Source organism: Urocitellus parryii, chromosome 5 (assembly GCF_045843805.1).
Source record: "Urocitellus parryii isolate mUroPar1 chromosome 5, mUroPar1.hap1, whole genome shotgun sequence".
Lineage (NCBI taxonomy): Eukaryota > Metazoa > Chordata > Mammalia > Rodentia > Sciuridae > Urocitellus > Urocitellus parryii.
Genome location: NC_135535.1, coordinates 137,005,634 through 137,138,154, shown reverse-complemented (window position 1 = coordinate 137,138,154; position 132,521 = coordinate 137,005,634). Strand labels below are relative to the sequence as shown.

Below are 132,521 nucleotides of genomic sequence, written 5' to 3'. Positions count from 1 at the left end.
TTCTTGAGAACGCAAAGAACAAAAATCTTTTTTCTGACGCCAGCTGATTTTGACTCTTTCCCATCACCCCATGCAGTCCCTTGCGCTGCTGCTCTGTCTAGCCAAAGCTCGACGCGCATGGCCACCCCTCACCATCTGTCTTAGTTTTTAGAGTGAGCTCACCCTGCTCTCCCATTTTTGTACTGACAAACACCGGGGGGTGGCGCCTGAAAAGCCTTTGACGAAATGACTGAGCAGCCCACGCAGGCAGGACTGGCAGTTGGGACGGAATAGGGTATTTGGTAATATGTTATATATTTTTATTTCTCTCATGTATTTTTACTTCTCTCCTCCACCACTCTTTTCCTTTCCCTTTCCCTTTTCCTTTTTTTCCTTATCCTCTAGAATGAGCGACGTGACACTAGAGGTCCTAAGGGAACAAACTGAAAGGCATCACCTTCTGACTACACAGACTGCCTGGGGACGAGATGGGGCGAGATAACATTAGCCCTGTCCCCAGATAAAAGAGGCATCACTTCCTTTAGATAGAGGCGGTGAGACTATAAAGTCATGAGACAATTTCCTTCCATATTTTCCTCGAGAAGGCAATTTGTATTTGTCTGCTGTAGGGGTCTCTTGGATAGCTAAAGAATTCTGCAGCCTGATTATTGAATTAGCAAATGCTACCACTGTTACAATCTTGTAATATTGTAGTATATAGTTCATTGACAAGAATAGAATGGAATTTAATACTATAAGCGGTTGATGTTTTACATCCAGACCTTTTTGTTTTTAAGGCTTCCTATATATGTGTCTATTTTCTTAATTAAAAAAAAAAAAAAAGTAATGTGGGGGCTGGGGATGTGGCTCAAGCGATAGCACGCTCGCCTGGCGTTGTGTGCAGCCTGGGTTGGATCCTCAGCACCACATACAAAGATGTTGTGTCCACCGAAAACTAAAATAAATATTAAAAATTCTCTCTCTCTAAAAAAAAGTAATGTGAAGCTAGGTTTGGGAATACTAGATGAATTATTTAGAGATGAAGATAGGTCTTTAAGAAGAACAGGATATTATGAAGCCAGGAAAATATTCACAAAAAAGCAGAGGACATCAGTGCTTAGCAGGCTTGGAAGAGACTCTCCGCTGGTTCTCTGGGATGATCCCAAACTTTGTCATTGCTTGGGAGGTTCACAGGGATATGATTTGACAAGGCCCAAAGGAAGGTGTTATGAAAGGAAAAAACTTTAGGTTTTGAGGCCAACTAGGGTAATCATAGCCCCTAGTAAGGAAAATGAACTGAGAAATTCAAGAAGGCAAAGGATTATCATTATTTACTGTGAAACTTCTTCAACTAAGCACCTTACCTGCCTTACTCTCAGGACCGGGATGACCAAACCTATCCAGTTTGCTTGAGAGTGAAAGGATTTGGGGAATGCGGGTTTTCTTCAATTTTTTTTTTTTAGAAATATCTGTGAGCTGCACTACCAATTCCTCTACCCTCTATCAACTCCTGCTGTCTTGAATGCATGGCCTTGTTTGCCATGTGCACATGCCCAGCATGGGGGTTTTCAATGCTAAAACACACCTTATACTAAGGACATACTAAACAAGTCCTACCATGAAGTGGAGCTCTCAATATGTTTAATCTACTTTCAGTTCATCTACCTAATATCTGAGGAAAGTTTTCACAGGAAAGGAAACTATTGGGTAAAAAAAATCAAGGCTGATCAGGAAGAGTTTAGTCCAAAATAAATGTTGCTGCTCATTCCTACCTAGTGCTTTGCCTTTACCTTTTGGATCCAATGTTTCCTTGTAGCAAATTTGGAAATTTCTTATGTCTGGGCCCTAACACATCACATTAGTGTCTTTATATGTACTATGCACATTCATTTCCAGCAATCACTAAATCAAGTATGTTCTTCCAAAATAGAGAGGATGAACATATGCTTTTCGTCCCAGGATAGCTTTATATAATCCCTGGCAACACAGAATATCACATTTGGCCCACAGTAGGGATTCAATAAATAATTTATTATGTGCAGTACTAATCAGGAAATCATAACTTTTTGGCCTTTGCTCCTTTTTAGAATCAGTGTTATAATTATAGTTACTGAAGAAAAAAAAACTTAACACCAATTCTTCTTGAAACAGTTATAACAGTTCTCCCCTATGGAAACAAATTTTCCATGTTCCTTAGAAGGTAGGAGTGGTTAGTTTGCTCTGCAGCTTAGATCAATGCACTGAATACCTGGTGGGAAGGGAGTCCTTAGATTGGCTGTTCTTCAATTTTATTGTGTGTACATTCACACAGCTTGGCAAAATGCAGATTCCTGGCTCCTAAACTTAGAGGCTCCCATCCAACTGTTCTAGGTTTGGGCCCAGATCTGCAGTTTTATGAACCATCTGAGATCTCTGTCATGTGAAGATATGATAAGAAGATGTCTTTCTGCAGGCCAGAAAGAATGCCTTCACCAGACAGACCATCTGCCAGTACCCTGGTCCTATACTTCCCAACCTCCGGAATGGTGAGAAATAAATTTCTGTTGGTTAAGCCAATCAGCCAATAAATAAACTGACAAACAACTGATATTATTCAGGTATAAATAGTTCTGCCCTAATCAGTGAAAGTTTTAGATGTATATTTGCAAAAATCTATCACCCTATCTCAAAAGGCTTATCTGGTCATCTGAACCTGTAAGCCAACTGAGATACATTAAGAAATTAAATCAAGAAGGCTTTATGAGGACATTTGGAGTAAGATCCCTTTGGAATAAAACAATCTTTGGATAAGTAAACACAATAAACCTGACTCTATTTGTTGCTCATTAGAAATAATTCACTTGACAGTGATTTGGAAAGAGCAGAACTTCCAACAAATAGATGAAATTGTATAGCAGTGATCAGTATAATAGTAACCTTGTTCCTTTTCAAGTATTTTATCAGAAGGGAATAATCTTAATTATTATTTTGACAAAGTAAATGAACAGGTGAAGAAAGAAAAAGAAAACAAGAATATGGAGCTATACTTGAAGCTATGAAAGCACTGAAAAAGACCAAGATTATATACTTGAGCTCCAATAGAATAAGATATAATCAGGGCAAAAATAGTGAAAAATTTGATGTTGGGGTTGTGGCTCAGAGGTAGAGTGCCTGCTTCACATGTGTGAAGTATTGGGTTCGATCCTCGGCACCACATAAAGATAAAATAAGCAAAATAAAGGTATTGTGTCCATCTAAAACTAAAAAGACATATTTTAAAAAATAGTGAAAAATTAAAATTTCAACTGATTGGAACAAGTGGAAAGATAAATTGATAACTCCATTCTATAGAAAGCATGGAGAGCTAAAAGACAACATTAAAATTCAAAGAACATATAGTTGTAAATCTACTTTTCATACTTTTATGTTTTTTAAACTTTTACACATAGTATAATAAGTGTACATGAAAATTCGTTTTTATTCATCGGGGTAGTACTAATCCATCTTACATTTTTATGTGACACTTTTTTTCAAGCAGTGCTGCCAATTGTGTGTGTATGTGTGTGTGTGTTTAAACCCAGATTGGATTCGGAGGTACTTTATCACTGAGCTTCATCCCCATCCCTTTTTGTTTTTTTATTTTGAGACAGGCCCTCTCTAAGTTGCTGAGGTTCACCTTCAATTTGGGATCCTCTTACTTTACCCTGCTGAGTTGCTGAGATTACAGGTGTGTGCCATGGCTCCTGGCCCAGTTGTATGTTTTTTAGAGTTTCTGCTACAAAAAACATTTTCTAGAATTTGGATATTTATTTAAAAATCTACAGCATTTTGTTGTTCAGCTTTCCCTCAGTACTGAAAATATACTGTTCAAATGATACTTTTCAAAGCTGGGTGCGGTGATGCTCACTTGTAATCCCAATGGTTTGGAGGCTGAGGCAGAAAGATTTCAAGTTTGAGGCCAGCTTCAACAATTTAGCAAGGTCCAAAGCAACTTAGTGAAACCCTGTCTTGAAATAGAAAAATACAAAGCAAAGGGCTGGGGTTTGATCAAATACAAAGCAATGTTGCTCAGTGGTAAAGTATCCCTGGGTTCAATCCCTGGTACCAAAAATAAACCAACTTTCCATGAAAAATCAGGATTGCCGGTTACTGTGGCGCATGCCTGTAATCCCAGCAGTTTGGGAGGCTGAGACTAGAGCCAGCTTTAGTAACTTCGAGGTGCTAAGCAACTCAGTGGGACCCTGACTCTAAATAAAATACAAAATAGGGGTGGGGATGTTACTCAGTGGTCAAGTATCCCTGAGTTTAATCCCTGGTATCACCCCTCCCCCCGCCCCCCCCCCCCGCCAAAAAAAAAAAAGTTAGGATTGATGAAAAATGGAAGTGCTTCAAGAAAATAGCTAACCTTTCTATAGCCTCATTAGGAAAACTTCAGGCATAAATACAAAGTGAAGTTCATCTGAGACCTTCATACAATCTCTTTCATATTTTTTAATGGAAGATGAGGGAAGGGTAAGAATAACAAGGATATAAATTCATTAGCCAAAATAGAAGAATCAGTAGTTGAAATGTTAATTCTCAATTCCTGTAACAACAGATTGATAGATGAGGCATAAAACAAGACCAGATGCTGTGGTTTCCAGGATGCACTTGACTTCCCATCCTTTATAACCTGGAGCAATTTTTGCTGTAAGTAGGTCACTTGCTTGCTCTCATTTACCTGATTCTAGGAAAATGCCCTTGGAAGAATTTTGGAAGAGATTCTGTACTGGTACTTAACATATTAAAAATTAAGATTGCATGAATTATTTCTCTGATCCCCTTTCTCTATTAGCCAGAATAACTTGTAAACTTGAAGTATAAATGAACAAGAAGAATTTAAGATCTTTTGTTTTCTAAGCACAAATTCACTTAAAGTCTATGTACATTCTGTCAGCTCCTGTGATTCACTATGTTTAGCATTGGCATGATGCTTAGTTCCCAAAATCACAGTTTGAGTCTGCACTCTATCAGATATGAACTTCTCAGGAAAAGAGGGTGTCTAGGCAGTAGGAGGGGTTTAATTAATAATTTTTGTTTGTTTTTTCATACTGGGGATTTTTTACCAGGGATACTTTACCACTGAACTACATCCCCAACCCTTTTGTTCTGTATTTTAATTTATTGGTACTGTGGATTTACCAAGGGGTGCTTAACCATTGAGCCACATCCCTAACCTTTTCTATTTTTTATTTTGAGACAGAATTTCTCTAAATTGCTTAGAACCTGGCTAAGTTGCTGAGGCTGGCTTTGAACTTGTGACCCTCCTTGCCTCAGCCTCCTAAATCGCTGGGATGACAGGTGTTTGCCATTGTGTCCAGCCCAGCTTATTTTCTTATTTTGAAACAGGGTCTCACTAAATTGAGGAGACTGGCTTAGAACTTAGCCTCCTGAATTGCTGGAGATTACAGGCATGCACCACCATGCTCGCCAATAAATGTCTTTTTTTTGCGGGGGGGTCTTTCAAAATTTGATATATCTAATAGGTAATTTCAGGCCTATTGCTATAGATTTAACCTCTGGAGGGAAGTATGGTGGTGGAGTGGAGGAATGATAAATGATACAAAAGTAGAACAGGTAAAGAAATAATTTTACTGACCACAATTATTATTGCCCTGTCATGACAGGTCTGCTCTTGATGTGTCCATCAGAAACAGAATCAGAATGATTTCCATGCTTAAGAACATGGACTTTGGCGGAACTAGGGATATAGCTCAGTTGGCAGAGTGCTTGCCTCTGATGCACAAGGCCCTAGGTTCAATTCCCAGTGCACGCACGCACACAAACACACACACACACAAACACACACACACACACACACAAACACACACACACACACACACACACACACACACGAACATGGATCTTTACAGATCTGGGTTTGAATTTAAAATCTGCTGTTTACTACCTTTATGGGAACAAGATAACCGGGTGTGGTGTTACATGCCTGTATGGTGAGTTCAAAGCCAGCCTCAGCTAAAAAAGGGAGGCATTTAGCAACTCAGTGAGACAGGTCTCTAAATAAAACACAAAATAGGGCTATTAGTTCAGTGGTAAAGTAACCCTGGTAAAAAAAATCCCCAGTATGAAAAGACAAACAAAAATAGGCCCTTGAATTCAATCCCCAGTACCTGCTCCCCCAACCAAAAAAGGGAATAGTACAGTACACATGCTATGGATCAGCATTGGGAATTAAATGAGACAATGCATATAAAATGCTGAGTTTAATGCCTGACATTTAGTAGATAATCAATAAACATTCAGGTATAATACTATAATATGTCAGATGATATTTTCATTAAACTATGGATTGATATCCTCTCATTCCCAGAAGCCTATAAGGACAACAATTCTTCATATCTCCTTTGTGTCTTCATGTTGATTTCACCTTTTAAGATGTTCCATGACATCTTGTGTGAAATGTTTATCTTCTATGACTTGTAAAGAGGCCAGGTCTTTCTGTCACTTTGACCTCTTGGTTCTCTCATTCCAAATTTTAATACATCCCTGTTGTTAAATCTTACTGATCAGTAGTCTATATACCATTTATGATAGTTGCATAAAACCTATAAGGTTCAATCCTTATCACCCCAAGATAATTACGTTTAAAATATTAATCTATCCATGAAAATATCTTTGTGAATATTTCTCATTTCACTGAAGACCATCATTAATGTTGGCTGTTATTCCCATCTGTCTAATAACAGCCACTTATTGAACTTACACAGTCCTTGCTGTGATGGAGTTCTAAAGCCTAAAACACTTATAGGAATATAAGTCTTCATAGAGCTGTTGATTTTTTTTAAGCTAGAGATTTGCCCCATATTTGATCCCCATTCATAAATCACTTGGGGAAAACTTCCTTAGTTAGGTTGCTGAGTGGGTTTTATACAAGAAAAAGAAATTAGTAGATAAAAGTCAGATGCTTAACCAGACTTCAGATTTTAGAAGTCAATACCTTGGCATGTCTTATCATTTCTTTCCAAACCACAACCTTTTTTTATCCTCAAAGATAATCATAGCATCAGAATTGTTAATCTCCACATAGAATTTAATGCATCTGAGCACATCACATTTACAAAAATGTTAAATATTTCTATGTACAACTGATAGACACATTCCCCAATTTAAAGAGATTTCCTGAGCAAAAAGAAATGATATTTCCTGTCCAGAAACTGGAAGAAATTCTTCCACAGGCAAAAGCAAGGGCAAAGCCAGCTGATACTAGGTGCTTAAGAGAGAAGTATCTGCTAGGTCTTTTCCTTTCACCTACAGTGAAAAAGTAATAGTGCACCAGGTATGGTGGCACCCATCTGTAATCTCGGCGGGCCCCGGTTTCTGAGGGTAAAGGATTGCAAGTTCAATGCCAGCCTCAGCAACAGCAAGGCGCTAAGCAACTCAGTGAGACCCTGTCTCTAAATAAAATACAAAATAGGGCTGGGGAGGTGGCTCACTGATCAAGTACCCTTGAGTTCAATCCCCGGAACCCCGTCCCCTTGTAAAAAAATCTCCCCTTCCCACCTGTAGTCCCAGCATCTCCTGAGGCTGAGGCAGAAAGATCACAAGTTCAAAGCCAGTTTCAGCAACTTAGTGAGGCCATAAGCAATTTAGACCTTGTCTCAAAATAAAACACAAAAGGGCTAGGATGTGGTTCAGTGGTTAAGCGGTTAAGCACCCCGGTTTAATCCTTGGTACCAAAAAAAAAAAAAAAAAACAACACAACAACTCCCCTTCCCCTCCACCCACCTTTTGTTGCCGTTGATTCTAGAATGGAGAAAACAAAACAAAGGGATAAGGGGGGGGGGGGTGGGAGGCAAACTTGTGGCTCGTCAGTAGAGCACTTTCAGATCACATGCAGGACGACCCTGGGTTTGATCCTCAGCACCACATTAAAAATAAATAAATAAAATGTGTCCAACTACAACTTAAATATATATATATATTTTTTTTTTTTTTATTTTTTTTTTTAAGGCAAACTTGTAATTTGAGTCACAGAAAGAAACTTGAGTGCACTAAATTGGCTGGGCTGAAATTGCCATTCTCCTTCCACACCCATTTCTTTCTGTCTTCTGAGTTCTTATGTTAATGAGGGATCGGAAAGGGGGTTGGTGAGGCAAAGGAAATGGAAGGCGTGACTCCTCAACAGTGATGTATTCCCCTGAGGTGTTTTGTGGCAGGCAGAAGAGATGCTAATGACTCCTAACTAGCTAAAAACAGTGTTAGAATTCCATCTGGATGGAACCTCTGGCTGGATTGTGTCCTATCTTCCACATTCCATTTCCTTCATCACTTAATCCAATTTACGCTTATTTAACTGGCTTTCCATAGTCTGTCTTCATGCAGTCCTTACTGATCAGTTGTCAAGAAGCCACTTACCCCTGGCCCTTCTTTGGGACTATTGGAAATAAATAGGTAAAACAGATTAATTGAATCATGTCTAAAGCTATGAGATACAATGACCGATTTGTTTTGTTTTGAGTGAATTGTAAGTAAATATAAAAAGGGGCTGTGGATGTGACTTGGTGGTTGAGCTTCCCTGTGTTCAATCCCAGATACCAAAAGAAAAAAAAAAAAAAGTAAAACACGTGCCCTCTTTTTCCTTGAGAAAGACCACTGTTCTAGTGTTGTAGAAATAGGAAAGATATAGATAGGTATCTAGGAGGACAAAATTAAATAAATCAGATTCTTTTTAAAAATATTTATTTATTAGGTGTAGATGGACACAACACAATGCCTTTATTTCTATGTGGTGCTGAGGATCGAACTCGGGCCCCTCCCGTGCTAGGCAAGGGCTCTACCGCTGAGCCACAATCTCAGCCCTAAATCACAGATTCTTAGAATTGAAAGGAATACTAAATATTGAATTTTCAGCCAAAGGTAATATGGAATGGTAGTAAGAACGTGGTGTGCTGGCTGGCATGGTAGTGCATGTTTATAATCTCTGTGACTGGGGAGGTGAGGCAGGAGAATCACAAGTTCAAGGGCAACTACAGCTTATCTTGAAATAAACAAAAGAAAGGTCTAAAGAAGTGGCTCAGTGGTAAAGCACTTCCAGTAAAGAAAGAAAGGTAGGTAGATGTGCTATGAATTAGAGTACCTGGATCAAATCATACTTTGGTCCCTTTATACGTTTTGGATGATTTAACATTTCTGAGCCTTAATTTCCTCATCTATAAAATGGGAGTAGCATCTACATTATAGGGTTGGTAGGTGGGATTGAAGGTAATGTATGTAATAGAACTGGGTCACATATTAAACATTTAGGAAATGATTGTGATTGTGATCATAATTGCCCCACCAAGTGGTCACTGAATTTATCTGAAAGTTCCTAAAGGCATGGAATTAACCAACTGCTGTGTCAACCCATTTGATGTTCAGAGGACTCTTTAATGTCTTTTAACTGAGCCTAAGTCTTTTCCCCTAGAAAGCTTTATTCTCACCAGTGAGACTGCACAGATTGTCTGCATAACTCGATTGTGAATCTAGAATGGAGTATATGCTTTAAGAATGGTGTAACCTCTTGGAGTGGTGTGATCCTGCTGAGGCAGGAGATTGGCAAGTTCCAGGCCAGTCTCAGCAACTTAGGAAGACCCTCAGCAACTTTGAGAGATCCTGTCTTAAAATGAAGAAATAAAAAGGCCTGGGGAGGGCTGGGATCATGGCTCAGTGGTACAGTGCTCGCCTAGCACGGGCTGGGACCCAGGTTCGGTCCTCAGCACCACATAAAAATAAAGGCATTGTGTTATGTCCATATATACCTAAAAAATAAATATTTTTTAAAAAGAGGTTTTTTTTTTTTTAAAAAAAGAAAAAGGTCTGGGGATATAGCTTAGTGCTTAATGTACCCCTGGGTTCAATTCCCAGTACCAAAAATATATAAAAATAAATAAAAATACATGGACCATGTGGCTTCTTAAAAGCAAGAAAAACATAATGAATTAGTGCTATTGAATCCACAACCTCTATAGAAGCATCATAGAAGCATCCTTTGAGTGCTATGGATGTAATTTATGAGAATATAAAATGTTGACTAGAAATAATATCTAACTCCAATCTAAGCAAGCCTAGGCTTCTAATACTGTTGCATTTTATATTTCAAAGATATAGTTGAGAAGGAATTAATGAATTCCACCCGTGGTGATCTGTTGATGCATACTTATTCTGACAAAAAAAATTATTTTCAAATAAAAAGCAACACCTTGCATTTTAATTTTATTTTCAAATTAGCAACCAGTAAAATGGACTGTGTATGTAAGTGTGAATTTTATTTGTTATGTAATTTTTGGTTCCAGGATTAAACACAAGGGCACTTAACCACTGAGCCATATCCCAGCCCTTTTTATTTTGAGACAGGGTCTTGCTAAATTGCTGAAGCTGGATTTGAATTTGCAATCCTTCTGCCTCAGCCTCCTGAGCATCTGGGATTATGGGCATGTGCCACCATGTCTGCCCAGTTCTGTGAATTTTTATTTTTCGTTTGGTATTGAGGGCCTTATGCATCCCAGGCAAACACTCTACAACTAAGCCACATCCCCAGCCCCAGTTCTATGAATTTTAATATGAGAATAGATTTATATAAACACAACCACAATTTGAATACAGAATGGTTCCATTACTCTAAAAAATTCCATGTGTTGTTTCTTTGTAGTTATTCTTTCTCCTCCACCCCAACACCTGGCAATTACTGATTTATTCTCTGATCTCTATCTGTGCCCTAGAGTACCAATTCTGAGGTTCTGAGTTTCAAACTTTCTGAGATCTAAACCAGGGGATGCTAGTGGGGGAAAAAAACAAAAACAGAAACTCACTGCTAGTTCAGTAGTACTTTGAATTCTGGTCTTCTTCCCCAGTCCACCTGCTACTTTTTATCCTTCACAGTCCTTGGGTAGCTGGTCCATGAGTTCTGTCTAGATTTTATAGCTACATTCAATGAAAAAGACAGAGTGGGTTATGTTATTCCTAAACCTTATCCAGGCCTGGATAGTACATCTTTTTCTTCTCCTCCTTCTTCTTTTTAATACCAGGGATTGAACCCAGGGGTGCTTAACCACTGAGCCACATCCCCAGACCTTTTTAGAAATATTTTGAGACAGGGTCTTGGTAGGTTGCTTAGGGCCTCTCTAAATTGCTGTGGCTGGTTTTGAACTTTCAATCCTCCTGTCTCAGTCTCCTGAGCTGCTGGGATTACAGGTATGCACCTAGCTACATGATGTTTTATTGCTGTTATGAACTGAATGTTTGAGTCCCCTCAAAATTCTTAAATTGAAGCCCTAATCCTCCAATTTAATAGCCTGTGGAGATGGACCTTTGAGAAGTAATTCAGGTTAGATAAGGTCATGAAAATGGGTCTCTCATGATGGGATTGATGCCCTTTTAAGACACCAGAAAGCTTGTTTGTTCTCTGCCTGTCTGTCTTTCTCTTTATGAGGACACAGTGATGACCATCTGCAAGCCAGAAAGAGAGCCCTCAACAGGAACCAAATCAACTGTATCTTGATCCTGGATTACCCAAACTCTGATACTGTGAGAAAATAAGTTTCTTTTGTCTCAGCTAGTCTAGGGTATTTTGTTATAACATTTTGAGCAAAGACAATTGCCAAAATATTCATGAAAAAAAATCCAGGCACTACATATTGTCAATTTTTCCAATTGAATCACTACTTTCCTCATAATATTTTTGGTTTTGTTTTATTTCTGGTACTGGGAATTGAACCCAGGGGTACTTTACCACTAAGCTATATCCCAGATCTTTTTATTTTTTATTTTGAGACAGGGTCTTGCTAATTGAGGAGACTATCTTGGAACTTGCATTCCTCTTGCCTCTGCCTCTAAAATAGCTGGGATTACAAGTGCTGTGTACCACTGTGCTGGATTAGTTGATTTCCAGGCAGAAAAAGAAGTGATTCCACTAGTTTGTGTTGGTCTCCCTGGTTAATTTGGTTAATGTTTTACTGTAAGTAAAGGCTACATAACTTAGGTCATGTTTAAACCAATTGTTCTTATTTTTTGTCTTTGAAAAGCTTGCTTGAAAGAGAACATGTGATTAGGAGCCCATAGTCCGTTTCTTTCACATATAGGCCATTAGTATATGAAAAATATAGTGTTGAATACTTAAAATTGTGGAGAAGGGAGCTGGGTGCACTGATGTACTTCAAGTGTCTAAGGCAAGAGAATTGCAAGATCAAAGCTAGCCTTAGTAACTTAGTGAGGCACTAAACAATTTAGTGAGATCCTGTCTCACAATAAAAAAATAAAAAAGAGCCAGGTGCAATGGTGCACGCCTGTAATCCCAGTGCTCAGGAGGATGAGACTGGAGGATAGCAAGTTCAAAGCCAGTCTCAGCAACTTATTGAGACCCTAAGAACTTAATGATAATCCTTTCTCAAAATAAAAAATAAAAATGGCTGGGGATGTAGCTTGGTGGTTAAGCACTCCTGGATTCAATCTCCAGTATCAAAAAAAAAAAAAAAAAAAAAAAAGAAAGAAAAAAAAAGCTAGTTCACATAATTGGAGTGGAACTGGACTGAATCTAGGCTTTTCTCTCAAGTCGGGGGACTACTCTAGCATATATCAGTCAGTGAACTTTGGTACCTGTTATGGTTTGGATGTGAGGTGTCCCCCAAAAGCTCACTTGTGAGACAATACAAGAAGGTTCAGAGGAGAAATGATTGGGTTGGGAGAGTCTTAACCTAATCAGTGAATTAATCCCGATAGGGATTAATTGAGTGTCAACTGAAGTATAGTAGGGTGTGGCTGGGGGAAGTGGTTCTTTGGGGGAATGGCTTTGGGTATATATTTGTATCTGGAGAGTGGAGTCTCTCTTTCTCTGCCTCTTGATTAAGATGTGAGCTGCTTCTCTCCGCCACTTCTCTTACCTGGAGCCCCAAGGCATGGACCCGGCCTTCTATGGACCAAGACTTCTGAAACTGTGAGCCCTCACATAAACTCTTCCTCCTCTACAATTGTTCTGGTCAGATCTTTAAGTTCCAGCAGTGAAAATAGCTGACAAAAACAGTACCTAAGGTGATATCATGTTATGCCCTAGAGCTCTCCAGCAGATGGACATTGTCCTCCCACCCCAATCTTTTTCATTTCATCCCAGCTCTTTTCTTTTTCCCTTCCTGTGCATACATCTGTGAAAGTTGGGGTTGGGTTAATAAGTAGTGTGGGAGACAAAGAAACTGCTAATTCTTTTCTTTTGGTACTGGGGATTGAATCCAGATGCACTCAATTACTGAGTCACATCCCCAGCCCTTTTTTATATTTTATGTAGAGACAGGGTCTCTCTGAGTTGCTTAGGGCCTCACTAAGTTGTGGAAGCTGGCTTTGAACTTGTGATTCTCCTGCATTAGCCTCCCCGAGCTGCTGGGATTACAGGTGTGGACCATCATGCCTGACCAGAAACTGCTAAGTAAGGACACTGCCTTTCTTTCACTTCATTTCCCATTCTTTCCTTGTATTGTCATTCCTGTTCTGCATTCCCCTTCTCCTTGGGATCATGACTTTGTTCTATCATTGTTAGTCAGAAGACGGGAATTAACTGTTTGACTCACTAGGGAATAAAAAGGTTATTATCCCAGATCTAGAGTAAGCATACTGTAGTTCTTTTCTCTCACACTAGAGTTTTAATAAAGCTTTATGTTGATCCAGAGGTAATCAGGACAATCTTTGAAATTAAACTTCAATTGTGATTTGGCCACTTCCATTCAGAGAAAACTAAAAGAGATAAAATATTAGAAAATAACTTATCAGTACTTATTGAAAGAAAAATTAGCCATATGAATAGAATTATGTATCCACATTCTGATTTTTTTTTTGTTATTTTATGTGCTGCAACTAAGGAAAAAACCACATTAATTGCTTGGTTTGTAATTAATAAAGGCTCCCTTTTTTTTCCCTTTCAGGGCAAGAAATATTAACTATGCCTGACACTTCCTCTGTTAATGTTCTCCTTGGAAAACAAAAGATGGAAATAGTGATTAAGATCTTTCAAAATATCATCTCTGCAACTCAGGAGGCTGAGGCAGAAGGATCATAATTTGAGGCCAGCCTCAGCAATTTAGCAAGGCCTTTAGCAACTGAAGTGAGACTCTGACTCAAAATAAAAAAATAAAGGGTTGGGGATGTGGCTCAGTGGTTAAGTGCCTCTGGGTTCAATCTCTGGTATTACTACTACTATTAAACATCCCATATGAAAATGTAGAAATAGAATGTTATACAACATGACACATGATAAAGTAACAAATGGATATTATTTCAGTACTATATTATATTCAGCTGATACGTTATATTTGTGTTTAAGTTTGTATTTGAAGAAACGTAGTCTTATACCCATTGAATTTATGAGTACTTAATATTTATCCTTTTATCTGCTGTGTAAAAAACAGCTAGTACAAAAGTACTAGCAGTGCAAAGTACAAAAGTTTGCTCTCTCTCTCTCTCTCTCTCTATATATATATATTTATTTATTTATTTTAACCTCCAAGACACTTCAGTTGAAGTGGGAGCAGCTTCACAGAAATAAAAACTAAGATATACTTAGGAGTTGTCAGAGCTTAAACTATAGAATCTAGATGAAATTTTTATTCTAAATGTTACTGTACCTTTTGACTAGGAGTGAATGACTTGTTCTTGGGGAAGTCACACTGGGTTGTTTTTTGCACAGGTCAGATGAAACTAACATCCTTTCAGTTTTTAGGAGATATGTGCCTGGGAGCTATTTGGTCCACAGGGAAGGTGACATCTTTTAAACCTAGCTCTAACAGAGAACTTTGAATGGGGGAAAAAGAGGTTGGGTGCCTTCTGGCTCATGTCATAATGTTGTACTTGTGACTTAAGCATGTGACAGGTCAGTGTGATTGGGCTGTTCTCACACTACCAGCCTTGATTCTAGAGTCACTCACAGCCAAATGCAGCTTATTTAAATGAACTTAACTGAAACATTGGTGTGACATAAGATCTCATTAATAAAAGACAAACTATCTTAAAAATTAGTATTTTATAGGGAGATATTGAAGAACTAGGGGAATTCTTCATTTCTTATTTCTCATGTAGTACTTGCTGATAGTTATTCATCATTCATTATTAACTGAAAGCTTATCATATATCAAACAAGATGGAAGATATTAGTGATGGCAGCAAAGACAGTATAATTTTGTAAAATACAGTAGCTGCATTCAGAAACAGCTTATACACTGCCTACTATGTGCCAGGCTTGTTCTAACTTTCTCTCTCCCTTCCACCTGCTTCCTTCCCTCCCTCCTAACAATCCTAGTAGGTAGATACTATTATCCCCATTTTATAGATGTGGATACTGGGTCACAGAGAGATTAAATAACTTGCCAAAGATGTCACAACTGGAAAGTGACAGTGCAAAATTCAAAATCAAACTCTGAAAGTACTTTTAAACTTCCATGCAAAGTCTGCCAAGGAACTTGTGATCTGAATGTACATAAGTATTTTCTGTATCAGGGTAAGACAGTGGGGAATGGTGAATAAAGAAGCAAAATATGACTCAGATTGTTTCTTGTAAACCAACACATAAGAGTTTCTGATCTAGTCTGAATTGGAGTAATGGAAAAGTATTGAATGCAACAAGAAATTGAAGCTGGGTATGGTGGCAAATACCTATAGTCCTAGTGACTCAGGAGGTTGACAGGAGATTGCAACTTGGAGGCCAGCCTCAGCAATTTAGCAAGGCCCCAAGCAACTTAGTGAGACCTTCTCTCAAAACAAAATATAAAACGGGGCTGGGGAATGTGGCTTAGTAGTGGAGCTGGTTCAATCCCCTGTACCCACCCCCGCCAAAAAATGTTGGAAATATTCACTAACAGATGGTAATCCAGTTTAAATTTATATCCAGGGCTATAACACTCACCTTTTCACATACATACTAAGGATTAATGAATACTGTCAATCTGATAGAATTTCCTTTCTCCCTTTCTTCTCTGGTGGAAGTACTTACATGAAGTCTTCATTTACCATTGAGATTTGAACCTGTCCAGGCATGACTGATGAACTGATAGATGGGTCTAATGGGAATGTATTCGTAAGATACTGGAAACCTTAGATGAAACAATGCAGAAATGACAAAACCTCAGCTGTTATAAGAGAGGGCTGATTTTAATACATGTGGTGGAGAAGCAATATGGGATTACATTGTAGGGACTATACGAAAGCTATTTAAGTAGATCATGCCTGTAGATCATTTAGTATTAGTGTGCAACCATACTACTACTAGTCAGTAAGTATTTATTACTTCTATGACAATGCTAAGCCCACACTGTCCTTATAGAAACATGTTTACAGAGATTTAGGAGAGAAAAAATGTAAGCTGGGTGCAGTGGCGCACTCCTATAATCCCAGGGGCTTGGGAGGCTGAGACAGGAGGATCTTGAGTTCAAAGCCAGCCTAGGCAACTTAGCAAGGCCCTAAAAATACAAAAAAGGGTTGGGGATGTGGCTCAGTGGTTAAGTGTCCCTGGGTTCAAACCCTGGTACAAAAAAAAAAAAAAAGAAAAAGAAAAAATATAAACATGCTAGGGGTCTTCATAAGACAATATATATCCTTTAATGATCCCATATATTTCTAAGTGTATGATAAAAGTTGTTAGTTCTTATTGCTCTTATTACATCCCCATTTTACATTATTATTAAATTTAATGGGGTCAATGAGAAAATAAGGCTTAATTTTCAAAGTAATCAAAAGTTTGAGTAGATTGAACAGGAATAAAATTCATATGAATAGTCAAAGAACTTAGTTGTTATTCTTAGGCACTATGGATTTTGCTTTCTTACAAAAATGAATTCCTAACGTGCTTTTATTATTGTAGAAATAATTTTGTGCTAGGAGTAAGTTTTGCTTATCTCACCACTGGATATTTACTGGGTCACTAATATTTCCTCTATCCATCCTTCTTGTATAATATAAGTAAATAAGTACCTTACTTTCTCTTTCCAGGTAAGTAGAGATTCCATATAGATGAGGAGGAAATCCTTCTCCTCCTAATTGATTCTTTGACTGTTTTAATCTCCTCTATAACCACACCAGGAGTAGTCATTAAATTACCTCAGATAACTAGGGAGGCTTCGAGATCATAACGTGATATAATCATTTTCCACACCCAAAGTTCTCTGCTTTAGGGGCTGGAGATGTGGCTCAGCGGTAGCGCGCTCGCCTGGCATGCGTGCGACCCGGGTTCGATCCTCAGCACCACATACCAACAAAGATGTTGTGTCCGCCGAGAACTAAAAAAAAAAAAAAATAAATGTTAAAAAAAAAAAATTAAAAAAAAAAAAAAAAAAAAAAAAAGTTCTCTGCTTTAAGGCCAAGGTTTAGGTGATACTACATAGCATAAAGATTTTCTGCTTCCTGGACTGGCTTCTCTGTTGTGAGAAGGAGAGGAAAGGAGAGAAAAATAACTTCACTTTAATTCTGAAGACCAGATTTAATTAGTATCTGCTCAAATTTGAGATATTTCCATGGTGTTAAATTGACCTGATTTATTTCTTTTAATCTGCTGTATAATGTTCTATCATATAAAAATATCACATTTTATTATAGATAGTGATGAACATCTAGGTTCCTTCTAATTTTTTGCTATTTCAAATAATATATACATGAACAGCCTTATACAGTATATGTTGTTTTTATGTACATGTATGGAAATTTTTCTAGATGGATGTCTTTAAACTTTTTGTTAGCTTACCCTACAAACACGTTATACAACCTTTTCCCTCCTTGTACATTTTAAAATTGGAATTAAACATATATGAGTAGTTGCAAAGGAAGTAATTTCCTTGTTTTTTGTTTTAGTACTAGGATTGAATCCAGTGGTGCTTTACTATTAAGCCACATCTCCAGCCTTTTTAATTTTGAGACAGTCTCACTAAGTTGCTTAGGGCCTCACTAAGTTGCTCAGGCTGGCCTCAAATTTGTGATCCTCTTCTCTCAGCTTCCAAAACCTGGTATTACAGGGGTGCACCACTGTGCCAGGCAGAAGTAATTTCCTTGTAATGTAAAAGTAGAATTCTTCTCCTCCTCCTCCTCCTCCTCCTCCTCCTCCTCCTCCTCCTCCACTTCTTCCTCCTCTTCTTCTTATTTTATGGTACCAGGGATTAAACCCAGAGGCACCTAACCACTGAGCCACCTCCCCAGCACATTTCTATTTTATTTTTATTTTTTTTAAATATATTTTTAAAGTTGTCAATGGACTTTATTTATTTATGTGGTGCTGAGAATCTAATCCAGTGCTTCACACATGCTAGGCAAGTACTCTACCACTGAGCCACAACCCTTGCCCCCCATTTTTATTTGTTATTTAGAAACATGGTCTCACTAAGTTCCTTAGGGCCTCAATAAATTGCTGAAGCTGGCTTTGAATTTGTGATCCTCCTGCCTCAATTTCCTGAGCAGTTGAGATTACAAGCATGCACCACTGTGCCTGGTGTCCTGTACCCTTTAAATCACGTCCATATGGGGCTGGGACTGTTGCTCAGTGGTAAAGTGCTTGCCTTGCATGTGTGAGGCACTGGGTTCGGTCCTCAGTACCACATAAAAATAAATAAAGATACTGTGTGTTCATCTGCAAATAATAAATATTTTAAAAATCATGTCCATATTACTTATGATACCTTACACAGTATAAATGCTATTAACTTAGTTGTTGTACTTGATTATTTAGGCAATGATGGCAAGAAAAGAAGTCGGCACATGTTCAGTACAGTTACAATCCCCCCCACAATTTTTCCTTCACCTTTGTCTGGATTCAGATGCAGAATGGGATTTGAAGGACTGACTGTATTATTTTAGTGTTCAGTTGCCTTTTCTTTTTAATGAGAACGTCATTGTGAAAGGGGAGATAGGGATAAGGAACCAACAGGGTCACTTAATCCTACTGGTTCTCAGGTAGATGAGCTTTAGGCGAGAAGATAGTGGCAGTTAAAGATCTGGAATTGATTCTTTCTCAAGCTTAGGCTTTCGCTCTTGTGCTAGCGCTCTCTCTCTCTCTCTCTCTCTCTCTCTCTCTCTCTCTCTCTCGGTACTGGGGATTGAACTCAGGGGCACTTAACCATTGAGCCACATCCCCAGCCCTATTTGTATTTTTTTAGAGACAGGGTCTCACTGAGTTGCTTATGTCTTTAAGTTGCTGAAGCTTGCCTTGAACTCACAATCCTCCTGCCTCAGTCTCCTGAGCCTCTGAGATTATGGGCATGTGCCATAGTGCCTGGTTGATATTGATTCTCTTAAAACCAAGTGTTTTGGCCAGGCACAGTGGTGCAAGCCTGTAATCCCATGGGCTTGGGAGGCTGAGGCAGGAATATCGTGAGAGCTCAAAGCCAGCCTCAGCAATTTAGTGAGGCCTGAAGCAACTCAGCAGACCCTGTCTCAAAATAAACAAACAAATGGTATAAACAAACAAACAAAAAAACCAAACAAATCCAAAAATTGTCTCAGGTCTCTAGTTTGAAGACCAGAACTCTGTTGTTCATACTCAGAAGTAGAATTGCTCATATTATTGTGGCCTAAACTGTGTGACTGATTGACTGAAGCACATTATTGAGGACATTGTCATGCCTCTCAAGGACTTGGAAACATTCCCTCCGAATATCCACATATGTAAGTCAGGTGTCTTTTAACTTTAGAGTTTTTTTTCCCCCCCCTCAAGACAGGGTCTTTGAAGGCTGAGGCAGGAGGGCTGCAAGTTCGAAGCCACTAAATTCAGCAACTTGTGGAGACCCAGTCTCAAAATTAAAAATAAAAAGGGCTGGGATACCCAGGTGCTGTAGAACATGCCTGTAATCCCAGTGGCTGGGGAGGCTGAGGTAGGAAGATGGTGAGTTCAAACCCAGCCTTGGCAAAAGCAAGGTGCTAAGCAACTCAGTGAGACTCTGTCTCTAAATAAAATAAAAAATAGGGCTGGGGATGTGACTCAGAGGTTAAATGCCCTTGGGTTAAAAAAAGAAAAGAAAAAGAAAAAGGAAAGACAGGATCTTGCTAAACTGCCAGACTGGCCTTGAATTTGAGATCCTCCTGCCTCAGCCTCTTGAGTAGCTGGGATTGCAAATGTGCGTTAACTTGACAGAAATCTTATGAAAAATTTATTCAAAGAATTGATTACCAATGAATAGTAACCTATTAGAATTCTGTGAGATTTTATTTCTTTCTATAATTTGTGATGATCTCTGGATGTAATTTTATTCATGAATTCTACATTTCTTTCTTTAAAGGTGTGGTACACATCAACCAAGATGGTACATAGGCATCACTGTAATTCATTACATTTTGTGCCCTGAAGCACAAAAGTTTTCTTTGCCTTCCCTTAATTGTAAAATAAACAGATGTTTAGTGGAGAAGATTTCTGAAATATTCTACGCTGTTTGGGAAAACCAGGGATCAGGGTTGCTTGACTTAGCTTCTGATAACAAACCCAAACTAAGTAAGCTACCAAAAGGACTTACTCTTAGAAAAAACATCTTTTGGTTTGCATATTTCTGAATATAGTTGAAAAGGACGGAGTATTTTTTGAAAATTGCATAATGGCCATTTTAAGGCAAGACAGTTTAATTCTACTTTAAAAACAAAAATTTAATGTGCCAAACTCAAGTAATAAGGAAAAGCAGACCAGTTGATAGGATAAAATATAACAACATTGTAAGATAAACAGGATTTGAGATGTAGACATTAATAGTAAGGCATGTTTTAAATCAAGGCCTTCCTCTTACTTGCTTCAGCAGGTGATATAGGAAGAGTGATCTCAGGAGCTCTAGCAGCCAGTGACCTGGGGCTACATTCTGGGAAATAACCAAGATAAGAGTTTGTGTCCAGAAAAGAAATTTCAGGTAAGACATGGCTCAGAGTCATATAAATGAGGGATTTGTTTTCTTCGAAAATATACTGTTTCCATCCATTAGCTTTCTCCCAGTTCCCTGACTTTATGAAATTTATGTTAAGGAATAATTTTTAAGTACTGTGACCTTTGTTTACACACGTTCTTTTCCTTTAGAGTTTCCTGTAATGTAAAACTGTGCATCTTATAGGAAATGCAGCACATGTAGTAAAATGAAGCCACAGAAGAGTACTATTCTTCTATTGTATTTAGAAAACATAAAATTTTCCTTCTAAGGTAGGTCTGACAGCATTAGGTTTTTCTATAGAATTCTTTCTGAAGTTTCTATAAGACAGACAAACCTAAACCACAATAGGAGTACTTTACCCTATAAACCTATTCTATTAATTCTAAAATATTGTTTTCATAAGATATTTTCATAAGAAGTACTTTATTATTTCATGAAACCATGGAATTGAACAGTGGTCTGTCAAGGTCAGGTTCAAAAAAGTAAATATAGTCAGGTGCAGTGGCCCACATCTGTAATCCCAAAGGCTCAGAAGGCTGAGGCAGAAGGATGGTAAGTTCAAAGCTGGCTTCAGCAATTTAGCAATTTAGGGAGGCCCTAAGCAACTTAGTGAGACCCTGTTTCTAAATAAAATATAAAAAAGGGCTGGAGATATAACTGTGGTTAAGCATCCCTGGTTTCAATCCCTGGTACTATATATATATACATACATCTTTTCTGCATTCATGTGGTTGAAAATCAAAAGGCATAAAAGAGGAGCATCACATATGAATTTGAATTGTGGCCTTGGAGCTGTAAAAGTGGCCAGTTACATGTCACTTTCCCACCAGGCCTCCTACTCATAGGAGACAGGGATGGAGACAAGAGTGAAAAGATGGATGAAAGAGAAAAAAAGGGCTGTATAAAAGCAGTTGTCTCCCAGCCTTCTCTTGCAATGTCCTATGTGTGCATATGAATATTTGTATATGAACAGAAGAGGAAGAATGGTAAAAGTGAAAGTAGGGAAAAGAGATTCATCTGGGGAAGGGAATTTTTAACCAGAGTAGTATTGCTTTCTCTTCTCATATCACTTGTAGCTCCACACAACTAAGTATATTTTGTATTTTGAGATTTAGGTCTTGGGAGAAAATTCAAAGCTCATAGGCATAAATACTGGCAGAAGTAATGCAGGTATTTGCTACCTTATGCCGGAGACAAGATAACCTTTCTCCAACACAAATTGGCCTGATGAAATCCAGAATTAAACTTTTGTACTCAGACTGGCCTCAGACTGACCTTGAATTTGAGATCCTGCTGCCTCCTGAGTTGCTGGGATTACAGGCTTGGGTCACCTCTGGCTCTGTTAACTGATTTTGAACCCTGATAAAGAGGCTTGTCTTATAACTGTGTGGCAGCACTTTCACTGACTCCAACTCTTCAGCAGGTGGCAGCATTCCCCTTGTTCTTGGTGTTTTCGTCTTTGAAAGACGGGGGTCTTTACAGTACTACAGTTCTTTTCTGATTTTCAGTCCCCACACAACACATAACCGCTATCTCCTTTATATCCTTGTTTGGAAGGTACTTTTCCAATGATCTCAACAACTGAGGATGTAGAAGCAAACTTAAAACACAAGACAATTTATGTTTTTGTGTTTTACTTTTTTTCTTTTCTTTTTTTGCAGTACCAGGGATTAAACCCAGGGGTGCTCTACCACTGACCTATACCCTCAGCTTTTTAAATTTTTATTTTGAGACAAAGTCTAAGTTGCACAGCTTGGCTTTGAACTTGCAATCCTTCTGCCTCAGCTTCCTGAGTCACTGAAATTACAGGCGTGTGCCACCAGGCCTGGTGTTGTTTGACTTTTAAGATCCTAATCCTCATGGGCTAATTTTAGGACACTTAAGGACAGAGAGTATCAGTAATGATATTGTTCAGTTATCTCCACCTTTCCCTATTCCAAACCTTATTTATCATCTCTACTTAGACAGATTCCTTGTTTCCTTTGTTCACTCCTGTGCAAGGCTTGAAAATGTCATTAAAAGCCATTGCTAGTCTACTTTCTCTCTAATTAACTTGTTCAGGTTTCTAAAAAAGCTAGGTTTTCTTCCTTCTTTATTCATGAATAGGGTATCAGGAAATTTTCCAGGCTCCAGTCAAGGATCTCTCACTGAGTTTTATGTAATCTAGGCATGTAACCCCTTAGGTCTCAGTATATTCATTTGTAAATTAGGACTGGTAAATTAGGGGGTCTTTGACATTTCTTCTAGCTCTTATAAGAATGGTCTTGGATCATAAGACTACTCAGATGCAGTGGTACACTTCAGTAATCCCAGCAACTCTGGAGATTGAGACAGGAGGATTGCAAACTCAAGGCCAGTCTGGGAAATTGAGCAAGACCTGGCCTCAAGCAGACACAAACAGACCTTTAAACTTAAATGATGGAAAGTCCTTAGTATGCTCACTTATTTAAAAATGGAATTAGGTCTGAGCTTCCTCCCTGATTATTTGATATTCTTTTGATAATAGACACTTATTTTCTGCCTTAATGTGTGTGTGTATGTGAGTGTGTGTGTGTGTGTGTGTGTGTGTGCGCGCGCGCGCGTGCGTGCGCTAAATTCCCCAGGTTGGACTTGAACTTGCAATCCTCCTATCTCAGGCTCCAGAGTTACTGGGATTATAGGAGTGCGCCACTGCCTCCAAAATTGTGAGGATTCCTAAATGATAGGATTGTAGCAGAATTGACCTGAGAGAAGGACTATGAAAAATTGTGTTTCTGGGAGTCATTTATAGGGAGAGGGCTATGAGCATTGTGGTAGATTACCACCAATGTCCATCTCTCCATCCCTTTACATATATATCTCGCTCTCATCAAAAGGTGGCACATGCCTGAAATCCCAGCAGCACAGGAGGCTGAGACAAGAGGATCACTAGTTCAAAGCCAGCCACAGCAAAAATGAGGAGCTAAGCAACTCAGTGAGACTCTATCTCTAAATAAAATATAAAATTGGGCTAGGGATGTGGCTCAGTAGCCCAGTGCACCTGAGTTCAATCCTTAGTACCCCCCCCAAAAAAAAAGGGGAGACTATTTCTCTCCTGCATTGAATTTTTACCCTATTATTGCTTTGGTTAGTAGAATGAAGCAAAACTGATGCTATTAATAGTTCTGGGCTTAGGCCTGCCAATTTTAGTTTTGCTCTCTTGAAAGATAATCATCATGTGAGGAAATCTGACTTCTCTGCTAAAGAGGGGTATACTCCCTGGAGAGAAAGTTACTATGGAGAGAGTGAGAGGTTAAGCTAGCCTCTTGCTATTCCAGCTACTCTAGTGGTATGTAATAGGTATGTAATTGAAGCCATCTTGGATCTTCTAGCCCCAGTGAAGCCAACCCAACCAACACCACATGAAGCAGAGACAAACTGTCAACACTTATTCACAGAATACTGGTATTGCCATTTTATGCAACTGCATTTTGGGGTAGTATGCTATATGCAGTATTGATAACAGAAATTGGTATCTGAAAGTTGGGTTATAATATAATAAAAACTTTAGGGTATGGACTTTGGACTAAGGCATTGGGTGGATATTGGAAAGATGATGAGAAATTCTTTAATAACAAATTAATTAGGTTTTGAAAATTTTTATTTTGAAACAATTTTAGACTTGCAGAAATGTTACAAAAATGGTACGGGTTTATATATACTCTTCATCCAGTATCCCAAATATTAATAACTTATATAACCATAGAAAATATCAGGAAAAAAGAAAGAAAATGGTCGAAACCAGAAAATGAACATAAGGTACAGACCTTAGAAATTCACTAGATTTTCTAGTGATGTCCTTTTTCTGTCCCAGAATTCAATCCAGGATCCTACATCTGCACTTGGTTGATATGTTTCTTTAGTCAGGGGAGGAAAGTCTTTTTCTTTTTGGTACCAGGGATTGAACTCAGGGGTACTTGACCACTGAGCTACAACCCCACCCCTATTTTGTATTTTATTTATGGACTGGGTCTCACTGAGTTGCTTAGCTGGCTTTGAACTAGTGATTCTCCTGTCTCAGCCTCCCCAGCTGCTAGGATTACAGGCATGTGCCCCTGCACCCAGTGGGAGAAGACTCTTAATGGAGGACATAAAAGTAGTGAGGAAATTGCTATTGGAGATTGGAGAAAAGGTGTTATGGATGATAAAATGTTCGGTTGCACTTGTGTGTAGTAAAACACATGATAAAAAATGTACCTAATGAACCTGCAGTTCTGGCAAAGGAGATGTTCAGGCTCACTGTTCAAAATGTCAGTTGGATTGTTTTAGTTATGTGAATGGTGCATGAGCAATGTATAATGGTATCACTAGAGAGAGATGTGTTTAAAAAGGAAATATTCAGTCTTTCAAGTTGGATGTAGATACAAGGCCTAGAAGGCTCTCTTTAGCCAGCAAGAGTCTCAAAGTAGGAAGTGACTTCAGGGGCCACCTATACAAGGTGACCACAAGGTAAAGATCCAGTCAATGCTGTGATAGATACTCCTTTACAGCTAGACAAAAGGGTTTCTAAGAATCTGAAGGACTTGTCTTACAGTAATACCCAAAGTAGAGATGTTTGCTTTTGAAAAAATTATAGATGTTGCTTTCTGGGCAAGGAGGGAACCCCAGTAAGAATAACACAAAACTTACAAAATTTGAAAGAGAATCTATGGATAAAAGTGCTACCAGTGTGGACTAAAGAGACAGTTAAAAGTGAGCAAAGGCTTTTGGTCTCCTACTTTCTATGGGTAGGAAGCAGGAAAGGCAGTTTCTTATAGAAAAAAATAAAATTGACCCAAAGGTCCTAGCCTGAACCCCAGAGAGTGAAGCCAAGAACTAATGAGTAACCACACAAAGAGAAGTTCCAAGCCATTTCAGCTCGTCCCCCTGAGGTGATGGACATGTGGGTAGAGTTTCTTGAAAATTCCAGACTCTGCAAAACTCATAGCTGGTGGACCACATGTCTATCTTTAACTGGTATCACTGGAGAGCTGAAGAACTACTGGATTCTGCCCCCAACCTCGTCCCTATCCCAGTCGTGGTGGTTGTCATTAAGTTTTAAAGTGGTTTATTATGAAGCAATAAATCATTGAAGCAGTTATCAAATATCAGGCTATTCTCTATTGCTTTAACTTCACTCTGTGGGCTATAAAGAGGTTGTAACGGTATCAGCCAAAAAATCAAATTCTCAAGGCAGACTACATTCCAAAAAGGCGGACCCTGTATGCCATAGTCATTGTTCTATTATGTGTGTAGTGTTGACCCATAATATATTCCTGAATATTTGTTGATTTAATCATTAAATAAATGAATTCCTTACCATCAAGAGGACAAAAAAGATACTTTAAACAGATTTTGTATTATGTATTTTCTCTTTCAAAAAAGTAGTCTTTGTTGTCAGAAAAACTGATGCCTCAGAGGACAGTAGGATGTTCTGAAATGAAAGATTAGTAAGAGTGAGACAATAGTCAACTTTAATTCTTTCTATACCTACCTAGTCAAATGTGAACTACTCTATGAAACACCTGGTAGATGTCCCAATATCTACCCATATTGGAATTATCTCTTTCTATTATTGGAAGTACTAAAAGGCAGTATACTTGAACCTTGGAAGAATGAGGCAGTTTAAATTCTAACCAATAGTTATATATTTTTTACTTTTATAGTTCATAGGACTAGAAGTAGGGTTAGTATTAAGACTAAAGTGCAGTACCAATAGTTAGCTTGGAGACTGAAACAAAATTTTGTTTTGTCATGTTAGGTCTTTCCCTAAGAGAAATTGATTCAAAGATCTAATTCCCAGGGACTAATTCCCTGGTTACAGGCATGATTTCTGAATGCCATTTGGACATAGTGAATGGCTACGTGGGTTTCCCGAAGAGCACCAAGGCCAACCCCTATTTCTCTGAGAATGATGATCTCATATAGTGCATCTCCCTGAGGGTGTGAAAGGTGACAGAGTACCATCTGAATGGCTTGATTTAGGACGTGGAAAGCTTATAGACAATAATTGGAAATTTTCTTTTAGAAAATAGTTACTTGTATGACCCATAGCAGTGCTTTCTGGAGAATGTCTTAGGCAAACCATCTTTATTTAAAAGAACAATAAAATTTATTACTAGGATAAATGAAAAAGGAAAAAGCCTTCTGAACCTTGGAAGAATGAGGCAGTTTAAATTCAAACCAATAGTTATATTTTTTTCTATTCTTTTATTTAGAAAATACTGGTTAAACATAAAACATACAGAAGATTGCTTAAACATTAAAGCCATTCATTTAGGTCTCTTCTTGAAAGATCAGTGTGTAGGAGATGAGAGAGATTCTATAGCCACAGAGTTCATATAAAGCATTTTAGCATCAGAACCTCCAAAGAGCACATCAACTATATCACCCCCATCAAGTTCCTGGTCAGTTCACTTATCAGAGAAACTAAGAAAGGAATTTTCTTTGGACAAACTTTGGCTGTAGTAACAATACAATTTTAGAATCAGCTGTTAGAAACCATAATTAAAGCTGGTTTATCATGATCAGTAATTATTCTATGTAGTTAGTCTCCCTGAAGCTTTATATAATTCTCCCTTTGTTACAAGCTTGTTTCTCCCTAGGGCGTTCTGCACACCGACAGGTAAGGAAATGAAGTGCTTGGAAACCAGTGTATTGTAATTTATGTAGAGCTAAGCAGATACATTGATTTGAATTTAAAAAAATATTAAAACAATTTTTTCTGTGCATTAGATGGTGCTAGCCCATTAGAAGTTTCAGCTCTATCACATGGATAAGGACATCCCTGAGTAGAAGGAAAAAGTGAAGAAAAGTAAAAATTGGAAAAAGCTATATCAGTATTTTTTTGAGGAATATAGTTAACACCAGGAAGGGAGAAGGTGGTGTTTTTTTTTTTTTTTTTGGTTGTGTGGGGGTTGGGGATTGAACCCAGGGCCTTGTGCATGCCAGGGAAGCATTCTACCAACTGAACTATCCCTGTTCCTAAGGAGGAGTTTTTAATGCAACAACCCCCAACAACAATCTGATGTTGCTGTCAGCCTGGCTGATTATCTGCCAACATTGGTGATCCTTTCATTCACCACTAGAGAGAAGTAGAGAGACCTGATGTTCAGAGAAGCAGCAAAAGACTCATTTCCCATTTGCTTCTGTCAGATGGAAGTGCTTGTGGGTTGGTCTCATATTCCTGTACTTCAATCCTGGTGATGCACAGAGTAACTGTGCCAAGGAAATCAAAAGGATCCTCTCACTTCAAGCCCAAGACCCAAAAAGGATAGGAATGAACCCTGTTTCATTTTCTTCCAAGGAAGCAGTTCAGAGCTTCTCACATGCTTTGAGACTAATCCTTACACTGTGTAGGCTCGAGGGGAGAGGCAGAGTAGAGCAGTGCTAATAACAGGGACTCTGGGGACAGATCAGAAACCTGAGAAACAAATATGGGACATTTTATCCTCTCCAGTCTACTTCCCTTGATCTAAATTCATTTCCAGTTTCCCCACCAACCAGTAGTAAACACTAAATTGAGCACAGCTCAGGTTTTTACCATGCAATCTAGTAGAACACCTAGACATTGGGGACATCTTACCCTTGTATATTTGTAAAATAAAGAAATCTCTCTCACTTGAGGCTGTGTGGGCAGGATTTTCATCCTTGGAAACCAAAGAGAGGACACTTTCCTGCTGTTTCCAGATTGTTCTCTTATTTCCTTTCCCACTTATGGTCCCTGCTTCTTGCAAGGGACCAGGACCATGCAGAAAATCAGCCTCCAATAAGTTTCAACACTGAAGCTTCAGAAGATTGGTAATTCCTGCAGAGCCTTCTTAAAAGAATGTCATACATAAATGCAAGGTTTAAGTAGCCTCACAGATCTTTAAGAACACTGTAAACATCCCTGGCTTAATTAGTAGTCACAGAGTTAGGTAATGGCCTGTGGCTTTCTGAGCGAGGCCTCTTGAGGTTTCCAGTCTTCAGGGGCTGCTTCAACTGTGATGTACACATATACAGTCGTTTTCTTATACATTTCATAAATCCTTGAGACCTTTCCAGGCATCTACTCATAGTTATTGCAATACATTTTTAATTGATTCCTGTTTTCCCGGTTTTCTAAAATGACCCAGTGCCTCAACCTAGGTCTCAAGTCAGATACTTTTGGACTCCAATTGTTACCTCAAATTGTACTTTCCTAGGGAAAGAAAAAAAAAAAAAAGAAAAAGAAATTCTTAGGTTGGTGTTGATGCCCATTCTCTCCAGGCAGAAGGTGGACTACTTGCTTTGTAGCTGGTTATTGGAGGTATAGGCTCCAGTTCTCATTATTTCTGATTAGCTTTCTCAAGAGGATAGGGCAACCAATCCCGGCTGTAAGCAAATTTAACAGGTTTGTTCTGGGCTGACGACCATTGCCTAGGGTCTGCAACCTGGTAAGTCATTATGGCTGAGACTACAGTAGGCGAAGCGCATTCACCAGCTCAGAGGTAGTGACTGGAAGTTGTAGCATCGGCAAATCCAACCAGAGGGCTGCAGTAAAAGATACCCTTTTACTTCACGAACTCAGAAATCCGAGGGTTCACCCTAATTAATAAGAGATGCGTCAGACCTTTGGGGCCCAGCACTTCTCCCCTGGTTGGGATCGTGCAGGCGATAGAGGGTAAGGAGTCTCAGGTTTCAGCCTCTGGGCTTGTTCTGTGGGCAGCAGGTGAGGAGTAGGAATGGGAACTCTCCCCAGTGGTGTTTGGACGAGAGTGCTTGTGTAACCGGCTCTTCAGACGCTTCTGCGGGAAGCTGGTCTGTGCCCCCTTTTCCGGTACAACCCTGGGGGAATTCGCGGTTTGATGCTCATGCGGGGCGGAAGCACCTAAAGCAAAGGAAGCATAGCACTTGCCTCTGGAGCTACTAGAGGGGAGTGGGAATTTGGAAAGTTCCCCAACTAGGAACACACGTGATCCCCTCCTGAAAGTAGTTCCGACTGTCGCTCTTGTATCCTTCCACTCCCTTTTGAACCCTCCTAGGCCTTCTCGCTCCGCCTACTCGCAGGGCTGTAGCTTCCTACCGTTCTGTACTTTACACTTGGACCCCGTAACCCGGTCCTTGAGCGTGCACGGTCCGGCTGCGGGAGCCCCGAACCTAGCCCCGAGCGATCCGGCTTACCAGATTTTCTCGGCGGCCGAAAAGGGGCGGGGCGAGGTGGCCTGTGAGGACTGAGCTTGAGTTCAATGCGGTGACCTGACCTGGAGGGGAGAGATGCTTGTCTCCGGGAGGCGATGGAGGGGAGTGGGGTGCATCCCACTCACCGAGATTCTTCAGTTCACTTAGACAGCTGTCTTTTGGATTCTGGAAATTTTGGGGAGATGTGTTTGTGTCCATATTAGCGCGCACAATGAGCGCGTTCGGTTGGTAGCTTTCGTTTTAGGGCTAATGAATCGAGTTGCCTGGGAAGAGAAAGGTGGGGCAATGAATGGGAGCCGGATGAGGTGATACACGGCTGGAGACACAATAGGGGGTTGTTCTTTGTGCTAAGACTGACACCTTGAGGACACGGAGCGGGGAGTGAAGGGATATAAAGGCTGATACGGTTAAATTACTGCCAATGACTGATCAGACTATAGTGCAAACCGAGTGAGAATCCAGGCCTTGTCAGAGAAACGTAGGGGACGGGTGTCCTTGCTGCATTTTCTTATACACTGACCAGAGCGGTCACCTGGTCATTGTCACCTGTGAGTACAGGTAACCTCAACCCGAGAGTCGGTGACACTTCTCAAAGAAATTAGCTCGTCCTTCACCATCTCTCCCCCGCGGCTACCCTCACTCCGCCACAGCCTACCCTGCCTGGGCTAGGTTTCTGGGCAGAGGTGGAGGTTCAGCTCGTTCCCACCTTCCCGCCGCGCTGCTGCAGAGACGGCCGTGGCAAGTGCAGTTCTTAGCGGGCGTCTCGGAACAAGCCCGAGCGAGCCCCCGGCAGTCACACTGGGCATGCTCAGTAGCGCCTGCAGGTTGGGGGCTCCGCGCTCGCCCGGGGAGCTGCTCCCTCCTCCAGCCCCTGCGCCGCCTCGGCTTCCCCACGTTCGCCTCCCCCTCCCCTCGGGTTCCCGAGGCGCACCGGCTCCCGGCGGGCGGCGGAGGGGGCGGGCAGGCCGGCGGACGGTGATGTGGCGGGACTCTTTGTGCACTGCGGCAGGATACGCGTTCGGACGCTGGGACGCGGCTGCGCTCAGTTCTCTCCTCTCGGAAGCTGCAGCCATGATGGAAGTTTGAGAGTTGAGCCGCTGTGAGGCTAGGCCCGGCTCAGGCGAGGGAGATGAGAGACGGCGGCGGCCGCGGCTCAGAGCCCCTCTCAGCGCCTGTGAGCAGCCGCGGGGGCAGTGCCCTCCGGGAGCCGGCCGGCCTGCGGCGGCGGCAGCGGCGGCGTTCCTCGCCTCCTCTTGGTCTTTTCTAACCGTGCAGCCTCTTCCTCGGCTTCTCCTGAAAGGGAAGGTGGAAGCCGTGGGCTCGGGCGGGAGCCGGCTGAGGCTCGGCGGCGGCACCTCCCGCTCCTGGAGCGGGGGGGAGAAGCGGCAGCGGCTGCGGCCGCAGCTCCGGGGAGGGGGTCGGAGTCGCCTGTCACCATTTCCAGGGCTGGGAACGCCGGAGAGTTGGTCTCTCCCCTTCTACTGCCTCCAACACGGCGGCGGCGGCGGCGGCACATCCAGGGACCCGGGCCGGTTTTAAACCTTCCCTCCGCCGCCGCCGCACCCCCCCTGGCCCGGGCTCCGGAGGCCGCTGGAGGAGGCAGCCGTTCCGAGGATTATTCGTCTTCTCCTCATTCCGCTGCCGCCGCTGCCAGGCCCCTGGCTGCTGAGGAGAGGCAGGCCCAGTCTCTGCAACCATCCAGCAGCCGCCGCAGCAGCCATTACCCGGCTGCGGTCCAGAGCCAAGCGGCAGCAGAGCGAGGGGCATCAGCGACCGCCAAGTCCAGAGCCATTTCCATCCTGCAGAAGAAGCCCCGCCACCAGCAGCTTCTGCCATCTCTCTCCTCCTTTTTCTTCAGCCACAGGCTCCCAGACATGACAGCCATCATCAAAGAGATCGTTAGCAGAAACAAAAGGAGATATCAAGAGGATGGGTTCGACTTAGACTTGACCTGTATCCATTTCTGAGGCTGCTACTCGTTGCTTTTCTGTCACTGTTTTATAACGTGGGAGTAGACGGATGCGAAAAATTTCCGTAGTTTGGGTGACTGTAACGTTTACCATGATCATATTTCTGTATCATATATTTTGTGTGAATGCATTCAACCTAGGGTGTGTTCGGCTAGATGGAACTCTTGCCTGGTTGCAAGTGTCAAGGCAAATTGGTTTCTCAGTCTATGTGGTCTTTCGAAGGGCTATTGTCCGTTAATACAGAATACTGTACGCTGTTAGTGGATTAGTGAGCTCGGTAATCCGGTCTCCTAAATGAAAAAAAAAAGTACACGCTTTGAGGTTGAGCATATTTCGATTAAATCTTGGCTTAGGCCCTAGATCAAGGGTATAGATTAGATTAAAATGAAAATTAGTGTTGCACGTACGCATATTGCATCAGAATCTTGCAGTGATTGTTTTTAGTTTCCTGGGTTGCATTGATAGATTCTTTTAAAATGTGAAGTGTGGACTGATTTGCATAACTTTAGAAGCAGAATCATTTTCCACATATATGGTGCGCATCTGAGGACAAAGTAGGTTTGTGTGTTTTAACTAAGTTAACAACAACTTTGAACTGTATTTAGAAGTTTTGTAGTTTGAAATCAATAGAGCCATAATATGATTTATAAGGAACTCTTATTAGACCTTTGTTAAATTGGACTTTTTCTTTTCTAATGAGGTGATGATGGGATGATGTAGGCTGGGCCATGAAATGTACATTTCTGTAGCATTTTATGTTCAGTGGTCTTGGCATACCTAATAGAATGGAGATTGAGCAGTTTTTGATCCCGGATGATAATGTATATGTTCAAGGGTATTGAATGTTGCAAATGGTGATTGTAGAGGTTAAACTTCAGCTCCTACTTGAAGTATTGTAAACTGAAATTGCTACTTTTTTGGGGGGTGCTTTTTAGATTTCAGGTGCTCTGACACCTTTTGGGTATATCTTAGTTTTATTCGGATTTGATCTAATGTCCTGTATAAATTACCAGCTTATATCCAGAAAAGCTGGCAAGAGTCTTACTCCAGCTTCAGGTTGTAGGTTTGTTAGTTTTTTTGCATGCAGTGGATTAAATTTACTGAGTCAGCTTGTTGAATAAGACACAAACCCAATAATTTAAAGGTGTCTAGTTTTGTCTAAAAGTTAAGCCTTTGTACTTCAAAAGTTAGTGGTCATGGAAAAGCATTAATCTTTGCAGTTTCAGGTATATCTAATTGGTTTTGATTAGGAATGGGGATAGAGCCCTCCTTTTTGCAGAACGGAATTGAGGGCTTTTGGTAGGGCAGTATATAAGATGTGTGAAAACAGAATTGTTATTGGTCCAAAGTGACTGAATCTAAGATTTCTCAAGTCCTCTGTTAAGATCTAAAATTTAGTGCTGTAAATTGCAGCAGTGGACAATATTTAGTTAAAATTATGTAATTGCATAAGGACATATATATTTTTTAATTGCTGGGAATAGAACCTGGGGCAAATACTCAACCACTAAGCTATGTATGCACATTAAAAAGCATGACTTTTATTCAGAATAAAAATTATTTCTTAGCAGATATTAGTAAACATTTTGTTCAAAAGTAGAATGGCACAAAGGTGTTTATATGTCCTGCTAATAATTGAGGGGAATATTATTTTTTAAAAAAATGTTTTATTTTGGAAGTGGTTTTATTCTTTTGGATTATAATAGCTGCATATAAGGGTGCACAGATAATTTTGCCCAAGTTTTTGTTTTGAAATGAAGTGTACTGAACAAAATTTAAGTTTAAGAGAGTATTTGGAAAATTTGGAGTCTGCATTAATTGAAAAACTGCTAAGGCTGAACTTGACCACCTTGCCCAAAAGATTATTGGGGAAAAATTCTGATTTGTGACTTACTTCAAAAGCAGTTTATTACTGGTTTGAATTAACAGTCATCTAGATATATAAGATCAAATTAAATTTCTATTTAACTTTTAAAAACTCTCATGCAGAGAAATTATTAAAATGCTGTCTGGTAGACAGATTTAGCTTTCACAGTATAATTATGCTGTTTTTGCTTTTTCCACTTGATTTAAAATTGTCAGGGTTATAAGATCTTAAAATTTTGCCAATTTCTTATGTGAGTAGTGAGGTGATGGGCAATTTCTCCTTGATTTCACAGTTCGTGGGCCTCTGCACATGAAAATTTATGTGAATTAAAGAACTCTCTCTAAAACTACTTTTGGTTATGGTATGTGTACAAAGCAATATCAAATATTGCTTCAAATGAATAATAACTCTTAATTTCTATAATTGTGGTTTTATTGAGCCAATGTTGATATGAGAAAAAGCCAGAAAAGAAATGTTAATGAAGTTCTTGCTCTTTTGTTAGTTGCACTCCCAATAATTTTGATATACCAAAGCAATTTGATTTCCTTGGTTTCACTTTTAATGTTTTGTGCTGGGAACTGGAATTAAAATGGTCATTGAAGACTGGCAGGTTGTAGTGTCTATTTCAGCAGTTAGCCTGGTAAAAGTTAAATTCCTTTATAAAAGTAATGAATGGAGTAATTGTATTTGCTAAAGAAAGGTTAATAATTGATTTCTCAGAGGAAAGTTTAAAATGGTAATTCAGTTTTAAGATATTTTTTCAAATTATTCTTACTAAGAATTTTTTAGTAGGGTTTTATTCTTAACGTTAGTCTGGAAAGTAGTGACCAATGGGAGACTAAAAAATTTAGTGTCTTTAGAATTTAGAATGCATGGAAACTTTAGGTGTCTCTTGGATTTTTGTCCTTTGATAGATTTGCATATTTTCAAATGCTCATGTTCATGGGAAGTATTTTTAAATTAAAGGGAGTATAGTAATTATTAAAGTTAGCTATTTTTTTTTAAGGTAAGTCATTATTGAAATTTAAAAAAAAATATCTTTTTCACTATCTTTATGTAGCTACCAAACTGTATTTCCTGAAAAACACAACTGGATGACCTAATTGCTATATAATTTACAAGCTTCATTTTGTAAAGCTTATTCAAGAAGGAAGTGCATCTGAAAGGAGTAATTTACAACTTAAATAACTCGATATAAGGAAAAAGGAATTTTATTATTGTCAGTTGCACAAGAATATAGTCATCTATGTAGATTTATGTTACTTATATTACTTACTAAATGATTAAAGATAAATATGTTGAGATATAGCCACTTATTTGTAGACTTTTTTTAGAAAAAGGAGAAAGATGCATAGTATTATCTTAAAATTTTAATAAATGAGAAAGGCAGCTAGTATTACTTTTGTGCAGAATAGTTTATCTGCTTTCTCAACTATATAAAATGTATAAACTTCTTACTGTTATGAAGTGGCTTACTTTTTGGAAGTGAAGTCTTTAATTCTTATTTTCAAATGTTTCATTTTGGAATTTGCCCCCTCTTGCTATTTTTTCTTTTGGTAATAGCTTAATACCTTTAAAGAATTTTAAAGCTACTTCTAAAGTAATCACTGCAGTGATTTTTAATTGAAGAATTATTTATTATAGGAAATCAATTCACAAAGTTTCAACATTAATTCAGTTTTGAGTAAACATTTAGTTTTTAAATTTTTATCTCAGTATCCAAGGCAAAAGTGTAGGATATGTTTTTATATTGATAATGTGTGTGAATTCAGTTTGTAAAGAGAAATTTAGAAGTGTGTGTATGCATATGACAGTTTTTTATATGCTTGAAATGTTAGGCTGCTGCCATACTATAAGGATTTAGCTTTCAGAAGGTACGTTATTAATGTTGTTTAAGAAATGTATTTGTTACTGCTTCCTTTTCTATAGAAATCATTGGCTTCAAAACACAGTTTGAACTTATATGTGTAGAACTCATTACTCTTCACCTTTGTTTCCTTTTTTTCCTCCTTAGACAAACTGGATTTTCAGAGTCAGCATTGCAGAGTTCATTTGTGGCCTGAATTCATTAAGAAAAGGTTTTAGGGTTGGTTCTAAAGACAGTGAATTAGGATAAGTTTATCAGTTTTTGAGATTATGATCAGAAATGATTTTCATACTCACTGCCGTATGTCTGTAATTCCAGAGACTCAGGAGGCAGAGGCAGGAGGATCAAAAGTTCACAGCCAGCCTCAGCAATTTAGTGAGGCCCTAAGCAACTCAGTGAGACCTTGTCTCAAAATAAAAAGGGCGGGGGATGTGGCTCAGTTGTTAAGCGCCCCTGGCTTCACTTCCTGGAACTCCCCCCCCCCCCCAAAAAAAAAAAAGATTTTGCAAATATTTAGTTCTGTTTTACAGTTGCTTTCTGTCTGACAGCTTTGAAATTACCTGATAGCTTCTTAAATTTCTAAGGATTTGTGGAGCAAACTTTTACCCTTAATTCTTTTTCATAGGCCATATTACTTCCACATATATTTCTTGCTAGGTGTGGTTGGAAGTGTTTTGGTCGGTGAATAATGGTTGTCTTTTTAAGGATTGAGGATATATGCATTCATTACTGCAAATATATTTGTCATGAAAGGTGAAATTAGTATATTGGATTTGACTCTTCACCTTGCCTTTAATTTCAGATATTTTTTATTAGTTGAAGAAGAGGTATTAGTAATTTCATTCTTTTAAAGTAATTTGCAGTGGAATAATCTTGAGTGGAGGTAATTGAAGGATGAATTTATTTTGGCTGGAGTGTCTTAATGTAGTTCAGAATAATTAAGGCAGACTCTGTATTTGCCAGGGTTGACATTAGGGCATGGATGGAGTTATCAAGATATTAGGTATACACCTGTTGATAGTGGTTAAACTATGGAGAGATGGCATTGTGGCTAACCTGCTAGCAAAAGAATGTTCTTGTAGGGCTGGGGATGTGGCTCAAGCGGTAGCTCGCTCGCCTGGCATGCATGCGGTCCGGGTTCGATCCTCAGCACCACATACAAACAAAGATGTTGTGTCTGCCGAGAACTAAAAAATAAATATTAAAAAATTCTCTCTCTCTCTTTCTCTCTCTTAAAAAAAAAAACAATGTTCTTGTATATAGCATAGAAAAGAAGACTGTGAATTATTTTTTAAACAATTATGCATATGGTTATCATCAGTAGTCATCACTTCAAATATGAACAGTGAATCAAATGTATTGATGTTTGAATTCTTTGAAAAAATATATATAAAGTTAGGAAACTCTGTTCTTAATATTTCTAAAAAATGAGTTTTCTTTAAAGAAGAAATTACCTTGGAGAATATTATTTTTATAATTTTCAAACAAGTCAAGTCTGTTCAAATTACATTAAAATTGTGACCATTTTATCTACTCTTTAAGTGTTTATATTGCTTCATTTTAGATTTTAGGCTGGTGTGGACTCTGGAGCTAGACTGCCTATGTTGTAATTCTGGCTCATTATTTAGTAGCTGGATAACTTTGAGTAAGTTATTTAACTTATTTCAGTCTATTTTATCTGTAAAATGGTGATGGTACCAACCATATAAAGTATATCTTGAGTAAATGAGGTAATGTAAGTAATTCATTGAACATATATTATACCTGCCCTGCCTCATAGTAAATACTTAAATAGTAGCTGATAGATATTTATATTTCAGTACTTGGGAGGTTGAGGCAGGAGGATTACAAGTTCTAGGTTAGCCTGGGTAAAAAATAAAAGGAGGGCTGGGGATGTAGCTTTGTGGTAAAGCTCTAGTCTGTCATGTGCAAGGCCCTGGGTTCTAACCCCAGCACCATAAAAACAGAACAACAAAATAGGTAAATTCCTGGGCTGGGGTTGTAGCTCAGTGGCGGAGTTCTTGCCTTATAAGTATGAGGCACTGGGTTTGATCCTCAGTACCACATAATTAATAAAGAAAGAAAGAAAGAAAGAAAAAGATATTGTGTCCATCTATAACAATTAAAAAAAATAAGTAAATTCTTTTAGGAGCTGACAGTGTAGTTTATCTGTGATTTTGCTCTTTACCACAGGGTAAAACTCTGCTCACTCATGCTGTTGACTAAAGAAAAATTAGACATGCTAATCAAAAAGCATTTGTTTTAAAATACTAAGTTAAGATGAAAACTGGGCTGGGGTTGTGGCTCAGTGGCAGAGCGCTTGCCTGGTACATGTGAGGCACGGGGTTTAAGCCTCAGCACTACATAAAAATAAATAAATAAATAAAATAAAGATATTGTGTCCATGTACAACTAAAAAAATATTTAAAGAACCATGAAAACTTACTTTATAGCATAATGAAGTAGAATTTTAAAAATAATTAGTTACAAAGTTAAATTTTTAGTGTTAAAGACACATTGGCTTTATTCATGTCTTTACTCACAAAAAGTAATCTCATGCCTCAAATGAAATAAAACTTTGAATGTATAATACAAGAGATAGTAAACTGTTTGTCAGTAAATATATATTTCTTAGATTTCCATTTATCTATCTATCTATATTTCTGGGAATTGAACCCAGGGGTGCTTAACCACTGAGTCACATCCCCAGCCCTTTGTATTTTTTATTTGAGACAGGGTCTCACTAAGTTGTTTAGGACCTTGCTAAATTGTCGAGGCTGGTTTTGCACTGGTGATCCTCCTGCCCTAGCTTTCTTAGCTGCTGGAATTAAAGATGTGTGCCACCGTGCTTGGCTTTACATTTCCTTTTAAATTCAGCCTTGTAAGGGAATCATGCATCTCTGAATGGCAAGTTATATATATTACAATAAAATTTACACAATAAATCTTCAATGTATTAAGATAATATAGGAATTTTAATTTAGTGTTGAGCCTCTGTATTATTGTGTCCTATTTTTACTTTTGGCCCAAATTTTCAGTATACTTTAGGCCTTAGAAATGGGAAGAAAGAGCCAAAAGTTTTTTTCATTTGTTTACTCTTTTTATCAAGTATAAGGATGAATGGAATAAGTTTCAGATCTTCCCAGTAAAGCCATTACATGTGCATAGGGATAAGTAGTTTTTTCCGTTGCCTATACTGATTCCATCTCTCTCATAGCATTCTCAGTTGTGAAGCACTTCACAGCCAGGCATGGGGGTGCACACCTGTAATCACAGCAATTTGGGAGGCTGAGGCAGGAGGAACCCAAGTTGGAGGCCAGCCTTAGCAACTTAGTGAGACCATATCTCAAAATAAAGAATACAAAAAGGACTGGGGATAAAGCTCAGTGCTAAAGCACCCCCAGGTTCAGTCCCGAGAACGAAAAAAAAAAAAAAAAGTACTTCGATTCCAGTGAGTTTTTTGCTTGTTAATTTTGTATTGCAGAATGAATGACACTAATTATTCACTATCTGACTCTGATTTTTTAAAAACATATTTTGTTAACAGTTTCGTAATACAGCTGTATTTTTGGTATAAGTCTAGATTGTAGAATTGAATTGTGCATTCTGACATTTGAGCAAAGCTGAGTTGTGTAAATGAATGTCTTTTCTCGAGTATACCTATTTTTTGCATTATATAACTTCCTAGAACTTACTGTTTAGCATCATAAAAGCTATTCAGAATAATTTTGACTTTTATTTCTTTTGATTTTTATAGGTTTTTCAAGCTGAAGTGATTTATTAGTGATTGCAGAGATTACATTCTGCTAATTTTATGGTTAATATTTTTCAATCTTTTGAAGAGCATGTAATTATTTAAGGTATTAGGAAATGCCCTGTGGTTTGAGTTTGGTATCTTTAAATGAAATGTAGTCTTGAAATTATTCATAAATATAGTATACTCTTATAAAGTAAGGAACAATTTTTGCTTTTATTAAATGCAGTATTTTCCCCTCATTTAAAGTTCTCACTATCATGAACTAGTGAGACTTTCTACCGCTGCTATATCCCCAGTCTTTTTATTTTGAGACAGGGTTTTGCTAGGTTGCCAAGATGACCTTGATTTTGTGATTTTTCCTGCCTCAGCCTCCCTGCAACTGGGATTATAGGCCTGCACCACCTCACACAGGAGATAATTCTTTTTAAGGGTTTTGGTTGTTTCTGTTTTTAGACCAACATTTGGGGATGTTATCATTTGTTTTTACAGTGCTGGGGATTGAACCCAGGGCCTTATACATGATAGGCATTCCCATCCCTTGGGGATGTTTTTCAGCATGATTTTGAGTTGTTTCATTTTTTTAATGTGTAATTATGAATTTAGTCTTAGTCTGTCAGATAAAGTGGAATCTGAGCTTCTCTCCTCCCCCAACAATGTGAAAACTGTTTTAGTAGATTTAATTTGGCCATATTATACATTTTTTTTCGACATTTTGATCAAATCAATTATGAAAGATTGTGGACTTGAGTTAAAAGATTTTTCTTCTCATTAATGTCATAGAATTAGCTAGCATATACTGTTACAGTGTCTTATTTAATACTTTTTAATTAGCAAAGCCCTTTCTTTTTAATTTTTTTTGCCCCTGGTACTGGGGGTTGGACTCAGGGACACTGGACGACTGAGCCACATCCCCAGCCTGATTTTGTATTTTATTTAGAGACAGGGTCTCACTGAGGTGCTTAGCCCCTTAGCGTTGCTGAGGCTGCTGGCTTTACACTTGAAATCCTCCTGTCTCAGCCTCCTGGGCTGCTGGGATTACAGGCAAATGCCACCCTCCCTGGCTCAAAGCCCTTTTTAAATCATTAGCTCATTTGAGTTTGTGAAGAAAAACAGATGCAACCTAAGAGACAGACAAAAGTCGGCATTATTTTACTCATTTACATTTAAGAATTATAGCTTCAATGGAATCAGTAACTTGTTAAGGGATAGTGGAATATTGAGTCCAGAGAAGGATGCAGGGTGTTTTGGGCATCTGTTATAGTATATTTACCATTATATCAGTGTTTTTCAAACTTTAGTGTCTGTCAGAATTACCTAGATGGTGTGCCAAACCACAGGTTTCTTGCTTCAACCCTAGATGTTCTGATTCAGTAGGTTTTGATTGAGTTCTGAAAATTTCTAAGTTCCCAAGTAATACTGGGTCTGGGTTGATGGTCTGGGAATCACACTTGTGAGAATGTTATGTTACATTATCTTCCACCAAGCAGACCCTTAATATGTTAACCCTTAATCTCTTCAATAAGATTTACACATGCATCATCTCATTTGATCTGTGAACCCTAAATAGCTTAGACCCAAATTCTACCTTAAATTTCTGTTTAGCCACTTTCAGTTGTGTATTAAAAGACAGGCTACTTAACCTTAGTGAACCCAATTTCCACAGTTTTTTTTTTTTTTTCATTTTTAGGTATGTTAGAAATATAAGGTATTTTCAGAGTATTGGTGTTAACTAAGGATGATCCCTTCCTACCTCATCTGGGAGTTTTGGCAGTCACAGACATTTAGGTGGTCACAATTAGGGTGAGAGGTTGTTAATTAGTGGCTGCTAGTGGTTTGAGGCCTAGAATTCATAGGACCCCTCCTTTCATCTCCAGCACAGAATTATCTACACCCAAATGTGGTATAAAGTGTCTGGAATATAGTAAATATGGCATTTTATTAAAGTACCTTTGCCTTTAAGTTGTATTTAAGAAGGTCAAGTTGCTAATAAATGATGGAGCAAGGCCTGACATCTCGATTTTCTGATTGCTGATAAGCCTGTATATACTTTTTTTTTTTTTGGTATCAGGGATTGAACTCAAGGATGGTTAACTACTGAGCTACATCCCTAGTCCTTTTTATTTTTTATTTCAAGACAGAAATAAAAAACTCGATGAGTTGCTGAAGGCCTCACTAAGTTGGTGAAGCTGGCTTTCAATTTGTAATCCTCTTGCCTTAGCTTTCTCAAGCCTCTGGGATTACAGGTGTGTGCCGCTGCCCCTGGCTAGGCCCATATTCTTTATAACTACTTTGTCCACAAAAGGCATCCCTAAGTAACCAAAAAAGATTTATTTGAAGAGGGCTTATATTTTCTTTGGCTGATGTGAAAGTTTTGAACCTCTGCTAGAAAAGGTTGGAGTTGTTTTTAGTTAACATTTGTAAGTGTGATGCACTGTATGTAGTATTCAGAAGATTGTTAATAGAACTGCAACAGGGTGGATATACTTATCAGAAGAAAGTAAGTAAAAATTCTAAAAAATATCCCAGTAGTTTTTAAGTAAACTTTCTTTTAGTTTTATACTTTTTTATTCTAGAGCTACTTTTGTTATATTCAGATGTAAAATAACGTTAAATTGTACCCATATATAATGGTAAATTTCTTGACAAGTTCTAAAAACTTGTCAACTCAGATCTCCCCAGATAAAGAAAAGAGAGCTGACTTGACTTTAAGGTTCTCTGATGCATATTTTGCATTCTTTCCTGGGCCCTAAATTTGCTGTCAGACTGTTGAATTAAACTTGTATTGAAGTGAAGTTTTTAGAAGAAAGTAGGATGAGGTTTTAGATTAGTCCAGAGATGGAAAGATGCCAATGGAGTAGCTTTAGTGGATTCTGAATTTTTTGGTTTTGTTTTGTTTTTAGGGCACATACACATAATTATGAAAGGATTCTAGGAATAGATTGTTTGCTCTTATTATTTTTTGTTTGCTTGATTTAGTTTAGTTTGCCTTCTATTTTATATACATAGGTTAAAATATCAAGGCCTAATTTTTTTTTTTTTTTGCAGTTTAACTTCTATTTTTTAAATTTTTTATTATTTCTTACATGACAATAGTGGACTGCATTACATTCATAATTTTTTGCATTACAATTCTTAATATACTTTTATACTACAATTTAATAATAACTTTTTAACAAGAAGTGTCTTATGTTACGATCACTTTGTGCATTTCCTACATATAAGTCTAGATTTGTTCTTGCTTTCTCAAGGCCTTATTTTTAACATCTTTTTTAATGGGGGAATGTTTTGAGATACTCATATTTTGAAACCAGAATGACTATTTATATGATAGCTTCAGATTTACTATGAAAAATAATAATACTTATTGCTTTAATTTAATTGAATAAGGTTTATTTTGTTTTTCACATATAAACTCCATTTGCTTCTATACTTAGTCTTATTTTTATAAAAGAAATCTTATCAGCCATTGTCTTATATTCTTAAAACTTCATGTTTTCATGTATTTTTAAAAATCTAATTCATAGTAAGTTTGAAAGAGTGTGATTTTTTAAAAAATTTTATACAATTTCCATAGCACTTCATAATTGCTACAGTTATTTTAAATCATGAAACAGTCAAATATTTATTTACCTATTGTTGTGCTCTCGGCTTGTTTCCATTTTTGGCTTTTTTTTGATATTTCTTTTTTTTTTTAACTTTTAATATTTATTTTTTAGTTTTCGGCAGACACAACATCTTTGTTTGTATGTGGTGCTGAGGATCGAACCCGGGCCAAACGCACACCAGGCGAGCGCGCTACCGCTTGAGCCACGTCCCCAGCCCCCTTTTTGATATTTCTTTAGAGTAGATTTAAGATAACACATACTAGAAAAGATTTTCATTTTTAAAAATCTCCATCTGTAAGTATTGGAGTCTTCAAACTTTCTTTCCTAACTTACTTCTAGGAAATCTAAATACTTAATGCATGTTTTACTAAAGTGTATCAAAATAAAATTTAGCTACTTTTTGATCTAAAATGCATTAAAAAATACCTTGATCTGATTATAAGAATATTGTGTTGAAATTAAAGTGAAATAGAATTTGAATAAATTATCATGTTATTTTTTAAAAATTTGAATTGATTATAACCCTATTGTTTCCATTTTGTTAATCAGAAGGGATATTGGTTTGCAGTGATGTTATTATTCCCTGAAGCATTGTTTCAACAATAATGGTTTATATTTGCCTAGTTACCTAAGTAATTGGTATGATATTAATTGATCAAAGTTTATTAATTTATCACTAATATCACTTGTGGTCAAAAATTAGTTTTGTCACATTTTGTCAGGATATTTAAATGGGAATAATCTATTTATTTATTTTTTTAATTATAGGTAGACACAATATCTTTATTTTATATTTATGTGGTGCTGAGGATTCAACCCAGTGCCTCACGCATGCTAGGCAAGCACTCTTCCTCTGAGCCACATCTCAGTCCCTGGAAATAATCTTTTTTTTTTTTTTTTTTTTTTACTTTCCTACACCAGTTTTATTTAAAACACAAATAAGAATTTCTCTTTCTATAATGGCAAATGGTTAAAATAATGCTGAACATGAATCATTGATTAATACCAGGGCTTTAAATATGAAACAAAATTATTTTTTAAAAAAGAAAAAGAATAAAGATTATCTATACAAAAAGGATCTGGAATCTATCAGCTGATTCCAAATGGAAATAATCTTAACCTTATTTTAATTTTTTTCAATAAAATTTATCATTGATATAGTTAAAACTAAAAAAAATTGAGGTAGAAATAAAATTGTCTCTTTTTAAAAACAAAATTACTTGCTAGAATAGTATTTTTAAATGAGACAATTTTTTCAACTCTTAAGGCAATTTTGGTGTAGGTATGGTGTATACCTTCTTGGGTGCTAATGAAAATGTAGTGATGGCAGAATATTTTATATGTGTATGCATTTATACTTTTTTGACAACATGGCGAAGCAGTCTAGCATCTGAGTAACCTACTTGGACAAGTTTGGAGGAAATATATTAAATGGAAGTATACTAAAAGGTATGATACAGTTTTTCATGCCTAGGATGTGGTCAAGATCATGTGTAATACTATAAAATATGCTTAGGTGCTGGTTATTAAGACTAGATTCTTTTTAGTACTGAAAAGGTCACACAGATTGTGATTATTGCATAGTGTCCAAGAACTAAGGCCTGCCATCTGTTACTTAAACGTAGAAACAAGTTAAGATAATTTAGTGATATAAGTAGTTTTGACATCTGTTTTTGGAATTCTCTACTATTTAGAATATTTTAAGACTTAAGGCCAACTTTTAGGCTTTTGCAAAAATGAAACAATAGTTATGCCAGTGTTTATATTTTTCTACTAAAGTACAAAGATTCTGATTAAGAACTAAAGATTATGTAATGACAGCCTGGCTTTTAGTCATTTGCTTTTACTAGATTGTTTGGATACGTACGTGGATGCATTAGTTTTAACTTGAGATATTAAATTATACAAGATTTTGATATTTTTAAACTGTAGTTTACCAAAGAAGTTGAGATATGCAGGAATTCATTTTTATAGAACTCAACCAGGAAATTGATTTAATAAGTATTCCTCAAAGATTTAATTGAAGTATTTTTTAAATACTTTTTAGTTGTTGATGGACCTTTATTTTATTTATTTATATGTGGTGCTAAGAATCGAACCCAGTGCCTCACACATTCTAGGCAAGTGCTCTTCTACTGAGGTATAGCCGCAGCCCACTTTAAGTATTTTTTATATTCTCTTGTTTCCTCTACATATGAGCTTCCCCATTTAAAATTTTGCTGTTGCATCTTATGCCACTATAGAAACAGTTTCTGATTTTATTTCCTTTTTACTCCCAAGAACTTAGTCTTAACATGTTGTAGTAAAAATTGCCTTTAAAAGGGCTGGTGATAGCTCATTTGGTAGAGCGCTTGCTTCACATGCACACAGCCCTGGGTTTGATCCCCAGCACCACAGGAAAAAAAAAGCCTTTAAAAATTGTCTTCTTGGTGGGGGTGGGGTTGTTGCTCAGTGGTGGAGTACTTGCCTATCATGTGTTAGGGCACTGGGTTCAATCCTCAGCACCATTTAAAAATAAGTAAATTTTGAAAAAGTTGTTCTGTCCATCTACAGCTTAAAAAAATTAAAATAATGGTCTACTTGGTTTAATAAAATTGGATTAATTTTTTTTTTTTACTTGGGGATTGAACTCAGGGGCACTCAATCACTGAGCCACATCCCCAGCCTTATTTTGTATTTTATTTAAAGACGAGATCTCACTGAGTTGCTTAGCGCCTCGCCATTGCTGAGCTGGCTTTGAACTTGTGATCCTCCTGCCTCAATCTCACAAGCTGCTGGGGTAACAGGTTTGTGCCAGTGTACTGGCGAATTGGATTAATTTTAATCTCTTTATTATATTGACATTTTTATTTTCTTGAGTTTTTTCTCATGCCACATGATTAATATGATTGAAACATTTAAGTTTAGATATTTTGAATTTTAACTCTCAAATGCAGCTTTGTGTTTGAGGCCTATATTTTTTGTAGAAGAAAAGTTTTGCCCATTTTTTAGATTAACGTCTATGAGGAAAGTAGGTTGTTTCATTAGAATCAGTTTTGTCAAGGCCATGTGAAAATGGTACTTTTTGGGACCTTTTTGTTTTGTTTTTGTGGTGCTGGGGATTGAACCCAGGGCCTTGTGCATGCAAGGCAAGCAGTCTACCAACTGAGCTGTATCCCCAGCTCTCTTTTGGACCGTTTTGAATAGATAATGTGTTCATAAGTGGTATCCTGTATATTAAGAGAGAGACATAAATTGGTGAGATTTTTTTTATCCAAGCACTAAAAGTTTAAAAGTCTTTAACATTCTGTTTATGTTTACTTAATAGTAATTTAAATGGTGCCAAGTGTTAAAGTGAGTTCCTGACCCTTGTTTTCATTCCTTTTCTTCCCTTTCAGCTGTTGGTATTTTTGTCTTCATGTGTGTTAAACTTGTATATGCTTTAAATTTTTAAATTTTATTTACTAGTTGAAAAGTTTATTTCCTTTAGTTTTTTTTCTTTTAAATTTTAGCTGAACTATTTTGTAAACTTTTTTTGTATGTTTTTTGAATGTGAAAATTTTGCATCTGATCTTTGATCAGTAATCGTGCTCCCCCTCCACCTGCAATAATTGAATTCTTTTTTTCTAATTAGTTATACATGACAGTAGAATGCTTTTTGACACATCATAATAAATAGAGAATAACTTCTCATTCTTCTGGTTGTACATGATGTAGGATCACACCACTTGTATAGCCAAATACACACATGTGGTATTAATGCCTGATTCATTCTACTATCCTTTCTACCTCCACACCTCCTCGAATTCTTACCAAAATGGTATCCATTTAGTGCTAAAATTAAGAGCGTTATCTGTTTAAATCAGGATCTATTAGTATATTTTAAGATTTCATATTAAAATTGCATATTATTACATTCTAAAGTATGAATTTTGACTAACATTTTAGAATATGTGATTTCAATTTTTTTGATAATTCATTACACAAGTGAGTATAAAGTTAGTTTAATGATTCAACTACCTTTAGTGGGAGTAAGAATCATTTTACTATATTAGAACAGGCAATTATAAAATCAGTAATATTCTTTTTAGTATAGTAATAAATGTCCACATATGCCATCGTATCTCAAAATGCACATTATTTTTTTTTATTTATTTTTTTTTAATATTTATTTATTTTTTTTAGTTCTCGGCGGACACAACATCTTTGTTGGTATGTGGTGCTGAGGATCGAACCCGGGCCGCACGCATGCCAGGCGAGCGCGCTACCGCTGAGCCACATCTCCAGCCCCAATACACATTATTTTTTCTAGTTCATATTATTTTACATAAGACTAAAATACTACAATTAAGCAAACTTGTAATTGCCAGTTGACAAAAAAAATGAGTCATTTCCAAATGATATTCTGGCTTGTAGTATAGGTTAAAGAAATTTGATTTATTATATTAAAGTCAAGTGTCAAATGAAATAGCCTAGTGTAACTTTTTTAGGTTTTTTTCTTTTTCAAATACTTTTGTGTGTGTGGGGGAGGGGGCGGGGGTGTTACCAGGGATTGAACTCTGGGGCACTAAACCTCTGAGCCCAGCCCCAGCCCTGTTGTATTTTATTTAGAGACACGGTCTCACTCTCAAGCACCTTGCTTTTGCTGAGGCTGGCTTTGAACTCATGATCTTCCTGCCTCAGCCTCCCGAGCTGCTGGAATTATAGGCATGTGCCACGGCACTTGGCTTTGAAAATGCTTTTAAATTAACATATTATATCTTTGAAAGATAAATTTTGATTGTAAGAATCAATTTTAAAAAGTTTTGGCTAAATTATTAGGAAAAAGAAAAAAAACCCTAGCTAGAGACATGTTTGTATTAGAGTCTATTTTTTTTTTAATTTTTATTTTTTATTTTTCAGTTTTCGGTGGACACAACATCTTTATTTTACTTTTATGTGGTGCTGAGGATTGAACTCAGCGCCGCGCTCATGCCAGGCGAGTGCGTTACTGCTTGAGCCACATCCCTAGCCCAGAATGTGTTTTCTTATTTCCTTGTGTATAGTAGGTTTCAAATATTGGTAAATTTGTTCATGATTTCATCTGCAAGATCTTTACAGATGGCAATTTTGTGATTTATTATTATTTTTTGTCAGAATGCAGCTAATATTGAGTGAATTGGCACTGAATATTACTAGGTCTTTTATTTTTTTTTCTATTCTTTTTTTGGTACTGGGGGTTGAACCTGGAGGCACTTTACCTTAGTCCTTTTTATTTTTTTAATTTAATTTAATTTTATATTTTGGTATCAGGGATTGAAGCCAGGAATGCTTAACCACTGAGCCACATCTCAAGCCTTTCTTATTTTGAGACAAGGTCTTGCTGAGTTTGCTTAGGGTCTCACTAAGTTGTTGAGGGCCTTAAACTTGCCATTTTCCTGCCTTTGCCTGTGAGCTGCTGGAATTACAGGCCCCACCATGCCTGGCCATTTTTATTTATTTATTTTGAGACAGAGTCTCACTAAGTTGCTGAGGCTGTCCTTGTACTCTGCAGTCCTCTTGCCTCAGACTTCTCAGTCAGAGGGATTAAAGGTGGCTGTTGCTAGGTCTTTATTCTCAAATTATTGATGCATCCTTTGGCTTTTTACCTATTTGAATAACAATTTGAACCTGCTTGAATAACAAGTCTTATATCTTGTTGCATATAGTAGTCAAAACCTAGTATTTGGGGGTAATCATTTTTGGTAAAATAAATGATAAATACATACCTTTTATAAGCAAAATGGTATGGAAACTACTTAGAGATGTAGCATTGAATATAAATATTAGAGAATTAAAGCTATGAACTTTATGCTAACATGGGATCATTGTTAACGTTTACAGTCTTTTACATGTGTTAGTATGATTTTGCTAAAGAAAACAATGTTTTGGCCATTTTTTTTTTTTTTTGCTGTAGAAAAGTAAGATCATTTAGCTTAGGTCATATGTACAATGCTCTTGAAGTATGTCTAATACATGTTATTAAAATGATAATCTTTTTGAAAACTCATGATGATGATAATGATATAACCATATTTAGTTTGATTTCTTATTAGTCATCAATGTGTTTTAGTGGGAACAGAACCATAGAAAGAGAGGTGTGTGTGTGTGTGTGTGTGTGTGTATGTGTATGTGTGTATGTGTATGTGTATGTGTATGTGTATGTACAGCAACAGAGTTCTGAAACAGGAACCTATTCTTATCGTATTCATCCAGAGACCTAGGAAGAAGGTAATCGTTTGGTGGACTCGTTAAAACCAGTTAGTTGGGCAACTTAACTTTTTAGAGGTTTACAGATGTAGGCTTGAGCATTATAGATACATTATTTCATAATTAACAACTGCTATGGAAAAAGTGGATTAAATTAGTTGAGAATTAATAAGCCTCTAATTAATACATTAAGGAAATTATGTTTGGATTTTAGAGTTACTAACATTGTTAATGTCTTGATAAGATATTTTGTGAAGTTTAATTTGCTTAAATTTAAATAACTGAAGTACTGAGTATTTTGTTCCTTTAAAAATTAATTTCTTTCTTACTGGCCTTGAATTGCTTAAGGAATTATTCTTTAAGGAGTTCCTTTGGAAAAAAAGTTAATTATTTCAGATGTTTGTAATTAGAAATTATCTTCCTGTTAGTGTATATATGCATATTATTACATAGTTATAATCAGTGTTTTTTTGTACTTCGATCTGTTTTTTCACAGATATAATTTTTGTCAGCATACTTATTTTTTTAAAGCTGTGTAGATACAATTTCATCAGACAGTGCTAAATATTGTGGTTTACTCACTGTACCTTGTTAGGATTATTTCCATGGTGGGGGGTTATTTTTTTTATATTGCTAGAGTGGGAATTCTAGATGAAATAGCATTAATAGCTTCATAATTGTTTTTTACAGGTTGCAGATTTTTTTTACCAAATGAGCTAATTTATAATACTGTTATTAAGTAGAATAATAACTAGCAATTCTTTTTTAAAATATATATGTGTGTATATATATACATATAGTTGTAGGTGGACACATTACATTTATTTTATTTCTGTGTGATGCTGAGGATTGAACCCAGTGCCTCATGCATGCTAGTGATGGCTCTACCACTGAGCCACAACCCCAGCTCCAATAACTAGCAATTCTTAATATTAACTTTTGAAGAGTTAAAAGTGAGGTCTAAACTTCTACTTCAAAGCAAAAAATACATGCAGACTTATTAGTCATCATAAGTCATATGCTATAAAAACATGAAAGAAAAATATGAGGTCAGGTTTGTTTGGAGAAGTAGAAAACTTTAGTAGAGTTCTTAGATTATTTGGCAGTCTGTTTTCCTTTCTGGTTTGGTATTGCTAGCAGATATCTAAAAAGTATAAAAATGAACCTTAAATTTATGCTAAAGTAAATTTAAATTAATTAGTTTATCAGAATTCTTTTTACTGTTTGTTTATAAAAACACCACATTGAGTTCTTTGCATTGATCCTTTATCTAAATAACAGGACGTTTTAAACTCATGCAACTTTTAATATTAATAAACTTATTTACAATTACAGAGCCCTTTGCAGTCTTACAAATTTAAAAATACTTTTGCATATCTTATTTGGTCTTTGAAACAACCAATATTATTATTATTATTTTTTTACAGAAGAACAAAACAAAAATATTTGAGGCCCAGAGATTGAGTAAGTGATTTATGAAGTGATAGGATTTAAATTAAGTTGGGCTTGGAGTCTTCTGTATTAAATGACAACATTCTTTAAGTGCTTAGCACAGGGCCTGTCACCTAGTAAATATTTATATGTTCCTTCATGTTTCTTGAAACCCCGTTTTGGAGTACTCCTCCTCTTAACATTTTTTTTCTTTTTTAATAAACTTCTTGTGTCCGTTTCCTTTGGAAAATAAGGTTTTGGGCAGTATTGATTTGGTCTGTGTAGGAATGATTATGTGCTTTATATAGAGTTTTCTTAAATAATGAACAGTTAGCACTTTATCAACTGGAAAAATCAAGTTAACTGCTATTTCTGCTTTCCTCTCAGTATGAATCTTCAATTTATAAACAAGAGCCCATTATGAACATTCAGCAAACTTAATAGGAAAAAGTTAAATCTATTAAGAAATAAAAAATTTTTCACCAAGTAAGAAAGTCATAGAAATCCATGAGAATGGTATTTAAAGCATAATTTTATTAGAGAAGTTGATAAAATGGCATAACTGTGACATACTTGGAAAGTATTTGTTGAATTTAAATTGTTAAAATTTATTGAAAGAAATGTAAACCTGATAGAACTTGTGAATCAGTGGCTCAATTTGTTTTCCCTCACATGAACCTCTGCTGTCTTCTGGTTGAAAGCACTGGCTGGCAGAAAGCAGGGAGAAAACTCCAGAAATTCCCGGGAAATATAATGAAATCTTTCTTTCCATTCCTATTCTGTTATTAGTCTGTTTCTTCACTTCTATCAGTTTAGCTGTGTGATCCTTTTTTTTTTTTTTAATTGACCTCAGGGGCATCTTAGTGAGGCCCTAAGCAACTCAATGATACCCTGTCTCTAAATAAAATATGAAAAAGATCTGAGAATGTTGCTCAGTGGTTAATCTCTTCTTGGGTTCAATCCCCAGTACCAAAAAACAAAAACAAACAAACAAACAAAAAACCCCAAAACTCATTGAACTGTTCACTTAAGATAATGTATTGTGTATAAATTATATATCTATCAAAACAAAACAAATTGGGGGAAAAGACTGTCCAGTGAATCTCAGATCTTCCCCTGTTTGTGGTAGCCATCCAGCCTACGTAGAATATGAAGTACCATGTATGCATTTTTTTTCATCTTTTTTTTTTGTATGTATGGTAGCTACTGATACTGTGAGAAAAGGACTTCTTTTGGAATATTTTACATATGTTCTTAAGTTATAGTAAATACTTAAAATGCAAATTGATATAGGAACAATTTTGAAGAGTTTAAGTTTGTTAGGCTTTAATGTTCTTTGGAAGGATTAGATTATTCCATAAATCATCATTGAAAAAAAGTAGTTATGGTAGACACTTATGGAATAAATCTATATCATTTTGTTCAGGTGATAGATAACTGTAACTATGTTCTAAGTATAGTGTTCATATAGTCATGTAATCTTCCTGTCAAACCATATATGCTAAGTATCTTTATTAGCCCTGTTTTACTTAGGAAACTGACAGAGAGGTTTGTAGCATGCTCAGGGTTAGACAGAAGGTGAAACTGGAGGACATGTTCAGGCAACTTCACTTTGGAGCATGTTCGTCCCCCCCCGCCCCCCCCATGGCCACGATTGAACTCAGGGGCACTCAACCACTGAGCCATATATATCTCCAGCCCTATTTTGTATTTTATTTAGAGACAGGGTCTCATTGAGTTGCTTAGCACCTCACTTGAGGCTGGCTTTGAACTCCCTCCTCCAGTCTGAGCCTCCTAAACTGCTGGGATTATAGATGTGCCACTGCACCTAGCTGGAGCTTGTTCTTAACCATTATTCCACACCGCCTGCAAGTCGATCTCTAGATCCAGAAATACTTGATTTCTTTTAGTGACCTAGTAAGCTATGCTTACTACTTAAAGTCATTATTTCATATTTTTTATCACTTATTCAGAAGGTTGTCCACTGTGTTAGGTTAAGGCTGTTTTGTATTAGAAATCCAAACATACAGAGTTGGTATTTGTGGGAGTGTATTCTAGAAAAACCCCCCATACCAAAATTCACGAATGCTTAAGTCCTTCATATAAAAGGGTGTAGTGTTTGCATATAACTTATGCATTCTCCTATGTATATAAAATCATTTCTAGATATTTTATAATATCTAATACAATGTAAATGATATGTTATACTGTGTAGTTTAGGGAATAGGGATGAGAAAAGTGTATATATTTAGACACCATTTCTTTTTTATATTTTCAATTTATGGATTGTTAACTTGGCAGATGTAGAACCCAAAGATAGAGAGGGCTGAGTGTGTGTACAGGCAAATATGTGTTTGTGTATATTAGTTCTTTTGTGGTTAAATAATTAAGCGGTTAAATATCAAAAGTATATTGTGTGGGGAAGCAAAAACACATTAGAAACATTTTGTTTGTTGGTATAATTATTGTCCTAAGAACTATTTGCTTCAAGATTCAGTACTCATTTAGGTAGTAATCAGTTTTGGAAATAAAAGTATACTTTTTTATACTGTATCAGCTCTTATAAATTTTTCAGTTTTAATATTAATCACTTTTATTTGAACTTGTTGCCTTTATTTGGAAATAACAAAATTCTTTGTCTTCTTTGAGGCAGTATTGTATAGAGAGTTTGGACTTTGTAGTTATGTATTTAATTTGGGTTTGAATTATAATATACTTCTTATTGTCTTTGGAATCTTGAGAAGATTACTCATTCTTTTTGACCCTTAATTTCTTCACCTATGAAATAGTAATGTTACTTGTTAGGATTAAATGAGAATGTATTTGGCATACTGATATGGGATATTGGACAGATACTAGTGGACTAGTTTTGTACATCTTTCAAACTTGTCATGGCTGTTAAAGTCTTTAGTAAAATCTCCAACTGTAAAGTAAGAAAGGTAGGAATCTAAAGAAAATGAAACTGTAAAAAGTCTGCATTCCTGAATTTTTTTAGGGGTGGGGTGGGGTACTGGGGATTGAACCCAGGGCTTTGTATCTGCTATGCAAGCTCTTTTCCACTGAGTTACATTTTCAGCTCTTCGAACTCCTTTTTAGAGGAAGAAACAGGGCCACAATCAAAGTCTTTGCTTTGCAAAGAGCTCCCATGTTAATCCTAGTCTTGGACTCCTTAAATCTGATTAAATTGAACTCCCTGCCCTAGTATCCTTAAAACTGATGCAATGGATGTTTTTGCATCTTTGTGTATGAGCTCCATTGGGCTTCTTTTTCCTGAGTATTTCTTGCATTTTCATATTCCTACCCTCTGGAATGTTCTGATTGCTTTTCTTTCTTTATCTACTGATGTCTAACTTAACCTCCTCTTTTTATTTATTTCTGTCTATGTAGTTTTAGGGATGGAACCCAAGAGTGCTCTACCATTGCTATATCCCCACCCGATTTTAGTTTTTTATTTTGAGACAAGATCTCACATAGTTGTCTAAACTGGTTTAGAATTTAAGATCCTCCTGTCTCAGCCTCCTAAATTACTGGGATTACAGGTTTGTGACACCACTTAGGATATATATGACCTACTTGGTGAAGCTTTATTTGTACCTCTGCAGAATAAGTCCCTCTCTCTTTAGCTCTTAAAATGTCTTGATCTTTTATAAAATAAGACCTTTGGTACCATTTTGGGTCTCTGTGTGTGTCTTTGAGAGAATAGGAATTTTTGAAGGCAGAAAGTTTTGCTTGCTTAGCCTTGGATTTTCCTGTGCCCCTTGCACAGAATGTTCATTTTTTGTTTGAATAATTATGTGAAGAAGGGGGCCAGCTGAGTTTAATGAGTATTTAACATCCATTTATGTGTATTTAATTGGTAAGTTAACCAAATACTTTGCCAGTTTATTTGCTTCATTAATTAGTATTTATAGTGCAGGGATACATTTGAGCTTAGTCCTAGTTTAACCACATTTTAAGGGGCTGTATAGACTTTTATACTTTTCTAGGAAAAAGTTTCAGATAACTTTGTTAATGGTAAGAAGTATTCCTTCCTTTAGTAAAACAATTTTTGTTGTAATGTTCAGGGAATCTTAAATAATTTCAATTTATATTTTTGACCAAAATGTATTTATAACTTTTTAGATCATAATTCCAGACTGGTGATAGCTGCCACTGTTTTAGGTTTTCTTCTGCTGCTCTTGGGGGCCTCATTTTTTCCGTTTCTCATCTTATGTTTTTGTGCTTCAAGGGAGAGTTAAAAAGTAAAGATTCTTCAGTTCAAGAATTATATTGCTTTAGGCTTGATTGAACCTCTGCTCTCTTCTGTGTATTTCCATCATTAGTGAATATAATATACCAAAACATTTTCATAACTAAAAAAGCTGCAGTTTTAGAAGAAGCAACTTTGTTATTTTAGAATAATGGAAGATATAGCTAATATTCGTGATGTTAGCAATGGTAATCCTAATGGTTTTCTTTTGGAGTCTTTCTAATAAGAACTCTTTAAGGCTGGAGGTGAACATTTAAATAAAGTAAATGTTATTTAAGTCTCTGATATTTTTGTTAAAACCTTTTTTTGTGGGGGGTACCGGGATTGAACCTCAGGGGCACTCAACCACTGAGCCACATCCCCAGACCTATTTTGTATTTTATTTAAGAGACAAGGTCTTACTGAGTTGCTCAGCAGGTCTCGCTTTTGCTGAGGCTCTTTAAACTCATGATCCTCCTGCCTCAGCCTCCCGAGCTGCTGGGATTACAGGCATGCACCACCTCGCCTGGCCAAAACTTTTTAAATAGAAATTAAGCTCTGTTTATTTATTTTTAGTTGTAGTTGGACCCAATACCTTTATTTCATTCATTTATTTTTATGCAGTACTGAGGATTGAATCCAGGGCCCCAAGCATGGTAGGCAAGCACTCTACCTCTGAGCCACAATCCCAGCCCCTAGAAATTAAGCTTTTTAAAAAAAGCAATATGCAGAACTGATACTACATCATAAAAATTCCTACTACCTAGAGGTAACTACTTTTAGTACCTTAGTTTGTAGTCTTTTTGTCTATATCTATCTGCATGGCTATGTATACATATTCTTTTATCAAAGTGGTATCACACTACATTCTATTTTGAAACCTGCCCTTCATGGTCTTAATGTCTACTTTTTCACTTCAAGAAATTTTCATTTCATCTAATTCCCAGATTATATTACAGGTTTCTCTATTTGGCTTTAAATTTTTTTTTTTTTTTTTAATGACTGGTTTGTCTAAAATAATATGTGGGCTACCATTGCACTGGTGATATTGGCCATTAGGAACCTAAAGATTTTATAAATCAAGGGCAGCCACCTGTTTCTTAAAAAAAAAAAAAAATGGTACTGATTTGTTGAGAGACTGGGTCATGCCCTATAGACCTTTTAATATGTATGATTTACTTTCTCAATGTCATTTAGCTTGTTCTGTGTTTTTCTGTAAATTAAACTTTTTATCTAAAAAGTGAATTTAAGTACAAGATACTTGGTAATCAGAGATGATTCTCAGTCCTTTATACTGTATTATATCAAGTTATTTGATCTCTGATTCTTGGTAATGCTGAGATTGGCCACTGAGATTGGGCAATGACAATTTTTTCTTCCATTGTTCATCTATGTTTGTCTCCTTACTTTAGAAAGTATTTTCTGTAGTATCATTTTGACTCTTAAGAAAACCTATTTCCCCCTCAGCCACTTGCTTGGGTTGATTATTATTTATCTTTACCTATATCAATAAGGCTTGCAAAATGTGACTACTTTGTGTGTGTGTATTGGGGGGGTGGTCCTGGAGACCAAATCCTGGGCTCTTCACATTCTAGGCAAGTTGCTCTACCACTGAACCACACCCCCAGTCCTTTTTTGGTATTTTTATTTTTATTTTATTTTTTAGTACTGTGGCTAGAACCCAGGGGTGCTTAACCACTGAGCCACATTCCTAGCCCTTTTTATTTTTTAAGACAGGGTCTTGCTTAGTTGCTTAGGGCCTCACTAAGTTGCTAAGGCTGGTCTTGAATTTGCAATCCTCCTAACTCAGTCTTTGGAGTTGCTGGGATTATAGGTGTGTGCCACTACACCCAATAAAATAATGACTTCTGTTTCTGTCCTTTTCACATCTACTAGTTTCTGGTTTTCCCTCAAGCAGAATTTATGAAGTGGACTGTTTTGTTGTCCTGATAGGTATTTCCTATAGAAAAAGCAAGTTAAATACTTGAATCCCCTACTGTTGCCAATTTTCAAAGTGAAGAACTATTCTTCACTTCACCATCTCAAAAGGTGACAGATGGAAGGGTTTTTGTTGTTGTTTTAACTTTTTAATTGTTTTGAGTATCTTTATAGGTTTAGGAATTTTCATTTTATTCTTTCTTTCTTTCTTTTTTTTTTTTTTTTAATGGTGGTGCTGGGGATTGAACCCAGCGCTTTGTCATGCTAGGAAAGCACTCTACCATCTGAGGTATATTCCCAGCTCTCAGGTTGTTTTAATTTACTCATTTAAATTTTTTCTGTGATGCTCAGATTATTATAGCCATTGAGACCTCCTTTATGTCAACTCATATGGCATTTAATATTTACTATTCATTTCTATTTTCCTTCCTTGCTCTCAGCCACAGAAGAGTATGCTCACATGAACTTTCCTGCCCCAGATCTGGCATCATCTCTTCCCAAGAAGTTAGTACCTTTTAATGTATTAGTAGAGGCAAAATCTGAGCTCTGGGAGTGTTTGTGTGACATTGCTTATAAGCCATTTCAGTGAAAAGACCTAGAAAATACAGGCTTTTATAAACACAAACCTTTTTTTTTTTTTTTTAAACAGTACTGTGGATTGAACTCACAGTCTCATGTGCTAGGCAAGTACTACTGTGCCACAGAGCTATGCCCCCAACCCCTGTGTGAGATGTTTTAAAAAATTGTTAATGGTTTAAAGATCAAAATTTGGACTGGGTTTTTAACTCAGTGGTGGAACACATGCTTAGTATGTGCAAGACCCTGAGTTCATCCTAGCACTGCTCTCACACACACAATAAAACAAAAAGTTCAAAATTATTCAAAGAGATAGACAGCAGTCTTGCTTCTATCTGTTCTTCCTAGGCTTCTCTCTTCCCTTTCCATTCTCTTTTAAGCACCCATTTTTATTAGTTTTCATTTATTTGTGTGTGTAAGTTCAGATTTAAGCAAATGTGTGTGTGAATGGTGTTCAAGAAAATATGTAACCAAAAGATGTATACCAAAGATGGTATAGTTTGACTTGTGTATTTTTTGCTTAAAGTATTTATAAATTTTTCTAGTAGTTATCTTATAGAACATATATTTCTCAGATAACCTTTTCTTATGACATTAAAATGAAACCTCTTGGTAGTTTGGTAAATTATTTTTGGATTGAAAATAATGTTGAGAACCAGGGATGTGGCTTGGGGACATGACTCGGTGGAATGCTTGCCTAGCATTCTTGAGGCCCTAGCTTTATTCCCAACATGGAAGAAAAACAATACAAAACAAAAGAAGAAGAAGAGGAGAACATAATAACATTGAAATTGATAATATAAGGTCTTCCAAGACTAAATTCAAAAGATATAGAGATGGGCACTGGATCAGGTGAATTTTGAATTGTATTTGGAAGGTAAATGGATTCAAAAGTAGGTAGGCAGAAATCTTTAGTGATGGTAGTCTTTACACAAATTAACTTGGTTGGTATGAAAGATCTGTATTGGAAAATCATGAGATTAGAGAAGATTGATAGAATAAGAGCAAATGAAAGCTGGTGTGCTGGACAAGAATCAGGAATCTAGATTGTTGGTGATTTTTGTAGGTATTTGGGAATACTTTGAGTATAGAAGTTTGTTTTCATGTAATGTATAGCATAATTGAATATAATGGGCATGCTAAATATTGACTACATTGGTTAGAAGTGACAATAATAAAATTTCAACCTCAGTTTGATGTATCGAGTCATAGCCAGGACTAGAAGGGACTTTTAAGAGTTTATCTCTTTGAACATAATCATTATGTAAATGGGAAATTGAGGTTTAGAAAGTTTAAATGACTTCTCCAAATTATATAACTAGTTAGAGGTATAGCCAGTTCTTAAATATAACCTTCTGAGACTCATCCACTTTTTATACCATAGTGCCTTTTTTAACATGAAAAATTAGAAGCTTACAGTTAAGTCTTTTCAGGCAAGTGCAGATTTTTTTGTTTTTATCCCTCCATATATTAGTTTTATAATTTACAAAATCTTAGGGTTTTGCTTTTTTTTTTTAAAAGAGAGAGTGAGAGAGGAGAGAGAGAGATAGAGAGAGAGAATTTTTAATATTTATTTTTTAGTTCTCGGCGGACACAACATCTTTGTTGGTATGTGGTGCTGAGGATCGAACCGGGCCGCACACATGCCAGGGGAGCGCGCTACCGCTTGAGCCACATCCCCAGCCCCATTGCTTTTTTTTTTTTAATACATAGATACTATAAATGTGGAAATTGGGCTGGGGATTTGGCTCAAGCGGTAGCACGCTCACCTGACATGCGTGCGGCTCAGGTTCGACCCTCAGCACCACATACCTACAAAGATGTTGTGTCCGCCGAAAACTAAAAAAAAAAATAAATAAATATTAAAAAAATGTGGAAATTACCTTTTACTTTAGGTGCATTTTCAGTGTACTAAGTAGAGGGGTTTAAACATTATTTTGCTATAAAATTGTTTTGAGGATCTTTTTGTAAATAATGTATTTACCAATATTTTTAAATTATGCATCATAGGTTACAGATATATTTCACACAGTTTTATAACTTGCTGTAGTGGGGACACCCTTTTTATTTATTAGCCGATGTTTTAAAATTGTGCATATTTGCATTTTGCATATTTCAGATATTTCCTTAATTTAAGTACTCAGATATTTATCCAAACATTATTGCTATGGGATTTCCTGCAGAAAGACTTGAAGGCGTATACAGGAACAATATTGATGATGTAGTAAGGTAAGAACTCTCTTGATTTTTTTATTTCAAATATTGATGTATTATATTTATATTATCACTTAGAAAAAATTTCCAAAACACAAAAAAGAAAAACATTGTGGTGTAGGCTTTATTATGTTCTATAACTCCTTTTTTTAACTTACTATTTTTAACTTAATGTTAACTCAGTGGAATACAGCTTATTTGATGAGAACCTAATTAAGTACTTAGATGATGTGATTTCTTAGATTCTGTAAAATGCCTCTCACTAGGTTAGTGCCTGGATTCCATTACAATATGATTTTTGTCTTTTTGTTTTTCCACAGTTGGGGATTAGGCTGAAAATCCTTGGGTAGATTAAATACTATGTAATTTTTTGTAGAACAGCTTTTAATGGGGCACACCTGTACCAAGAATCTGAAAAGTGTTTGGCACAATGGTTAAAGAAAGGAATTGCTTGGCATTCGAAGCCTAGATTAATCATTGAACACTTTTGCATAATTTTCTAAGTATAATTATTATTCAGTTCATAACAGTGTCTTTCTCAAGACCCACTTAAACATTACTTTTTTTAATATTTATTTTTTAGTTTTAGGTGGACACAGTATCTTTATTTCATTTTTATGTGGTGCTGAGGATCAAACCTAGTTCTCACGTATGCCAGGAGAGTGCGCTACCACTTGAGCCACATCCTCAGCCCCTTAAATATTACTTTTTAAAACATTTATGACCCAAGACTACATGGGAATTTGTCTGCTGTGCATAATCTTAATTTTTTTCTGATTTCAGAACAAAAATATATATATTCATGACTAAATTAACACTAAATTGTCAATACAAACTTTAATGACTTTAAAAGTTAAAATTCTGGATTTCATATACTCTCATAAATGTCTTTGTGTAGCCTTTTAATTTAAATAGTTGGTGATTGTGGGAATTAAGTTTTGGAATGGTGGGAAAGTACTTTGTAATTTATAAAGCATCATACAGATGTAGAATCCTTTTATAATATTTGCATAAGTATATGACTATTAAGCCCTTTTATGAGCTGCTATAAGTTGCTTTTTTAAGTGGTTAATTTTTAGCAACTTGATTGGAACTATAGTCTATTTACATTTTTGGAGTACTGAGTTGCGTTCCGTTCAATTTTTTTGGCATTTATTGTGTTCAGAATTAGATATCATTATCATCTCTTTTTTGTACCTTCTATTAAATTTCTAGGTGGTACATGGGAATGTCAGAGGTACTGTTAAGCACTTGAAAATAGGAAAATGAATTTGCCTTCTCATAGTTAGGTAAGACACAGTGCAGGGATATAGCTGTCAGTGATACTAACACACCTAAAGAAAATGGAGTAGGCCATAAGAAAAAAAAAATGAGGAAGGTAAATTTTGAATCATGAGAGGTGGCAAGTCTGGGACATGAATAGTACCATTGATTCACTAGACATGTATTTTCAGTTGTGATGTGGAAATGTTTATCAGACTCTTTATGGTCTGAATGAGATATCTCATGATGACTTAATTCATTGGCTTTGTGGTGCAACCCTGAAGTGCCAGTGATTCTAGAGGCTGAGACAGGAAGGTGGAAAGTTTCAGGTTAGCCTCAGCAACTTAGTATGGCTCTCAACAACTTAGTGATACCCAGTTTGAAAGTAAAAAGGTCTGGGAATGTAGCTCAGTGCCCCTGGGTTCAATTCCCAGTTTAAAAAAAAAGATGATCTACTTGACATTACTATAATCCTATACTCAATCGAGTATTAAGTCAGTCAAACCAGATTATTCCTGTAGTCACACTGAAAAAGTATGAGTATTCTGAATAGAGGGCAAGTTTTCTAATGTGTACAAGGTTCTCATGATAAATTAATCTGGCACGATAATTTTTATATTATATTTAGTGTGAATAAGTCACCAAGGGTGACTGATAATCTTTTAGGTTACCGATGAAGTCTAGTTTTTAGAGCTTACACCTTTAGATTATAATAACTTCAAAAAAATTCTGTTGGAAACTATTTTTGTCCCTCATCTTCTAATTCCATAACTCCTGTCTTTATGCCTTTGAATTAAAAGATTCACATATTTACTTTACAAAGTAAAATAACCAAAGTTGAAATTTATTCGGTGTATCTTTAATCTATGTAGTTTGTTTTATTTAGGCTTATGTTTTTTTTTTTTTTTCCTGAACTGTTTTGTATCTGGATTGCTACTTAGCCAGTGGTTCCTTTAGCCACCTGATCTTGTCACCCATTATAATACTGGTATTAGTATAACAACAATAAAGAATTAACAGCTGAATAATAAAGCATATGCTGTCTTTGTTTTTGTTTTTTATTTTTTTATACCAGGGATTGAACCCAGGAACACTTAACCATGGAGCCATATTCCTTGCCCTTTTTAATTTTTTATTTTGAGACAGGGTCTTGCCAAGTTGCTTAGGGTCTGGCTAAGTTTGCTTAGGCTAAGTTGCTGGCTAAGTTGCTGAGGCTGTCTTTGAACTTCTGATCCTCCTGTCTCAGCCTCCCAAGTCACTGGGATTACACCCAGCCTTTGTTTTGTTTTTTTGATTGGTGAGTAAATGGCCAGTAAGACATTGATAGTTTCTGTTACTCAGTCTCCTCCCCTTTTATAACCAAAAGGATGAACAGTAACCAGGAAGGAAGATGTAGTGTTTTCTATAAACTAAAATGAACTCATAATTTCTAGTAATATTCCTGTTAGGATTAAGTTCTCCAAGGGATCAGTTGATGTATCCAGTGCCTAAATAGCTGTTTTTGGTTGCTTCACACTGTATCAGCCACATTTGTAATAATCACTAGTGACTTTATTTTTGGTTCAAAGTTGATAATGTCTCAGTGGAAATGTTTCATTTTCACATACCTTTGTTTTTGTGTTAAAATCATTTTCAGTTAGATTTTTTCTTTGCCTTCCCTTTGTGTCAGGATATCCAAAGGGCATTTAAAATTATTCCCTTTTCTCTAATTCCATATTTTCCCTGTGATTTTCCCACCCAACAGGAAATGTTGTGCAGAGTCTGGTCTTTGTGGTCATCATTACATCATTTCCTTGAGTAAAATAAACTTAAATTTCAAATATATTCATGCTTAAACTATCCATTATTATTTAATTTTATATTTGTAATGATCCAGTATTATTATTGATAAGGGTGCATATTTTGTTATGGCAATGTGAGAATTTACATTTGAGATACTCAAAGTATTTTTGAGGCAAATATTTACCGATATTTAACTTCTCCATTTGAGATAACCATCAAGAATCAGGAATTAATGTAAAAAAAAGTCAAAGGAAAGGGGGAAAGTGAACCAAACTGAATTTTTTTTTTTAAACATCTTAACTGCAAATGTTTTGCTTCATAAGCAATCAGAACTGAAAGAGTAGGACAGAGACATCTCATAGAAGGGGAATTAAAGAGCTAACTCTTCCAAAGTTCCTTTTCCTCTTAACTACTATCTTTTCTCCTCCTTATTTCTTGCCACTAAGTTCTTGTATTTGCTTGGTGGTAATATGAAAGTTTTCTTCAGATAATTGATTATTTTTTTATATGTATCTTAATGTTGTTCCTTGGGCTAATATTTTAATTATCTAATTTATATGTGATCTGGTATAAATCTAAAGAGTTTAATAAATTGGTGCTTCATGTGTTTAAGAGGCGTAGTTTGAGAACTGTTTAGTCCCTAATAAATCAAAATATAAGTTTAATAATGATGAACTGGCTTTCCTACTGTAGAACTTTGCAATGCATTGTGAATCTTCCAAGAGTAAGATTGTAGTATGTAACTTTTCTTTTTTCCTTTTCATTTCTTTTCCTTCCACCTCCCTTTTCTTTTCTTTTCTTTATTTGTGGTATATTAAATATTTTTTCAAAACAGTGTATCCTGGAGCATAACTTGGGAAATGTTGAAAATGAAAAAAATGCTTTCCTCTTTCCTGGATCTATAGGAAATTATTCACTTCCTTTTTTATTGGAAAGTTTTTTTGTGGGAAGATTCTTAAAGTTATTAAAAGGAAATACTTGGAGCTCAGTCTTCTGACATGTAATAATTAAAAAAAAAAAGACTTACCATTGTTTTATATGCTGAGCTTCTTTACCCATTCTAAGTATTTGTTTTACAGGTTTAAGAATCTGTGTTCTTCCTTAATGGCCTGTTATATACATTTTCTTTCTAAAGAAACTTTTCAAATGTTTTATTAATTCTATGTTCATCTCTCAGTCACACTGAATCTTATGTTGGTTTTCTCTTCTTTCTTCCTTCTCTTCCTCCGTGTGTGTGTGTGTGTGTGTGTGTGTGTGTGTATCTCTGTCTCTGTCTCTGTCTCTCTCTCTCAATTTATTTGGTGGGGATCAAACCCAGGGTTTGTGCAGGCAAGTTCTATACTACTGAGCTATACTTATAGCCCATAAGTGGATTTTCATTAACAAGGAAATGTTTTGCCCTAACCATTATCATTATTGGCTATTCTGTTAAAAAGTGAATTTGAAAAGAGATTAGAAGCAGACTTAAAAATAATTTAGAGAAAGGAATATCAGGTCCATTTAACCTTTTTAACAGTTTCTTACTCCCCCCCCCTTATATTGTCTCCCTGTTTCCCACTTTTTTCCTTCATTGCAGTGAAATTCACATAACAAAATACTTATTTTACAGTGTATGATTTCTGTGACATTTAGTACCTTCACAATACAACTACCACCTCAAATGGCAGAACATTTTTTGGTCGCTCCAAAAGAAAACTCTTTTTTCCATTGTCTGCCTTGGTTTTCTCCTCCCCTAACCCTTTTCTACTCTCTCGTCCACCGCCCCCTGCTCTCAATAAGGACCCTCAATGGATTAGACAGTGTTTATAACAATGTTTATATTTATTTTGGGAACCAATTTACTTTTGGTATTTTAATAGTAGATAACATTTTTCATGGATTTATTTACATACTAATTACTTGTATAACTTGTATAAGTTGTTTACATGTGCCGTTATATTAAATCTCTACAATAAATCTATCCCTATTAAAGGAAGTTTAACTGGGTCTGTTAGATTCCAAAGCAGATAATGTGTTCATTTCTGAGAGATGAACATAGAATTAATAAAACATTTGAAAAGTTTCTTTAGAAATAAAAATGTATATAACAGGCCATTAAGGAAGAACATAGATTCTTAAACCTGTAATACAAATACTTACAACGGGTAAAGAAGCTCAGCATATAAAACAATGGATAAGTCTTTTTTTTTTTTTTTAATTATTGTAAGACTGAGCTCCAAGTATTTCCTTTTAATAACCACAGGTGGTAAATAGTGAGGTTGAAAGTTTGAGTCTGGGTCTGTTAGATTCTAAAGCTGATTTTTAAAATAATTATATTATTTCATATACCTGAGGACAAAACCTATAAACTCCTGGGCTAGTCTAGCCTGTTCATTTCCCTTGGCTTAATACAGTGTTGGTCCACACATAGTGTTTAAAATTGGGATTTATTGTCTATACTTAAAAATAATCAGGAAGGTTTATGTAAAAGGCTGTATTTCTAATTTCTTTTAAAAAGTTGAAGGATCTGCCAAAACTCTGTTCACTTGGCATTTGAGATTGTAATGTTGATTCTGTATAAATTCATAAAATCAAAATTAAGTCTATGTGTATGAGCTTTTGCTTTGTTAATACACATATAGCCTGCTTTAGACACTCAGTATTGTAGAATAGTATTTGTGAATTGTATTATTTAAGAATGTACTGTAGAATCATTGTGTAGAGGTCTACTTTTAGTCAACAGGCTTCATAAAGAGAAAAAAAGGAGAGCCAGACAGGATGGCACACATCAGTAATCCCAACAATTTGAGAGGTTGAGACAGGAGGATCACAAATTGGAGGACAGCCTCAGTAGATTATTAGTGAGGCTTTCAACAACTTAGTGAGACTCTGTCTCAAACAAAGAAGGACTAGGGATATACTTCAATGGCAAAATGCCCCTGGGTTCAATCTCCAGTACAAAACAAACAAAAAACCAGAACAACAACAATCTAGGAGGGGAGATCATGAAAGAATTAATACTGGAAAATTTTTTTAGGATTCAAGTTTCTAGATAGAAACTACCTGCATAGTATCAAGCAGAATAAATGGAAAAAGGACCCATGCTAGGCAAGTTATTATGAAATTTGTTTTAAAACACTAGAAATAAAGAGACTATCTTAAAAGTTTTTTAGGATTCTTTATAGGAGAGATTAGGAACATGATTGACATCTATCTTCCTGGTAGGAGAATTAAAGGATGAAGATGGTGGCACACTACCTCAAAACTTCTGTTTGTAGCCTAGAATTCTCTAGGTGAAACCTTCCAGAATGGGAGAAAATGCTCTTGAATTCAAAGCGATGGGATCAAGAAATCTGACAAGAACAACATTGTGAGGGCTCCTGGTTTGAGAGGTCTAAGTCCATAACTGATTCCATAGCTGTGAGACAGAACATCATGGCAGAGGGGTGTGGCAGAGGAAAGCAGCTTAGGACATGGCAGCAAGACAGAAAGCAGTGAGTAATGCTTGCAAAGCACAAAATCTAAATCCCAAAGGCATTCCACCAGTGACCCCCCTCCTCCAGTCACACCCTACTTGCCTAGAGTCTGTCAGTCCATATGAGATTAATTTATTGATCAAGTGCAGCTTTGATAATTCACTCACTTTACCTCTGAACATTTCTGCATTGTCTTACACCTGAACTTTTGGGGACATCTTCATATCCAAACCATAACAAACATTTCTTAGGAGTGTTTTAGAAGACATGCTTTCAGGAAACAAAGGAATAAACTGAGGAAAGGAGAAGGGTCAGAAGCAATAAAGGAAAGCCCGTACATGACAACTGAGCTACAAGCTAAAGAGCTACCAGCTCTATTTGGAACAGGGGGCCAGAAAACTTCAGGAAAGAAAATTGAACTGATAGGTGAATGTTGAAATATTTGGGGGGAAAATGAAGTAGATTCTTAGAAAACTGAACAAATTTAGAAAAATGTACTAGTTAGGTGGGGGTGGTGGTGTACACCTGTAATCCTAGCAGCTTGGAGGCTGAAGCAGGAGCATTGCAGTTCAAAGGCACCTTCAGCAATTTAGCACCAAACAAAACCAAAACTCCCAAACCAATTAGCGTTCCTTGATTTAACCCCAAATTGTGATATTACTATTAGTCGGATTTTAAAAAAAGGAAGGTACGAGGGTACAACTAATTGTGCAAGCCAGCCCTACCATGATAGGAAAGACGTAGGTAATGAATCCATAGCAAACAATATAATGAATAATATTTAGAAATACTGTATTAAGTATCTCTGGGGAGAAGCAGAAATAAGAATATGATTATGAATAGGGACAGAGGAGAGTAATTTTTTTATTGTAGTAATATATATTTTCATATATATATAAAGATAAAATTTCCCATTTAGGTATTTTTGAGTGTACATGTGACATTAAGCACATTCACATTGTTTTGTAACTGTTACCACTATCCATTTCTAGAATATTTTCATCATCCCATACTGAAACACCAAGTTTATTAAATAGTAACTATCTCCTCTCCACTCAGTTACTAGTAACCATTGTTCTACTTTCTGTCTCTATGTGTTTTGACTTTTCTACAAATGGAATCATGCAATATTTGTCTTTTTGTGACTTATTTTACTTAACATGTGTCCAAGGTTCATCCATTTTGTAGCATGTATTAGAATTAACTTTTAAAAGCTGAACAATAAATATTTCATTGTATGTGTATGCCACATTTTGTTTGTCCATCCAATCCATTGATGGACACTTGGGTTCCTTTTGGTTGTTGTGAATAATTCTGAATGTGTTGCTTTGAGTTCTTTTGGGTATATACCCCCCAAAATGAAATTGCTAGATAATACAGTAATTTGATAAAATTTTTGAGAAACTGCCATATTGTTTCTTATAGTGACTGCACCGTTTTATGCTTATTTCTTTTTTCCGGTGATAGAATCCTAGGCCTTGCATATGACAGGGCAAGCGCTTTACCACTGAGCTACATCCCCAACCCACCATTTTACACTTCCACCTGTGGTTTACAATGATTCCAATTTCTTAATATCCTCACTAACTCTTATTTTATTTTAAAAGTAATAGCCATCCTAGCAGGTGTGAAGTGGCATCACTACGGTTTTGATTTGCATTTCCTTAATAATTGGTGATGTTGAACATTTTTATGTACTTAACTGTTGTATATCATCTTTGGAGAAATGTCTGTTCAAGTCCTTAACCCATTTATAAATTGGGAGGTTGGGTTTTTTTGTTTTTAGTTTTAGGAGCTCTGTATATGTTCTGGATATGAATCCCTTATTAGATTCTTCCTTTCTCTGAGTTGCTTTTTTGCTTTGTTAATTGTATCCTTTGCTGTGCAGAAACTTTTTAGTTTGTTAAAGTATAATTTGTTTTCTTGAATGCTCTTTCAAGTGTCATATCCACGAAATCATTTCCAAATTCATATCATGAACCATGAATACTCCTGTTTTTGTCTTAAGAGTTTTATAGTTTTAGCTCTTACATTTAATTAAATATTGTGTATGGTATGAGGTACAGGTCCAGTTTCACAGTTTTGCATATGGATATCTAGTTTTCCCAGCACTATATGTTGCCATTCTTCTCATTGAATGGGTTTGACATCTTTGTCAATTAATGAAGGACCTACTTTTGAGCTCTCTGTTGTATTTCATTGGTCTCTTTGTCTTTTTGCCAAGATTACATTATTTCCATTACCATTGTAAATTTTTATTTCCATTACTGTTGTAAATTTTTGAAATCAGAGTTTCCTTCCTCCATCTCTGTTGTGATATTTAAAGAGATTTTTGGTTGGTTGGTTGTTTTTGGCTGTTCAGGGTACACTTATGTTTAGACATAAGTTTATTACTGATATAGAGGGATTAACTTTTGCTATTTTAGCATTTTTCTCCTGTATGTTTTATGACTTTTCTATCCCTCATTTTCTGCCTGTCTTTTGTGTTCTTTTAATAGTTTGTAATGAAATGTTTTACATTTTTTATCATTTCCTTTTTGTATATGTTGTATAGCTATTTTCTTGGTGGATTACATTTAGCATCCAAAAGTTATAATACTAATTTCAATTAGTATTAGTTTGCTTTCTGTAGCATATAAAAATTTATTTCCTATTCAGCTCCATTTCTCCTTTTCTTTCAGCCTTTAATATCACAGAATTACATCCTTATACATTATGTATCAAGATTAATAATTTTTAGTGCATTAGTGTCTTAAGTCATATAGAAAACAAACAATGGAGTTACAAAACTAGTTATAATAATACTAGCTTTGATAATTGTTCATATACTTAACCATTTAGCAGAGATCTTTCTTTCTTTTTTTTTTCCTCCTGTACTGGGAATTGAAAGCATCCCTGGGGATGCTTTCCTTAATCACTGCATCCCTAGTCTTATTTTTTATTTTTAATTTTGAGACAGGGTCTAAGTTGCTCTGGGTTTTGCCAAGTTTGCTGAGACTGGCCTCTAACTTGTCATCTTCTTTCCTTCACCTCTGGAATTACTGGGATTACAAGCATGCACTAGCATGCCTGGCTCTTTATTTTTTAATGTGGCTGCAAGTTACTCTTCTTATTTGTGGTTTTGCTTTCTGAGATTTTAGTTAATCGGGTCAACCATGGTCTGGAAATAATCAATATTCATCTTTACTTTTTCAGGAGAGGGACCATATTTATATAACTTTTATTATAGTATATTTTATAATTGTATTTTATTAATATTTTACTGTGCCTAACTTATAAATTAAACTTCACATAGGTATGTATGTATGTTTAAAAATGAAGACAGTGTTTGTTCTCATGTGTAAGTAAAAAGATTTTTGTATATGGAAATTATTTGAAATAAAATATAGTTTCATTAGAAAGATGTATTTTAGATAACCCAGGTTTTGGGAATATTGCCTTTCTGTTCTTAGTCTCTACTTTCCAAGTATCTATAGGCAAAATTTCCCATTTCCCTTTGGAAAGTGCTGTTTTTTTGCCTTTTTAGCCTTTCTATTGTGTCAGACCTTCAAGACAATGAGCCAACTGTGGGTGTGAAATCTTTGGGAGGAGAGAGGAGGAAGTGGGAGGGACAGCCATGATGAATGTTTCCCTAAGTAATATTCAAGTTCCTTGAAAGAATGTAAACCCTCACCACCACCCCCCCACTTTTTAAAATGCTGTACTATTTTCTTTTACCCAGATTGTTTATTCTGCTATCAGCCTGACTGTTGCTCACAGTATTAGCTAAGAAATCATGAAGTTCAGTTTTTAGAGAGGCATATGATTTCTATAACGCTCACTCAAGCTATAGGAAAGTAATGGGGGCAAAAAAGGTAGTTTGAGTTCTTGGTTGAAAAGGATAGAAAGAGATTAATTAAACTTAATTAGAAAGGAATTTTTTTTGAAAAGTACTAGGCAGCTTATAGCTTGAGAACCTGGTTTAGAAGTTGGACAGAAGGTCAGGGAAGCAAAATATGACCAGGAGGTTGTAACAAGATCAGTCTGCTTAGACTGTTGCTGCTTGGATACTTGCTAAAGCGCAGGTACTGCTGCCATGACTATATATTGGTGACTGTGCTCATGAATTCTCAGCAACACCGGTCATGTCTATGAAGAATCCCTAACGCCTGCCTGTTGCCCTCACGCACTAAAATTCAGTGTCCAAAGCAGAAGGGCCTAATTGGCCTCAGGCCTGTACATGTAATGAAAGATGAAGAAAGAAATACCTTCTTCTGATCTCTTGAATTTCTCTCCAGATTGCAACGGTGCCTAAAGAGATGATAAGTGTCTCCTACAAATTTCTCCTACTTTATATTCTTGACCTTCAGACCTTATTCCCAAACATTTATTAAAATTTAAAAAAAATGATTTTATTGCTCATAAACTTTTTAAAGAGCAGATGCAAAAATATTGCACACATTTCTACACCTCCTTTTTACATTCAATCAATATATCTTTTATATTGGCGTGGACATTTGCTGTTATTTTTTTTTGACTACCTTTAATTTCACTTTATTATCATACCATAATTAACACTGCCATAAAATGAATATTTGTTTCCTTTTTTTTTGTCATGAAAATAGTGCTCTAATAAATATCTTCACATGAGTATCTTGGTGTTATTTTGCAAATGTATTCTTAAAGGAAAAGCTGTGGAGTTGCTAGGTCAATTGAGTCCATGATTTAAACTTTTGCCTTAAAAAATGGCATTGTATATTAGTGCCAAAATGTTTGAGTGCTTCCTCCCTTCTTTACAACCTCTATAGACATTTAACTTTTTGTAGTTTGTTGGCAAAAAGTGTGATTTGATTAAATTTCTTGTGAGGTTAAGCGACTTTTTGCTGTTTTATTGGCAGTATATATTATATATTTTTGTTGGGGTATGTTTATGTGTATACTGACCCTGTCTTCAACTTTTTTTTTATTTTTTTTTTCTTAATGATTTTTTTAAATGAATTCTCTTAAAAATAAGGAAAAATCTTTGTGCAGGCAGTCTTATAATGTCTTGCGTCTCTTGGCCATTTGAATTCTGTGACTACAAAAATAAGCAGTGAGTTGGATGCAGTGGTGCATGCCGGTAATCTCAGCACACCTATAATCTCAGCACTTTGGGAGGCTGAGGCAGGAGGATTGTGAGTTCAAAGCCAGTCCCAGCAAAAATTAGGTGCTAAGTAACTCAATGAGACCCTGTCGGTAAATAAAATTCAAAATAGGGATGGGGATGTGGCTCAGTGGTTGAGTGCCCCTGAGTTCAATCCCCTGTAAACCGCGCACCCCCCCCCCTTCAAGTAGTGAGAGATTTCTAGTAGTGTATAGCTGTCAACTTTTGGAATTCTAATTTACTTTAATTTCTTTATGGTTCTGTTGGGTTTACTTTCCCCTTCCTCAGCCTTTTATTTTAATACCATTTCTATGTTCTTTATAAATACTACCATTTTGTATTCATCTATGATTATTTTCTCCTATTTTTGGCCATTATAAATGTTATCTTTTAAATCTAAGCTCTGTAAGTAAGTCTTCATAGCTAAATTGGTTGGTCTTCTAAAAAGTTTGTCTTTTTAAAAACTAGAATTATTTGTAGTTGTTTGTACAAAATTTTAGTTGTTAAATCCTCTTCACAGCCTTTCCTTTTATGTTGCTTATGAATTCATAGCCTGTTATTTAAATGAAGCTTTTGAAATCTGTTTTACTGATCTGTATCATATCTAACTATGCCAGTATTTCCTTCCTTGTCTGACGTGAACTCTAAAATTATATGAACACTTTCTCTCTGTTTCCTGGCATTTCCACTCAAACTTGTTCCTCATTCTTTGTTGAAAATATATTCAAAGTTGTAGTTTCCTTCTTTATTTTCATTAATCAAATGATAAAATTAACCAAGCATATCAAGACAACTTGACAGAAAACTGCATTTTGTTAAAAATTGTGAAGTCCCTAATTATTAGTGTATTCCTGTTTTCCAATTTTATGCTTTATTTCAAGAATATACCATTTCTATACATGAGTAGGAGGCATGGGTATGGAGTTCAGTGAATTTTTAAAGATCTCTGAACCCAGTAGATACATGTAGCTATTTATGTTTGAACTTACAAGAATTAAGTGACTCATTCATTTTCACTAGCTACATTTCAAGTATGCAGCAGCTACATGGGGCTACATATGTATTGGATAGCACAGTTCTACAACATTTTCATCATTGTGGAAAGTCATATTGGATATATATTTCTAGATAATCAGTGCTGTTCTGCTGCTTATTCTTAAAAGTTCTTAAGATGATGAATTCCTTCTATTGCTGTCCCCTAGTATTAAAATAAATTTGAGAATTTCTTTAAAAAGTAGGTTGCATTTTACCAACTTATTTATAAATCAGGCTATTCGTCTTTTTTATTGCTCAGTTTTATTGAGGAGTAAAATGTACCCTAAAAAGTATACTGTTCAATGAATTGTCATGTAACCGTACCTACCCATCCACCCATGTAAATATCACCACTATCAAGATTTAGCACATTTCTATTACAAGAAGTTTCCTTGTACCCATCTGTGTCACTTGCTTTCTATCATTGTAGATAAATTTTGCCTATTTTAGAATTTTTTATAAATATTGTCATATGGTATGCACTCATTTTTTAGCTGGTTTCTTTCTCTTAGAGTAGTATTTTAAAAATTTTCTTTGGGCTGGGATTGTGGCTCAGTGGCAGAGCGCTTGCCTCGAAAGTACAAGGCACTGGGTTCGATCCTCAACACCACATAAATAATGTGGTGGACAAGGAAAATGAAATACATGTAATCCTCCCTCTTCATCTGCCATTGGTTGAATCTACTGATGTGAAACCCAAGACATGGAAAGTTGTTGACTGTCATTTTTTTTTTGTACCTGGGATTGAGCCCTGGGGCACTTATCCACTGAGCTGCATCCCCAGCCCTTTTTAAAAATATATATTTATTTTAGTTGTAAATGGACCTTTATTTATTTATGTGTGGTGCTCACACATGCTAGCAAGCACTCTATCACTGAGTTACAACCCCAGCCCTCCCCAGCCCTCTTTTAAATTTTTATTTAGAAACAAGGTCTTGCTGGGTTACTTAGGGCCTTGCTAAGTTGCCAGAAGCTAGCTTTTTTTTTTTTTTTATTGATTGTTCAAAACATTACAAAGCTCTTGACATATCATATTTCATACATTAGATTCAAGTGGGTTATGAACTCCCATTTTTACCCCAAATACAGATTGCAGAATCACATCGGTTACACATCCACATTTTTACATAATGCCATATTAGTAACTGTTGTATTCTGTTACCTTTCTTATCCTCTACTATCCCCCCTCCCCTCCCCTCCCATCTTCTCTCTCTACCCCATCTACTGTAATTCATTTCCCTCCTTATTTATTATCCCATTCCCCTCACAACCTCTTATATGTAATTTTGTATAACAATGAGGGTCTCCCTCCATTCCCATGCAATTTCCCTTTTCTCTCCCTTTCCCTCCCACCTCATGTCTCTGTTTAAACAGAAGCTAGCTTTGAACTGGCCATTCTTCCTTAGCCTCCCAAACTGCTGGGATTACAGGTGTGGGCCACCAGTCCAGGCTTCTGTGATTTGTTTTTATTGCTAATTTATATTGTATGGACATGGCATAATTTATTTATCCATTCACCTGTGGTGAACACTTGTATTGTTCTCAGGGTTTATCATGAGCAAAGTTGGTATGAGCATTCGTGTACAAGACTTCAGGAACATATTTTTGTTTCTGTTGGATAAATACTTAATGGCATAGAATAGAGATTCCACAAAAATATTTTTGACAAAGATGCTGAGATTAAGTTTTTTTTTTTTGATGGGTTAAATGTTTATTAAACCAAGCTTTAAATTATACATCCACTTACAGTCTATAAACAAATACAGTACACATGTAAGTAAATGGGCAGCAAATTAGAACCAGTGGAAAAACTAAAGTTCCCTTTGCACACTGGCACCTCACCAGAACACCCTCCGCAGGCCAACAGCACAGGGCTGTGCTGGAGTTAAGGGTGAGATGAAAGAACCAGAGAGTGAGTTCCACTCCATCCTGAGGGTGGGTGTCAAGACAGGCATCTGTTCCACACCAGGCAGGGTGGACCACAGCAAGGCCACAGGGTAGTTTTTACATTCACAGATTGGCTGAAATAGTACAAATGAACTTCCTAATCTCAGTGTCTCCCTCCCTATCACCATCATTAGTAAAAAGTGTGAATTAAAATAAATGACGGACCACAGGTGGTTACAAAAATAGATGACTCATAGAGTAATAAATATCTATAAGTAGCAGAGAATAAACTTATATAAAATTTACCTTTTCCCATAATGTGCAGATTATCATAAGTATATTTGAGAGGTATGGTCAGCAGCATTCAGAGTGGTAAGAAGGGATTTTTTTTTTTTGTTAGCAGGGAGTGTATCCAGAGGCACTTAACTACTGAGCCACATCCCCAGCCTTTTTTATACATTTTATTTAGAGACAGGGTCTTGCTAAGGGAAGGAGAGTCTTTTAACAAACAACACAGAAAACGAAATAAACCTTGATGTATAACTCTCATCAAAACATAAAAGTGAAGTTTTAAAGTATAAAACTTACAGATAGCAATATGGAAGAAAATCTTTAGTTTAGTTGAAGACATAGAAAATTACTTTATAAGAAAAAGTGGACAAATTTGACTTCATCAGCATTAAAAACTTATGCTCTTTGAAGAGCACAATTAAGGAAATGAAAGGGCCACGGACAAAAAGAGGAAAAGATACAAAGTTTACAAAAGAGATAAATATATGGTCAGTAAACATTTGAAAAGATGTTTCAAATCAGTCTTGAGGGAAGTGAAAATTAAAACATGAAATGCTGTTTGATGTTTACTGGAATGGCTAAAATTTCACAGGATTAACAAGGGTTGGCAGGGATGTAGATCAGTTGGAAAGCTCAGGCCTATTGGTAAAAGCACAAAATGATTCAACTTCTTTGGAGCAGTGTTTGACTTAGCGCCTCCCTTTTTTTCTGAGGCTGGCTCTGAACTCTTGATCCGCCTGCCTCAGCTTCCCGAGCTGCTGGGATCACAGATGTGTGCTACCATGCCTGGCGACATTTCTTATATTAATTAAAAAATTTTTTTTAGTTGTTGATAGACCTTTATTTTATTTGTTTAAATGTGGTGCTGAGAATCAAACCCAGTGCCTCACACATTCCAGGCAAGTGCTCTACCACTGAGCCCCAGCCCCAGCCCCAGCCCCAGCCCCAGCCCCAGCCCCAGCCCTCTTATATTACTTTTGATGGCCAGAATTTCTTTGTCGAGTTATAGGTCACTTCTGCTATGGCTTATTTCTTCACCCTTTAGTTTTATACCTCTTTAGAGAGAGTAGATTTTCTTGAGTACTGGGAATCACTATTTTTTCAGTGGGATTATATGAAGCTGTTATTTTGGTTCTTTTGTTATGTATGAGAAAACTACTGTGAAGGTAAGAGTTAAGTTTCACCATCATATTTACTTTGTCATTGGATATATGGGAGATAGTAGTTAAGGTCTAGGATGTTTGGAGCTAACCTATTTAAATGGGGTTAAAGCAGGAATTATTTATGTATTTAAAAAATGGTTCCATGTATTAGTAATAGCTATAACAATTGTAATTATACTCAGATTCTAAGCAAGTGTAGATTAAATGTGAATATAGCAGGGGAAATATATATGGTTCCCAAATAACTACAGAAGGATGTAGCAAATAATTTTGCTTTTCCAGATGCTATTTTTTCTGATTCCTCTACTTAGGATTATTGGGAGATATCCAATGTCCTTAGGCTGTTTTTTGAATGGGATATCTTAAAAAGGTTCTCCACTGGGTTTCTCAAGGAGCCTTCATAATTGCAATTGTCAGTACTTGAAGTTACATTACTATTGTTTCTGTAGTAGCTCTGGCAAGTGTTTGACAAATATTTGTTCAGTGAAATTTTGGGAAATACAATCTGCCACACCTTTCTTCTGCTGTCTTCAGTTGAGGCTGTCCAATAGACTTTTCTTCTTAGGTATTAGACTTTTGAAGACTGCATCTTTTAGATTGTCTATATCTTTTTTTTTTTTTTTAAACTTTTCATCTTTTCACTCATTTTAATCATTTTCCTTTACATTCTTGTACGTATTTTGGAACTGGTTCTGTTGACTTTTTTTTTTTCCCCTCCTTGGTTATGGGTCATATTTTTCTGCTCTGCCTGTCTGGTAAATTTTAATTGGTTCTTGAATGTGAAGGGATTCAGATTGTTATTTTCTCTGAGGGTACTGAGATTCATTTTAACAGGCATTTAAATTAATGGTTGATTTGATATTGTTAGGCTTGGTTTTCTTTGTTAAGGTAGGCCTATTTCAGATTTATCTTTTGTACAGTCTTATGGTCCCTACTAATAAAGTGGGACTTCTGTGGTCTCAGCTGAATATCAGGGGTCTTTCCTCTCTGGTTGGGCCAGAATTCCAGCTTCTTTTAGTATTGCACTGCCTCTGGTGTCTTCTCATTATAATTTCAGATTCTGCATATATGCAGCCCAGCGCTTTGCCAAAAACCAGAGGTGAAATCTATGCAAACTTGTTTTTCCTTTTTCCTATACATTACCTACCACATCTTTGGCACCCTGCTTTACAGACTCTAGCTAGCTGTTTTACCAACTCAGATTTCTAATTCTCTAATCTCTGCCTTTTCACCTCAGCTAAACCTTTTATAATTTATCTGTAAGAATTGTAGTGTGAATGAAATATGTAACTTTTATTAGTGATAGTTTGAAGTACTGCTTGTACTATCATATAACATGGTTTTTTCACATTCAAGTTCATGGACTCTTTTTTTCCTCCCCATCACACACACATTTTTATACTTCCTCTCCATTTTCCCTCCTTCTAATAGTTATATTGTAGTTTTGGTTATATTGAGCTTTTTATGTGGTTATTACTAGATAAATGGCATTCCTGGCTAGCAATATAGTATATTGTGACTAATATTTTTTCCTACATATTTAGTTTTCCCTGGAATTACAAAGGTCTCATTTTTTTCTTTTACTTGTTTAGTTTTCTATGTTCTTAATTTTAATTAATTCACAAATTCACCCCAATTCTGAGTACATTTGGTGTCCTGTCAGTTTTATCGTCTCAAGGATCTTTCTTATCAGCCCTAAACTGGATTAATTGCTCTCTAGACTTGCTATATGGAAGTCTTTGATGCCTCTTCACCATCATTCTGGGGATTCACCTGTCCTCTCCTGTGAGTTGGATTCTTCAGTTCCTGGAACCTGTCATCAGTTTTCATTGTTTTCTACTCTGGTTTTGACATATCTTTGTAACTTCCTGGGAAACTATAGGAAAGTAAAATTATTTTAGAGTTTGCTTATTTTAAGAAACTTTTATTTTATACTCATTTGATTTATAGACTCTGTCTTGGTGTAGAATTCTAGGCTGAAAATATTTTTCATGAAAATCAGAATGTTTTGCCTAATTTTTTTTTAAAGATATTAGATACAGTGGTATGTGTCTAATCCCAGTGACTCAGGAGGCTGAGGCAAGAGGATCTTGTTTGAGGCCAGCTTCAGCTACTTCGTGAGATCCTGTTTCAAAAAAAAAGGCCATGGATATGGTAAAGTGGTAAAGTGCCTCTGTGTTGAATCTCTTCTGTTGGCAGGAAAAAGGGGCACTGTCACTTTGATTCCACATTCTTTTTATGCAGATGTTTCCGGCAGTGTTATAGGGTCTTCTTTTTGTCTCTTCAGCATTCAAAAATTTCAAAATTTTACTGGGTATTCATGTCCCTTTTTGTTTGAAAACTCACTTTTTAAATAAAGCTTTCTGTTTTCATTTGTCTTCTATATTTTTTTCTGATAGTTCTTCAGTATATATTCTTATAACTCTTCAATTACCTACCTCATAAGGTTGAGGATTAAACAAATTTACATACATAGAGTACTTTAAATAAGTGTCTGACATGTAGTAAAGACTTGTGGTACCTGTAATTGTTACTGTTTAGTTCCATAATTGTCTTGAGGGCATAGTCTTTGGTTTTGATTCTTTTACTTACTAGTTTTGAGATCTATCTCTTTCCTCTGTAAAATGTGAATAAGCTATCCTCTCAGAAGTTTGTGAGAGGTAAATAAGAGTATATATGTGAAAATGCTAACAATAACTTTTACAGAGTTAATAGTTGCTGCTTGAATCTTAATGTCAAGCTCTTTGTTTGAAAGAAAACTATGGCTGAATTTTAAGAGTACTAGATTTCTTGTACCTTGCAAATTTGTGTGAGCTAGGTGAACTTGAGTTAAATACTAATGCTGCCTTTTTCAATAAGTTATTTCTTACTGCTCAATCTTGTTTTGTTATTCCAAAAAGAGAAGATAAGGAAAATATTCTGTGAAAAGCTCTGGCTTTACTTCAGATTGTATAACTCTATGTAATGTAGTAATTATTTAAGAATGACATGATTATTTATTTGGGTTATTTATTTATTTTTACTTAAAGGTATTCGAGATTAGGAAAAATAGGATCTGTCTTTTGGTTCTTCTCAATAGTTTTTAATGTAATTTCAAATGTTAGCTCATTTTTGTTAATGGTGGCTTTTTGTTTGTTTGTTTTGTTTTAAGGTTTTTGGATTCAAAGCATAAAAACCATTACAAGATATACAATCTGTAAGTATGTTTTCTTATTTGTACGCTTGCAAATATCTTCTAAATAACTAATAAGTGAAAGTTATTTTTTTGTTAGAGTAAGGTAGAGTTAAAGATATATATATTTTACTAGAATTGTATTCCTAAAACAATTTGTTGAAGAAGACTGAGAACACTGTTAGATCGTTTAGAAAGTGTAGTGATGAGATAAAACAATGTTGGCACAGATTCATGTTACTTGATCTGCTTTAAATGACTTGGCATCTAGCCCACTTTTGAGCCCCTAACCCTGTGGTTATTTGAAGTGTAATCCATAGGAGAGCTTCTGTTAAGATGTCTTCCATGGAGGCATTCTCCAGAGTGGATATGATTTTGTTTATTCAGTCTCTTGATCAATTGATTGAAGAAGGTATTAAAGTATTTGGTTTGTAACATAAGATATGTTATCTAAAATTGTTGAATTAGATAGTTTCTATTGTCTTGGGCAGGGTTTTAAGGGTTGCCTACTTGATAGAGCTAGTTGACCTTATCTTTAATTTTCTGCTTTTTCTTTTGACTTTGGGAATAGAGACATGAAAGGAAAAAAAGAAGGGAAGGAAGGGAAAAAAATTCTTAAATGATTTTGTCCTTGAAGACTATTTTTTCTTCTCAAAGTACTAACCATTTTCTAATTTTTGAAAAATTGGAAAAACATTACATTTTAAAGACTGGTACCTGGCCTTTATTTTTTTTTCTATTTATAAATGATTACAATAGAAAAAAAATATATAAAATTATATACTTGGTCACAATTGTTTTTGTAGAGTTATTTATCAAATGTTATAACAAGATTCTCTTGTGCCTCCGGTGGACATTTAAATCTTTTAAAAGAAAGATTTTTTTATGCCTTGTTCTTCTATAATAATAAAACTCATAGGTACTGGGTGTGGAGTAGACACCAGTGTTGTTGTCTAATGAGTTTTCAGTGACTTCTTCAGATTCACAAAGGTGCAAACATTTAGTGCTTGCCACATGTTAGACATTATAAAACACATTGGGACATGGGTACAGAAAGGATAAGATACCAATTCAGTCCTGAGGTAGCTTGTAGTCTAATGTGAAAATTAGAGAAAGTATTATAGAAGATGTAATTCTTGAATACAAGAAGGCATTGAAGAGAACAGTAGAAATAGTAATTGTGTTCCATATGACAGTTTTCATAAAGGAAGGATATTTGAGTTGTAGTGAACAGAATCAGTAGGGACTGACTCTCAAGCCAAGGAAGAAGGAAAATGGCATAGCAGAGTGAATGGCAAGTAAGGAGATTGTTGGCATAATAGTGTTTGGAATGTGGCAGATCATTTATTTTTGTCAGATTGTGATGGGTGTATGTGTGCCTGGGGAGTTTCAGTGATAAAACATGCTTAAGTTTAGGTGAGCCCAGTTTACAAATGATCTGTGCATTTAGGGGTCATCTATTCTAGATTAACCTTTCTTATACTGCCTTGTTGTTCTTTTGTAGAAAAATAAAAACCACATAGCTTTGTGCTTTTTGAACATCTCTATTCAGAAGTTGAATTAACAACAACAAAAAAGAATTGTCAAAAGCTGAAATCCATTAAATAGATCTTGTCAGTCTTAGACTCTCAGAATTGGGGATTTGGAATCTTAAAAGGGAGGTCAAAAGACAAATTCTGCAATTGTCATAATTTTATTCTAGTTTAGCATATCTAAAGGGAAGGAAATTGTTTTCATTCCTGTATGTAGTGGCTTCCTGCTTTCTGGAACTTAGGATTTGGGCTTGTACTATTGATGTTGTGGGACACTTACTACATTATTATGGTTAAAATTGGCTTTTGGGGATAGCCTGGGAATGGGAATGCCTGATTTGTATTTCCAAACATTGGAATCCCAAGATAATGAAATAACTCTTTATTAGTCTAGAATAGCTTTTAATGCATATTAACTCCCCCTCCTCACATGGAATTGTGGACTTTCAGAGCTGGAAAGTACTGAAAGAAATCTTTTAGTATAACCTTCTCATTTTACAAATGGGGAATATGAAGCCTACAGAAGTTAAGAGAGTTAACATTCATAGTAGCAATCCATCCACTGTTGATGCCAGTGTTCCCTTTATTTTTTGTTTTAACCTTCCCCAATTTTGTTCTCTTAAAAAGTTTCTAGAGCTATCAGTCTGTAGTATGTTTCTGATGTTTCTTTCCAACCTTTACCTTCTTTCCACCCCTGCTTATTATATATCTGGTTCTGGGTAAGTGAGTCCAGCATCATTAACAGTTGTTTCTATTTTATTTTTTTAATTTTTAGAATAGTAATTACATGTGATATCTTTTTCTTTGGAAACATACAAATAGGAAGATCTTAAAATATTTACACTAGGTATACCCACATTTAATAATATGTTAAGTCTTTTATAGAAATTACAATTATGACATACATGGATGAAGAAGAATTCTTAATGTGAACTTTGTAATAATTAAATATTTATGTCTCTATAGTTTCTTCAGGCTTTCACTAAATTATTTTTAATACTAGGTAAAATTAGCCTTATAGAATTATCAAAATTTAAGTATACTGATGCTTGTTAAATTAATCAGTATATTTTAGGGTACAAGTACTTTTTATTTTTGTTTTTCCCTCTTTATAATCTATACACTGGTAATGATAGGGAAGGAAGGGAGATAGGAATAAAGTCATATATAGTTAACCTTAGTATTCACCAAATGCTAATTTTCAAAAGATTTATATATTTCATTGCATATTTTGCTGATACACTTAATCCTTTTGTAGTAAAACTTTAGCTAGTACTGATTTTTTTTTTTTTTTTTTGGTGGAGGTGCTGGGGATTGAACCCGGGGCATTGTACATGTGAGGCAAATACCCTATCAACTGAGCTATATCCCTAGCCCCTCGTATTGATTTTTTTAAAAAATATTTTTTTAATTGTAGATGGACATAATACTTTTGTTTTATTTTTATGTGGTGCTGGGGACCGAACCCAGTGCCTCACACTTGCTGGGCAAGTGCTCTACCACTGAGCCACAACCCTGGCCCTCCTCCTATGTAAGATAAATGTAGCTATGTTGTAGAGAGTAAAGAAGAGACTCACCTGCTTAACTAACTATATGGCAAGTATCACTTCTTTGGAAATTTTTCCTATTCTTATCCCTTTCTTCACTCTGCCTACTACCACTTTAAAAAAAAAAAAAAAACCCTCAGTACTTCTTCATTTTTCTTGTCTCATATAAGTAGTATAAAGGGTAATAATAAAAAATTATATCTTTTGAGTTTTAATTATAAAGATATTGAAATGATTAAATCCCAATTGTTTTCTAAGTATCTTTGATTTTAATATGTTGAGATTTATCACTAATATATCACAAAAAATATAAAATAAATTTTGTTGGGGGGGGTGTTGTGTGTGTGTGCATACATGTGTTTAGGGAGAGCAGAGTCTTCGTCTTTACCCTTCTAGCCCTTACCCTGAGCATTTGCACCACCACCAGGCCTAGCTTATACTTTCCAGACCCCCATACTTACCTGTAAAGATCATCATAATGTTTTTGTTTTTTATCATCACTGTTGGTTGGCTTTGTATTTTGTGACAAATATTGCTTGAGTAGGAAGGTGGCTTTGATTAAAATTTGAATAAACTTTGTAATTGCTTTCATATTTAAAACTTTTAATATTTTTTATTCTAAGTAGAAGTATGATGCAGTAATAGAAAATGTTTTGTAACCAGTGATACTGAGCTTATTCTGATTTTTCATTTATATATTGTGATTTGGGGCAAGCAAGGTTCTGCTTTCTCATAAAAATATGAGGCTAATATTAGTCATTATTACATGTTTGTGAGGATGAAAAAAAACATAAAAATTCTTAGAAGGTTTGCAGATCTCATAGCATTTAGTACTTGTTATTTCTCTTTCCCTCCATATATTCATCTTAGAGTACTATGCTGGGGATCAAACCTAGGGCTTCATGTGTGCTAGGCAAGTGCTGCACCATTGAGCTACAACCTTTAGCTCCCAAACCAAACATTTTGATATCCTGAAAAAAGTATGGGAAGTTTAGAGAACTGAATCTACATGAAACTGACATTTGTTTTCTTTTTTCTTATTATTTTTTAGTGTCAGTGGACCCTTCCTTCCCTCCTTCCCTCTCTCCACAGTGCTGAGAATCAAACCCAGTGCCTCACACATGCTAGGCAAGCACTCTGCCACTGAGCTACCACCCCAGCCCCTGACATTTATTTTCTTTTAAGCTGTTATGAAACTAGCTTCTTAGAGTTATTTTATAGCCTTATATCCCACTTCCTAAGCCTTTACAGAATTCCTTTTAAAGTACTGCACCATGGATTGTCCACTACTGATCAGTCTGCTAAAGAAAGTATAAAATTTAACTATTTTATTGGTCATTTCTCTTCTGTTTATCATGTTTTTCACATTTGTATGGAATTATTTAACAGGGATACATATGACATTACTAAATACATTTTCTTTTTAGCAAAACTCAGTATTCTAAATTACAATATACTAAAAAGAAAAAAAACTTTGTTTTGAGTGGTAATGTGAAAGTCGATTTATTATAAGTATGACCAGTTTTTTAACAGTTTTAATTTATAATTAGTTCAATTTTCTTGTGAATTTGAAACTTTAGAGGAATTATAAATGTTTTCCATATTTCTGAATGTATAATACAGGTTCACAGTAGCTTATTTAAAAATTTTGGAGCTAGTTATGTTTTAATATTCTGATTTTTTTGGTTTTCAGAAAGGCAATACAGAAGCATATACTCTTTAAGTATATTAATTAAGGACTACATACAATCTTAAAACCTCAAATCAGATTCTACAATTGAGATTGCCATAAATTAAAAGAAAATTTTAGCTGTTTTGTAAGTTTAGGATTTTGGAATTGTAGGTTAAGGAACAGTAGATCTTAATTTGTTCCAAAATATTGCTTTTTATTTTAAATAGTTTTAAAAATCTGGTTTGGTGATAGTTGGATTTACTATGCTGCTGACCACACTGTCAATTATGAGTAAGCCAGTACATAATAACAAAGACATCACTACCATTAAAAAGACAAATATTTGTATGCTCTATGAATGCAATGTTAGAATTTTACTATCCTGTATTGATTTTACTTATTCTTTCATTGCTTTCAGATATTAAAATTTATAATATGAGAGATTATTTAACTGAATTTTATTCCAGGCATAGGTAAATTCTTTCTCAGAGCCCACAGATATTTCCAGTTTATTTGTAGAACCCTTTAAACCATGAGAGAACTGGAGAGTTTGAGAAGTTTGCAGATGTAATCTCAGATAGGCATATTTGCCATTGATCCCTCCTGAAAATCTAGAGTGGGTTCACTAAAAATGACTTTGGTTTATCTAAAGGGAGAAAGGTCTGGTTTAAAAAAATTTAGTAAGCATCGTGTCCAAATAGATTAGCATCATTCAGTTTTCTTTTGTCCTTTTGCTTTTAATATTTTTAACATGTTTTCAAATAATAGTTTAAGAATTGTATGTGCTCATCTGGTGAGATAAAGACAACAATGAAATTATTTACTTGTTTACAGGTACTTGTGAAATAAAAAAGTACATTCTAATAACATGTAGAATTTCTGTAAATTTGAAAATTATAGATGCAATTTAATTTGTAGGGATATATGATGAGGGCATCACAAATTTGATAAGCAAATGTATAAGCTCTGTTTGCATATACTTCACATCTTAAACCTTCACTTCCTTAATCATAAAATGGGGATAGTTTTAGTACCTACCTCACAGAATTCTTGGGATTAAATGAAAGAGTGAATATAAAATTCTCAGCACAATGCCTGATTCAAGAAACTTTTTGTTATTATGCCCAAGTACAAAAGGTAATTTATGCCACTTTAAATTTTTCTTTTAGATGTGCTGAAAGACATTATGACACCGCCAAATTTAACTGCAGAGGTATGTATAAATGTACTGTAGTATGTTGTATAACTTAAAACCAATAGACTATATTGTACTGTCATAACAATAATGAGTTATCATGATTGGATATAAATATTTATCTTAAGGATAATCTTAGACAACTTGGAAAAACTAATTTTGCTCTTGTACTTTAGAAAAAAAAGTATCATATAAACCTCTCTATTGCCTGGAAGACTATAAAGTGTAGAATAGACAGGAGAAATACTAGACTGTGTTTGTATCATAAGGAGGGGGTTTCCCTACTGTTGAAAGCTTTTGATGTCAGTATGCAGTTTCAGAGAGAAAGCAGAACTACTTTTCTGCTTTGAGGAATGACTTAACGATAGGAAGGATAAAATAACATGGATAAAGAGGAGCCATTTAGGTGAAAGCATGGAACTATTTTTTAAATTTTTTATTTGTTTCAATTAGTTATACATGACAGCCGAATTCATTGTACATGAATGGGCACTTGATCTCTGAGCCACATCCTCAGGCCTTTTTATTATTTAGTTTGAGACAGGGTCTTCTTGCTAATTTCTCTGATTATGCACAATATAGAAGCACACCGTTCATGCAATCATACATGTACCTAGGGTAATGATGTCTGTCTCATTCCACCATCTTTCCTACCCCCAATCTCCCTCCCCTCCCCTTTCCTTCCCTTTCTTCCCTTCTCCTTTCCTTCCCTCTCCTTCCGTCCCTGCCCCTCTCCTGCCTCTCCTCCCCTTTCTTCCTCTTTCCTCCCTTCCCTGCCCGTCCCCTCCCCTCTCCTCCCTTTCTCTCCTCTCCCCTCCTCTTCTCTCCTCTCCCTTCTTTTCCCCTCCCTACCCTCTGCGCAATCCAAAGTTCCTCCACTCCCCCACCCCCCCATTATGCATTAGCATCCACATATCAGAGAGAACATTTGGACTTTGGTTTTTTGGGGATTGGTTTACTTCACTTAAGCATGATATTCTCCAACTCCATCCATTTACCTGCAAATGCCATAATTTTATTCTCTTTTAGTGCTGAGTAAAATTCCATTGTATGTGTATACCACAGTTTTTTTTTATCCACTCATCTATTGAAGGGTATCTAGGTTGGTTCCATAATTTAGCTGTTGTGAATTCAGCTGTTATGAACATTTAATTTTATTTATTTTTATAATGTGGTTCTGAGGATTGAACCCAGTGCCTTACATGTGCTAAGCAAGTGCTTTACCAATGAGCCACAATCACAGCCCCTAGTCCTTTGGGTATAGACAGACCAAGGAGTAAGATATCTGGGTCAAATGGTGGTTCCATGCCAAATTTTCTAAGGAATCTCCATACTGCTTCGGGAACTGTTTTTTTTAACTGAATTTTATTCCAGGCATAGGTAAATTCTGTCTCAGAGCCCACAGAAATTTCCACTTTATTTGTAGAATCTCTTAAACCATGAGAGAACTGGAGAGTTTGAGAAGCTTGCAGATGTAAGCCTCAGATAGGCATATTTGCCATTGATCCCTCCTGAAAATCTATAGTGGATTTTTAAATAGATGGTCTGAGAATTCTGAAGCATTAATTACCAAGAGTCAGTTTAATTTCACTAAAAATGGTTTTGTATTGTGTGTGTGTAGGAAGGTAGGTAGGTAGAGTTAGGTTTTTGCTTACTAGACAAAGCATGCCATTGGTTGAGGTTTCTTGTTTTTTCTCTCTCTCTCTCTCTCTCTCTCTCTCTCTCTCTCTCTCTCTCTCTCTCTCTCTCTCTCTCTCTCTCTTTTGGTACCAGGGATTGAACCCATGGGCACTTGATCTCTGAGCCACATCCTCAGGCCCTTTTATTCTTCAGTTTGAGACAGGGTCTTCTTCCTAAGTTGTTCAGGGCCTTACTAAGGTGCTGAGGCTGGCTTTGAACTTGTGATTCTCCTGGCTTAGCTTCCTGAGTCATTGGATTACAGGAGTGTACTACCATGTCTGGCAAGGCTTATCTCTAAAGAGATATTTAACAGATTTTCCTGAATGTTTTTGTGTGCCGTTTAGGAAATGAAGATGAAATAATGGTCTAGTTATGCAAATGACTACGTGAAAACTGTCCAACTAACTGTATGTAACAGTAGTCATTATCTATCAGAAGAGCTTTCCTGTCATACCAAAGGATTTAATTGATTTTAGTCTCTACTATGTTATGATGACTTGAAGATTCAAGACATAGTGTTCACATACTTAGATGACATAGAATAATTAGTACATTGGTGTCAGGATGTTTAAGGATCTTCTTAATAGATTGAAACCAATGCATATACTAAATGATAAAAATTTAATAGTGATATATCTAAAGTCCTGTTTCTAGGCAAATTTTAAAAAACCTCAACTCTAACTTAGGGAACAGAGAAGTCTTGGATTTTTAATAATTTATGTGAAAAAAACTGAAACTTCATTTTATAACTTTACTACAATTGTAGTCTTTTGTAAGTAATTTTTTTTTCAGTTTCTTTTGTAAATGCTTTTCAAGTCATGTATAGATAACACTAAGATTTGTAAAACCATCTCTCTCTCTTTTTCTTTTCCTTTGGCACTGGGGATTGAACCCAGAATCACATTACTACTGAGGCACATCCCTAGCCTTTTTATTTTTTATTTTTGAGACAGAGTCTCACTAAATAGCTTAGGGCCTTGCTAAGTTGCTGAGGTGGGCTTCGAACTTGCCACCCTTCTGCTTCAGTTTCATTTATTTATTTATTTTTATTTATATGACAGTGGAATGCATTATAATTCTTATTACACATATAGAGCACGTTTTTTTCCTACAGCATTTTTATTTTATGAAGTTAAAATACAGTCCTTTCCTCAGTTGATTCTATTGGTAATCTGTACTTTCTTTGAAATATTTTTTGTCATGATGCAGTATTATAAATATTGTTATTCATTTTTTTTGTTAGAAAATGCATTGAGAGACCCAGGTGACATTTCATTTTGGATTCAGGTATACCTCTGGTGTATTGTGACCTCTGCTCCCAGTCTTACAGCAATTTCCTCCTTCATGAAGTGAGAAACATAATGCTTGGGTACTTTTAGAAGTTAGCAATAGAGTATTCTCTCTTCAAAAATTAGAAAGTTAATGAGCAATAAGGAATTTGTATTTAGTTTTTCTTTCAAACACTTAAGTTTATAATACAACATTTCTAAAGTTTACCTACTTTTAATTAAAAATTCAGGAGAGATTTTTTTCTTACTCTGAGGTTATCTTTTTACCACAGTTGCACAGTATCCTTTTGAAGACCATAACCCACCACAGCTAGAACTTATCAAACCCTTTTGTGAAGATCTTGACCAATGGCTAAGTGAAGATGACAATCATGTTGCAGCAATTCACTGTAAAGCTGGAAAGGGACGGACTGGTGTAATGATTTGTGCATATTTATTACATCGGGGCAAATTTTTAAAGGCACAAGAGGCCCTAGATTTCTATGGGGAAGTAAGGACCAGAGACAAAAAGGTAAGTTTTATATTCTCTTCTCCCTTTCTTCTTCTAGATCCAAGAATTTATTGCAAGACAGACTTTTTTCTTTTTCTTTTTTTTTCCCCTTCACCTTTCTTGAGATATAATGTGATATTTTGATACATGTATGTATTGTGAAATGATTACTACAATTAGTCTACTCATCATATCACCTCATATAATTATTGTTTTCTCCCTATTGTGGGGAGAGCATTTGAGATATACTTTTGTAGCGATTTCTTTTCTTTCTTTCTTTCTTTCTTTCTTTCTTTTCTTTTCTTTTCTTTTCTTTTCTTTTCTTTTCTTTTCTTTTCTTTTCTTTCTTTTCTTTCTTTTCTTTCTTTCTTTTCTTTCTTTCTTTTCTTTCTTTGTCTTTTTTTTGGTACTGGGGATTGAACCCAGGGGCACCTAACCACTGAGCCATATCTCTAGCCATGTGGCCCCACCACCCACATATATTTTATTTTGAGACAGGGTCTTGTTGAGTTGCTTGAACTCATGATCCCCTTTACTTCAGCCTCCCGAGCTGCTAGGATTTCTCTTAGCAATTTTCAAGTTTGTAGTACATTATTATTAACTGTAGTCATCATGCTGTTTTTTTAGTCTCCAGATCTTATTTATCTAGCCTAACCGAAACTTTGTATAGTTTGAGTAATATCCCCCTATTCCCATCTACTCCCATCCTCTAGAAAAGAGATTTTAAAAAGATAGTTGTTAATGCCTAATTTCTTTCAAAAATTTTAATCAAGTACTGCCCCAACTTCTGTATGAACAGGTATCTAATTCATTTAATTTTTCAGATCATGCTGCTGTTTTTATATCATGATAGCAAATCTTACCCATTAACTTTATTACATATTGGATCTTACAAAAATCCTTATAAAATAGCATTTTAAAAACAGCATATTGCTGGCCATGGTGGTACATGCCTACAATCACAAACTTGGGAGGCTGTGGCAGGGGCATCACAAATTTGAGTCCAGCCTTAGCAAGGCCCTAAGGAACTTTCCTTATCTCACAAGAAAAAATAAAATAGGCTGGAAGTGTAGCTCAGTGGTGAAGCATCCCTGGGTTAAATCCCCAGTATACAAAAAACAGACAAACCAATCAAAAACACCCCTGCATATCAATCAAAAGTAAGCTTACTGTTGCTGAAGCTTGCTTGAGAATAAAATGTTTTGGGATAATTACCTGAATATGATTATTACCTAATAAAGTGTGATCATTTATAATAAAATTCATTCTTTCATGTGAATAATTATAAAATGGATTAATTAATTGTAATTAATTACAATTAATCAGATTCTTCAGTCTTTTAGAAAACTAAAGACCTTAAAAATCAGCAATAAATTTAACTTAGTGCATTTGAGGGCAAAAAGCAAACTCTTGAAAGGTTTTTACAATGATTTTTCAAAGGGTCAATTTATTTGAATGGTAAGTATAATAAAACATATTACCTTTTTAATATCCTTTGTATTAAAAAGAGTTTTTGTACGTTTCTTTAAGTAGAACAAAACCCAAACCTCTCCAGATGGAGAAAACTCATTTAGGGAGAAAGACATTAATCAAAAATTTGTTGTAGTTTTAATAATTTTATAACTAGGCAGATTCTTCTCCAGGATAAGTCAATTTCTTCCTCATTCATCTTCAAAACAAATAGAGGTTATCATATTCATCATTTTAAGCTGAGTAGTTGTATCAGTTTCTTTTTCACCTCTTGTTTTTTAACCATTTGTTTGTCTTTGTGACTTTCTGAGTTATATGTAAGGACGTCAAAGTACCATTTATTGGAAATAGTTCACAAAATTGGGTATTAAAAGTCGGGTAAAAAAATTTTGTTTTGGTAAAGTATAAAAGTTGTGTGATGAGCAGAACGCTAGATTTAGTAAGCTAGGAGCTTAAAAAAAACCTGTTCATGTTTTATAGCTTTAAAAAATCTGATGAAAGCCAGACATGACGAACACCTGTAATTCCAGCGGCTTGGGAGGCTGAGGAAGGAAGATCTTGAATTCATAGCCAGCCTCATTTTAGCAACTCAATGAGACACTATCTCTCAATAAAATACAAAAAATGCTGGGGATGTAACTCAGTTGTTAAGTGCCCCTGAATTTAATCCCTGGTACCAAATCTGATGAAAGTTTTAAGTGTTTTCCCATTAAACATAGGCATGGATACATAAAAAAAATTTACTTATGGTTTTTAATTGCACTGAACCTTATTTAACAACATAGATCATAAAAGAAACCTTCAATTTATTTGTGAGTTTTTTTCCGTACAAATATCAGTGGCCACAGTATATGAGAATGATGAATAAATCAAAGTGGTATAAATTAACCAAAATTAAACTTTAGTTTTCTTAGTAGTAAATTTTAAGGAATGGGCTAATATTATTTAACTTTTTAAAGTAAAAAGTAAAAACTGTGCCATTTTGTTTGACTTTGCAACTTACCTGCCATCTTTGATATCCATTCAATTTCGACTTTGCTTTTGGTGAAAACAAGTGCTGAAAAGCCTATCTCACAAATAAAAGAACCAATGAAAGTAAGCTTGTGTCAAGAAATAAGAGTATGTCAAGACTCTTAGATAAATTCATGCTGCATCATTTTCCTTGCCTTCAAGTTAATGAAATAATTTTTTGGCAGTATCTGCATCATTAGTCCTGTGTTATGAAGGAAAGAATTATGATTTCACATTTCAGTTTTAAAGTTGAAGAGTTAAACTCCTTAAAAGAGTTTGAGAACGTCTTGATTTAAAGTCTTGGCTTTTATGAATTTGGCAACTTTTACAACAGATTTTTTCATGACAGTTCTTGCACAGGCTATGATTCAAAGCTTGGCACTTACAAAGCAGTAGAATACTTTCACAACAACAGATAAGGTTTCTTTCAGGATTAATGTGAGTCTTGCCACTCTGAAGCACATGGATGAATAAAGCAGTGAGTGACGATGGCATGGAGAGCTTCTGTCTTCGCTAGTGCAGCAAAAGCAGATGTGCTGCCCGACATTGAGGTGTACTGTTTTTTACGGAATACTGAGGTTTCTTCTTGGCAAAGAAACTTCGCCATTTTGAAAATGTTATCAATGTTTCCCAAAATTTTCAAAAATAACTCTTAAGATAGGCATCATTCATTGATTATGTGACCATGTATGTATTTGATGAAAACTACTAGCTGGGTGCACTAAGAAGTCATATGCTGAAGGGAGGTGGAATTTCCAGTCATTTCATGACCTGTTTTATAGTCTCAGAAAAAAAAAGTCAGTGATAGAGGTTTTGACATCTCATTGTGATACAAATGAATATCATGTCGTATGCATTTTATTGGGTGAATCAGTCAGCCTGTAGTAGATTGAATTGTGTCTCCCTTCATGAAATAAAAATATGTCCACCTGGAAAAAAATTATAGAGGTTTTGAAACATATTTTTCTGCTGCAAGCTACAAACGTGCTTGACTCTTTCTGAGATGTTTGCTTTCATCATGTTCAACTGTGTGGCTTTTTGTTAGTTTGACATTAACCAGTAGCCTGGTAGGTTGCTTTATTCAAGATTTTGAGTTGGGTCAAACAAGAGTTTTGTAATGGTCTAGGCTTTTCTAAATTGTGCTCTCAAATGTACTGTCGTCTTCTCCCTGTTCCCTTCCTCTTAAGCACACCTTCCCTTCCATATGTGCATATATACTCTGTCTGATAATAAGTGCTTCTTCTGAATAGTTGGCTATAGGCTGCTGATGGTGATAATTTGCCATGTAAGAAGCATTTGGGATAATCTGTCTCATCATGTTCAAGATAAAGGTAAAATCTAAGAATGCTCAAACTTTCTCTGTGTCTATCCAGTTCAAGTTAAATCCAAGAGAAGTTTTCATAATCAAAAAGTGAAGACATATTTAATTTGTCAGATCATATTTAGTCATCACAATCTGGTAACATTGTCAGTTCTGTTTCTCTCTAGAGGTGAGGAAGGGGTGTTTAATGAAATGGCAAGAAGCCCCATGGAATATTGTGAGATAGGGCCAGAGTAAAAAAGATTGCTAGAGAAGTATTTATGAAAATAAAACATAAATCCTACAGTGTCATGTGATAAAAAGTAGTAATACTTCATTAGTAGAACTACTTTCTCTTGGCATCTCCCCCAAGTGAATGTGATGGGCTAGTAGGAAGTAGAAAATGTAGATCTATGTGGACTGCCAGGAATGTATTTGATAAAATTGTCAAGTTTATTTGTTACAAGGTATTAAAGCACAGTTAGGTGGTTTTAGCTAAGTTGATCACTTTAGCTAAGTTGATCACTTTTAGTGTCAGAATAAAACGAATCATTGAGATTTACTGTTCTTAGCTCATGCTTAGTTCACATACCTAGACTATGTTTTGGATGAATTATTCACAGGTCCTGAAGAAATGTATTCCTACCTTTTATCCCTGTGTGTATATTAAAAGGCAAAAAATAAATTTGTGAGCAGATGATGTTGACTAAATTGTGTTTTACTTAATGTTTGCATTTACATTTTAGTTTGAAACAGCATTAGAAAACTAGGAATAATGGATAAAATTCTTAAAGATTATTGGGTTCCCCACCCCCTCTAAAGTTTCTTATTTTATAGATGATAAAATGGGTCCAGAAAGGTAAAATATTGTCATCAGTATTATCTATATGTCAATGACTGCATTGAGAGTAAAAGTTGAGTCCCTTGCTGCATTGTTAAATTTCTTTCTACATTATCAAGTTCACAAATATTTGAACTGAAAAAGAATTTTGAGATTCTTCAGAATAATTTATATAGACTCCTGAAAGTTTAGATAATACCGATGAAATAAGTCTATTTTGAAGGTTCCTTGTTTTATATTCTTATTTTTAAATGTTATTTATTTATTTGTTTGTTTATCTATTTATTTATTTAGGGGAGCATACTGGGGACAGAAGTCAGGGGCACTCGGCCACTGAACTACATCTCCAGTCCTATTTTGTATTTTATTTAGAGACAGGGTCTCATAGAGTTGCTTAGCACCTCACAAGTGCTGAGGCTGGCTTTAAACTCTTGATTCTCCTGTCTCAGCCTCCCGAGCCGCTGGGATTACAGGTGTGCACCACCATGCCTGGCTTAAATGTTTATTTTTTTAAAAATATTTTTTAGTTGTAGGTGGATACAATACCTTTTTATTTTATTTATTTATTATTATGTGGTGCTGAGGATTGAACCCAGCTAGGTGAGCGCTCTTATCACTGAGCCACAACCTTAGCCCCCTTGGTTTATATTCTTTACAGATGCTAGAACATTTAAAGACCCCTGATTTAAGGAGAAAGAGAACAAGTTGAGGGTATTGGTCTTATAAACTTAAGGCTGTACACTTTCTCAAAATCTCTTCAATTTAGTTGTCTTAAAGCTTTCAGTGATATCACTTGTTTGATGGTTAGAGTTCTAGTGAAATTATATATGTATGTATACATATGTAACGTACATAACAACATATATGTATATTATATATACATAAGTATATGTGTGTAGTTTGTTTATATATATTTATATTTTATATACACACACGTATATGGGGGATTGCTGGGAATTGAACCCATGATGCTTTACCACTAAGCTAAATCCCCAGCCCTTTTTCTTCCTCTCTCCCTCCCTCTTTCTTCTCCTCCTTTTTCCTTCTTCCTCCTCTTTTTTTTTTTTTTTGTACCAGGGATTGAACCCAGTGTCCTTAACCACTGAGCCATAACCCCAACCCTTTTTAAATATCTTTTATTTAGAGTCAGGGTCTTGCTGAGTTGCTTAGGGCCTTGCTAAGTTGCTGAGACTGATTTTGAATTCTCTATCCTCCTGCCTCAGCCTCCTGAGCCACTGGGATTAGAGGCTGGATTACAGGCATGTACCACCATGCCTGGTTTATTCTTTGAGGCTGGATCTCCCTAAATTGCTTAGAGCCTTGTTAAATTGCTGAAGTTAGCTTTGAACTTGACATCCTCCTGCTTCAGCCTCCTGAGTCTCTGGAATTATAGGAGTGTGCCACAATACACAGATAATCATAAATATGATTATCTAAAATAATTTTCTTCTTAAAACATCTGATAATATTTCCTTTTAAGTTGAGCTTGTGCATTCTCATCTTTTTAAAACTGTGAACCACTATTACAGGAGATGAATACATGTTATCTATTTTACAGTTTGTATAGAATTAATTTCATTAAAACTGTCTTAAATGTTATTTTACTTATATCCTTAATTATAGAGAAACATAAGAAGCTGAAGAAAGTTGTGTTCTTGTGACATTCGTATGGGAGCAGAATCTTTTTTCAATTTGTTTTGAAGAGAAAGGAGGTAGTTTTCATGAAAGTTTGTAGACTTTGCAGAGACTCTCAAAATATTCTGACCTATTACAATCTAACCCAGTTATGACATATCTGCAGCATGCAGTGATGTAAATTACATGGTAGGGTCTTGGGTGCAAGCTGACCACAAAATGTAGCATTATGTTAGGAGTGTCTAATTAGTACTTGAGGCTGTGATTTGTTGCAGGGAAGTCAAGCAATTGATACCTTCTATAAAGAAAAAATTTCTGAGCGTGAGGTAACTGCTCAAGGGAAGGACGACCCCTTTTATTCAATACCTTTTAAGAATGAAGGTATGTTAGGCTTCCTTTGGGGTTATTCATTTGTATATTTGATATTTGAGTTTATGAGTATGCTAAATTATCCAAAAGCAAGCCATTTATGTTTTTCCCCTCCCCCTCTAAGAAAGCATGTTTCAGGGTTCCCATCTCTCCTGTGCCCAACACTGTGTGCATCTACACTTAATTTGTAGTATTATAAAAGATAAGTCCCATTTATTGTCAACTATGAAAAAAGAGTTAAAGCATGTTAAGAATGCTGGTAAGTATATAGTTTGGAATGATTCCTAAAATTTCCAACTTCAAAGAGGTTAATTTCCATTTTATGACAAACCTACATAGAATCACTGCTATTTTCCTCTTTTCCCTTACCACCCTCTCCCACTTCCAGAATAGTGGCAAGTAAGCATTAATATTTATTTTCTTTCATTAAACTTTTTTTGGGAGGGAATCGGGCAGCTTTCATTTTCTTTGTTTCCAAATCAGTTATTAGAGAAAAAGTTCCTATATATCATGAACTCTGTACATGAGTTCATCGATTCTACCTTTAATGAAAATTTAAAGAAGAAATTTTTTAGTTTTCCTGGGGGATGAATTTTTATGACTTAATATCATAATCAAGTTACTTTTTTCTAATTGGTTGACTAAATTTTCTTATATTGTAACCTAATGAACTTTTTGTATTTCTTCATTTGAAACACATAAGGTATATTGTTTTTTTAAAAACTCCTAATGTGACATTATTTTTTAAAAGATATTTATTTTTTAGTTGTAGTTGGACACTATATATTTATTTTATTTATTTATTTTTATGTGATGCCGAGGATTGAATCCAGGGCCCTGTATGTGTGAGGTGAGCCATGTACCTCTAGAGAGCCACAGCGCCACCCCCTAATGTAACATTCTTATTTTTCCAAACATTAATTCTGCTGGGCTAAACTGTGTTCCTGTGATACATGCTATTTAAATCTGTTATCCATTCTGTAGATTCAGGGAACCATAGAATTTTTATACCTTGAAGGATCTGATTATTTAATTCAAAACTATTCTAATATAAATAATAAACAGATCTGCAGAGTAGTCTGCCCTTAGTCATAATCTTTTTATCAAATAACTCAAAACTATATCTCTTAGTTAACCTCAAACCCAGTGTTCTTTCTGTTGTCTAATTTTTTTCTTAGTTATTTCTATCGCAAAAGTAGAAACTGAAACTTAAAAAAGAAAAAAATAAAGTAGTTACCTTACAATGTATGAGGACTTTTTCAGTTTCAACTTGCAGAAACCCAACTCTCCAAGTAAGCTTAAACAAAAGAAGACATTTATTAATTTATATAACTTAAAAGCTTTGGCCTAGATCTATATGCTAAACAGTTATCAGGAGTCTCTTTCCCTTCCTTGCTCCCTCCTCTTCTCTCTTCTATATATACTTCATATTTTCATATAGGCTCTCTCTGTAAGTAATGGCAAAGTATTGTTCCTTGTAGCTTTAGGCTTGCATTCTAACTACTTCGTCAACTGCAACAGGAAGAGACTACAACTTGAGCGAAAATTTCTCAGTTAAGTTATGATTTTCCTGGACTGTGCATGTGCCCATTTCTGAACCAAATATTCTGACCAGAAAATGGAATTCTCTGATTAGGACAAGTATCTGAAGGTTACGAAAAAAATTCAGCATCCCTAAACTACAGGGAGAATGATAACTTCCCAAAAAGCAGGAAGAAAAGATGCTGGGCAGAGATGTCTGCTTCACAGTTAATTGTGAAGGATTCTGTGGATAATGCAACACTATTTTAATATGGAACTCATAATTACTTTCATAGAACTGGAGCATAATAATGCTCTAAACTTTGAAGATTCTTCATAGATGTGAAAAACAAGAGCTTAACGAGGGTATGACATCAAATCACATAGTTAATACACCTGCTGTTCGTAAGTAAGGACTCCTGAGTAAGAGATTCAAACTCATTCACATTTAGGTTCAAATCCTGGTTTTGAGTAAGATAATTACATGCAGTTAGACTGTTTTCTTATCCTTAAAATAGAGGTGATAACATCTTGTTGAGTTAGAGTTAGGAGTATATGTAGAATATTGGCAAATAATAACAGTACTGTTACATGTTGTCATTACAATAACAGCCATTTCTAAATCCATATAATAATTTTATTGTGATCATTCTGAAATACAGCTTTGTAGGCTTCAAGCAAACACTGATATGTTGAAACATCTACATTATTTTTAAGTGACAGAAAAGCACTGAAGTAGAAACTCACTTTGAGGGACAGACACTAGAATTAAATCCCGGGGTGCTTTATCACTGATTTAGTTTTTATCTTGAGACAACTCTTGCTTAGTTGTTTAGGGCATTGTTAAGTTGCTGATATTGGCATTGAACTTGTGATCCTCCTGCCTCCACTTCCTGAGTTGCTGGGATTACAGGCATGTACCACCATGCTTGGCTAGAAAATCACTCTTTAAACTTGAGTCAGATTGTGAATTTATCTTAGGGAAGGTGATCTGAGAGTATTGACACATAGAATATGAACAAATATTACACATCGTGTGTTGTGGTATTAAGGTGATAGTTTAGTCTGACAGTATTGTGGCAGTATTTATAGATTTAAAAGGTGTGTAATCTATGCTTTAAAGTCTCTTTCTTAAGAGTAATCACATAAGAGATTTAGATAAAATAAGGCTTAAAAATAAATGGTTGATTAAAGACAAATCAGAAAATGTAAGTCTCAAAAGAGGATGATGATATCTCAGTATCTGAGTAGACTTTAAAGCAAAAAGTGTATAATTGGATCAATCATGTCATTTTATATTAACACAGGATATACTCCACATATTAGCAGTTATGAACTTAATGGGTGCTATACTAACATTAAAATGTATCAAGCAAAAGGTGAATGAAATGGAAAAATTATTAAAAAATTAATGACAGCAGAAGCCTTTAATATACTTCAAGAAGGCACACAATAAGATATGTGGGTGGTTTGAATAATGTGATAAAATTAGCCCAAAGAATGTATTTATTTTTCTGTCATCCACTAAATAGTTACCAAGATTAATAATTCATTAGTCCATCTGCAAGAAACAAAAAACAAAACTCCCAAATAGAAATTATACAAGCCCCATTTCTTGATTATAATTTAGTTTTTTAAGTTTAGTTGAAGTTTATATGGAAATTTAAAACCATGTTCTTTTTTTTTTTTAAAGAGAGAGTGAGAGAGGAGAGAGAGAGAGAGAGAGAGAGAGAGAGAGAGAGAGAGAGAGAATTTTTAATATTTATTTTTTAGTTCTCGGCAGACACAACATCTTTGTTGGTATGTGGTGCTGAGGATCGAACCCGAGTCACACGCATGCAAGGCGAGCGCGCTACCGCTTGAGCCACATCCCCAGCCCTAAAACCATGTTCTTAAACAATTTTTGAGTCAGTGAGGAAACCCAGATTCATTTTAGAGTTTTTAAGATTAATAACAAGAATTAACAAAGATAATATAATGAATTGGGAAACAGTAAACCATTTGAACTAATAAATCTAAACACTGACAATATGAAAATGCCAATAAAATCATTGTATCTCTCTTAAAGCCAATCAAGGGAAGACAGAAAAGATACATAAGCTTTTTAAGTATTAAAAAGGAGGTAGAATTATAGTGTGGAGGTGACATTAGAAAGGTTTCTGATGTTAGGAAATATGTAAAACTAAATAGGTGACTGCCTCCTTACTGTTACATCTTAATCTGATAAAAAGATTTTTTTTTTTTTTGAAAGAGCAAACCAGAAAGTACAATTTAGGAGAAATCAAATAGTTTGACCAAAAGTAGGAGTAATTGTTGGCACAAGAGAATTGTGAGAGGTGAAAGTGGAAAAAGAGGTTGGGGCTCCTTATTTATGTGATTGAATTATACTGTGTGATAAGTCCTTGTTTGGGTGGACACCAAGATACCATTTAATGTGAATTAATTTAATTTGAATTAATCAGCAATGTGATTATCTTATACTTTTATAAAATTAGTTCAATAGTGGTATGAAAGATAAATTGACTTCCTTTCTTCTGCCTAGACCTTTGCCATATTGCTGAGGTTCCTTAACTTCTCTATAACTCTGTGTATATCACTACTGATTCTGAGCTTTGTTTCCTTCCATAGCAGGAAGAACTATAGGGATTAAATGGATGTTATGAAGTTTGTAATTTAGATTTCAGCTGGTATTCACACATAAATTATTCGCTCAGTGATGACAACTAGTAAATTCATATATTCTTCACGTTTGCCTACCTCCTTTTGTTAAGGATTAACTGAATCTTGAAGCACCTACATTATAGATGTACAGTCACTTGCTACTTGAGAAAACTTTAAAGCTCTGAAAACCCTTTATTATCGCATGCAAACCTGTGCCAAAGATGGAGATAAAGAAAAAAATATCTACCATCCATTAAGTCCCAACAAATGATAACTTTACAACTTGGTTTCTTATAGACTTGTACTGACTTTTTTTTACATTTATTTAATTTTTTGGCTAGATAATAAATTCACATGGTTCAAAAAAGTATCATTCCCATCTATATTCCATCTGTTATTTTCTCTGAGTTTATTTTGATAAACATGAATGACAGGGGCTGGGATTATAGCTCAGTGGTGTGAGGCACTGGGTTCAATCCTCAGCACTACATAAAAATTAAGATACTGTGTTCGTCTATAATTAAAAAGATATTTTAAAAAATGAATGACAAGTTGTTTAATGAAGTTGCATAAAATAATGTATTGATAAACCATCTGGAGCCTAAACATTTTTAAGTGCTAAGGACACTTTTTTACTGTTAATTTTTTAACACTTCTTCAAAATAGTGCTACTTTACTACTGTTCCTGTAAGAATACATACAAATAAAATTCCAGCTATCCCAGAATTATATCTTAACACAGGTAGACTTTATTAAACTTTAAGACTGTTAACTATATATCATTTGTAGTTTTTAGCTTGCTTTTGTTTAACTGCTTTGGTGTTTATTCTTCACAAAAATCCTGTTACGAAGGAAGGGTACACGATATTGTCCTCAGTTTCCTGAGGAAACAAATTGGGGTTTGTGTTTTGACTATGAGAATTCAAATAGAAGTCTTCTGACTATAAAATGTTTGTTCTTTACTGTAACCAAAATCTTAAATCACTTGTTCTGATTTCAAATGGTTTATATCCATTTTTCAACTGTGTGTGTATGTGTGTTTATAATAAAATCATGCTAACCTTTAAAAAAAACACTGATTCTATTATAGTAAGTATCTTCTTAAAAAATACTGATTGTATTATACTAGTGTGACATTCAGCATGTGTGTTTTTAAATTCACAAAAATGTGCTTTATATTTTTCATTGAAAAAGGGATATTTGTGTACAGAATTTTTTAACACATTGGGGAAGTTTAGGTGCTAATGATAACTTAAAAGAGAAATACTGTGAGAATTTTTCTTCTTGAATATACTTTAAAGAATGATTTTTCAATAAGTTTCTTCTATTATACTTAATGTTGTTTATTATTTTCCTTATATTTCTAAGTTGAATTTTTCCTTAAGTCACATTTGTAGTAGAAAAAAACTTAGATAAGCACTTTAATACCTCATTTATTCAGCTTCATTAATGAACATATTATTGCATACATCAATTTTTTTAAAAATTCAGGTTCTCCTTTTAAATATGTTAATTATATTTAAAGCATTTTTAATACTTGGTATTTTCTAAAACATTTTATACTCTCCTTGCTTCTCCAACAAAGAGATGTATGGGACAGAGACATCTTTAAGTAACTTTGTTAGTGGACTATTGGATTCGTTTATGTAAACTGAATACTCCTATTTTTTTTCCTGCTCTAAAGCCAATGTTTCTTTTTCCTATTGCTTTGTCTGCCTCTTAAAAGGTAGTTTGCATTATCTAATCTGCTGATTCTGATATACTTTTTCTTGGAAAAATTTGTGAGGAATTGTGTGTTTAATAAGAGTCCATAAATCCTTGTGGGATATATTGGTATAAAGAACATAGCTATAATGCTGAGAGGGCTTTGACAATTATTTTTGGATATGCAGTGACCTTTGCTAATTGGATCAGGATCAGAGCATATTTGTGAGTTTTGAATAAATGAGGTGTTATTGTATTTGAAGGAAGTAAAGTTATTCAGATATTTTTCTTTGTATTGATGTTCTGATTTACTCTGTTATTGAACTGGATTTAAGTATTAATTATTTAAGGTCAACTTTTTTATATGTATATGTTTTCCAATGGGTACAACCCAGTTACCATAGCAGCTTAGTAGAATAACTATAATGGAACTTTCCATTTGAATTTGGCTTTTCTCTTTCTTTTTTCTCTGTTTCTCTATTTTTTTTTTTTCTATCCACCAGGGAGTAACTATTCCCAGTCAGAGGCGCTATGTGTATTATTATAGCTACCTGTTAAAGAATCATCTGGATTATAGACCAGTGGCACTGTTGTTTCACAAGATGATGTTTGAAACTATTCCAATGTTCAGTGGCGGAACTTGCAGTAAGTCTCTAAATTCTCTCATCCTTTTATGTTTTGGAATACTTTTCTTAACACATGCAGAAGTGTATATAAAAATTTAGAAAGAAATTTACCACATTGAAAATTTTATGCAAACGAGTTTATTTCTGAAGTATCCAAATTAATTGGCTCTGTTGTTCATCTCCTTGGACTGAGTAGCCAAGAACAGTGGGTTTTAATGTTTTTGAAGTCAAATTGTATTTTATTAAGGAAGTATTTTGTGTTACAACCACCAAATGGAGCTTAAATTCTGAGCAGATGACTGAAAAACCTATCTCATAGAGGTTCAACATAAGAGTGACAATGAGATTCATCAGTTTATGATCTTGGGGCAGGGACTAATTCTTTCATCTTAAGAATTTTAGATATTTACATTTATGGTGACAGAACAATGAAAAGGAAAGGAAAGTGATAGGACTTGGCAACAAGCTCAAGTATAATGAGTAGGGGTGGGGTGGGGAAGACTGAGTCAGAGTATGTAAAGTGAGGAAGAATACCTGGATTCAGATGTGAGTTCCAATCGTAGCTCAGTCATTAATGCACAACCCTGGTCATACCATCTACCCTTCTTTGAGTTTTCTCATCAAATAAAATACAGAGATTTTAAAATCTGGAACTCCTAAATAAATACTAAGTGTAAATAATGTCCTGATGTCTGCTTCTAGTTTATTTATCTTTTATCCTAACCTTTGTAAGCCTACCTCATCCATCCCTATCCTATTCTGCTTCTCTGCTATTCTTGGCTAGAGTTCTTAGCTAGACTGATGGGAAGCTTACTACCTGGATCAAGAGACTCGTAACGGTTTTTAATCCTGGAACTTAAATACAACCTGGAAGTGGTCAGTCATATTTTCATGTTCAAAAATATATTTTATTAGTATTTAGAGGACAATTATGTGGTTTCTAGATAAGATACCACTTTATTATTTCTTTTAACAACTCTAATATTATTTCAGTGATATTTTGCAATGTTAGTGGTTTTAGCTTTTTTTTTTTTTTTTTTTTTTGGTGGTACCTGGGATTGAACCCAGAGGCATTTAACCACTGAGCTGTATCCACAGTCTTTTTAAAATATTTTATTCAGAGACAGGGTCTTGCTGTCTCTAAGTTGCTGAGTCTGGCTTTCAACTTGAGATCCCTTACCACAGTCTTCTGAGCTACTGGAACTACAGGTGTACGCTGCTACACCTGGCTAGGTTTCTAGCTTTAAGCTTTGTTTCTTGAAAATATTTGTTTAAATTAAACATATTTTGTCCCTAAATTAATTTGTACCTAGAAAATTACTTCCTTAATTTTTTTTCTTTTTTAATGTTTGACAAGTAGATGGGATTATCTACCAGATCTTTCCTGTTTAAGAGCAAGGCAACTTTATCAAAGACCACAGATAGGCTTCTTAAGAACTGCATTGATTTTTTTTTTTTTTAAATCTCAGTATAATTTTTAAAACTGTTGAGTGCAAGGCACTGGGGTGTTTAAGGTGATTAATGTAGGGACTTAGCAGAATCAGAGGAAAGGAAAAGGAAGAAAATAAACTTCCTATAGGGTAGATTTTAAGAGCCAAATGAAAGGTTTTATGGAGATAATGAGAAAAAGAGAGAACATTCAGTTCAGTAATCATTAGTATAATTTTTTTACATTGACCTCTCTAGCAAATTTTTTTTTCATTTCTACTTTGCCTGCCCATATTTAAACCCTCTCACAGCATTACATTTCTAGACTTAAAATTATTAACTACTGAAATATTTCTAAATTTTTTGTGATATTCTGGTTTCTTGTTTATATACTGATTTAATTCTGTGTATTAAAATACAGTTAATATAGTGTTAAATTGGAGGCTTTATTTATAAATTATTAATGTATTTTTCACAAAAAGAAAGTTTGGAAACTGTCAACACATTTTTATGAAAGAAGTCCTTCAGCCTGCGTGTGGGCAAACTTTTTTTTTTGGTCTCTCATTTTTTTAGTTACTGGTGCTTGAACTCAGGAGCACTTTACCAATGAGCTACATCCCCAGTCTTTTTTATTTTTTTTTTTTTTTTTGAGACAGGCCTGTATAAGTTACTGAGACTAACCTCAAACTTGATATCCTCCTGTCTTAGCCTCCAGAGTTGCTGGGATTATATAGGTGTGTGCTACTGTGCCTGGCAGTTCACCAGTTCTTTATTGAATATTGGGGAAAGCATGTAGTTTAGGTTGGCATTAAATCTGAAGAAAGTATTGCAGGTAATAGGAAATAGCTTTGAACTAAAGCACATCAGAAGGAAGTGAACTGGATGAGAAGTGTAAAGAGCATAGAATAGGAATGGAATGTCTGAGTTAGAGAGTCTTGAAGGGGATTTCAGGCTTGGTTTGATAAATATAGTGTTACAATAGTATGAGAGATTTAAACCATGTTTTTCGGATAGTTGTATAGAAAGTTGTGATTGAAGAAGGCAAAAGTCTTATGCCAGATGTGCTAGAGTAAGCAAATGGGTGTTTATTTTTTTCTTTGCTATTGATATACAAAGATTTTCATCAAAGTTTCAGTCCTGCTCATGTAGATGATTCACAGGAAGGAGAAGAAAGAAAAGTGAGTCTGAGATTAATTTTTGGTTTCAAACATGTTTTAAATCTGATGAAAGTGAATTTTTCACATGGAGATATTCAGTGACTACTGGGATTTAGGTTCAGATGGAGGCGAGAGACATCTGGTATTTTGGGATGCATAAAGATAAGACTTCTGAAACGTTTTCATGTAAATATGTTGTGGAGTTAGGAATAGGAAGACTTGGAGTAAAGCAAAGGATGAGGACTGAGATGATGAGTGGCAACTTGGGTTCAGGAAGAAGAAAGGGAATCAGTGAAGAAAGCTGGTGGTGAAAAGTAATCTGCAAAGTTGTCAGGGGTTAGCAACCATTTTCTTACTTACTTTAATATTTTGAAATGAAGGGAAAGTTACTGTTTTGTTTTCTAAAAGGGTTAAGAATGTTAATAAAGTTGGCCGATGTGGGTTTCTGTCTCTGCACATACACATATCTATACCTATAAATCTAGGAAATTTTAAATTTGATTTTTATTTACTCTAGGTATGGCTCATCATTTCCTTAGAACAGTCAATCATATCAAAGAATATGTATTAAAATGGTGTCTTAAAAGACCACACTAATGTTAGACTAATGATAAGTTAGGCTTTATCTAAAATGTGAAATTCATATTGTATTTTCTTTAATGATTTGAGGAAACTTACTAATTTTTGGTACTGAAATTGAACCCAGGGTACTTCACCTCTGAGCTACATCTCCAGCTCTTTAAGCATGTACCACCATACCTGGCAAACTTATTAATTTTTGTTTTGTTTTGATATCTGAGATTGAACACAGGGTCACTCAACCACTGAGCCACATAGCCAGCCCTATTTTGTATATTATTTAGAGACAGGGCCTCACTGAGTTGCTTAGCACCTTGCTTTTTTTCATGACCCTCCTACCTCAGCCTCCCGAGCCGCTGGGATTATAGGAGTGCACCACTGCGTCCGACACCAACTTATTAATTTTTAGTAAAACATTTTAAGCCTAGCTTATAGAGGAAATTCTGCATAATGCCAATTTGTAATTAGCTTGTGAATTGTTTGTAACAATTCTCAAGTTCTTGAAAATGTGCATTTCAGATGTAGTTTCTTTGAAATCTGGCTTATACTGTCAGTTTTCTTTTTCAAATCCTAAAATCAGTATTACCAGATTCTGAATTAGTAGGATTTAAATTAATAAGATTATAAAACATTTTCATCTTGACTAATTTATCACAGCTTTGAAGTCATAACTTGGTCTTTTGCTTTATTCAAGCTAGATTTCCCATGAAAATTTCAGTATCACATAAAGACTTGTAAAATGGTTCCCTATACTTTGAACCTTAGTCAACGGAGTGGAATTTATTGACAGGTTATTGGTGTAGCATTTCCCCTTTTTGGGGTGGCCTTTCCTCATGATATGTGTCTTAACAAATCCATGTTAGAATAACCCCATACACTTTTAGCAAACATTTATGAGTATTAATTAAATGGAAATTTCATTCAGCTTCGTTTGACTTTTTGCCTCATTTGCAGTCTTGGGTCACATTGATAAATCTGAAACTTTTTTTTTTCCTTGAAGGATAATAGTGCCTTTTGAGGTGCTGAGGATTTTAACTGATATATACATATATATGTACACACATACACATACATACACATATACAACATTTATATATTTCTCATATGCTATATGCAAGCTCTTTTTTCTGTTTATTGTCTTGTCATGTTTCCTTTGAGACTTTATTATCTCCTAAGATTAATCAATGGACTTAAAAAAAATTATTCAGTATACTACAAATAAATAATGCCTCAAATGAATTGGCAAGTTATTTAATTTGAAGTTTTTAAAGTTGTAGCATTTTAACATTAATGAATCTTTCATTTCTGTCACTGAAGTTATTAGATGTAAATGAACTTTTGAGTAGAATTTTAAAATAAAACAAAAATCTCTTCCATACTGTATCACCTTTTTAGTTAAATTGCTAACATAAAAGTAGGATGAATTTTGAGAAGTTATACTTTACCAACTATTTAAAAACAGATATAGCCCAAAGTCAAAATGGTTATTAATTGTGTTTTGAAGGGAAGGGAGGTTTATGCTGCAATTTACACTTGCGATCATTTCTTAGCAGACATCTCAAATCATTTCCTCTTTCTCATGGTGGTGACTTTATATACTTTTAAAATGAAATGTGGGCTAGAGGTTAAATAAAAAAAGAATGATGGGTAATATTTTCATAAATACTAGGTCTTATGCTTGAGGAATTTATTATGACTTTGTTATAGGTTATATATTCTTTCCTCTTGCGAACATGTAATTTTATTTTGTGATTTTTGGCACAGGCTAGAGCCTTCACAACACCAAAGGAAATGTTTTAAAAGTTACCATTTATGTAATTCACAAATATTCCAGAAAACTATTAAAATTAATTTTCTACTTTATATTAAGATTTTTAGCATAATTTAAAAGTCAAGTCTTGATGTTAATATATTGCTAGATATCTATTTTTGGGACTGGTTCATGAGACAGGAATTGACTGTCCTACCAGTGGAACCTTATTTTATAGATTGAAATCATAGAAAACCATACCTTGATTATGTCATTGACTTCATTTATTTCCACTATTTCGTTTTAGTCAGGATTACAGATGCATAGTTACCATTTTGATTATATTGCTGATAATTGATCATTAAAATAGCTTTTGGCAGTTGAAGGCATTTCCTGTGAAGTAAAATAGTATGTATTTAACCATGCAGATCCTCAGTTTGTGGTCTGCCAGCTAAAGGTGAAGATATATTCCTCCAATTCAGGACCCACACGACGGGAAGACAAGTTCATGTACTTTGAGTTCCCTCAGCCATTGCCTGTGTGTGGTGACATCAAAGTAGAGTTCTTCCACAAACAGAACAAGATGCTAAAAAAGGTTTGCACTTTACTTTTTTGGGGGAAATTATCAAAATAGCCATACCTGTAAGAGTAGCCCTGGATCTTTTATTTAAAGCCTTTAGTTAGGCAGAAGTCATTCAATAAAGAGAGATTGGTTAAAAGCTGTATTTTATTTTATGATGAACATTTAATTAACTGTGGTTAGCTTTCTTAAACATAGTTAAATATACAGATGCTTACTTACTTTCTTTTGGTGTTAATGGAACATCACAATGGTAAATAATCTTGTTAAAAAGAAAACTATATGACATTGTAACACGAAATTAATTTTTCTTAACTTGGTTTATGCAAAGAAGTTTTGTAAAAATGTTAGATTGTGTACATACTCCCATTCAGTCACTTATAATCCCCTTTTAAAAGATGGTGAATTAACTGAGAAGAAATTAGCATGGGACCATAGGTTTAAAAAATGCTAGACTTATAGACAGCAATAAGATCTTTTCTGTGGTCTTGTGTACTGACACAAGCCACTTTTCCCCATTTTATGTTTCTTGAGAATTGGTTGCTTTATTTTTAGTTTTCCCAGATTCACTAAATATTTAGCCTTTTAACTAGGAGAGAAATAGTTATGGAGAGGAAATAATAAGGAATGAAAAAAATGTGGTATTTAAATATGCAGGTTTAGAAAGTGAGGTTTGTGTTTTACTAAGCTGTATTTAGAGAAGGCAGAGAAGGCAAGAGCTCGATTATAAAATAAACTATCTTGGTTTAAAATATTAAGTGTGGACATTAAAAGTGAGCTTAAAGTGCAAAATTTTTAGGTAGTAATGGGAAAAAAGCACTGATTTTGTGTGGTGTTGCTGCCTCATTAATCATACTAGATATATAAACAGTACTATTTTTTAGACATGTCAGATTGATTTAGTTTTCTCAATTTTTAGTTTTTCTTTTGAAAGAAAATAAGAGGAAGTTTCATTTATTACTAAAAATTTTAACACTGTTCTGACTTATCAGAAATGTTATTTCCTTTATTCAGAATTCAAGTAGTTAGAAAAAAAAATCACTGAATATTAAAGTGATATTTTTCACCAGAAATACATTTTTTACTCTTGTGTTTAAATAAAAATTAAATATATCTCAGTAGCTTTGAAATAATAATTTTTGGGAATCCAGAAAGTGTTAGCAAATGCTTCAAAATCAAGATAATTAGTAAGCTATGGGTTTTTGTGGTTTTTTTTTCCTCTCTTGTACTTTATAAGACTCTGACATACATAATACACATAAAATTTTATATTTTGCTCTTAAAAACACACACCTGCTTCACCATTTCTTTGTACTTGTAGGAAGGTGTTAACTTTAATTTTAGTTCTTCTGTACTTCACACTTAGCACATAAAATTGAAGATTAAATATTTATATTTTAGTATGTCTTGGATTACTTTACATTAGTTTCAAATTCTACATGATTTTCCCTGTCTTATTTAACTGTCTGCTCTGATTTAAACAAAAAACAGTTTTAGTATAATCAGTACATATTAAAAATCCACATTTTTGGAAATTTAAATATTATTAATTAGCTTATTTTCTTCTAAGTAAAATATAATTCCTAACTTGTGACTTTGCTAAAATAATTGTAATTAACAAGTTTTTAAAAATATTTTATTTTTTAGTTATAGTTGGACACAATACCTTTATTTCACTTATTTATTTTTATGTGGTGCTGAGGATTGAACCCAGGGTCCCATATGTGCGAGCTGAGTGCCCTACTGCTAAGCCACAACCCCAGCCCTGTAATTAACAATTTTTAAAAGGACTTGTCATGTATAAGATTATCTTGCTAGGTAGGTATATTATGAGTTAGAAAGAAATTTAAGATCCTTAAAGAGTCTTAGCATCTTCTTGAGGAAAAAACAAAAATTTCAAGGTAAATTAAAATAGAAAGTTTATATGGCAGTGTGAGGCACCAGATAAGATGCCACAAGGCTTTACATCATTAACTGTCAAATGACCATACAAGCTTAACTTTTATGTTGGTAACCTCCCCCACTCCCATTTTATTATGAAAGTTTTCAGGCATACATTTTCATAGAAGAAAATGGAGTCAGTTAGATTTAAATATTGATTTAGAAGTAAAAATGTATGTGCCATGCTTCATGAGGGAAGTACCTCACAAGAACTTTTATGAAAAATATCTGAGTTTTGTTTATACCTACAAATGCATAAACTCAAAAACATTTTTAACCCATTTTGTCCCATCATCCCAGATGCAGAATACCTATAAAAACTTGCATATATATTCTGAATTATATGTAATATATAATAGAATTATATAATATATAGCAGACTTAGGTAATTATAATAGAATTATAATTATATTAACTGATATTAGTTAACACATGTATAATTTCTAGATTGTGATTTCCAACTTATTTATTTATTTATTTTTTGGGCGATGCTGGGGATTGAACCCAGGGCCTAGTGAGGCATGCACTCTACCAACTGAACTATATCCCCAGCCCCTGATTTCCAACTTATTTTAATGTACCTGTGTCGATGCAGAATTGAAAATTTGTGATTTAATGGGTTAAAGCTAGTATTGGACTAAAAAGGAATATTTTACTTATAATTTTAAGACAAAAGTAAGTTATCTCTGATCTTATGAGATTATATTTTTGAACTAAAATTTTGAAAGAAAAATTCTCATAAATGTAAATGCAGCAGATAACCCACAGATTGTATTTACCTTTATTTGAAATATCGAATGTATATAGTTTAATTTGTTGACTTCTTGGGGCAAGTATTTACAGGTGACATTTAAAAAAAATTAGTAATTTGTTTCTTTTATTTTCATAGGATAAAATGTTTCATTTTTGGGTAAATACGTTCTTCATACCAGGACCAGAGGAAACCTCAGAAAGAGTAGAAAATGGAAGTCTATGTGATCAAGAAATCGATAGTATTTGCAGTATAGAACGTGCAGATAATGACAAGGAATATCTAGTACTTACTTTAACAAAAAATGATCTTGACAAAGCAAATAAAGACAAGGCCAACCGATATTTTTCTCCAAATTTTAAGGTCAGTTAAAAGCATTGGGATGTATTGGTGAAGACATGCATGCATCCGTGTGTGTGTGTGTGTGTGTGTGTGTGTGTGTGTGTGTGTTTGTGTGTGTGTGTGTTTTGTCCTCTAGGGTAAAGAACTGAAGAACTTATCTTGACTCATTTTTAAACTAAATTATTCATTACTTAGAAGTATATCCCATCTGACTCAAATGTATGATGTCAAGGTCATTGTACTGTCATGTGTAACTAATTAAAACAAATAAAAAAAAAAAGAAGTAGTGTTTATGTAGCAATAACCTACAAGTTTATAATGAAATACTATTATGCACACAGACTAAAAAAAGCTCCGTTTTTCCTTAGCATATTCTTTTTCATTGTTATTTGATGAAATCTGGGGTAGACGTGTAGAAGAAGAGTTAGGTGAGTGGGATATGAAGTAAGAATTGAGGAATAAAGAAATGAATAGAAGCTCAGGCATTTGGGAATGATTTTTAGATAATTTTTATTGGTGCATCGTAATTATATATAATAGTGGGATTCATTGTGACATATTCATACATGCACATAATTTGGTCAATTTAGAAAATAAATTGTGTAGAATGTTTTCACCACTTCCACTCTTGTCTCCCCTTCAATTTATTTTCAAGTCTTCAGAATAGATTTGATTGTTTCACTATTATTAACATTTTTTAAAGACCTTGTAGGTACTATAAAGACCCATATGATTTAGCACAGACCTACCTCCCATCTCAGTTCTAGCTACGTTCTCTGTTTGTTCCCCAAAATTTAGCCACACTAGTCTTGCTTCAGTTCTGCAGAATGCAACACTTCTGCCTCTACTGTTTACAGTTTTATTCTTTCTTCCTCTACCTCTCTTCCCTACCCTTTCCCCCGACCCTTATATGTCTCCTGACTTCTCATGTTTCCAGCTTTAATTTCAGTCTCATCTGCTCTGTAAAGCCCTTTCTGATTGTCCTCCCTTGTTATTCCCTTTTTAAAATTATTTCTATTTCCACATGTATGTCTTGCAATTGTTTGGCTTCATTTTAATTTTTGTCTATATGAGATAGGGGTGTATTTCTATTTATAGACAAGAATTCTTCAGATTAAGAAAATTGATTTGTGAACATTGAATGGTTGTTTGCCATTTTCTTCCATTTCTTATTCTACTTTTTTTTTTATCTTTTAGCATATCTTGTTTTCTTTTATGTATTTTTCATTGTAACAAATCTAACAATAGCTTATAAACACATTACTAGTAATACTTAAAATGGAGAGGGAGATCTACATGTTCATAAGTGAAAAGAGATCTAACATTAAACACCTTTTAATCTGTGTTTAAAAGTTTCCTTTAGAATTCACAGGTTTCCATCTCCTTTCTTTTCTCTAAATCTGAATTTTCCTCAACAATTAGACTTTAAAATATCTTTCTACTTTTATTGTTTTCTCTTTTAACATTACCGAAAGTTTTATATTTGTGATTGCAAATAAAAACTATTTTAGTTGTCAGTGCATAGTTAACAATGTTATACATGGTAAGTGCTATGAAAAATAGAGACGGGAGTAATCTTGTCATTTTTTTTTTAAACCTATGATAGCTAGAGAATGCCTGATCAAGTGAATGACATTTAAGTAGAGGCATAAATGAGATGAGTGAGTTATACAAATATCTGGGAAAAAAGGGAAGTATAGATCAATGCAAAAGCCCTGAGATAGGAATAAGTTTAGTATATTTGAGTAACATTAGTCATTTTGACCAAAGAAAGTGGATGAGAAAACCCGTCCTAGGGTGGAGACATTATGTTTTCAGCATAAGAAAGATATAATCTGAATTTTGTCTTTGAGTGGAAGCTAGGAAATCAGTTAAGAGGCTGTTGGCAGTGGTTTAAAACATTCAGGTGAGAGATGGTTGCTTGGATGAGAATAGTGGCAGGGAGGGGTAATGAAACTGTCAGATTGGGTATATGTGGTATTTTAAAGATAGAACTTAAAGGATTTACTGATGAAATGGATGTTGGTTGTTATAAAAAGAAGAATTGATAATGACTCTTGAATAATAGAGGAGAGGCTATAGATACCACAGAATAAGCAGGGGATTAAGATCCCACATCTATTGTCTACCAGATATGTTTCCCATTAAAATGGAAATACCTAATATATCAGCGGTTTTTGAACAATTATTTTAACTACGCATATAAAGGCCATTGACCCACTGTTTAGGCCACTATATGGTCTGTGTTAATTTCCTTCTCCTCAATTTAGGCGAAATTTTTAGGGTTGTATGCATCATTGAATCACTATGTATGTTTGTATAGTATGGTTAGTATCAGAAAATATATTGAGTTTTAGACAGGTAATGAGAGAAACATTCTTTCAGAATTGAGCCATTTGTGAATTGAACTTTGTGACTGAAAAATTACATTATGTGAATACTGGATGATCTTCAATCTGCATTTCTTTGTAGGATTATTTAGTTAGTGCTTATAGCTTATGTATCTTAAAAAATATTTTATTAACATCCCAGTTTGTCTTTTCAGTATTTAGCAGGAAAGAATATGTAGGAACTCTAAATAAGAAGAGGGTTATTTGAAAGGCAATTGCTCTTTAAAGATATGTTTGTTATAGTATTTTAAAATGCATCTGTTAAAATATACGTCTTTGTAAGTAACTTAAAATTAGTCATAATAATGGATATTCATTTTTAATTTTCTTTTTCTAGGTGAAACTGTATTTTACAAAAACAGTAGAGGAGCCATCAAATCCAGAGGCTAGCAGTTCAACTTCTGTAACACCGGATGTTAGTGACAATGAACCTGATCATTATAGATATTCTGACACCACTGACTCTGATCCAGAGAATGAACCTTTTGATGAAGATCAGCATACACAAATTACAAAAGTCTGATTTTTTTTTATCAAGAGGGATAAAAATACCATGAAAACAAACTTGAATAAACTGAAAATGGACCTTTTTTTTTTTTTTTTAAATGGCAATAGGACATTGTGTCAGATTACCAGTTATAGGAACAATTCTCTTTTCCTGACCAATCTTGTTTTACCCTATACATCCACAGGGTTTTGACACTTGTTGTCCAGTTGAAAAAAAAGGTTGTGTAGCTGTGTCATGTATATACCTTTTTGTGTCAAAAGGACATTTAAAATTCAATTAGGATAAATAAAGATGGCACTTTCCCATTTTATTTCAGTTTTATAAAAAGTGGAGGCAGACTGATGTGTATACGTAGGAATTTTTCCTTTTGTGTTCTGTCACCAACCTAAGTGGTCTAAAGAGCTTTGTGAATTACAGGTTCACATCCTACCCCTTTGCACTTGTGGCAACAGATAAGTTCACAGTTGGCTAAGAGAAGTTTCTAAAGGGTTTTGCTACCTTCTAATGCATGTATTTGGGTTGGGGGAATGGAGGGAATGCTCAGAAAGGAATATATTTTATGCTGGACTCTGGACCATATACCATCTCCAGCTATTTACACGCACCTTTCTTTAGCATGCTATCATTATTAATCTGGACATTTGAGGAATTGGCCGCTGTCACTGCTTGTTGTTTGTGCATTTTTTTTTTTAAGCATATTGGTGCTAGAAAAGGCAGCTAGAAGGATGAATTTGTATTGGGGTACAGGAATGAACCTTTCGAAACATCTTAAGAATCCACAAATGAAGGGATATAAAAACAATGTGGGCATAGATAAGAAACACAGCAACAATGACTTAACCATATAAATGTGGAGGCTATCAACAAAGAATGGGCTTGAAACATAAAAATTGACAATGATTTATTAAATATGTTTTCTCAATTATAATGACTGCTCCATCTCCTGTGTAATCAAGGCCAGTGCTAAAAGTCGGAAGCTATTAGTACCTACATCAGTCAACAACTTACACTTACTTTATTAGTTTTCAATCATATACCTGCTGTGGATGCTTCTATGTGCTGCCTGCAAACTTCCTTTTTCTCATTAAATATAAAATATTTTGTAATGCTGCACAGGAAATTTCAATTTCAGATTCTACAGTAAGTGTTTTTTTTTTCTTCAAAGATTTATGATGCACTTATTCAATCCAGTAGCTGTCAGCTGTTCCACCCTTTTGACCTTACACATTCTATTACAATGAGTTTTGCAGTTTTGCACATTTTTTAAATGTCATTAACTGTTAGGGAATTTTACTTGAATACTGAATACATATATGTGTATATTAAAATTGTGTTAAAAAGGAAATTAGAGTTGCAGTAAATTTTCAACACTGCACAAATAAGGCATTTAATTTTTCAGTAGAAATTGTTCTACATAAGCTTTATTGATTTGCTATTGAATAGTTTTTTTGTTTTTTTTAACGTGCAGTGTTAAAAGTCATTTCATAGTGTTAGAATTGGGACTAGGGCTTCAATTTCACTTCTTAAACATCATATATTTGATATGCCCAGACTGCATATGATTTTTAGCAGAGTACAATGACTATTGTAAAGCTAATGTGAAGATACTATTAAAAAGGATTTTCCCCCAGAAACTTGGTATCTTTCAAATTATACCTTGACCTTGACATTTGAATACCTAGCCATTATATTTCTTAATGGTGTAGAATCCCATTTTCAATAACTTATTGGTGCTGAAATTGTCCACTAGCTGTGGTCTGACTAGTTATAATTTACAAATACAGATTGCATAGGACCTACTACAGCAGCATTTATAGACTTTAATGGTAAATAGATTAGGCAGAACTTCATCTAAAGTTTTCTTGGTAAATAATGATGTTTTCCATACCTCATCAATTTCACTCAACAAAGTTTTTAAATTTTTAACAAAGCTCCTAGGATTTACACATTTATAATTAAACACTGATATATAGAGTATTGATGGCTCATAAGTTAAATTGGTAAAGCCAGAGACATCTATTCCTAAAATCTCACCATTGAAATTTATGACACCTTATGTTTCATAAAGGCTGAAAATAATTGACTAAAATGAGATATCTATTCCTGTTTTGAAATTAGTTATTAATATTGTTCTTTATTATAGTTTTGGGCACAGCATATTAAAACATAACTTGTATTGTTCCAATATGTAACATGGAGGGCCAGGTCATAAATAATGATATTATAATGGGCTTTTGCACTGTTATTATTTTTCCTTTGGAATGTGAAGGTCTGAATGAGGGTTTTGATTTTGAATGTTTCAGTGTTTTTGAGAAGCCTTGCTTACATTTTATGGTGTAGTCATTGGAAATGGAAAAATGGCATTATATATATATTATATATATATAAAAATATATATTATACATACTCTCCTTCCTTTATTTCAGTTACCATACCCCTAGAATTTGACAAGAATTGTTATGACTGAAAGGTTTTCAAGTCCTAAACTTTATTTATGTCAGTATTCATAATTAGCCTGAAATACATTCTGTAGGTAATCTCTCCCAAGTTTCTGGAATGTTTTCTTAGACTTTTTGGATGTGCAGCAGCTTACATGTCTGAAGTTACTTGAAGACATCACTTAAGAAAGCTTACATTTGGGCCCTGTACCATACCAAGTCCTCTGTAACTCCTCTTGAACATTTTTGCCATAATTATGAAAGGGTAGTTGAATAAACAGCATCACCATTCTTTGCTGTGGCACAGGTTATAAACACGTAAGTGGAGTTTACCGGCAGCATCAAATGTTTCAGCTTTAAAAATATGAGTAGGGTACAAGTTACATGTTTAGTTATAGAAAATTTGTGCAATATGTTCATAACGATGGCTGTGGTTGCCACAAAGTGCCTCGTTTACCTTTAAATACTGTTAATGTGTCATGCATGCAGATGGAAGGGGTGGAACTGTGCACTAAAGTGGGGGCTTTAACTGTAGTATTTGGCAGAGTTGCCTTCTACCTGCCAGTTCAAAAGTTCAATCTGTTTTCATATAGAATATATATACTAAAAAATTTCAGTCTGTTAAACAGCCTTACTCTGATTCAGCCTCTTCAGATACTCTTGTGCTGTGCAGCAGTGGCTCTGTGTGTAAATGCTATGCACTGAGGATACACAAAAAAAAAAAAAAAAAAAAAAATGTGTACAGGATAATGCCTCATACCAATCAGATGTCCATTTGTTATTGTGTTTGTTAACAACCCTTTATCTCTTAGTGTTATAAACTCCACTTAAAACTGATTAAAGTCTCATTCTTGTCATTGTGTGGGTGTTTTATTAAATGAGAGTATTTATAATTTCAATTGCTTAAATCCATTGAAATTTTAAATAATGGGCAGCCAAATATGATTAAGAAGTTTTCTGTATCTTTTTTCCCCCCCTCTGCTGTCCTTTAAAACCTACTATTTATTTTAAAAGAATAGCCTTTGTCAGTTTCGGAGTAGAGTATATGTCTACTCATGTGGCTTTTCTTTATAATTCTGTATTCTGCCATCAACATATGGGAAGCGTCATCTACTCAGTGTGACTTGTGCCATATAAAAATTGATATTCCAGAATAGTCTAAAGGACTTGTGTACTTGAATTTAATCTTGTTATTTGTTAATATTCTTGAAAGATTAAAGACTAAGGCATATCCTTTCAACAAAACATTATAAGGTAATAAGTAAAAGTATAGCTTGTATAAATGTTCTACAAAAGTAGAGAGACCACTAATGTAACAGTGGAATTTAATGTTATTTCAAGTTTTACATGTTCTCTGTGTGACTTTTTAAAAGTAATGTGAATGATGTGTAATAATGTAAAGAAGTATGAAGGCATGTGTGTACTCACACACTTTTTTTATAGGAGTACTGATTACTATGGTTGGAGATAATACTGAAGTCAAAGTATTTTGATTTATAAGAAGATATTTTGGTGATGTTTGAAAAATAGGAGTTTACTGGCATTTTGTTTTATATCATGTCCTCAATATGCTGTAATCTGAGCTAGCTTGGTTCAAGTGAATGCCATCACCATTTCCATTGAGAACTTAAAAATCACCAGTGTTTAACATGCAGGCTTCCAAAAAATCAAGACCCTTAATGTTTAATTTGCTGTTAACATGAAACTCTCTTGGTTCTTTTATTTTTTGCCAGATAATTAGCAATACATCCAAAGTTTACTCTTAAAAATGGCTTAAAATGTAATTTTTAATTAGCAGTTGCTAGTGTAGAGAGAAATGTTTTTGAAGAGAACAGTAATAGTCCAAACTGATATAGGGACAGAACCTAAAAACTAGTAAATAAGATAATGGAGAAAAAATTTTGAAGATGAGAAGTAGACACTGATTTTCCTATAGAATTTTGTAACAATAGGTAGATTGGTGGTCAGGTAAAGTTACTTTAATCTAACTTTTTTTTTTCTTTCTTTCTTTCTAGTACTGGGGATTAATCCCAGAGGTACATTACCACTGAGCTACATTCCCAGCCCATTTTATTTATTATTTTTGAGACAGAGCCTTACCAATTTTCTGAGACTGGCCTCAAATTTGCAATCCTCTAGCTTCAGGTGATCCTTTAGCTTCAGTTACCTGAGTCACTGGGATTACAGGCATGTGCCACTGCACCCAGCCTGTTCTTCCATCTTTCAAGATCTGTTAAGTGTGTTAGAATGTAGGTAGCCACTGTGACAAATTTGATGTTGGTTGGTAGCTTTAAATGTTTGTAATGTGAAGAAAGGAAAGGACAAAATAGTTTTCACTGGTAGTACTCTGGTTCTTAAATTGTCTATTTTTAGAATACTTTCCCAGCATAACAACAAAATAATTATAATCCCACCACCTGGAGACATAGCCATTATTAATATTTTAGTGACTATACAATCATTTTTTCTGTATATTCATGTATATATTTTCTTTAAAAATGGAATTTATACTGTGCATATTCTCAAAGCCTTTTAACTTAGTGTTTCCATCATGAATTTTGTAGAATGTTCCATTGCCTCAGAAAGTGAACAGTAAGTTGATCACTTTCTAATACTACAGAAGCAGATTTTGTGTGGTCACTGAGAGTCCTTTCCAATTCAGTCGGTTAATCATGAATGTTTAAATATTGTTGGCATTAAATACATGTCTAAGTAAAAGTTACATTTATTTAGCATAGTCAAGCTTAACTTCAAGAGCCATTTTAAACAAAGCAGAATGCGTGAAATACTGTTAATTTCATCACCTTTCTATTCCTCTTTTTTTAATTTTTTAAATTCTAATTTGTTATATATATATGATAGCAGAATACATTACAATTCATATTATACTTATAATAGAGTATTCCTCTTTTAGATTGGAAAAAATAACTTTGGTTTTTATAGTTCCCAAATAGTTGCTCAATTTCGAGCAAATTAGTTTAATCACACACACACTCCTACACACACACACAAAAGTAAAACTGCTTTTATCACTGGTTTATCACTCAGTTGTCTTCAAATCTGTGCTCATGTGACTTATATCAAAAACTTGAAGTTTCATGAATACTTACCCCTTTTTCCTCTGAAACCATGTTTAGTACTAAGGTGGGTTTAGAACATACAATTCTTTTTGACAATTATTTGAGAATTTTGGTGGAAAAAACATTTTAGCTGAGGGCAGTATATAACTTATAAACCAATGTATTGATACTTTAAAAAACTTTTTACATATATGAGTGAAGTTAACTGCCATCTTTGAGCATTACCACATTTTAAAATAAAGCTGCCTATTTTTAAATGAAGTGTTTAACAAGGATTTATATTTCTCATTTTTTAAGATTAAAATTAATTTATATTTTCTCTGTTGCATGTGGATTCTTATAATGTAGAGATTTGTTTGTGTGGAATGGAGCAAGGCTTGTAGTCATGGCTCTAGTGATTCAGTTTGCCAAATTTGTTTAGTGAAATTCTTAATGTTTAGGTGTGGTTTTCTGTAGCTATCACTGGCTATTATTTATATGCGCCTTTAGGATTTTCTGCGTATTCTATAGAATTGTCCAAACAGTATCCCACATTTACAAATGTCCTTTCAACATCTAATTTCTGTGTCCATTAAATTGCCCTCGTGCCCTAATGAGCAGTTTGTAAGTGTGTGCATGTGTATGTTTGTGGGTGTGTGTATGAGTGAATTAGATTTTCAAGAATGCTAAACTCCAACTTTAAATAGTTTGGTTCAGGCGAACATTTCTCACTGGAATTTCACAGTTCATTGTAATGAAAATGTTAACCATAGATGACCTTTGACATACGGTAACGAATCTTGAATATAAATGAATTGTTAGTAGCATCTTGATATATGCATTAATGAGTTATTTTAAAAGTTGTGCATTAAACCAAAGTTGGTGTTTTGAAAATGTTTATATTGAGTTCCATTTGGCTACTGATGGACATAAGAATAGAAATGCCTTCCTATGGAGAGTATTTTTCCTTTAAAAATTAAAAAGGTTAATTATTTTGACTATTTGTTTTTTAGCTTTTTATTCTTTCAACAAATATTTATCAAGTGCCTGCTATATATAACAGGTATTTGGAACACATTAGTAAGCAAAAGAAACATACCCTGTCCTTGCCCTGGAAGAGTTTATACTCCAGTAGAGGAAACAGACTTTTCTGAAATAATGATATGCTGTGATACATGCTGTGAGATACGAGATGCATATGATACAGTGATGATCGCCAAACATTCCACACATCCCTAAATTTCCACCCCACTTGGAGTTAAATGGGGTGCATGAAACTAGTTCATTCCAATGAAATACAAGTTAAATAAAGGCATGAAAAAAATCCCCTGTACCATCCAGTTTTTCTCTTTGCCTACTGCGTGACCAAGGGTTTGACATGCTCAAGGTGGTACAGCTGTCAGCCTGAGTCTTGAGTCAATATATGGAACAGAATTCCTTCAAATTCTCCCCACCCACACTAAACTTGTATGACATTTAGCACAAGCAAGAAACTCACAATTAGTTTATACATACTTTGGGACAACTTGTTACTACAGCATATATAGCATTCTGACTAAAGTAGTGTTTTGAGAAAATCAGGGACGGTTTTCTTCAACAACAAAGAGGGAGTTAAGAATGAAGCAAAATGAAATATCTTTTAAATAACTTGATGCTATAAACTAAATTGCAAGACTGCCAGAAGTTATTGAATGATAGTTCCTGAAGCATTGTTCTACATAACTTTGGTGTACAATTGCATGAACAGAAGATCCTTTCCCTTGTGGAGCTTCCATTCTAGCAAGAGAAAATAGTTAAGAGGAAGCATGCCATATGTCAGGTAATAAGTGCAATTGGGGAAATGTGATCAGTTAAGGGAGATCAGGATTGCAGAGTTAGAGAGATTGCATTATTGAATAGGGCAATCCAGGATAGGCCTCACTGGGAGAGTGAGATTTGGATAGACTACTGAAACAGTGACATTAGAATTTTCTTTCACCCTTTCAATCAACAAGATGCACCCAGAATCCTCTATAAAATTTTATTCTAATCTTGTACAACTCACCCAGAATCCTCTATAAAATTTTATTCTAATGTTGTACAACTCTGTTCATTGATTTCTGGGTTTCAAAATTATTAATGGTAAGCCAAGGGAGAATTTTTAAGAATACACCCAAATAGCCACAATGTTCTAAACCATTTTGTTTTCTAAATTGGTTTGCTAAAACCTGTGCAAACACTCTTCCTCTTGATTCTCAGAATTTAGTTTTTTAGTTTTGTGTGTGTATGTGTGTGCATTTTGAAAACACTACTTTAAGAAGTTTAAGTTCTGTTATGACTTAAATATTTCTGTAAGGCTGAAAGGAAATGTCATTTATGATTGACTTATAGGAAATGTTATAAATTTTGAGTTAAGAAAACAGATGAGATTTATAGCCCAATGTTATATGTTTTAATTCTTAACCCATAACCAAAAATCTGGAAAAATAACCAATTTGCAAAAGAGTGTTTTTGTTTGTTTGTTTCACAAAAAGGGTTCACCCAACCTCAAGGATCCAAGAACTTAATCTTTATGGAAATTTGCAACTATTTATTCATCAGAACATTATTTACTTTTTGCTAATCATCAGTTTCTAATGAAGTCAGATATATACAATTGGGCATAAACCCTCTAAAGAAAATTGTTGACTATTAGCTTTTCCTCTTTCAATTCTAATTTAAAAATAGATTTTAAGCAATTTAGAAGACATGTTCTTGGATAATTTTTTTGACATTTCATTTTTTTTAAAAAAAATTAAGGTAGCTGAATGGATTTCCCTAGTGTGAGAAATGGATTTAACCTTGTGTGAGAAAAATCATCATATAAATTTAGGAAAAAAAAATTGTATATATCCTTTGGTTTTGGCTGGAGAGTTAAAATTTACTTAGGATGTCTCCTGAACTCATATCCTTGGTAATTTCAGTTGCTCTTTTAAATATCCATAAATAGGCCCAACACCTAATTTTTAAGGAAGAATACTGTAGTATTCTTTTTGAAAAACCTGAAGGTGGAACAAAGTTAGTAATCTATTTCTATTAAGTAATATACACAGTTCAGCTGGGCACAGTGGCACACACCTGTAATCCCAATGACTGGAGGCTGAGGCAAGAGGATTCCAAATTCAAGGTCAGACTCAGCAATTTAGTGAGACCCTGTCTCAGAAAGGGACTGGGGATGTAGCCCAATGGTAGAACATCCCTCGGTTCAATCCCTAGTGCCAAAATAATAATAGAAACAATGACAATAACTTCAACGTGATTCATAGATAGCATGAAATTTAGCAAAATTATAATCTGTAAAAAGTACTAAGTGTGCCAATACTCTTTAAGTAATAAAACTTAGAAAGCTAAAGTAAGATGAGGTTAAATTATCAGCAAATTAGAGTCATATTAACACTCTTTTCAATTATGTTCAAGTTTTTGAAATGAGATCTCCCCATTTATAAATCCCTATTATCTTTAAGGAAGACAAGTATATTTAAGTTTCCCAAAAGGCATATAAAAATCACTTAAATTTTTAGTTTAATATTTCCACAAACGCGTTATTGGCAGGAAAGGCCAAAATTTTTATTTGGTTATCTTTAACAAGGGAACCACGAATGGCTCTTTACGTAATTATCTAATAGCTTGTTTATTGTGTGTAGTCATCATTAATAATGAATAATGCATAGGCTTCTTATGATTAGTGGTATTGTATTTTAAATGAACTTTCAAACAGGAAAATAACCTTTCTATAGAAATCCAATAAAGATAAAACAAAAATATCACTATGAACATTAATTAGGCAAACTCTTGGCTAGGGGGTATGTTAAAGTGACAAGCAATCGAATCTTTCTCCAGAAAGTTAAACACAGTTCTACATCAGAAAACCTGAAGACTCCTATTTAAAATTCATAGAAATTCTGTGAGTTCAGCTCACTATGTATCAGCTAAAATAAAGGGGCAGAGAGAGCAAAAAAGCAGAAGCAGGAGGAAAAGAAGCTTCTGCAGAGCTCAAACTACCTTTTTATCCATGGAAGGCTGCTAGAGTATTAGGAAAATAATAAATAACTGTTTCATGATTTTGAACCTGCAGTACATACACAGCTTCACCCTTTATGATTTTATCCCATAAAGAAAAACTTGAAGTCAAGGTGCTTAAGTTACTCAGGTTTTACAACCAGGAAGTTGGGAAGTGGAAGTGAACCCAGGACAGTGTATTATTCCAACAATACTATACGTGCTACTTCTTAAGCAGAATCAAATTTACAAAGCACACAGAAAAGAGAAACCTGGAACTTACAGGCTGTGGAGTCATGCCAATACTCTTTATTACTGACAGAAAAAAAAAGCAAACTTCAATGAAAGGTACAAATTTTGCAAAATGAACATCAAAGATAATAATCATTTTAAAATTGTTCAAGCTATAAAAAAGAAAGTATCCAACTTGTGAAGTTCTTAAAAGGTAAGATGGGAAGATATTGACACACATTTTGCTCTCAAGACTCTGAATGAGAACTTCTTGATTTGCCAGTTTGGTGTTGAGTCCACCTAAGAAGCTCATTTTTGCTTGAACTGGAATACCCAGACTGTTTAAAAAAGTGATCAATTCTCAGTTTAGCAGACTTACCAGCCATCCAACAAGTCCATTGAGATTATAATAGTGCAGAAGTCAGAAAAGGTCATACATTTTAAACAGGGAGAGGAGCAGATACAATGTCTTGATGTAAAAACCAACTTGGCCATTTAGGAAACTGGGAAGAGAAAGGCTAGAGCAGAGGACTGTCGTGAGACAGGTGAAAGATAAATTTTGGGGAAGTAGGAAGAGGAACTAGTGGTTTCCCCTAAGGCAGAATAAAACAACTAAAATTTATCTCTCCTGCTAATGACAGCTAAAGACAAAAATGTACCAAAGACAAAAAGTAACTACCTGAGAATTTGAAAATAAACAAAAATAGGTAAACTGAAGGATCAAAACAGAAAAGCAATCTATATAGGGATATTTGCTGGGGTTTTGTCGTTTGCTTACTTTTGTTGTTGTTTTTTGTTTGTTTTGTTTTGTTTTTTACTTTTTTTCTCTTTTAAGATGAGCCCCACTTGGGGAGCTACACAGTGCCATGAGTAGCTAAAACAGAGAAATACAGTTTTCTGGCCCAAAGAGTTAGGGTCCCGAGGGCATGGGAAATATGGGTGAGGGATTGGGAAAATCTTGGTGAGAAGTGAGTTTGGAAAAAGGGATCCTCTAATTCTTTGTTCCACAAGTTCTAGGTTCACCCCTGAGCTGGCATGTACAGAACAGAGCATAGCAAAGCTTTCAGAGATGAAACTGAGATTGGAATTTCTACTCACACCTGTGAGTAGAAATTACAATCTTGAGCCTAATGGTTGATTGCCTGTATCAATCAATCAACCTTTTCCAGAAAATTCTAACAGAACCCAGAGTCTGTATGACTCAGTATCCAATATTACTTAAATAGGAAGAACCAGGAAAATGTGACAAATTCCCAAGGAAAAAGATAATCAAGAAGATGCCAACTGCAGGATAACCCAGATGTTGGAATTATCAGATGTAAAAACAACTATTATAATTATACACTGAGATAAAAATAAACACTTGAATGGAAAGATAGATGGTCTCAGCAGAGAAATAAACTTACGAAAAGAATCACATGGAAATTTTACGACTAAAATTTTTATTATCTAAAATAAAAAGAACACATGTAATGGGCACTTGAAGAATGGAAATGACAAAAAGAAGGGACAGTACATTTGAAGATAACTGGATAAATATTCAATTTTAATTATGGCTTTAGAGTCTTAAAGGTGGATGAAGCTTTGAAAAGAAAATGTATTTGACTGTAATTAGCTACAGGAAGCCTTACTAAAATACTAATTCAAGTGCTTTTATAAGGCTTTCACAGATAAATATGAAGTTCCTGCTATTTGTCAATTATATTAAGGAATCACCATTATCACAGGTCCAACTGTAATAATTATGAGAATTTTCTGTTACAGTGTTAAATAGGATTAAAACATGTTTTGAAAGTTCTATCTGTGGATTACAAAGGTCCAAGATACTATATGCATTGACATAGAAAAGTTTTCTGATTGAGTCCATTAAGTTTTATATCTGCAGTAAAAGTAATTTGGAAACATGGTAAAGTCATCATTAGCTAACTGTCAAGTTCATCTCCAGAGTTGGCACTTGGTAATTGTTTGTCTGCTTATATTAACTCTTTGATGCAGTGTTTGCAATAGGATGTTTTTCCACTTGTGATTTTTTAAAAATTTATTTATTATAATTTGTGACAGCAGAATGCGTTTCAATTCATATTACACATACAGAGCACAATTTTTCATGTCTCTGTACACGAAGTAGAGTCACACCATTTGTGTCTTCATACATGTACCTAGGGTAATGATGTCCATCTCATTCCACCATCTTTCTTACCCCCATGCCCCCTCCCTCCCCTTTGCCCTATCTAAAGTTCCTCCATTTCTTACATGCTCTCCCCAATCCCCATAATGGATCACCATCCACATATCAAAGAAAACATTTGGCATTTTGTTTTTTGGCTAACTTCACTTAGCATAATATTCTACAATTCCATCAATTTACCTGCAAATGCTCTGATTTTATTCTATTTTAATGATGAGTAATAGTCCATGGTGTGTATATATACCACATTTTCTTTATCCATTCATCTATTGAACAGTACCTAGGTTGGTTCCACAATTTAGCTATTATGAATTGTGCTGCTATAAACATTAATGTGGTTGCATTTCTGCAGTATGCTGTTTTTAAGTCCAAGGAGTGGGATAGCTGGGTCAAATGGTGGTTGCATTCCAAGTTTTCCAAGGAATCTCCATACTGCTTTCCATATTGGCTACACCAATTTGTAGTCCCACCAGCAATGTGTGAGTGTGCCTTTTTCCCCATATCCTTGCCAACACTTATTATTGTTTATCTTCATAATAGCTGCTATTCTGACTGGAGTGAGATGATATCTTAGTTTTGATTCATTTCTCTAATTGCTAGAGATGATGAACATTTTTTCATATATTTATTGATTGAGAAGTGATTGCTACTTCTGAGAAGTGTCTGTTCATGTCCTTGGCCCATTTATTGATTGGGTTATTTTTTTATTTTTATTTTTTTAGTGTTAAGATTTTTGAATTGTTTTATATCCTAGAGATTAGTGCTCTATCTGATGTGGATGTGGTAAAAATTTACTCCAATTTGCTATGCTCTCTATTCATCTCACTGATTGTTTCTTTTGCTGAGAAGAAGCTTTTTAGTTTGAGTCCATCCCATTTATTGATTCTTAATTTTATTTCTTGTGCTATAGGAGTCTTGTTGAGGAAGTCATGGCCTAATCTGACATGATGAAGATTTGGGCCTACTTTTTCTTCTTCTATTAGGCATAGGGTCTCTGGTCTAATTCTTAGGTCCTTGATCCACTTTGAGTTTGGATTTGTGCATGGTGAGAGATAGAGGTTTAATTTCATTTTGCTACATATGGATTTCCAGTTTTCCCAGCACCATTTGTTGAAGAGGCTCTCTTTTCTCCAATATATGTTTTTGGCAACTTTGTCTAATATGAGATAACTGTATTTACATGGGTTTGTGTCTGTGTCCTCTATTTTGTAACACTGGTCTACAAGTCTATTTTGGTTCCAATACCGTGCTGTTTTTGTTACTATTGCTCTGTAGTATAGTTTAAGGTCTGGTATAGTGATGCCAGCTGCTTCACTCTTCTTGTTAAGGATTGCTTTAGTTATTTTGGATCTCTTATTTTTCCAGATGAATTTCATGACTGCTTTTCCTAGTTCTATGAGGAATGTCATTGGGATTTTGATTGGAATTGCATTAAATCTGTGTAGTGCTTTTGTACTATGGTCATTGTGACAATATTAATTCTGCCTATCCAAGAGCAAGGGAGATCTTTCCATCTCCTAAGGTCTTCTTTAGTTTTTTTCTTTAGCATTCTGTAGTTTTCATTGTAGAGGTCTTTCACATCTTTCATTAAGTTGATTTCCAAATATTTGATTTTTTGAGATGATTGTAAATGGGGTAGTTTTCCTAGTTTCTTTTTCAGAGGATTTGTCACTGATGTACAGAATGTCTTTGATTTATGAGTGTTGATTTTATATCCTGCTACTTTGCTGAATTCATTCATTAGTTCTAGAAATTATCTGGTGGAATTTTTTTGGATCCTATAGGTATAGAATCATGTCATTGGCAAATAGTGATAGTTTGCGTTCTTCTTTTCCTATACATATCCCTTTAGTATCTTTCCTCTGTCTAATTGCTCTGGCCAGTGTTTCAAGAACTATGTTAAATAGAAGTGGCATCCCTGTCTTGTTCCAGTTTTTAGAGGGAATGCTTTCAATTTTTCTTCATTTAGAATGATGTTGGCCTGAGGCTTAGCATGGATAGTTTTTACAATGTTGAGATAAGTACCTATTGTCCCTAGTTTTTGTAGTGTTTTGAACATGAAGGTGTGCTATATTTTGTCAAATGCTTTTTCTACATCTATTGAGATGATCATAGGTTTCTAATCTTTAAGTCTGTTGATGTGATGAATTACATTTATTGATTTCTGTATGTTGAACCAACCTTGTATCCTTGGGGATGACCCCACTTGATCATGGTGCACTATATTTTTTATATGTTTTTGTATTCAATTTGCCAGACTTTTATTAAGAATTTTTGCATCTATGTTCATTAAAGATATTGGTCTGAAGTTTCCTTTCTTTGATGTGTCTTTGTCTGGTTTTGGAATCAGATAATATTGGCCACATAGAATGAGTTTGGAATCGTTCCCTCTTTTTCTGTTTCATGAAATAATTTGAGGAGTATTGTGTTAGTTCCTTAAAGGTCTTGTAGAACTTAATTGTGTATCCATCTGGTCCTGGGCTTTTCTTGGTCGGTAGGCTTCTGATGGTGTCTTCTATTTCATTGCTTGAAATTGAGCTGTTTAATTTGTGTATATCATCCTGATTTGGGCAAACCAAATGACTCTAAAAATTTGTTAGTACCTTTGATATTTTCTATTTTATTGGAGTACAAATTTTCAAAATAATTTCTAATTATCTTCTGTATTTCTGTAGTGTCCATCGTGATAGTTCCTTTTTTTATCACGGATGTTAGTAATTTGGGATTTCTCTCTCCTTCTCTTCATGAGCTAAGGGTTTATCAATTTTACTTACTTTTTTGAAGAACCAACTTTTTGTTTTTTTCAATTGTTTCTTTTGTTTCAATTTCATTGATTTCAGCTCTGATTTTAATCATTTTCTGTCTCTGCTTTTGGTGTTGATTTGTTCTTTTTCTAGGGCTTTGATATACAATGTTAGGTCATTTATTTGTTGACTTTTTCTTCTTTGAAGGAATGAATTCCATGCAATGAACTTTTCTCTTAGTACCACCATAATAGTGTCCCAGAGATTTTGAAATGTTGTATCAGCATTCTCATTTACTTCTAAGAATTTTTAAATCTCCTCTTTGATGTCTTTTGCAACCCATTGTTCATTCATTCAATAGCATATTATTTAGTTTCCAAGTATGGGAGTAGCTTCTATTTTTTATTTTATCATTGATTTCTAATTTCAATCCATTATGATCTGATAGAGTGCAGGGTAGTATCTCTACTTTTTTATATTTGCTAAGAGTTGCTTTATGGCTTAATATATGGTCTGTTTTAGAGAAGGATCCATGTAATGCTGAGAAGAAAGTGTATTCACTTGTTGATGGATGAAATATTCTATATATGTCTGTTAAGTCTAAGTTATTGATTGTATTATTGAGTTCTATATTTTTGTTGTTCAGCTTTTGTTTGGAAGATCTATCCAGTGGTGAAAGAGATGTATTAAAGTCGCCCAGAATTATTGTGTTGTGGTCTGTTTGACTCTTGAACTTGACAACAGTTTGGTTGATGAATGTAGATGCTCCATTGCTTGGGGCATATGTATTTATAATTGTTATGTCTTGTTGATGAATGGTTCCCTTGAGCAGTATGAAGTGTCTTTCTTTATTCCTTTTGATTAACTTTGGCTTGAAGTCTACTTTATTTGATATGAGGATGAAAACCCTTGCTTGTTTCCACAGTCCATGTGAGTGGTATGATTTTTTCCCAACCTTTACCTTCAGTCTGTGGATGTCTTTTCCTATTAATCTGTTGAAGGCATCATATTGTTGGGTCTTTTTTTAAAAACGCAATCTACCAGTCTATGTCTTTTGATTGGTGAGTTTATGCCATTAACATTCAGGGTTATTACTGAGACATGATTTGTTTTCCTGGTCATTTTTGTTTATTTTTGGTATTCAACTTGACTTGGTTTCTCCTTTGATTAGTTTTTCCTTTAGTGTAATACCTCCTTTTGCTGATTTTCATTGTTGTTTTTCATTTCCTCCTCATAGAATATTTTTCCAAGGATGTTCTGCAGTGTAGGCTTTCTAGCTGTAAATTCTTTCAACTTTTGTTTATCATGGAAGGTTTTAATTTCATCATTAAATCTAAAGCTTAATTTTTCTGGATATAAGATTCTTGATTGGCATCCATTTTTTTTTTTCAGAGTTTGATATATCTTGTTCCAGGATCATCTAGCTTTCAGGGTCTAGGTTGAAAAATCTGCAGCTATCCTAATTGTTTTCCCCCTATATGTAATCTGATTCCTTTCTCTTAAGGCTTTTAAAATTCTTTCCTTATTCTGTATGCTATGCATTTTCATAATATGCCTTGGTGTGGATCTTTTGTGACTTTGTACATTTGGCATCTGTAAGCCTCTTGTATTTGATTTTCCAATTCATTCTTCATGTTTGGAAAACTTTCTGATATTATTTCATTGAATAGATTATTCATTCCTTTGGTTTGGACCTCTATGCCTTCCTCTATTCCAATAATTCTTAAATTTGTTCTTTTTATGTTATCCCATAATTCTTGAATTAATAATTCTCATGGTTTCTTACCATCTTCACTGTGAGATCAACATTCTTTTCAAGATTATATATTTTGTCTTCATTGCCTGAGGTCCTGTCTTCCAAGTGACCTAATCTATTGGTGGTGCTTTCTGTTGAGTTTTTAGTTTGGTTTATTATTTCTTTCATTTCAAGAATTTCTGTATTGTTTTTCAGAACCTGTGTCTTCTTATTGAAGTAATATTTTGCTTCCTATATTTGCTTATGTAGCTCTTTATCGAAACGATCTTTTGCTGCTTGTATTTGCTCTCTTATATCATCCTTTAATTCACAGAACACTTTAATTATGTACATCCTGAACTCCTTCTCTGTGGGGTTTCTGTTTTCTCTACTAAAAGGCTCAGGGGTCACTCCAGTTGAACTGGGCTCACTGGGCTGCGCAAAATAACCACACAAGAGACACAGATACCTTTTTCTTTGGGGTCGCTGTGATGGCTCCTCTGACCTTAAGGGTCCACAGAAAGAGAGAGAGCGAGAGCACATGCTGACCCCTTTTATTGAGGAGAAGTTATTTAAATGAGGCAAGGGGTCAGGTTTCAGGGGGCTGACTCTAATTTCATGATCTGTTCACTGTCAGCAGGTTGATTGACACCTGGGTAGGCCACACCCAAGGGCACAGTAAGAGATGGGGACATGCACAAGCCACTATCATGGAAGATTCTATCATAAACAGGGCAAGGGGTTATATTACAAAGGAACAGATGAGCATAGCTTCACCCATGGAGCTGTAGTAAGACACACCCATGCACAAGACACCGACCCTCGAACCCAAGAAGGTGAGGAAAGCTCTGCCACATTTCTGCAACTGAGTGCCTCAGCACCCAGCCGGGGAGTGTGACTCAGTCACGTGTAAGGTTGGTCTCCCACACTTCTCCGTATTTTCTTCTGTTGTGCTGGCTACGGATTCCAATAATTTGGTATCTTGGTTGGTTTGGGGCATTTTCTTCCCTTGTTTATTCATGCTGTTCATATGTCTTCCCTTCTAGTAGTGTGGATCCAAGGCATTACGGTTTTTATCCTATAGGCTTATAGTGTCCTTAGAGGGTTCCAATACCTCTCCTTTAAGGGGGAGATGAATATTAACCGATCTCAATATGAACAATATACAACCTAAAACCAAATAGTTGCTATTAAGATGTTTAAAGTTTTGTCACAATATTTAGAAATGGTAAGTTCAATTATTATCTATAATATAAACAGTAAGTTTGCAAAAGGATCTGCGTTTTCTGGTGGTGAACAAAGAACTTGGGGTGAGGTGTAGGATGAGATGTTGAGGGAGTAGGAAGTAGGGAAATACAGTTATTTGATCTTAGAAAGCATAAAAGAGGAATCTAAAGAAGTTTGTTAGTAGCAGGAGAAGACAGAGAAAAGTGATTTTGGGAAGACAAGTAAGTGGGAAGATAATAGAGTACAAAAAACAAACATAAATATTAAGAAAAAGAAAAAAATGTAAAAATAGGAGGTAAAAGAATATACAACACAACTGTAATAAACTATTCAGACATCCCAGTCCTCAGTAGCCTAATTAATGAAAATGTTGGGGATGTGAGGGTGGGAGGAGAGAGAGAGAGAGAGAGAGAGAGAGAGAGAGAGAGAGAGAGAATCTCGAAGGATGATACAAGGATTGTTTTTGTATAAGATCAGTATCTTTCCTGCATCCCTTCTCATCCAATAGGTGGGGTTGTCTGTTGTTTGCTGCTATCTCTACCCTCATGACGATGAAGGTTATTAGGGTGGGAAGTTTTGTCTGGGGGGGTGTTTGCTTCTGGAGGTGGGGTATGGCACTTGCTGGTCCCCATTGGGAGATAGCATCCCAAGGATCTCCTTTGGGGCCTGCTCCTGTGATGTGGGCACCTGGTCTTATCTCTTTATATCACTGTAAACCTTATAATTCCTGGCTTCTAATTTAGTCTCTAAGCTGTATATCACTCACCCCCTCCCTTTCTACTTCCCAATCAGGTACCTTTCTCTCCCGATGTCTTGTGGGCTGTGCTCTGGGTGCTCTGCACCTGTTGCAGAGAGCTGTTTTGTATTGGGCAGTTCAGGACCAGGTTTTGCAAGCTATAGACCCAGGCATAGCCATAAGCACTGTGCCAGATTAGTGGCTGCTGGGGAGAGGGGGGAGTTGGGGACATTCGGTACCTTGATATTGCTTCTAAGCCCCAGCCTGTGTCCCAACCTGGGAGTTGCCCCAACTAAAGATGGTGATGAAGGTGTCCCTAGATGAAGACAGCTATTTTCAGTGATGGGTGTGGCACTGGGTGGGGCTGGGTAGTGGCGGTGTGCAGCATGTTCTGAGATGCAGTTCTGTGGAATATAGTGTTGTGGCTGGCGGCTGTCTCCAGACCCTGTGCAGTGTCCCCGGGTGCAGGCTACTGCATGTAGGGGACTATGGCAATGGTTCCAGTGTCCCAAGATGGAGGCGACCATGGGGGGGGGGCTCACATTGGTAAATGGGGGTCCACACAGGAGTGGCAGCTGGAGTTCCTGCGCATCCCATGTGCAGTGGCTGGGTGTCCTGCATATGAGCAGAAGCCAGGATTCCTGGGAGGTTAGGTGGCCAAGAGTCTAGTGCTGGTGCTGTTGCTAGTGTTCCTGCTCAGGCACCAAGAGGTCCTGTGTGGGCAAGTGGTTAGGAGTCCTGTGCTGACGCTGAGGCCTGGAGACTTGTGTGGGAACCGTGGCCATGACTCCTTCATGGAAACAGCTGTCGTGAGTCCTCTAATGACTCAAGGAGAAACAGTATTCCCACTACTTGACTCCCAGGTCACAGAGTGACATAGAATGCAGCCTCCCTCTAGCCCGCCATCTTGGATCCTCTCTCTTGCGATAGTTTTTATACAGATGTCATACATTTTTTTTTTCAGCAGAAAAAGACTGTAATAGGAAAAAAAAATGCAATGTTTAATGCTGCTTGTACTGAGAAATCTATTAAAAAAAAACATTGAGTTTGGAGACAAATGTAGCTGTTTTGCATTTGCAGAAACAGCTTCCTGATAAAGGAGGAAAACTCCAAGGATTTGGATACCTCCCACTATTATATTAGAACCATATTACCCTTGAAAGGTAGTAAAAATTCTTGTAATGGCAATGACAATTCTTGGTTTAAAAGTTTAACAACTGTTGCATTTAATTCTCATAAAGTAGGAAATCTAATTCTATACATCTTACACATGAGGAGCTGAGGAATGGAAAACTCAAGCCCTTGTTGAACATAGAAGATCATAAATGGCAGATCC

At 35.2% G+C, this 132,521-nt stretch overlaps 2 protein-coding genes across 3 annotated transcripts; both read left to right on the top strand.

Annotated features, from left to right (window-relative positions):
* The first annotated feature begins 30,989 nt into the window (after window positions 1–30,989).
* Window positions 30,990–31,275, top strand: Mldhr (mitochondrial lactate dehydrogenase regulator). Its single transcript, XM_077798278.1, is given in 2 exon segments — window positions 30,990–31,034; window positions 31,036–31,275. Coding segments are annotated over 2 exon segments (96 nt in total). The 3' UTR covers window positions 31,087–31,275.
* Window positions 31,190–119,303, top strand: Pten (phosphatase and tensin homolog). 2 transcript variants are annotated; one of them, XM_077798276.1, is made up of 7 exons: window positions 59,644–59,686; window positions 78,821–78,865; window positions 84,762–84,805; window positions 101,262–101,403; window positions 106,727–106,893; window positions 109,709–109,933; window positions 112,640–119,303. In XM_077798276.1, exons 3-7 carry the CDS (start codon window positions 84,779–84,781, stop codon window positions 112,823–112,825), a joined length of 747 nt encoding a protein of 248 aa, XP_077654402.1. In that variant the 5' UTR covers window positions 59,644–59,686; window positions 78,821–78,865; window positions 84,762–84,778; the 3' UTR covers window positions 112,826–119,303. The 2 variants fall into 2 exon arrangements, with proteins under 2 accessions (XP_077654403.1, XP_077654402.1); XM_077798277.1 differs by lacking the exons at window positions 106,727–106,893; window positions 109,709–109,933; window positions 112,640–119,303 and adding an exon at window positions 31,190–31,964 and having other exon boundaries at window positions 59,602–59,686; window positions 101,262–101,397.
* Window positions 119,304–132,521: the final 13,218 nt, after the last annotated feature.

What these genes read in the sequence shown, in the direction of transcription:
- Pten (XM_077798276.1), top strand. Translation starts at nt 84,779, where the DNA reads ATGACACCGCCAAATTTAACTGCAGAG. An exon ending in CGCCAAATTTAACTGCAGAG is followed by an intron (nt 84,806 to 101,261) that starts GTATGTATAAAT and finishes TCTATCCACCAG; the next exon opens with GGAGTAACTATTCCCAGTCA. An exon ending in AGAACAAGATGCTAAAAAAG is followed by an intron (nt 106,894 to 109,708) that starts GTTTGCACTTTA and finishes TTATTTTCATAG; the next exon opens with GATAAAATGTTTCATTTTTG.